A 144,179-nucleotide genomic window follows, 5' to 3' on the forward strand; every position below is an offset into this window, starting at 1 on the left:
TAATACCTCCTTATAAATGCGGAGGAAGCGGCCTCTGACAACCTGCACACATCATCCGCAGAACAGAAATAACAATCAAGCAATGTTAAGTTCTGTATCAAGTTCATTATATTTGAAATAATATTGAAGGCCACATGTCAGTATAAAGTTCAGATTAGTTCTTTCTATATCTCAGTGCGTCAAAACCTACAACTCATCAGTGACAGAGGTTGCAAGAATTACGGTTTATTCTGCCGTAAAATACTACTTTCAATGCTGCAGTTATTACGAAACATTTTTCGAGTGGATGCAGACTGTAACTGCGAGTTATGTGAACGCCTCTGGTGTCGGCCCTGCGCGAGCTAACTCCTCATCGACGGAAGCAGCAAAAATAAACGACAAGTTTGAGAGCCCGTGTGATAAATAATTCTTAAATACAGCGTACGTACGCATTTTATTCTGTAAAGACAATCTTTCTTTTCGACTGTTTCGATCTCCTATTTTGTCTCTACCTTTCCAAAGATGATCTACTTTTCAACAAAAGAAACATAACGCACTTTAAGAAGGCCGCAGTTACAAGTTGTAGTATGACGTCTTGCAAAAAATCCAAAAAGGAGGAAAATGAACTACCTGGAAAAATATGTGTGTGAAATCTTATGGGACTTAACTGCTAAGGTCATCAGTCCCTAAGCTTAGAAACTACTTAACCTAAATTATCCAAAGGACAAACACACACACCCATGCCCGAGGGAGGACTCTAACCTCCGCCGGGATCAGCCGCACAGTCCATGGATGCAGCGCCTTAGAGCGCTCGGCTAATCCCGCGCGGTTATCTTGAAATGACGGAAATTAATTAACATGCATCCTATTGCACAATCTTAGTGCTGTATGATCAGACGCTATTCCCTTACTAGCCAATTCTAATCTCAAACTCTGCTAAACTTCCCATCCAGATCACTTTGTAAATTACCCTCCTGCTCTTATGCCGTGTCTCTCCTTTTCTTCAGTTAATGCAGTTTCACTTGCCCTATTAAAATAGTTTACCTTGTATATTTAAAGTTGTTACATTTACATTTTTAGTCTCCCTTTATATATTTTGGTTATTTGTCATATTGGACCTTTTAAATACAAGATGATACCCCTTGAAACATGTCACCAGATTTTACTCTGTGTTCTGCAACTTACTTTTCTTCCCAAAAAATGTGTTGTAATTTCTCATGTACTTCATTATTTAATGTGTCACATAGTTTATCGAACCTAAATAAATTTATATCGCATTTAGCTGAAATAACCATTGTCGTTTTTCTCGCAAGTCAAACATAAACTATTTGCATCTTTCGAAACCAGCTGAGATACTCTGTACACTGATAAGCCAAAACATTATGACTGCTCCCCACCGCGATGTTGGACGCCACCTGGTGGCGTCGTTGCAGGCATGTGACGCCGGGGCATCACCTCAGCTGCTAATGCGGAAGTCCATTGAGATAAGAGAGTTTGACAAAGGGCTGATTATTATCACACAGAGCCTGCGAACGGCGAATTTGTCGAATGTTCACGTCTTATTGTCGTGAACCTGAATGGTTGGACGCCCACTACTTTTCACAGAATGCGGGGTTGTAAGGCTTTCCTGCTCTGCAAAGTAGGATAAGTGGTGGTCTGTGGTATCTCTGCCGAAAGAGCAAATGCTGGTGCACGCTCAAGTGTTCCCGAGCACACCGTTCGTCGCACATGGTTCAAGATGGAGCTTCGCTGCAGACCGCTCACAAGTGTTCACATGCTGATCCTACGATAACGTCAGTTACGACAGCAGTGGGCACGGGACCACCGGGATTCGACCACCGATCAATGTGAACGTTTTGGCTCTCGAGTGAATCACAGTTTCTCTGCAGTTCGTCAATGTTCATCTTCACAAACGCCATAATCGAGATGAATGGCGACCTGGATCGTGCAGTGCACCACGGACACAGGCTGATAGGAGCAGTATTATGCTGTGGGAGACATTGTACTGCGCTGGCATGGAACCTGAGGGAACAATCGAAGACACACTGACAGCTGCGAACCGCCTGCTTTTTCTCCATGCTTGGTACCTTTCCCAACGGCAATGTCATGTATACTTGTCCAGGTCACCGTACAACAGTGGTTTGAGGAGCACTATGATGAACTCATGTTGATGTCTCGGTGACTAGAGTAACCTGTTATATATCCTATGGAAGCCACCTGGCTCGTTATCCGGCACCATTAACGCGTACACAAATCAGCGCCCCGTTATTTACGCGAATTAAATGACTTGTGTATAGACGTCTAACGCCACATAGCTCCATATACCTACCAACAATCTGTCGGATGCCTGATACATAGAATCAGTGAAGTATTTCGTTTGAAAGACGGAGAAAGAAGCTATTAAGCTGATGATCATAATATTTTTCTCATCGGTATAGGTGCACTATTTTCAATTTTTGAGAGCACAAAAATATCACGGCCTCAGATACTTATCTTTATACCTGAATCGGTTTGTAAAATAATGAATACTGCAGAATATTCCTCTTCATAACGTTGAAAACGGTCATTACGACTATGATCAATGGCGCAGAAAAAAAACATAAGGTTTAACGGAACAAAGGAAAAACACCCAATAAAGCATAATGGACAACTGTACCAATGAATGCAATAATACTACTGCTATTCCGTTTTTCCAGGTCCTATCGGTCTCAAAATTAAAACTACAGTGAATATCGGATGACGTTTTATGGAGATATATTGTGCAGCGTCTCTAGTATGCGTAAAATTGCGTTTTTTGGTTGTGTACGTACAGTGAGCACGTAAATATGCCTAGAACAAAAGAGTCTCTCGACAGTTGTGAAGTGAATGTTGCACTGGATCTCTTATTGCTGAAACGTTCCACCTAGTTTCATGCAGCTCACCTAACGTAGCTGTCACGCATAACGGTGAAGTGCAGTAGTGGTGTAAGACTTACGCAGGATGTACAAATGTTCATGACGAAAGTGGTCAGGGAAGGAAGGAAATATCAACTGCGAAACTAGTTCAGGAAGTGGATTAGGTGGTTTGAGAAAACCGTTTGCAATTTGCATTTAGGAACAAGAGAAGGGGAATGATATCCTTCTTAATGACAATGTTCGGTCGTAACCTGCAGCTGTAAGACAAATGCTCCTGCAGCGTTTTCGTTCGTAAGTGTCGGAGCCTGAACAGGGAGTCCCGCTGTTTGTCACTCCTTTTCTCACATAAGCTTCTGTCTATGTCATTTTCCAAATCAATAAACCTTACCGGCAGCCGTATACTTTAGATTATTTCATTTCATTTCGAACGCAACCAGTCCCAGTAACTCATTTAGCCTTTTCCAGGCCCCATACACTTTTTCAAATAAATGAGCTTACCATATAGTGTCATAAAACTGGATATCGTGAATCCCAATCGTTGTGCAACTGATTCATACGAAAGCGTGACACCAACTGAGCCCACCTGGACTCACGCTTTCGTACGAATTAGTTGTACAACGATCGGGATTCACGATACCCAGTTTTGTAGCGCTATACAATAAGCTCGTTGATTCGAAAAAAGCGTGTGGGGCTGAAGATGGCAAAAAGAATTGCCGAAACTGGTTTCGTTGGAAACAAAGTAAAATAACCTAAAGTACGCTGTTGTAGGTAAAGTTTATTGATCATAGTATGAAAGCTTTCACGACCGGATGACATATCTTCTGGTAAACCTTCCGGGATGTAAGGTCGTGGTCCATGAAACTCTTCAGCTCCTAACGTTTCGTCCAGAGCTGCGCTGGACATCTTCAGAGGGGTGTTTCTCCTCCGGTGAGTCTTGCCGACTGACGGGTCGGACATCTGAGAGTTACACGTGATATGCAGAGATAATCTTTCTCAGAGATAAAACTTAACTATCGATTGTAATCTCGTCACGGATAAACCTGTCTAGCAATTCTGTAGTGCTACTGTCCAAATATCACTAAGTTTCATGGTCTCTTCTTTCCGATTGGCCGTTAACGTTCACTAAGATCAGTGTATCTGAATTTCGTTTGTCAGGAAGTCTTCAGTCCAATTAAATACCGGTTCGGGTATTCCTTGTTGTTGTGTTTTGAGTACTACTCACCTATATCGATGGCTTCTTGGAAGTCAACACGACAACAAGCTGGACTCCGCCAACAACATCTTTTTTATGAGATAAACGACTAAATCTCTGGTTAGTAATAAGAAACTAACACCGTTATAAATTCATAACAGTTTCAGCTAGATAATGCCATCGTCTTACATTAAATTCTGTAAATGATATACGTAGCTGACAGAGTGAGAGTATGATATTATTTAGCGACCTCTACGACTACGGAAACAGCGGAAGGTAGTGATACAGTGATTCCGGTTTCACTCCAACACAGATAATGCTGGTGTTCATCATACACTAATGCGCAAAACTTAGAGAGCAAAGTAACTTACACATGATTTGTCACTGCCAGACCTGATAGAACTTGACTCATCCATAGAAATTACTGCTAGAGTGTATCACAGAAGGCAACTGAAAGAAAAAAAAATGAAAGGAGCACAAATGACAGTTTTATACAATATAATAATTACACTGATGTCATTGCGAGGCATGACAGTCCCCTGGACGTTACAAAGGATGGGACTTGGTTCATTGTACGGTGTGTAATTACCATGGATGGCAATGCATTCTCTTCGATGTGTTCTAACGCTGGCCATAAGGTTGGTAAGAATTTCTTGTGACATGGCGTTCCATTCCTCCACTAGCGATGCTGACAACTAGCAAAAGTTGCTACATGTGGACATGTTACAATACATGTCCCCAACGCAGCACACACGTATTCGATGAAATTTAGGTCGGGGGAACTGGCAGACCAATTCATTCGCCGAATATCCACTTATTCCAAGAGCTCTTCCACCTGCGTAGTTTGATGCGGTCGCGCATTGTCATCAGTAAAAATGAAGTCATGGCCGAATGCAATCCTGAGAAGACGCACATGGGGAAGCAGTTCAGCGTCACAATACGTCACCCTGTGAGTGTACCGTCTTCTGTGGTTCGGAGCGCAGTATCCCATGCAATATTATGCTCCCCCACCCGCAACACCTGTCATTTAGACTTTCCGTTGAATTCCTGACGTCAAAATAATCACGACTATTTCTGGCATGGATATTCCCTCTAATTAATTTCCCCATTCCAGTGTTCCCGCTAGTTCACCATTTTAAATCACTCTTTCAGCTAGTTTAATGTCTGTCCGCAAGAGATTGTCACATTTGCACGTAAATATTCCATGCTACATCCGACACACAATGCGTGTTACACACTGCACTCCGTGTCAGCTTCAACAATCATTCTTCTGCACTGTATTTGGATGATCTAGCAGAAAGCGTGGGAAGTACTTAAGACTGTTCGCAGATGATGCAAGAATGTATAAGAAAGCAGCAGCGCCAGAAGACGGTATAGATTTGCAGAACGACCTGGAGAGGACTGCTGAAAGCTGCAGGCTCTGGCAGTTGACCTTGACGTCAGAAAGTGTAACATATCACGCATACACAGGAAAAGAGATCCACTCCCGTACAACTACGCTATTGCTGGGAAATTGCTGGAAACAGCATCTACCGTAAAATATCTGGGAGAACCATCCAGAGCGGCATTAAGTACAATGACCACATAAAACAAACAATAGGAAAAGCAGATGCCAGGGTGAGATTCATACGAAGAATCTTATGGAAGGAAGTGGCATACAAAGCGCCTGTTCAAGAGATTGTTGAGTGTTGTCCGTAAGACTAGGATCCTTACCAGGTAGGACTGATGTTAGAAGAGACTGAGAAGATCCAACGAACAGCAGTACATTCGCCATGGGATGTTTTACAAGGAGCGAGAGGTTTACTGTCCTGAAAGAGTAAGACAACATATTACGTCTTCACACATACATTTCGTGGACTGAACTCGACAAGAAGATTTGCAAAATTAGAACTAGTACAGACGCTCACCAACAATCGCGTGTGAAACAGGGAAGGCGGGGCGGGGGTCGATGGGAGGGGGAGGCTCAATTATTGCTACCAGAAGTACCCTTCGGCACAAACCCTTAGGTGGTTTCTGACGTATGACACAGATGTAGATGTAGATGTTCCATATAGCATTTGGAAACTGCTATCTTCATAAGATATTCCGCCATCTTGCAATTTCATCTTGAAAAGTTTTCTCAAAAGCCACTCTTGAGCACATACCTTTTTTATTAACTTTCCATTCAGAACGTTATATATTCATATAAGGTCTATAATTCTTGGACGGCATCAACTTAAAGTACTTATCGTTTCTACGGATACGTATTTCTCGCGTCCCTAACTTCCGAATAATAACGTACCTCAACGGAGGATTTCTTCCTTACGTCTACGAGTTATTTAAATGCACTAACTTGCCACTGGTATTACTAACAGGTTTTTCGTTGCATGCATAAATCTATATGTCATAACAACCTGACTTCGGCGATCTTGCATAATATGACTTCATAATTGGCAGAATCCCATCAAATTTTCACTCTATTAACCATGATTTTGATGTTAAACGAGCCGTTCTTTTTCAGTCTAGTACTCAGCGTGGCCGTTGTCTTATTGATCTCTTTCTTTTTTATATACTGTCACAGGGGATGCTGTGCACGTCTTTCATCCCAAGTTCTAAGCCATTGCAACGAGTAAGTATAGCTCAGTGTTCAGCTGACTTTGCTGCAGGCCTCGATGTTGGTGCAAGGTGGAAGACAGCGCTGCAGGTAGGATGAACCAGCTCCTCGGCCGTGGAGGAATCATGCAGGCAGTGAGAATAAAATCTTCATTTAACAGAATTCATAAAGCAGCCGACGATTTCGTCTGCATAGCATATAACGGCTTCAGTCACCAAACACAGGTGGCGAATTGGTTGCGCACGGACGTAAACGGCCCTGTGGCCAAAGCAGCACCAGCGGCTCGCCAGTAGCCTAAGGCTCGGAAATGCGCTTCACCAACAGCCGATGATTGTAGGTCAGGAACGAGGCATCCGCAGGCGCGGTCGGTGAACCAATAATCGTTGGTTGGTAACCTGGAGTCGGCTGAAGTCGGCCAGCAGAAGGGCCCCAGCTTGAAGGCACCAGTTCATCTTCTGCAGGAACACATGGACCAATGGCTGGCGGAGGCAGGCAAGGCGTAGTGTGCTTTTCCGCGGTCTAAGACAGGTAGTGTGTAGTTTGAGAGGGGGATATTTGTAGCCCATAAGGCCGTCAGTTTTGTTGACATAGACCGCAAAAGCAGCCCAGCGCCATGCCTAGGTTAGGTGAACCACGGTTCGTTGACGAAGTTCCAGCAGTGTCAGCAGCAACAGGGCTAAACGTGTAGTAATTAGCTCACTTTAGTATCCGAATGTAGACTTTCATCATTTCAGCGCAGCACCTTCCCTGATTTTGACACAAGAATGCGGTGGCAGCCTTCTGACTCGCCTGGCAGCAAATTGCAGATACTCTTCGGAAAGATAATGACGTAACAACTTATTTTCAGCCAGAACAGCTGTGTCATGGACGAAGTTGAGCATTGGCATCAGTTTCTATTGGGCTTTCATTGCATGCCCTAAACGGTCCTTTACTCCATCATTGCTTCTTCAGTGGACGAAATAAGAAACTGTCACTAAACAAAGCTGTACACCTGGCTGACACACTTATTAAAACGAAATTGTTTTTCAGGATACTCCAAGTTTCTGCATACAGTTGTTTACAATTCTTGTCTCTACTTTCATCCCGCTTGTTTCAGAACTGCAAAAGCTTTATTCTAGTTTAAATCTCGTAACTCTTTGTAGTTGTTTCAGTAATAACTGCGAGCATAGCGAGTTGTTATTAAAACTTTTTTCACTATCAGACCCCGATAACCTGATGCAGCCCGAGCGCCGTCTCGTCCATTGTTAATTGGTGCCATTTGAATACCGTATAGAGCATGCGTGTTTTCTGCACTACATTCTCTCCACCACTGCAGGCTTTCCAAACCTCCTCAGTTGGCATCATGAAGCTGAGTGCACTCGCTCCATTCCTCCCACCAACGAAAAATCCCTTGCAGTGCTGGAGAGCATATTCATGTTATAATAGATACAGGGTGTTGGGAGTATTACTGCTGATGTTTCTACAGCTGAATGAGGACAACGTAGTGAACAAAATTACACCAGTAACTACTTCATATGCAGGCTAATCATTACACCTATTACGAACTGTAAGTTTTTTAGGTCTGTTATTACCTCCAAGTATTTGTGTCACAAGCACTCCGGTCATATTTATTTTCTCCTGAGTTCCAGGTCGGATATGATAGTGTGGACGCGTGGATGCAAAAGGGAAAGTCTGTAATGACAAATGTCTTCCACTTTGTAGCACCTTGCAGAAAACATGCGATGTGTTTGTGGGAAGACTGTTAGACGCAGAGAAACATAACTAACTCACAGAAATGGGCATATATTAAAGTACGAATGGTCACAATAACTGTACGTAAACCCTAACATCCTATGTATCAGATAACGGAGCGTGACGCAAAGCCTCTGGAGTATTTCACTTCGTCACAAATTTTGTGCCACCTGTTAAAGAATAACATAGTGCATCATTCTCCATTATAATGCACGGCGAGCTGCAAGTATAAGTTCTCCCCACTTTTGCCTAATGTATACTAATGCCCTGGCCAATATTTCATGCCGAACAGAATCCAAGCAGTGCCCCACAGACGAGTTAGTTATTTTCCTTCATGCATCTAAGTCAACCTTGTAATGTGGTGCGTAAGAGGATCTCTCAAAAAGATACGAACTAATTCCAGAAGGCTGGGCACAAAGAAGTGGTAGATGCAACCGACGCTGCAATGTGCATTTATTAACGCGGTCATTTGCTGACGTCAATTCCTCCGTATTATGCAAGGAAAGAAAATTTATTTTCTAGTCCCATTGCTTCATATTTTATGAAGAAAATAACGGCTACATTTAACCCGACAATCCCCCGAGATGAAGTAAGATGCATTCGAACCGTGCAAGACTCCAGCAGGGCCCATTTCATTCGCATTGTATCACATCTCTGCTTCACCTGAACAGCTGTCATCACATGAGATTACTTATAGTAATTACCAAGCGGTTAAGGAGTCAAACAATATTTGTTGCGGGGTTTTAAAATCCACTTGTGTTTTCCTTCTTATGCTATGTTATAGAGCTTCCCATGTAGAAGCATACATTTTGCAAAATTCCACTTTTAACAATTTTAGAATATGTTTCTGCAACTTCTTGTTGGAGGTCTAAACATTTTAGTGGTACTTCTTTCTTCACTGTTTACGGAACGATTAGGCTATTCTTGCATGTTTATGTAATGTAGTGTCATTCCTTAATTATATATGTTAATTAACGAAATGGTTGAAATGGTCTTTAGCAAACAACACAGCATCATCTAGAGTCATAAACTGCACTTAAATATTGCAGTGTTCCTGCAGACGGAAAGATGGAAAACTATCTTCAGTGATTCTCTCCTGGGCGAATATTTATGAGCACCGGGAAGACAACTTGCTGCATTCCTAATTCTATAAGTTCAAAAAGCTGGGGCAATCTTGTAATCACGCCGTTCAGCCGATGGCGAATTCACTCTCAAAGGGAAATATTTCTTAACCATAACGTATTGCTAGTTTATAGTCGAGTTGCCCAATACTTTATTTTTCTAGAATGACATGATACTTTGACTTTAGTAAGTTTCACTGTATACTCAGGTCACATCTTAATTTGTATGACGCATCACGACGAATGATAGAGCTAAATGATTCTGTAAGCCTGGTCACGTTAAGTCAAAGAGACAAAGTTATCCTAAGTGATAGTCAATGCCCGTCCTGCTGCTAATAGGAGGGAAAAAGAAAAACAAAAGAGAAAAGAAGAAAAAATGTAGAGTCACTCGTGACTGACAATTAGATACCACTAGATTACAAAATTTAAAGCTACATGTTCATATTTCTGCCTTTTGCTGCAATTTATCCATTACGCCCCTAGATGTGGGTCTTCTCTTCCAGCTGTCATACCGTCAGCAACCTTCCACTCACTTTACATTTTATTACTCGCAGGTGCAATGTTCCTACTCCTTAAAAGACCGTTCGTCACTAAACTCACCGATCTTTCCTCTTTGAGTTTCATTGGATTTCAGGGGAGCTATCAGTCCTTTTCTCCTAAAGAGCACTGCTTTCTTTTGCTTTTCTTTCCTTATTTTCAGCAGATATGTCAGAAGCACAATAGATGAAGTAAAATTTCTTTTTCTCACATTCTGGAAAATGCTAACTGGTCCTGAATCTCTAAGTTCCACTTATACGTTGAATCTCCGTTCTACAAGCATATCAGAGAAACTGATGCTGCTTGAGGTGCGATCTTTTCAGATTCTATGATTTTTTCAAGGGCTTGTAATTACATTAGATGAAGGAAGGCAGATCAGGATTCAAGCGGGGCACAAGGCCAGAATGGCACATAATGTAGAAGGAAATGCGCCGTGCCCTTTCAAAAGAACCGTTCCGCGATGTGTCTTACTTGGTTTAGGAAAATCGAGAAAAGCCAAATCCCGGATGGAACGACGAAGTTTGGAACCACCATCGTGTTGAATACTGGTCTGGTATTTTACACTGCGTCCTCTTGTTCTTTATGTATGTCTGATTATGTTATTCTATGAGAGACAGTCCATGTAAATGTTTGAAGGAAGCATCATAGCCTCTGCAGCTTTAACTTTGGTCAGAATTTAAGAACAATTGCAGGTTTTTCACGGGATATCTTAGTAAATATCCGAGGTCGTCTCACCGTTTTTTCAGCAAGTAATTGTTATTTATCTGGCGTCTATGCAATCATATCCCAACAGCTTCTAAGATACTCAACTAAGCATCCCTGCACCTCTGTCGCTATACTAGTGTTACCTGTTACCCTTAGTAACCCATTTCAGTGTCTGATCATTTTAATTCTTCTCAATTGCTAGAACTATTTCTGCCACTACGGGCGATATATTCGTCAAGCGATTACAGCAGCGATATTGATTAAAACAATTATAATTTATTCTTCACTCCCAGTTGCACATTTTTAATACATGCCGTGTTTCTGTCTCTCTGGATCACCTTCATAACTATGTAGTTGCAACAACAACCCGTCGTATGATAAATAAGTGACATATTTCGATCTCTCAGGATCATCTTCAGATCTATGTAGTTGCTACAGCAACCCGTCGTTTCACAAATACATGACGTGTTTCGATGTCTCTGGATCATCTTCAGATCTATGTAGCTGTGGATTTCAAGCATTCTGCGTTAATAACGGGACAGCAACTTGTGTTAACCAATTTGATGTACAACACAGCCGAAGCGGTAAAAAAAAAGTCATCGCTGGTCATCGGGGCTCAGTCCTTCACTAAAGCGAGTCCTAATGCAGTCTATGAAATTCCAGTCCGAAAATATGTAACACGTGCCTGGTGCGGTGGGATACCAACCTGCCTGCCGTCCGCCTTACTGCCCGACAACCGTGACTGATGATATGGGATGCCATTGAATATCATAGCAGGACCCATTTGGTTGTCATCCGCGGCACCTTTAAAGCACGGTGGGATGTCGACGATATTCTACGCCCCGTTTTGTTATCCTTTGATGTAAGCCATCCTTGGCTTACACTTGAGAAAGTTGATATCGACTGCTTGTCCTCTTGTCTGCCAGACGCTACCTTGGCCAGAGAGGTAGCCGGATCTCTCAGTAATTAAGAATGTTTGGAGAACTATGGGCGGGGCCATTTCGGGTTTTTACCATCTACCGTGGCAATGGGACAGAATTTGGCACGAAATCCCTCAGGAGGGCATCTAACGACTCTGTCAATCAGCGCCAAGCCAAATAACTGCTTATGTAAGGACCAAATGTGAATCAACGCATTACTGACTTTCTCAATTTGTGAGACTCTTTCTCTTGAATATGTAATCCGATTTTTCTTAACTTGTAATCATTTGTCCGTCTGTACAATATTACATTTACCGATTACCGTCCCGTTCAGATAACTCCTTCGTGGTGCGTCATTCCTTTCTTTTCTTTTGTCTTAGGGTGTATTTAAAAATGTGTAACTGAGAAGAATAAATGAGAATTGTTTTTATTTCCTTTGAATAAGCAATTTGTTGTCTGAAAGCTTAGGAAACATTTTGATGGCTCAGTCTAGTAATTAAGTCCGTTTTATGCAAGTAAAACGAGGATATTTTTGCTTTTGGGAACTATCGATTCTGCAATATGATTAAAGCCAAGTCTGGTATCGTTCGTGAAGGGAGGTGAATAGAAACGTATGTCGAATGTTTAAAAAGAGATGTCACACAGTCTTACAAGACAGGAGAATTTTTTGATCAAAACTAGAAAGTTATCACGAATACATATATCCATAAAGACAACGAATCAGTATTACAGGAGGCATTGTGCACGTATATTTCCTGTTTTAGTCACATACACTTGCGCGACATGCTTCAGCATCTGATTCCCCCCCCCCCCCCCCCCCCCCCCCGCCTGTGTGCACCTTGTCGTTGGATATGAATATGACACACATCGATATCAGTAGTTAAACCTGTTACGCCACACTATTGATCTTCTGAAATTTCTCACTAAGTGACAGTGTTACTGCTGTCGTGTGAGGCGTAGATAGTGTGTGATAACGCGTTTCTTCAATGGTGACGCTTTCCATTTTGCGGATAATTTATAACGGAAAATTTACCGATAAATTACGCCTTCTAATGTGCCACGAGACAACTCATGCCCACGTAGCATAGGAAAGTGAACTTTATGCTTCCATAGTCGTTCGGGGAGTTGGATAGACTCACAAGTGTTTGTCGTGATAATTACTTATTCCATATTTAATGAGTTCCATTTCTTCATCATCATCATCATTTAAGACTGATTATGCCTTTCATCGTTCAGTCTGGAGCATAGTCCTCTTTATAAAATTCCTCCATGATCCCCTATTCCGTGCTAACATTGGTGCCTCTTCTGATGTTAAGCCTATTACTTCAAAATCATACTTAACCGAATCCAGGTACCTTCTCCTTGGTCTGCCCCGACTCCTCCTACCCTCTACTGCTGAACCCATGAGTCACTTGGGTAGCCTTGCTTCTCCCATGCTTGTAACATGACCCCACCATCTAAGCCTCATCGCACTGACTGCTACATCTATAGAGTTCACTCCCAGTTTTTCTTTCATTTCATCATTGTGGACACCCTCCTGTCATTGTTCCCATCTACTAGTACCTGCAATCATCCTAGCTACTTTCTTATCCGTTACCTCAACCTTATTGATAAGGTAACCTGAATCTGGGGGACTGATGACCTTAGCTGTTTAGTCCCCCTTAAAAAAACCAACGACCACCACCACCACCTGAATCCACCCAGCTGTTGCTCCCATACAACAAAGTTGGTCGAAAGATTGAACGGTGCACAGATAATTTAGTCTTGGTACTGACTTCCTTCTTGCAGAAGAGAGTAGATTGTAGCTGAGCACTCACTGCATTAGCTTTGGTACACCTCGCTTCCAGTTCTTTCACTATGTTGCCATCCTGTGAGAATATGCATCCTAAGTAGTTGAAACTGTCCACCTGTTCTAACTTTGTTCCTCCTATTTGGCACTCAATCCGTTTATATCTCTTTCCCACTGACATTATTTCGTTTTGGAGATGCTAATCTTCATACCATAGTCCTTACATTTCTGATCTAACTCTGAAATATTACTTTGCAAACTTGCAATCGAATCTGCCATCACAACTAAGTCATCCGCATATGCAAGACTGCTTATTTTGTGTTCACACATCTTAATCTCACCAAGCCAGTCTATTGTTTTCAACATATGATCCATATGTAATACGAACAACAGTGGAGACAGGTTGCAGCATTGTCTTACCCCTGAAACTACTCTGAACCATGAACTCAATTTACCGTCAACTCTAACTGCTGCCTGACTATCCATGTAAAGACCTTTAATTGCTTGCAAAATTTTGCATCCTATTCCATAATCTCGTAGAACAGACAATAACTTCCTCCTAGGAACCAGGTCATATGCCTTTTCTAGATCTATAAAACATAGATACTATTCCCTGTTCCACTCATAACACTTCTCCATTATTTGCCGTAAGCTAAAGATCTGGTCCTGACAACCTCTAAGAGGCCTAAACCCACACTGATTATCATCCAATTGGTCCTTAACTAATACTCGCAGATTCCTTTCAACAATACCTGAGAAGATTTTACCCACAACGTTGATTAAAGAGATACCTCTGTAGTTGTTACAATCTTTTCTGTATCCATGTTCAAAGATTGGTGTGATTACTGCTTTTTTCCAGTCTGATGGAACCTGTCCCGACTCCCAGGCCATTTCAATTATCCTGTGTAGCCATTTAAGACCTGACATTCCACTGTATTTGATGAGTTCCGACTTAAGTTCATCCACCCCAGCTGCTTTATTGCGCTGCATTCTGTTGACCATTTTCACCACTTCCTCAAATGTGATCCTATTTCCATCCTCATTCCTATCCCATTGTACATCGAAATCTGGAACATTACTGACCGTATTTTCACCTACATTGAGCAACTCTTCAAAATATTCCCTCCATCTGCCCAAGGAATCCACAGGATTCACAAGCAGTTTTCCTGACCTGTCCAAAATACTTGTCATTTCCTTCTTACCTCCCTTTCGAAGACTGCTAATTACACTCCAGAATGGTTTTCCAGCAGCTTGACCCAAAGTCTCCAACCTGTTTCCAAAGTCTTCCCAAGATTTCTTCTTGGATGCTGCAATTATCTGTTTGGCTTTGTTTCTTTCTTCAACATAACTTTCTCTGTCTACCTGAGTTCTAGTATGTAGCCATTTTTGATACGCCTTCTTTTTCCTTTTACAGGCTGCCTTGACTGTGTCATTCCACCAAGCTGTTTGCTTCATCCTACCTTTACACACTACTGTTCCTAGACATTCTTTAGCCACTTCTAGTACTGTGTCCCTGTACCTTGTCCATTCCTTTTCCAATGACTGTAATTGACTACATTCAACTAACTGGTACCTTTCTGAGATCATTGTTATGTACTTGTGCCTGATCTCCTTATCCTGAAGTTTCTTCACTCTTATCCTCCTACATATGGACCTGACCTCTTGCACTTTCAGCCTCACAATACCAATTTCACTGCAGATTAAATAATGATCAGTGTCATCAAAGAATCCCCTGAATACACGTGTGTTCCTCACAGCCTTCCTGAATTCCTGATCTGTTATTATATAGTCAATGACAGATCTGGTTCCCCTGCCTTCCCAAGTATACCGGTGAATGTTCTTATGTTTAAAAAAGGAGTTTGTGGTTACTAAGACCATACTGGCACAGAAATCCAAGAGTTGTTTCCCGTTCCTGTTGGCCTCCATATCCTCTCCAAATTTACCTATAACCTTTTCATACCCTTCTGTTCGATTTCCAATCGCGGCCTTAAAATCACCCATCCATTTCTTGTGTAAGTAAAATGCAAATTGTAAGCTGAAGAAGAAAAGAAAATTAGGTTTTAACGTCCTGTCGACTTCAAGGTGAATAGAAACCAAGCGCAAGCTCGGAATGTTTCAAGATTGGGGAACGAAATGGGACGTATCCTTTCGAAAGAAACTTCCTGGCATTTGTCTGAAATGATTTAACATAATCATGGAAGACCTAAATCCGGACAGATGGTACGGATTTCAGCTGTCGTCCTCCAGAATGCGAGTACAGTGTGCTAACTACTGTGCCAACTAGCTCGATTGTGAACTGCTGATCTAAAGCGATTTACAGATTGTAGTATGATGTTGTGGTTCTGTTGCCAGAATTCTTCATACGTTTCCTAATAATACCAGTGAATTACAAATCAATACTGACAACGTAAGAACGTGACTTATGAATTCAATTGCTGTGGATCTTCGCACACTTGCGATTTCTCTGTTGTGTCCTCGTAGCAATACTGTTTTAATTTTGAAACGCATAGGAAAAGCATATGAAGGACAAACAATGAGCATGACGACCACATAATTTGTTAAGATATTGGGGAAGAGTTTATGTGGTGCTACAGTAAGTTGTAAACGACAAAAAAGTGCACAGGAAGACGAACTACATCAAACCACACAGAAGACTGCCAACAAGTATATACGCTGACGGAAAAAATTCACATCACCGAGAAGGATCTGTGTCACTTAAACGAAAGTTGGTCGGCGCGTTTCTACGTAAACTTTAGCTACCTTTGGGAGTGGACGTGGTGAGTTGATGTTAGTTAAAACTTCATTATCAGCACCTCACTGAGTCTGAAAGAGATCGTGAAATAGGGCTACGAGAGGGTGGATGTTCCTTCTGCGATATTGTAGAAAGTCTTGGCAGGATTTTAGCCACTGTAAATGAGGGCAGCAGTGGTCACGAAAAACTGCAATCGCAAATGGACATGGCTCTGAACGCCTGGGTGGCACTATGCAGAGGGAAGACCATCGTGTTTACTCTATGGCTGTGACGCATCGTACTACATCTGCAGCAGCAATCTCAGCAGCAGCAGGCATCACAGTGACACGACGAACTGTTACAAATCTGTTACTTCAAGGACAACTCCGAGCCAGAAGCCCCGTAGCCTGCATTCCACTGACCCTAAACCACCGCCATGGTGTCAAGTGAGAGCTCATCGGAGGACACAGTGTAGGCCTATTGCTTTTCTGACGAAAGCTGGTTCTGACTAGGTGCCAGTGATTGCCGTGTGTTGCTTAGAGGGAGGTCAGTTGAGGACCTGCAACCATTCTGTCCTCGAGCTAGACACACTGGAGTAACACCTGGAGTTATGATCTGGGCTCCAATTTCGTATGACAGCAGAAGCAGTCTCGCGGCTATCCCACGCACTCTAACGGCAAATTTTTGGTTAATTTCGGTGATCAACCTGGTGTGCTGCCATTCATGAACAGCGTTCCAGGGGATGTTTCCCAACAGGATACCACTCGTTCACATACCACTATTGGAACCTAAAATGCTTTACAGAGTGTCGACATGTTGTCTTGGTTGCTCCGTCAGCAGATCTTTCTCCATTAGAGCAAATGTGGGACATCATCGGACGACGAACCCACCGTCATCCACAAACAGCATTAACCGTTCCTATACTGTCCGACGAAGTGCAGCAACAACGGAACTCCATCCCAGGAACTGACAACCGGCCGTGCACGAAACAACGGATGCCCAGTCAATAAAACTCTTCTGGGCTTATGACCGCACTGTCAACTAGAAATCTACGACGTTTCGGCGACTATTGCAAGACGCATCCCTCAGGGTGTATTGCTAACTGCAGAATGGGCGTTAGTCTGATTCCTTATATACTGTGGACGAGTGCTGTCGTTGGCAATGAGGGTGAGGAGGAAGGGCATCAGGTGATCCTTTACTGGTCTTTTCATTACGCGTTGTCATTGACGGAAATAGGCTTTTACCATTGGTGTTTAAATGGCTCTGAGTGCTATGGGACTCAACATCTGAGGTCATGAGTCCCCTAGAACTTAGAACTATTATAACCTAACTAACCCAAGGACATCGCACACGTCCAGGATTCGAACCTGCAACTGTAGCAGCAGCGCGGTTCCGGACTGAAGCTCCGAGAATCGCTCGGCTCTCTGATCTTGCTCCTCAACCTAAACGGCTGTTTCGCCAAAAGCGGACCTCTCGAAAGTCAATTTTCTTCCAGCACTGTTGCTGGTGTTCTGCCACCGCTGATTTGTAGTATTACTTGAGATAGATATACCTCTCTGTTCAGATAACCTTGTGTTAATTAGACGCCCCGTCTCGCCTACACAAACCATTCCACATTCGCACTCGATTTCGTAAAGTCCGGTGGCATGAAACATGTGAATTGTATCTTTCGTCGAGCCCAGAATGTTTTTTATTTTGCTCGTGCTACGAAAAATAGGTTTAATACCTGCGCGACGGAGAATTTTGTCCAGACGTTCTGCATTTCCCTATTGCCCTCTTCCTTTGGTGCCAGAGTTTCATTTACCATCCTCATGTCGTAACCATTAGCTCCAAAAACGGACCTGAGGTTCCCGTAGATCATCTTTGAAATTCTGTTCGTTGCTGATCTTGTAGGCTATCTTAGTTAAAGTTTGCAGGGCCGATATCTTTGGCGTAGGATGGTGGTGGGAGGATGTATGCAGATACCTGTCCGTGTTGGTTGGCTTTCTGTTAACTCTGTGTTGAAGCTTCCAATCAGGCTTACGGTAAACGTTCACGTCGAGAAAAGGCAATACCCGATTCTATTCTATCTCCATGGTGAAGTGAATTTTGCTGTGCTGCGGATTGAGATGTTGGTGGAAGTTCTGAAGCTCTTCTTGCTGATGTGGCCAGACAAATGTATCGTCAACGAATCATAGCCAGATTTTAGGTGTAATGGTGCAGACTGGAGTGCTGTTTCTTCAGACGCTTGCATTAAATTGTCTGCTACTACAGGCGATAGAGGGGAGCCCATAGCTACAACGTCTGTCTTCTCAGAGGGACCCCTTTCCACCAGAAATAGGTGACGCACTAGCTCGCAGATACAGGTGCCATGCATTCCTCTAAGACGTTCGTGTTGTCCGTCACGCGTACATTCGTGAATAGGGACCTCACGTCGAAACTGACAATCAGATCCGTACCTGAGACACTCTTTCCTTACTCCAAAGTGGGTGGAGTCCTTGACATATGAATCTGTGTGGCTCACTAGATGTCCAAGCTTCGAAGCCAATACTGTTGCTAGTTTGTAACTCGATGAATTCATACGACTCATTATCGGCCTTAAAGGAAAGGCTTCTTTTTGGACATTCGGCACACCATATATTCTTAGTGCCTGTGGAACTTGTGGAATGAGTCTTCGGGCCGCGTCAGGATTCATTCTAATTTGCTTCAGCAGAACTTGCGTCGAGTTCATTATCTTGGCCGCCGGATCCCCCTTAAGTTTATGGTAAATGGGTTCAATCAGAAGATCTTCAATTCGCTTGTCATTATACAGTGTCCAACGCTACGGTGGCATTTTCCTTGTCCGCCTGTATTACTGTTTTCTAAGTGTTGTTCTTCAGCTCCTTGATGGGATGACGTTCCTCCTTACTGATCTTTTGCTTCGGAGGCTTGGCGTGCGCCAAAACTCGCATAGTTCCTTGCCGGATCATCTCTGCTACTGGTCATGGTAGGTGACAAACCGAAGCCTTCACTGATTCGATAATGTCTTCTTCCAGCACTAGTTTTGGTGTGATTGCATAGTTCATCCCTCTAGCCGGAATTTGTGTGGCTGCATAGCTCAAGGTGTGCCTGGAGAGGTTGACCATTGTTCTTTGCGTGTGCAGAATCGGTCCTTCATCTGTTGTTTTCTGTTGCAGTTCGTCGAACATCGTCATCTGGCGGCTGGTGGTGCTTTAACTTGACCTTGTGGCTTGTTGGAAGGTTAACCTGTCGACCTTCTCCCAGTCATCCTCATTCAGTTCTCCACTCAGGAAGAGGTGCAGTTCACACTATGTTACGCATTTCACGTCAAGATTACCACGAATGTGTCGGATCCTTTCCCCCACCAATGCTTTGCTGGTTTGTATACAGATATTCCTGGCCCTGTTCGATTTTATGTGGGACGTCAGCTGTAAAAATTTTGGCACAACATTGGTGTCCCTGTATCTCTTCAGGAACGCAAGATCATTCAACGGTTTAGCTCTTTTCAGCATCAGTGATTCGAGCTGCCTGATATTTCCGTTGATCTGCTGCCCATACAGGTTCGTTATGTGTAAACGTTGGCTTACGCAGCCGTTGTCACAATCAATAGAATTGCATGGCCGCAAAAGAAATCGTCTCTGCAAACTTTAAGTAAGAGAGTCTACAGGATCAGCAATGGAAATAGTCTCGAATCTAACAACAGAATCTCAGGCCCATATTTGGAGCTAATGGCTACGACATGATATATAAAATTATGGCGCCAAAAGAGGAGGGCAATAGGGAAATGCAGAAGGAAGCACGGAATACCGGCCTGCTACCGTACGTCTGAACGTCTGGGCAAAATTCTCCGTCGGGCAGGAATTAATCCGATTTTTCGTAGCAGCAACAAAATAAAAGACGTTCTCGGTTCAACGAAAGATGCAACTGACAAGTTTCATGTCGCCGGAGTTTACTAAATCGAGTGCGAATGTGGACTGATACACGTGGTCGAGACGGGATGTCCAATGAGGACAAGCTTATCTGCACACGAGAGATATATCCGTCTCAAACAATACAACAAATCGGCGGTTGCAGAACACCAGGAACAGTGCCGGAAGAGTCCTGCGAATGTGCGTAACAGCCGTTTAGCTTGAGGAGGAAGATCAGAGAAGCTGCAGAAATAGTCAAGCAGTCGGGCAACATGAACAGAGATGATGTTCAAAATTGTTCAAATGTGTGTGAAATCTTACGGGACTTAACTGCTAAGGTCATCAGTCCCTAAATTATCCTAAGGACAAACACACACATCCATGCCCGAGGGAGGACTCAAACCTCCGCCGGGACCAGCCGCGAACAGAGAAGACGGGTACCGACTCCCAGCGTCTCGGCGGCCAGCAGTGAAAGCTTTACGGAAGGACAGCTCCCGCAAAGCAGCAGGCGCGCGGTGGGCCACAGCGGCGGAGGGTGCACAGAATGCTGAAGCGCCCTAGTCGATACTATTGAGTTAGTAAACAGTGCTGCGCTGCAGTCGCCGCTCGATTTCCTGTTCGCCGGTATCCACCAATGCAGGCTGTTCCAGCTCGGGGGCTCCGCTGTGAGCCGCGGAACGCTCCCTGCTCCAGGGAGCCGCGTCGCTCGCTGTGACCAGTCAAGTGGGCCGGAACGCCGGCACTTGGCACGGCTGGCTGAGGCAGGCGGCAAGGCAAGGGTTTTGATGTGCCAGCTGCGTCTTACAAGATCGAAAACCTGACACTCTTAGCTGCTAAGACGTCGTGACGTGCTACACCAGGAAATACGATCTTCAGGAAATAAATAAGAAACAAATGTTTTACAAGAAATTGCATACTAAATTTATTGGGCCTCTGTAGTTTGAAATTTTCTTTTCATTCCAAGATCGGAAACATCAGGCGTCAAAGTGTTCGCAGCGTTAATACGGAGGATGGCCTTCATTGTTGCATCCTGAAGAAGCGATCGTTCCTTACTTTATAACTGTTTTCATTGCTCAGAAAAGCTGCTCACATCAAAACATAAATCCAAACATGCACATGATCTGAGCGGCATTGTTGTGAAGTTTGGGAAATGTTTTTTCTGTAATGAACACTACCATCGTGACAAATACAACGTGATGTAGTACCTCTCTTTCAACAAAGTTGAATTTTGCAAATCAATAATCTCCAATTGAAGCGACGATGACAAGTCATCGGTGGAAACTGATAAAGGAGTGCTGAATACCTTAAGTTCCATTTCCAAACTAGTGAGGTCTCGGGATCGTGTTTCAAACGACGTGATGAGCTGCTTTAACTTTGCTTGGTAATCGCCGAAAGTAGTACCATCAGGTAGTTTTAAAGAAGCAAGATGATTGAAGAACGTTAGATGTCCATTACTCATCTGTGTCTCAAATAAACGTAACTTTTCCATGAACACTTTGATCTGGTCGTGCATGTCAACGATTAGCTGCCCTTTGCCCTGCAATGACAGATTTAAATTATTCAGATGCATAGTTATGTCAGCTAGGAACGCCAGGTCTGATATCCATTTTATATCTTTCAGACAACGCATTTCTTCCCCTTTCATTTCGAGAAAATGGGTATTTCCTCACTAATGGCAAAGAAAACATCAAGAACTTTTCTCCGACTCAGCCAACGAACTGTACTGTGGTAAGATATATCCCCATACTCCGCTTCCACATCTTTCAGGAATCCTTTGACGACGCACAAAATTCACACAGTTCACGACATCTTTCATTACGCCACCCAGCTCTACTGTTTCAGCACACAGTGCCTCTTGGTGCATTACAGAACACGAACTATGTTGCATGTTTTGATACCCTCCGTATTACGAATCCGTTTTTAAACATACGTCTACTGGTATGTCGTTCTTAAGCCTGGCTACCAGTTCTCTGCGTGCAACGCCTTCTACCTGACTGATTTAATTCTGTATATTGTACGTCTTCGCAGAATTAAATACTTTATGACATACAAAACACTGCGCTCGACCATCCCTCTCAATGAATAGAAAGGTATCCTCCAATAGAGGTACAGAGCTCCCGCGGCTAGTCATGGCTGTCATCGAGCACGGATTATTACGGCTGCATGCGGCCAGGGGGCAGTGAGTTCGCTTTCCCCCTCCACGCGGGCTCCGAGCTGCCGCAGTGAGCGCTCCGGAGTGCTCCGGCTCCCTGGAGCTCGGTTGGAATAGCCTGCACCAATGGTAAGCAATAAAGGAAACACCAAAGGCAAACGCCTATTTCCGTCAATGACAACACGCAATGCAAAGACCAATAAAGGAACACCTGATACCGTTCTTCCTCACCCTCATATCCAACGACAGCAATCCTCCGGAGTATATGAGTAAGCGAACTAGCGCCCACACAGCAATTAACAGTACACTCTGAAGAAGGCATCTAGTAATATTCGCCGGAACGTCGGAATTTTATAGTTGATAATGCGGTTACAAGCCCAGAGGAAATTTATTGACTGTCACACGGGTCCCGGGAGCCTACGTTTACGCAATAGATGCCCGTTTGCATTCCTGCATTCAACATTCTGATGGGATTCACTCGTTATTAATGTACGAGCTTTTGACATTGGAAATACATACCTCACGCTTACATTAGCCTGTGATGTTGTAATGTTAATCACTTAAATATGTTACCGAGAAATATATAATCCCGTAATTTCTTTGGTTTAAATTAATTATGTTTTGGGGTTGCGATTTCTTTCCGTCAGTGTATATAAAATAAGGAAGTAACGCTCTTTCTAACATACCTGATGTGTGAACGTAGTGAAGTCCCCCTCAGTGATTTGCCCATATTGCAATTAATACTGAATCTGAAAGTCACAGTTAATGCATTCAAATTGAGTGTCATATTTAGGATGTAATGTTACATAACTGACATCGTGGTTTCGTTGTGTTATCCGTTTTAGAGAGATCTAGATCAACGTAACGCGTACCATATCTTGTATGTAGGAAAAGAGACACAGGTACAGTTTATGCCCCTCAAGCAACACGCAGTGATTAAAGTCATTGTCATGTCTGCACAATCTCTTTGCTCCCAATCATGATATGATTTGACTTCCATGATCATCACACTGAGTGAAATAAGCACAGAAACCGACACAGTTAATAAGGAAAGACGAGTGAACTTCAGCAGCAAGATAATCCACTTAATTAGATTCTGAACATGCTCGACACAAGACACATTGTTTTCTAACTCACATATACGAATGGAAGATTTGAACCCCGTTAAATACGAGATCAAATGCTCGGACTAGAGAAGAAAATCAGCCATGAGCTTTACAAAACAACCATTCTGGAAGTTGTCCTATGCGATTTAAGTTAAGGGCGGAAAATGTAAATCTGAATATCCGGACTGACATTTGAATCACTTTCGTGTCGACTGCTATTTAGATTCTTAACACTACGCCGTTCCCTCGGTACAAACACGTCTGTTGGCCTTTCTTTTTAATATTTTGCCTTTAGTAGGGTACTCTTTCTTAAACGTGATGTGTATGTTCCAAGTTCCTTCAAAGTTACTGTAAATCATAGTCGCATAATTTCCACTGATTTCTGGATATAGAAGACATTAGCGTCAACCGTCTTTGAAATAATAGCTCACGAATGTTGGAGAAGTTGTGTGTATACAGTTAATGCAGTCTTTAGGTAGCTTCGAGGGGCTCCCATTGGCTATTTAGTCTTCCAACTTAGTGAAACAGTTAAGCTCCATCATTGCTGCTGATGGTGAAAATAGGTGTCTTGAATGTTTGGGACACTAATATTACAACATTCGTTATGAGCAAAGAGCGGATGTTGGCTTTCTGATTTAAGGTACATTTAACTTCATTAATGTTTTCTGCAGCTGAAGAATACCAAACACAATCCTCTAACTTACTACCTCGTATGTAATGCTGTAGAAGGTCCATGGAAATTCAATAAGTCGAGTGGCACCTTTTGTCACTGCAGCAGCGCAGGTAAGTACCGCGTTTCGTTCTGTGAATTTATGCAGCTTCTCATTAGAAGCGACTTATTCTAAAATATCCTCCGTGCTGTCTAGTTAAATCTCCTACATTTCATGCATGTTTGTGTATTTATTAGTAATATTTCTGCGTTTTATTTACTCTGTAGTGCACCTTACCGCTGTTTGTTCTGCGCTAGATGTCTGTTTTATGTTTGAAGAGCCACTTCTAATAGCTAGATCCAGCAACGAGTGGCAGCTCTCGTTACTGTAGTAGCGGACCGAAGTACGTTGACGCAATAACTCTTTGGAAGCGACTTGTCCTAACTTTCCTTTGTGCTCTGTAGTTGAACACTTCGGCTGCCGTGTGTATCAAACTGAAACACAAGATGACTTTCCTGCCAGACCATGTGCGTCAAATTGATATACACATTCAGGACGTTTGTATGATTCGTATAAACAGCAGGAACGACTTCAATTGTTCATATCGTTGGCCTGCTCTACTGGAGAGGCCGTGCACGTCTGATTCCGAATTCTGTTGACGGATAGTGTGACAGTTGACCCTTGCAGTTGACCCTGCAGTCAACTGTTTCTCTGTGTTTACGTCCTTTTTATAACTTTTTCAGTCCTCAATCTTCTGACTGCTTTGATGCTGCCCACCACAGAATTTCTGTCGTATGGCAGTCTCTTCGTCTCAGGATAGCACTTCCAACATACATCCTCATTATTTTCTTATTGTGTTTCAATCTCTGTCTTCCTCTACAGTTTTACCTTACACGCCTCTCTCCAGTACCAGGCAAGCCACTCGCTTATGTCTTAACAGATATCCTGTCATCCTGTCCTTCCTTCTCGTCAATGCTTTCCATATATTACGCTCTTCTCCGATTCTGCGTAGATCTTCCTCACACCTTACCTTATTAGCACACCTAGTTTACATCGTTCTTCTGTAGCTCTGGATCTAAAATCCTTCGATTCTCCTCTATTCCGGTTTTCCCACAGTCCATTTTTCACTACCATACAATTGCGTGTTCAAAACGTACATTCCCAGAAATTTCTTCCTCAAATTAAGGCCTATTTTTAATACTAGTAGGCTTCTCTTAGCCAGGAACACCCTTTTTGTCAGTGCTAGTCTGCTTTTCATGTCTTCCCTTCTCTGTCCGTCATCGGTGATTTTGTTGCTTAGGTAACAGAATCCCTTAACTTCACCTACTTCGTGACCATCAGACCTAATGTTAAGTTTCCCGCTATTTTCATTTCTGCTACCTCTCATGACTCTCGTCTTTCTTCGATTTACTCTCAATCCGATCATTTCGTTCTTGGTCTTCCTCTCTTATTATTTCCTCTTGGCGCTTCTACATGTTATACGTTACCCGTCTCTCCCTGTAGCTTACGCTTATTTTCCTCAGAATTTCAAACACTTTGCATCATTTGACATTTTCGTACTCTTTTTGTCTTTAGTCTAGCCTCTGTTATCAATCGCAACATCGTAAGTGCCTCTCACCTTCCTTTACATTTAATAAAGCCCAAGTGATAGTCATCTAACACATTCTCAGTTTTCTTTTAGGTTCTCCTGGATATTACTCTTCTCAGCAACTTGGATGCATGAGATGTTAAGCTGATTGTGCCATAATTCTCGCACTTGCCAGCCCTAGCAGTCTTCAGCATTGTGTGGATGATATTTTTTCAGAAAGTTACATGGTGTGCCGCCGGTCTCATACATTCTACAAACCAGCGTGAATAGATAACTTATCGCCACTTCTCCCAAAGATTTTTGAAATTCTGCCTCAGTTGATTTTGTCTTCCAAAGTTCTTTTAAATTCTGATACTAATACTGTATTCCCTCTCTCTTCTATATCGAGTTCTCTTTCTTTTTCTGTCACCTTAGACGAGTATTCCCTCTTACAGAGGCCTTCAGAGTAGTCTTTCCACATATCCGCTCTCTTCTCTGCATTTAACAGTGGAGTTACCATTGCCCTCTTGACGTTACCGCTCTTACTTTTAAGTTCACCGATTGCTGTTTTAAAGTTTCTATATGCTCAGTCAGTCCTTTCGTGAATCATATCGCCTTAGATGCGATGCAGGACCTATTTAATTCATTAGTAAGCGACTTGTATTTCTATGTTCTTGAATTTCTCTGAATGTTTTCGAACTTAATTCATTCAATGATAAGGTGAAGTATTTTGTCTATTGCCCACGGTTTCTTCGCAGTTACCTTCATTATATCTTGGTTTTTCTTTCCAAGCTGTGTAACCATCCTTTTTACAGACGTATATTCCTCTTGAATTGAACTGCCTACTGAGCTATACTTATGGCAGTATCTAGAGCCTCAGAGAATTTCCATCGTGTCTCCTCATTGCTAAGTATATCGGTATCCCACTTCTTTGCGTACTGGTTATTCTTAACTAGACTCTTTAACTTCAGCTTACTCTTAATCACTATTAAATTGTGATCTGTGTCTATATCTTCTCCTGTGTACAGCTTACAATCCAGTATCTGATTCCGGAATCTCTGCATAACCATGATGCAACCCAACTGAAATCTTCCCATATCTCCCGGCCTTTTCCAGGTATAGCTCCTCAACTTGTGATTCTTGAACAGAGTATTCGCTGTTACTAGCTCATATATAATGTAGAACTCAATTAGTGTTTCACCCCATTCATTCCAAGTATGAAGCCCATATTCTCCAGTAACCGTTTCTTGTAATCCTTCCGATACAAACGCATCTCATTTCCCTGTGACCTTTAGCGTTTCATTTTCCTTTACATTCTGAATTACCCTTTCAACATCCTTATATACTTTCTCTACCTCTTCATCTTCAGCTTGTGAATCCGGCTTGTAAACCTGAACTGTCGTTGTGGGTGTTCGTTTGCCGTCAATTCTGATGAGAACAACCGCAATCCTAAACTTTTCAGGGTAACACACTCTCTGCGCCACCCTCCTATTCGTGACGAATCCGACCTCCAACTTTCGTTATGCGATTTTCTGCTGCTGTTGATATTAGCGTGTACTCATCTGACCAGATATTTTAGTCTTCTTTCCATTTCACTTCACTGACGTGCACTCTATCTAGATTAAGCCTTTTTACCTCCTTTTTCAGATTTTCTAGTTCCCCTACGACGTCCAAACTTCTGACACTCCAAGCAGCGACTGGTAGAACGTTGTCCTTTCGTTGATTACTAAATATTTTTCTTGTGGTCACCTTCCCATTAGCAGCCTGCTATCCGAGATGCGAATAGCCGCGATTGGGGGCCTATTCTGGAATTCTTGGCCAGTGAAGAGATCATCATGACACTTTTTCAATTATAGGCCACATGTCCTATGGGTACACGTTATGTGTCTTTAATACTGTGGTTTCCATTGCTTTCTGCCTCCTCATGCCGTCGATCATTGCTGATTCTTCCGCCTTTATGGGCAGTTTCCCACCCCGAGGGCAAGAGAGTGCCTGAACCTCTGTCCACTCCGCCGTCGGCATAACGAGGATCACTTGGTATGCCGCAAGTCTTCGGTCACCAATTCCGATGTTCTTTTAATTCAAAATTTAAGTGTTGGTGCTGTTTGAACCCGGGACCGAGAACGCTTTGATTATTTATCAAAGACGATACTATTCGACCATATGGTACCACAGGGTTTACTACCTGCACTCTAGATAGCTAACACGGCACTGTTACTAGAGGTTATTTGTGTTTGAAGTCGTGTTTTCTTGAAGGTTTGAGCTTGTTTTCTTGTCAGTTTCTGACAACGTCTGATACGGAGTCAATTGCGGGTTTGATGAACGAGGAAATCGAATTTAATGATACTGAGGCCAGTTTGTTTGGCGACTATCTGAAGATGATGATCCTGAATACTCTCCTTAGAGGTCCGATCGTGATTCCGACATCTCAGATTCAGGCGTACCAAGGAAAAGATGACTATTTTTTAGATGAACGAGCTTTGGAAATAACTGTAACCAAGACGAATCGTTATGTCGCGCAGCGAATTATTGTTAGTATTGTCAACAAGAAATATCAAAAAAACAGAAGACTACAGCACTGGGTGGACACTAATTATGAAGAAATTCATTTTTCCTCATTTTTCTTTTTTTTTAAATATTGGTCACAGAATATACTGTAAAAAAATTAATTAAGTAAAGGTGTATACCGCAACAGGTTTGAATTCTTTTTGAGTGTGCTATATTTTCGTACAGTTATGGTAAAAATAATGGCAAACTGTACAAAACGTCACCATTAGTTCATCTCCTAGACGATAAATTTCACAAACCGTTTTGTACTGGTGAGAAAGTGTGCATTGATGAAACTATGGTGCCTGTCAGAAGAGCGCTGGTGTTTCAGCAGTATAACGCACATGTGGTCTCAAACGATGTGTTCATGACAGTTACACCTCGCATATGAAAGCGTATGCTGGAAAAGAGATTGCCCCCGCAGATCATGAAATGTCTTCTAGTGTAGTGATGGAGTTGATGGATCTGTTATTCAATGCTGGACGTCCTCTGAACGTCGACCGTTATTATCAAGCATCGCCTTATCCCTTAAGGCGAACGAACATCCAACCCATCGCGACAATACATAGGGGAGTAACAGAAAGAACAATCCATCGACCGTAGCGAAAGGTAAGGTCAAGAAAGGTGAAATGTTATGCATGCAGAGTAACACAAGTGCTATTAGAAGAAAATGGAAAAAGAAGAGAGACGTCTTGTTGCTACAATACTAAAGAAGTTCCAGAAATGGCAACAACCGCCTAAACAATAGGACCTACCACAAAACCATCAACGATTTTCGAATATAACTACACAAAATCCTTCACAGACATTTCAGATCAAATAGCATCTTCCGAGGAGCAGTCAAGTGGTATTGCAAGACTGGATTCGAGCTCCTCGCAAATACAGCAACTTTTAGTTATCGTGCTGTCTATATGCAAGTAATTGACAAAACTGTGCACGTAACCGAATTTCTTGAGAAAGTTCCACTTGTACTGACAAACACTGGAAACCCGAAAAATGTACCAAGAACACCAGGAACATCAAGTTCAGGGTATCATGTCTTGCAAGAACCTGGCAGCAAGAGAAACAGGTGCACATCAGTTACCGATGAAACCCTCACAAATTTGAAGGCGATGAAGATTTGAACAAATCAAAGCAAGTCATCACAAACTGTAAACCTTGCCTGAATAAAAATTTCAGGAGCTTTAACTGTATTTTCATACTTCACACATATAACTGCTGTGAACTTGTAGACCAACCCGTTGAGTCAATAAGTATTCCACTTTCGTATTAGTTTTCGTCTGGTTTTCCAAACAGTTAATGTCATTCGTTTGAAATACGGAGAGTAGTTTTGATTTCTGCCTAATTCCCATAAATGTGGCCTATCTGGTATGATATTGAAGAACTTAACTTAAGAGGCCATGTGTGTAACAGTTATCACACTGGAAAAGGCCTCTTCCTTGTACATAAGATTGGGTAGTTCGTATCCGGCAGCCGAAGTGTAAACACCCTGGAGTCATGTATGTTTATGTATTTATCAGGCACAGTTCCACGTTTTATTAACTGTCTAGAGTATGCTTCCACCGCCTTTAGTATAGATACGAACAGAGATTACCGTGTTCAGATGCGAGCTCAGTTGGTGAGCCTTCCGTGGCAACTCAAGTGGTGTTTGTTGGCTTCGGTCGCACAGGCTAAGGTTGTTTCAAATGCGCATCACTGAAAATTTTAGTTTTCTAAGGCTGATAGTATCAAACCTTACGCTGAAGTTTAATGTTGTCAATAGTTTAGTTGGCCGGCCGGTGTGGCCAAGCGGTTCTAGGTGCTTCAGTCTGGAACCGCGCGACCGCTACGGTCGTAGGTTCGAATCCAGCCTCGGGCATGGGTGTGTGTGATGTCCTTAGGTTAGTTAGGTTTAAGTAGTTCTAGGGGACTGATGACCTCAGATGTTAAGTCCCATAGTGCTCAGAGCCATTTGAACAATTTTGAATATTTTAATTCAAGAAAGTATGTGGTATATTTCAGGTCACCAGTCAGCTTAATTAGAGCAATATGTGTGCTGTAGAGTTTACTGTGACAACCTTATTGCATTTTACCTATTTAATCGCTCATCCTCTGTCACTATTAACAATGGCGATTCCCGTATCTTACAGCCAAGTGTGCCCCGACTCCGTCCTCTCTCCTTTTCTTTATCTCCTCTAAAATGCTAATATGCCCAATCTACCTCCGCCAGTCCATCGCCTTCAGTAAAATCATTCAAACTGAACACTGTCGAACAGTCTACACTACACATCAAGTCGACTCCCATAATCTTAATGTTTCTCCTGCCATATTCTCTCCTAGTATGCTGCCGTGCCTCTGTCGACACGTACCATCACCTTACACCTCCGCACTCTTCGTTTCTTTTCCCAATGAAATTTCAACCCTCTCCCAAACCGTGAACACCCCAAAATTTACACATCATGCCAACTGTAAATTCACGCCATCCATTCCATGTTATCAGGGCTTCCCTACAGATGTCACCACTTTGTTTCGCTTAATTCGTTATTTGTTGATGGGAAATGACTTTTAATTGTGTAACCGATAATAGTGGCTAACGGACAAAAATTCTAACAATCCACTAGGATCGCGCGAGGAAGCAGGGCCAAGAGCTGGTAGAAGTAACACAACACCTTACTTCTAATGCATTTATTAAAACTAGCTAAAATACAATATACAATCTGCCAAGATAATGAATATAGGGAGAATCAAACCTTAAGAAAGTGGTTCGTCAACAATTTAACATTGTACTACGCAACATAGTACTGCGTATGCCTTACGGGCTGCAATCGCAAAGAAAGCCTGAAGGGCCAATTTAGCAAGAATACATATTACGCGTTCAGCCTTAAGGGCTAGTAAATTTGCAAACCAAAATTCACTTCACTTCAAAATTTAAGATATAAAAGGCCAATACCACAGACAAAGAAAATATTCAAATATAAACCTATGAACAGAAGGTTTAAGCCTGAAGGGCCACCAAAATAGTTAACTAGACTTTAGTTAAAGAGCAGATTTTCCAACAGTTTAGGCAAGGCGGTGTGAAACAATAAAGAGGCCAGAAGGGCCGTGCAACTTCCAAGTAAGGGGCCTGAAGGGCCAAATTAACAAGATAAGAAAATCTTAAAAATATCATCTGGAAAATAACAAGTGCTTATTAACAACTCAACCTTGAGGGCCAGGTAATAAATGAAATTAGTCAAACAAATTCTGCAATAAGTAAGTAATGGCCAGAAATTTATCAGTAAACTGGCCTTAAGTGCCCCAGTAGACTAACAAGGGAGGTTAAGTATTAAAACTGGATTTCTAAGCCTTAAGGGCTGTTGAGCTTTCAAAAGGGGGGCCTGAAGTGCCAATTCATCAAGGTACTTAATAAACAGCTCAGCCTGAAGGGCTGGCCGATGGTTAAGGTTAGGCAAGTTCTCAAAAATAGAAGGCAAATCAACAAATTTGTCAGTAATCGAGCCTTCAGGGCCACAGTTCGCGATTGTATCAAATGGTTCAAATGGCTCTGAGCACTGTGGGACTTAACATCTATGGTCATCAGTCCCCTAGAACTTAGAACTACTTGTACCTAACTAACCTAAGGACAGCAAACAACACCCAGTCATCACGAGGCAGAGAAAATCCCTGACCCCAGCGGGAATCGAACCCGGGAACCGGGGCGCGGGAAGCAAGAACGCTACCGCACGACCACGAGCTGCGGACGCGATTGTATCACACACAAGAAGTAATTGTACTTGTTTTCTTATTTGTTATCGGACTTAAAACTTAAAACCTCCTCGAAAGTCTAGGAATTCCTGCGACCGATATATTGTCAGTATCAGTGTCGATCACGAGGCAGAAAATGGTAGATATTCTAGATTCCTAGGATCGATGAAATGTCTACATACGTAACTGAGTCTATACGCAACCCTCTGAGTGCGAGTCCCACTCGCAGCCGAGCAGCTCTTTGCTCTCAGTGTTACATGTGCGTTGGTTGAACATGTGGTTGAATATGCCACTGACAGCCCATCCCCCGCCCATATGGGGCGTGGGGACTGAATAAATAATTTTAAAAAAACAGGGTCTCTGTCGTGTACTAAATCTCTGAAAAAATTCACTAGTTCCTCATTTGACAGCTAAAAGTTCTGTGATGTTGTTCTTTCTACTGTTAAGCAACAGAAATTCTTCCACAGAATCGAAGTTCTGATATGGCTGCACACAAGAGAATGGGCGCGTCTTCTTTATGTGCTGCGAGCTTATTACTTGATACTCGTTCTCAGCTTTCTCTACTTGTCGTAAAGATCAGGCATAGCAGTTGACTTGAAACGACTATGAGCAGAATTCCTGTCGTGTATCATTTGGCATATTTTAGTTGTCTGCCTAGTGACAGGACATATTTTTTTACTCAGTTTCCACAATTCGCGAGATGATGACGAGGTCAAAGGTTGAACATTGACATGAGGCACTAATAGTTTCGATGAATTTTTCCGATCTGGTTGCTGCAAGATTTCTGCTTGGACTGTACTTATTATTCCATGATAATGGTGACTCCCCCCCCCCTCGCCCCGCCCCCTTTGGTTGTGGACTGGATCACTTGAAAAAAATATAGCAAGAAACCTGTTTTTATATTTCTTTATTTATGGGAAGACGTATTTCATGTACTCCGGTTGCTCTAAAACATTTATATTTTAAAAAACATATGTTTTTGTCTCCTGCATTTGGAACGCGAAAACTGACTTTTGACGATACAAAACAAGAAAATACAAGTTACAAGAAGAATGGAAGCTAATTGTAGCGTTCAAAACGCTGTGGGGAAAAAATGTAATATTGATAAATGTATAAACTTTCAAGCAAATTCATGACGGGTGTAAACGCGAAATGTGTCTTGACATACACAAAGCTAAATACAGTTACCTGGTTACTGCATTTGTTCAAGCAAGTTCGCCTCCACGGGCGGTGAAGATCTCTGGTCAGCATTTAGTGAAAGTGGCGTAAATCAGAAGTGATTATTATTTCCCGTACCGAAGGTGTTCTGGATTATGGTGGGTCTCTGAGGTTGCAGACGGATACGAAGAGGGAAGATATACGGCCTAGATGATGACGTGTACAAAAGAATGGCCTTCTGTCTTGAAGTAGCGCCATTAGTGATACAGACATTAGCAGGGTCAAAGTTGAGACCAGAGAAAAATAAACTTAATAGCTACAAGATTAAGATATGAAACGAAAGTTAAATTAAAATCCTGTTACGATGACATCGTCTGTAATTTTTCTAATTCATTAATTAATTCCTTAGTTATATTCTTGTTGTTGTTGTTGTTGTGGTCTTCAGTCCTGAGACTGGTTTGATGCAGCTCTCCATGCTACTCTATCCTGTGCAAGCTTTTTCATCTCCCAGTACCTACTGCAACCTACATCCTTCTGAATCTGCTTAGTGTATTCATCTCTTGGTCTCCCTCTACGATTTTTACCCTCAACGCTGCCCTCCAATACTAAATTGGTGATCCCTTGATGCCTCAGAACATGTCCTACCAACCGATCCCTTCTTCTGGTCAAGTTGTGCCACAAACTTCTCTTCTCCCCAATCCTATTCAATACTTCCTCATTAGTTATGTGATCTACCCATCTAATCTTCTGCATTCTTCTGTAGCACCACATTTCGAAAGCTTCTATTCTCTTCTTGTCCAAACTATTTATCGTCCATGTTTCACTTCCATACATGGCTACACTCCATACGAATACTTTCAGAAATGACTTCCTGACACTTAAATCAATACTGGATGTTAACAAATTTCTCTTCTTCAGAAACGCTTTCCTTGCCATTGCCACCCTACATTTTATATCCTCTCTACTTCGACCATCATCAGTTATTTTGCTCCCCAAATAGCAAAACTCCTTTACTACTTTAAGTGCCTCATTTCCTAATCTAATTCCCTCAGCATCACCCGACTTAATTAGACTACATTCCATTATCCTTGTTTTGCTTTTGTTGATGTTCATCTTATATCCTCCTTTCAAGACACTGTCCATTCCATTCAACTGCTCTTCCAAGTCCTTTGCTGTCTCTGACAGAATTACAATGTCATCGGCGAACCTCAAAGTTTTTATTTCTTCTCCATGAATTTTAATACCTACTCCGAATTTTTCTTTTGTTTCCTTTACTGCTTGCTCAATATACAGATTGAACAACATCGGGGAGAGGCTACAACCCTGTCTTACTCCCTTCCCAACCACTGCTTCCCTTTCATGTCCCTCGACTCTTATATCTCTCTACTGCAGAACAGCTCACAGCATCCGTGGCTCCTCACATAATGGCGGGTGTGTGTTTGACGTTACGGAATGCAGTGTTAGTGACTTCCAATGACGAGTTTGTTTGCCATCCAAAATGCAGAAGTAAGCATTGATCCAATGAATGATATCGAGAATCTAGAGACCAGGTCGTCGAAGAGGCTGAAATGGCTAGAACATTTTTCGGGAGCCAGAAGGATACCTTACTATGAGGCGAGCCGTAGCACAGGTTAGCTCTTAAGGAAGAATAAACGGGAACGCCCTAAAGGCCTATTGATTGTGTTCGAAGAATGGAAGTCGTCACACTTCTTTATCCAGACTTAAAGACTTGCGAGAGGTGTCTACCGACAACATTTATTGGTTTTAACGAATTAGACTGGTAATGGAAATGGAAATGTCGTGTGGCTAGAGCCTCCCGTCGGGTAGACCGTTCGCCTGGTGCAGGTCTTTCAATTTGACGCCACTTCGGCGACCTGCGTGTCGATGGGGATGAAATGATGATGATTAGGACAACACAACACCCAGTCCCTGAGCGGAGAAAATTTCCGACCCAGCCGGGAATCGAACCCGGGCCCTTAGGATTGACAGTCTGTCACGCTGACCACTCAGCTACCGGGGCGGACCATTAGACTGGTGAAGTACCACCACTAGAGTAGGCAAATCTATTTTTTACAAAAACATTTTGAGAACTTACTGAATCAAGGCATCACAATGGTGACAACAAAGGTGTGGGCTCAGGTTGGTAGAGTGGAAAACTGCGAACGATCACAGGAAGAAATTTGTAAACTGCTAAAGGCCGTCACCAACAAGGAGGTAGTAATACCACAGATGAGATGCTCCGCTTGTGATACACTGATTGATGCTTTGAAGCTGTTAATATCTGTAGTAACGAACAGACTTCACATCGATTACCATTACTATTTATTATAATCAGAAGTGTGTTCGTTACTCTTGAAAGTGCTGTATTTGACCGTTGATTGTGGAGATCGTATCACCCTCATAGGAACATTAAATATGCTTTTACCTGAGCTGCTTTCCCCTTATATGCTATGGAGATGGTCCATGCTTGAAACCGGTTGACACATAGATTTTTAGAATAAACGATGATGGTGAAGATGCATGTTTTCAATAACTGACGGCCGTTAATTGACACTTAACTAAAACATTACACGCTGTAGGATCCCCGGGAAAATAGCGTGACTTGTCTAAGAAAATCCAATGAAGTGTACGAGGTTGCACACAAATTACGTTTATTACTTGGATGAAGCACTTCTGAATATTGACACTGCAGCCTGCCACATCAGTTGTAAAGTTCTTGTTGCCGTCTAAAAAATAATTGTTCTTAATGAAACAAAAGTATCTGCTAAGTGTTAGCTGCAGGAAGCTGCTTATAGGCAGAATCTAAGCCACTCTACGGTTATTCAATACTTAGAGACTGAAGCAAGTAATTTTACTGTTTAATGTCTTGCCGACCTTGATATTGTAAATAGCGAAACAGTAAGCCAGTTCCATTAACGAAATCATTCCAATACTCAGCTACAGCGATTTAGGTAGTGATGGGAACAACCAGATGAGAACAATCGATTCATTTCTGGAAAACAATAAGACGCATTCGGTTCTAATTTCAACCAGTCTTTGGGAGCAACCAACTGAAAACAATCGTCCATTTAGTCGGACTACTAATTCATTCTTTTCACTAAACCAATGTATGACCTATTCTTTTTTTTTGAGTGAAAGCAGACTGTGGGAGCATTTGAATGAAAACATTCGACATCGTTGTAGCTTTGCATATTGACTGAGTTATTCATTTCTTCTATTCAATTGAAAAACCATGTTACATTAAAAAAATTTTATTTGAATAGCTATTTACTGCTTTTAGTCTTGTTTGTGCGAAATTTTTCAACTGATTTCAGGCATTTTGATGAGATTAGAATCGAACTTACACGAAAGCTTAGCAGCAATCTTCCTTATCTGCATAACATTAGCGACTGGAACAGGAAAACCGCTATATAACAGTGCTACACCAAGTACCCTCCGCTACACACCCGAAAATAATACTGCATTGACATTCAGTTCTCACTAAACTGGGAAGTTTCAAGTCCTTAGCTTATCGGGAGGTTAATTTAAAATCAGTTGTAGAATTTGTACCGGAGAGACAGACAGACAGACAGACCGATGGAAAGTACCATCCGCCACACACTAGACTCTAGGGCGCGTGAATAATGTAGTGCCACATATTTCTGAGCTACGTTTGAAGTTTCAAGTTTCTAGTTTTTCTGGAATTAATTTAATATAAGCCTAAGAACTTTTACCATACAACAAACAAAAAAGCGACATAGTAAAATCGTGTTAAAAGGTGATTCTTCATTTGCATATACATAAACTTACAGTGCAGCGTCAGATACTAAACTTTCAGACCCCACCAAAAATTGATTTTTAATGCCACAAGTGCGAAAATTTCTATTTGATTAAGTAAATACATATATTTTGAAAATACTTCGTTTGTAAAAATTAATCTTTTATTCACATGCCATTGAAACAATATACTTCATGTGTCTCTAAAAAAGTGGTCAGCCCTAGTCATGCTTCATGTATAGCCGTAAAGGCTGGAACAGTATGTAAATAAAATCAGTGAAACCCGGACACTGAGTGCAAACACTCATATAACGGTCTCAACCGACAGACTTACTAGTCGGTTGTTCCGCAATGAATTAAACCATTCAAACACGATGGGTGAGTGAAAACATTCATGTAACTGTCGCAACCTACAAAGACTTGTTTCAGTCAGTTGTCTCATACCGGATGCGTGACTGAAAACATTCATAAAGCTGGTAAGTCCGTAGAGACTAGTTTCACTCGGTTCTTTCATTCGACTAAAAAAACTGAGTGAACGAAAAAACAATCAACTGACCGATCGGTTCTTATGACCAGTCGCTTGTCACATCACCAGATTTAACGAAACCAGAGAAAAACCTAATGGATAATGAACGGGTGGGGATCTGAAATCTACTCCTTTCGATACAGATTCCAGTGCCTGAAGCACTGCAGAATCTCTCTGTTAAAGCTGTGAGTGTGGCACTGGGTGGAGGCAGCTTATTACACTTTACCAACAAAAACACTTTTATTGATGCATCTCGACAGCATACTGCGTCTCCTGTTATCTCACATTCTGTTTGGCAGACCTCTCTTCAAAGTGCTGTAAGTGCTGTAACACGCTGTGATAATTAGATCGTTCGCCGTTGCGTAGGAACGTAACCGTGTTCGTTCAGAATCGTTTCTGCGGAGTAGTTGACTGAGGACATGGTGTAATGTTGCTTGCAGCGAGTCATAGATAATAACTTTCGACTCCACATTCTCTCCCATAGGCTTTTGACGAACTTTCCCAAACCACCTGATCAATCACTCCGTCACTACACTTTAGTCTCACAAGAGCACAGAACCTCCAAAATAATTACTTCGTACCGCTAAACGCCATACTACAGGCTTAATTAAAATTCAAGCTCACCAGCTGGGAGACGTCAGTGAAACGAGAATGCAAGTGTCATACTCGAACATTATCGTAAGATTTCGCAGAAAATTATTATATTCTTCTACCGCTCTTGGTCTGTTACAGTGACAGAACCACATCTGAAACCAAGCACGCTCTGTTCAACCACAATACCCCAAAAGCGGTAGACACAGGCGCACAGGTATATGCCGTGTACCTAGACTCCCGGTAGGTGTTTGATACGGTCTCGCAATGCCGCCTAATGAACAAATACGAGAATATCAGACCAGCTGTGTGACCAGATCGAAGAGTTCAAGACAACAGAACACGACGTGTCGTTCTTAATGGAGATCAGTGTTGAGACGTAAAATTTACCTTGTATGTGTACCCAAAGGGGTTATAACACCATATAAATGACGCATCAGATGACGTTGAAGTTCCCATAAGGCCTTACGCGGATGGGACTGTTGTATATAGAGAAACACAACGCTGGAAAATTGTAGCTAAATGTAGAAAGACTTGCAGATGATCGATGCTCGCTGCACGGAGTAGCAAATAACGCTCAACATAAGTAAATATAGCATATTGATTATATATAGAAAGACCCTCTATAGCATATTTGCACGCTTTATACAGCTATGACTGGAAGTAATTACTTTCACAAAAATCTACGAAAATACTTACGGAACCATTTGAAATGGAACGAGCACATAAAATTAGTCCAACGTAACGTAGATGCTTGGCCTATATTAATTGTCAGACTTCTCAAGAAATGTGATTCATCTACAGAGGAAGTAGTTTAAAAAACACTAGTTTAATCAATACTTGAATATTACGCATCAATCTGTGTTCCATACCAGCTACAACGGATGGAGGAAATATAGAAGATTCAAAGAAGAACATCACGTTTCGTAAAAGGTTCATTTCATAAGTTCGAAATTTTCACGAAGATATTGAATCAACCTCAGTGGCAGGCGCTGCAAGAGAAGCTTCTAAATCACTTTATGATCTATTGTTAAAATTCTGTGAACGTGCTTTTCCAGAAGTGTCAGCCCATATATGGCTTTCTCCTGCCTGTATGCCGCGAAATGATCACGAAGATAAAATTAGAGAGGTTCGAGCCGACACTGACGCTTACCAGGAATCGTTCTTCCGGCGAATCATACGCTACGCTACTGGCACAGGAGAGAGAGGAAGCGACAGTGGTGCCCGAAGTATCCTCCAGCACACACTGTGAGATTGATTGTGGAGTGTTGGTATTAATGTAGAAGCTCAATCATGCCGTTTGATTGCATCAAAGTCAGTTTCATGCAGCATATAAAGTTGAACTAAAATGTGAATGTTATCTCCAGTTGAAGTCATTGGAACTGTACGCCATTTTACATTTAGTTGTTCTCATTCACAAAAGAGCTACAGACGAGTATAATAGTTACTTTTTCACTGAATTTACTTCTTATAATGTGCAAATCTTTTCACGAAAATTATGAAAATCTTAAAGTCCAGCCATCTATAATAAACTACAAATTGAATTTCATTAGAAGGTCATAATGCTGCAGATGTCAAAATTAATTTCATTACTTTATGAAGCGGAGAAATATTTTATTAAATTCGATGATACCCATACTTCGATGACACTTTCGGAACCGTTCACAGAAGCTGTCAGCAACAACATCTTGGTACCACATCGTGGCAATATTAGTTCGACATTCTCGCTTAGTCTGTATGCAACCACTATATTAGTTACCATTCAGCAGCATCGAAACCAGACATGGCTTCGTCTGCAGGAATGAGGCAGTTATGCTAATAACAGACAAATGTCATTTAGACGAAATAGTTCAATAGTTGACACATTCAATGAAACGTGTGTCATTCCAGGGAATCAAGTCCCTTAATAGGTTTACTTGAAAGTTCCTCTGTATTTATTGGTGACAAGACGCTGGTTCCTGTTCGTTGGCAGTATCACGTAGTAGTTGCTGTTGCTCTTCTTCACTGTCATTGTCATACACACCCATCATCAGTCGGAAACGGTGCAAACCCACTACGTCAGTCTCTTCGTCTTCCTAAGTCACCTCGAACTGAGACTTGACGAAATTCTGTGATAGTTGACTTTAATCTCACACTCTCACACACGTGACAAGACACAATGGTACTGATAAGAGAATGTAACGTTGTTGCTTTAATTTGCTATGAAAGCGGTACTGCTTGACAATAAAAGCGGGTTAAAAGCTGTGAGCTGTCTGGGGAAGTTAATCTTGCATTACTAAGCAACTGTTTCACCAGTTATCTAGTCTAGGTTTACCAAATTCCCAAACAGACTAACATTAATTATAATCTTTTAATAGTCATACTACAACCGGTAATATATATATATATAAAAGAGAATTTAAATAAAAAGAAAGAAATCAGTTTATATTTGGAAATTTATTTTAAGATTGATCATAGAAATTTCAGCATATTAAACGTGAGTGATAACTGAGCTGGTGCCTTGTTTAGGACTGTGAAAATGTGATTTTGTAATCTTACGGAACACATCAAATATAGAGCCAAGATTGGGAGTCTGCATACAACACTGCATTCATAAAACAAACACACAAAAAACATTGAAACATATGCAACAGAAAATTAACCACTACCAACAGATTCAAATTTTCACCCAAAGAAATTACGTTCGTAGCACAATCCTGTCCGTCATGTAATTACCACACACTGGTATCCTAAATTCATATTAACTTTTTGTGAAATCTTCGCGAAAAGAATAGCTGAGGGCTACTTTGATGATTACACCACTTGCTTCACGTGGTCAACTTGGTTTACACAAAGAGTGTAACTCCACAATAATTTTGATAATTAAAATAAATTAGATCGAAAAGAAATTTACAAAAGGAAAACATCGAACTGGTTACTAACGTCTTACTGTTAACCTGACGGGTCAAATAGTTATATAAGCACGTGGTACTGGTCTCGCAAAGTACACCCCACGTGGGTTGAACATGAAGAAAAGTTGCTATATTGAAAAATATTGTCAAGACGAGACGTTATAATCACACAAGCATTCGCATTTAAGATTGATCTTAGTTAGAGTTACTGATCAACACGTGGTTCCACTTTACTCGCAAAGTAGTGACAAAGCAACTACCGGAAAATAATCTGAACTTCACACGAGAATTACACTGCGCTGCAATTTAAGATAACATTAGATATTTTAGAGCTAAACCTGAAATAAAGGTGATTAAATTTTCAGTTAGGCTGAAGTTAAGAAATCCATTGTCCTACGGACTTAGCAGACACGCGCTTAGCCGGAGATCTTACCACTTCAGACGCTCGCCACGGACGGATTGCCTGGTCCCTTCCTGAGGGGTGGCTCACAAATACGAACGGAAGTGGCCAGAGGGGCAGCTTCCTATACCAACATGACAACGGACGGGCAGGACCATACTAAGGATAGAAACCTCTTTCCTTTTAGAAAGCGTAGCTACCTGTTCCGACGTTGGTCCTACTGTTCTCTAGCAGACAGCCTTGTCTGCTACCCTCAAGCATGCAACTAGAAATACATTTGCTCATTCAACCTCTCATACAGAAGGGAAGGAGGATGACAGTATCTTATCATATACAGTATATAAAAGAAAGCGGATGTAGGTTCTGTATGAGACTGTGTGACATGAATTACATATAAACTGTGTTTTAAATTGTAGTTTTGTGACAGATCGTTCTTGTTTATGTGTAAAAGTAACATGTTCCACTACGCAGTCTCCTCCCAGATAGTCAGAAACGCCACAGGAAATTTAGAAGAGGAATTTATGCCGTAAATGACAACAGATTTAAGAAATTAAACATGAAAGGAATCCAACAGAGACCTTTCATAACCCCAACGCTCCGGGAAAAGACTGTGCAGGGAATTTTCTGGCCATGCCAGGACATTCCCAAGCAGGCTTCTCACACCCTACTTAAACCAAAAGTGTAAAGAAAAGGCAAAAGGTCACCAGCTACTTGCTAAAACACAATAATTTCAACAAATCTTTAAAATCTACCAATTTCAAACAGAAAAAAAAGAACACAATCTGTGACACCTTTTTAAAAGATAGTGTAGACCTATTTCGGTGAGCAAGTAAAAACAATGGTTCCTGTGTCTTTAATATGTAAACAATTTCAGATTGTTACCCTTATGGAGTTCACCAGTATTTGGTCATTGCAAGAGCCAACTGATCACAGGAAAATTTATGACTGTTTATTAACAAGCAAAATTTATGAAAATAGCAAAGGTGCCACAGCAATTAAGAAAGAACATGAAATAACATCAGTATTATAAAGCAGAACACTACAATGCACAATCCGCAAAAGCAAAAAAATGACAAGAGAAAAAACCTGTTTTACAAAGTGGTTATCGCAAAAAAATTCTATATCTTATAAAACTAATAATTTGTAGAATTAAAATAACTTTGTGGCACTAATTTAATCACTCTACTATATTTCAGTTAGTTAGCAAACAATGACCACTGTGTCATTATACTGAAACTACAATTAATTGATTGTTACCCTTATGGGGTTCCTCACTGTAAATATGCCCCATGCAAAATCTAATCGATCACAGTCCAATGAGAATGAATAGCTATCTGATAAACGAAGCAATGCCACAGGAATGAATTTACGAAACATAATATCACAAATCTAATACATCACACAAGAACAAACATTGATCAATAAAACAGTACAATAGTCAACATCTAAAAAAAACACCAATAAATAAAACACCTGCAAAATACAAGAGTCAAAGTATTAAAAAAACAATAAATAGAACACTTGCAAAATACAAGAGTCAGTCTAATAAACACCAATAAATCGAACCCCTGCAAAACACACGAGTCAAAGTTTCTGTGACAGAAACACACGTATATGCACTGGAGTAAGAACCGTATAATCACTGTTCACTGACACACTCAGTACTTCCACTGTTCCGGGGCACAATATAAGGGGAAGGGGGGGGGTTTGTCGCCGCAGCTGTCAGTACGGAGTTTTGTCCCTCTGTTGCGTGCGATCCCGCCGTCTCTGCCCTCTCATGAAGTTTCTCTTGGTGGCCCGTGTCACGTACATCTCGATTTGGTTCCATGTTTGTGTTGTCAAATTCGTGCGGTATCCTCGTTTGACATGCCAGGTTGATATTCCTGGGCAAGGATGACACTTAATGGCTCCTCTTTTGTGCCACCCTTAGCGACCAGAGAACATCGAACCATGATTTACTGTCGCTTGACAGTAGGCATCCGTCAGGAAATGTCGATAGGCGTCGTTGACGTCTGTAAGTTTCTCTGGACAGTACCTGTCAAAAGGCTGCACGCCCCTTGTGTTGTTTCACCGCGGCCGTCTCGTCACGGTCGCGTGCGTGTGTTGCGTTGCCAGCAGATGGATTTCTGCGCGGTGGACCGCTCGCCCATCTCAGGTCATGGCCTCCACGACTGGGGCGGCCGCCCATTAGCTCCAGGTGCAAGGGAAAGTGTTTGTCGCGTGCCCTTCTTTTGTTGTCGACCGCGCTCCCGAAGTGGCCTGGTTGACAGTGTGTCCTGCTGGGAAACCCGCTAGTTTACAACTAGCCCTCCTCCTCGCTGCTCCCGCTGTCTCGTAAGAGTTTAGCCGGTTCGCTTTCACGTTTTCAACTGCATTTAAAGACATTGTTCATCATAGTTATGTGATTACAAAATGTCATACATAATACCGCTTAGTATTGTCTTTCACAATTTTTAAGAACGAAAGTGAGACTTAAATTTTTTTTAAAATAAAAAGAATTACATGAATCGACAATATAAAAATAAAAGTTAAATGACTTAATACAAAAAATAAAAGTGAAATGACCTGACAGTATAAAAATAAAAGTTAAATGAACTGACAATACAATATTTAAATCCACATCACTAATGTGGTTCACTTACGTTTTAATAAATCAAATGCTACTTATTAATTCACTAAAATGAATAGGATTATGCCTTGTGCAAGTATGGGTCAGGACAGCATAGGGTTCACATGTTGTTTACACACACACATGCACACCTGTTGTCTATTCTACAAACTAACTACCCATAAACATGCATTACTCAAAATTCTACTTCTATTCACTACTAGTTAATCCAACAAGCTACTTCAGTGCTACTTCAACAAAGTGTTTACACCGCTACAACATTGTTCTAATTCGTCCTCTTCTTGACGCTTGCGGCATACGTCTTGTCACATGATTAATATGGAGAAACTTTCCTTAAACATACACAGTAAAAAGAACAATGGTTATTTTCACGCCAAAACATTTATACCAGTTGACACACCTGATAAGAGACTCGCAATTATACATTTATCATACTTATATATATTAACACATAAAACAGTAAGAAAATTTCATCTAAAATTACGTTATCACAAGAGTTAATCACGCAGATGACTCTGAGAACGGTAAAAATATCTGCATTATACAGGTTATACTACATGGATTCATTTCTCATGAATGGCAAAATTGTGGTCACCTTTATTCTGTAAAACAGTATCATCTTAACATATTGAACTTACAACAGACACAAATGATCCGAATCCTCCTGTAGTCCAAATGACAAATGTTTTGCTTCATCCTTATTACCTTAAACCAAGCTTTCCTTCGGTCCCTTAATCAAAATTATTTAATCTTCCTCTACCTTCAAGAGGGAAATTTCCTCAGTACAAATCACATAGGTTACAGTGCATCCCGCACCAGCGAAAACAGTAAGCTGTAATGCTCACAGCATCAGCAAAACACATAAACGTCTCTTTTCTAGGACAAGTATTAACGCAGAATAATTTTTCAGGCTTTGGCTCAACATTAATCAAGACTACAGAAAGGATCCATATTTCTGTTCCATTCTCCATTTGCTGAAAAACTGCTCGTATTGGACTACCACAATAATATTTCAGGGCGACGTAAATTACACAAACCACAATTCTTCTTTCACCTTGAAGGGAATCAATATACTTACGAAATCCACAGTCAGCACTTTACGTACTCAGCTATAAAGAACAAAAAAAGACATATATCATCAATATTAACATATCATCGCATATTGGGAAGCCAGTAGTTTAACAATCGTATTATTGCATCCTGTTTTCAAGATTCCAGATTTACTCATTCCTTTCTCAGAGTTCTCCTATCTTAAAATATTCATACAGCACGCATACTATAGTAAGAGATCCTCATTTATACTGACAGATATAGAATAGTAATAGATAGATAGTAGCACTGAAAGCAGAAAATCGTAAACAAGGCTACTAACAGCTGGGGACCTGGGTTTGCCAGACCCATAATACCCACAGATCGGATATTCCCCTGAGTTTTGCATTAATTCAACACAGATCTTGCTTCCCTCAGGACCGACTCGTTTCAATTTACACAAAAAAAACATAAACAGCATTTCACTCGTTCTCAAAGAAACCTTTTATCTTCACATTTGAACCAACCTAAATCCTAATTGCACAAGGAAAGAAAAAAAATTAAGAACATCGCTTCAATCAATCACATAGAAACATCTTTATCATTATTTTTACCAACATATTATTCAAAATGCATTTATCACAAATGTAAACTAATCAATTCTTTCTCCTCACCGTCCTCTCTACTTCTCACTGTCCTTTCTACTCATTTGCCATGTCGCTCATTTGTTCCGATTGGGCGCCTTCTGCGCTGATCATTTGTCATTGCCGGTTTTGTTCATTTCCATTTGCTGGATTATGTCTAGGATTGGCCGGCCAAATTTCAACATTATGAGGTGATCCGCCTACAATCCTATTCCCACTGTGTTCACCGTAGTATCGATTCTGGTTGCCGTACCTGTAGCGTTCACGATCCTGTCCACGTCCTCGATCATTTCCGTAGTTCCACCTGTGTTCGCGACTGTTACCCCAGTTTCTATACGACCGGTCTCGATTATTGTTCCGTTCACGTCGCGACGACCAGTCACGCCGTTGATTAGTACTACGGCCACGACTGCGATCGCGCTGCTGTGCCCCGTAATAACTTTGTGCCTAATTAGGCGGGCATTCTGCTGTATTATATTCCAACTCTTGGAGAAGTGTCTTAAACGTTTCCACGTCCTCTTTTCATCGTCCCGCAAGAATTACGTGGCGCAAGTGCATCGGCAATTTGGTGATGCATATCCTAATTAGTTCTGCAGGCCCGTATGGGTCGTATAAAAATTGATGTGCGTGCAGCATGTGGTCGAATAGGCGTGCAGGACTGCCGAAACCAGACTGGTTCAAATTTGGCAGCATAATTATGCCATGCTTGACCATATCTTGTGCCGCTTCCGACCAATAGGCGGAGAGAAAGGCTTGTCGAAACTCCCGAGTGGAGTTGCAGTGACGCGCTGCTGACCTCATGCGAATCGCCGGTTCGCCTTCCAAATAGCCACACATATATTCTATCTTATGTGAACTTGCCAGGTCGGGGGGAAGACAAAACTCAAATTGCTCGAGCCATGCTCGTGGATGTATTCCTTTTTGCGAATTTCGAAATATCTCAAACTTTCTCACCGTAAGGAAATGTTTGAAATCAAATCCCCGCATATCCTCCTGGCGAGGCCCTTGATTGTTTCAATTTTTTCATGTCTGCCCCTCAAATTACATTCTTCCCTGTCGTCAAAATCTCCCTCGTGGCCGGAGTCCCTCTCTGCACTGTTCGTACGGCTATTTTTAGTGCTATTGGCGAGTTCGGAATCACACACCATGCGGTTTTCCAGATGCGCCACGCGTTCTTGTAATTCGCCTGTTACAGCTTTGTGCTGCCTGTTCACTTTGAACTGTCCCTTCTGAAATCTAAGAAGCGAATGCACTTCTTCGGTCTCTGCGCCCGCTACCGGTGTAGTATTGTTCTCGCTTTCCGTCAGTTTCATCGTGCCTACAATGTCCGTTAATGCTGCAATCTTATCATGTATTGGTCTCTTGTCCTCCGCCCCAGTCTGCTTCAATTGTTCGAGATCGTGAATCGCTTGACTGTTGTCCGCTATTGTGTTGCTAACGGATGCGGGACAATGCGTTTCGGCCTCTTGGACCCTCGAGAGTACCTGCTGGTGTTCTCTTTGGCATTCTTCTCTCAGCGCTTGGAAATTCCTAAGTAGCTGTTCTTCGCTCTCTTTCGATTCTGCATCGCGACTCTGCTTGCGCTGTTCTAAGGTTTGCAGACGATCATCAATTTGTTCAAATGTACGGCCTAATTCTTTCATAATAACACTTTTTATTACACTTGCCAGATTGTTTATTCTTTGTGAGATATCATCGGACACTCTCTGCATCGACTTGTCGACTTTATTTGTCTGCTGGATTAGTTTTTCGTCTATTTGTTCGCCTAGCTCGCGGATCGATTTTTCGGATGATTCTTTTTGTTCTCGGAACGATTTTTCTGATTTCTGCGTCATTTGATCGCCTAGCTCTCGGATCGATTTTTCAGATTTCTGCGTCATTTGTTCGCCTAGCTCTCGGATCGATTTTTCAGATTTCTGCGTCATTCGTTCGCCTAGCTCTCGGATCGATTTTTCAGATTTCTGCGTCATTTGTTCCCCTAGCTCGCGGATCGATTTTTCTGATTTCTGCATCATTTGTTTGCCTAGGTCGCGGATCGATTTTTCAGATTTCTCTGCGTTTTCTTTATTTTGTTGCAATAAGGCTTTCATGAGTACTGCCAAATCAATTTGATTAGTTGGAGGCAAACTAGTTTCTGGCTCTGATGTGAGCCCATTCGCCCTGTTTTGCATTTCCTCTGAAGTATTCCCCATTGCATTTTCGGAACCGTCCGGCATGTTAATATTCGAAATCAAATTATCCCCATAGTCCATGTTGCTTAAGTTGTCAGACCGCTTACTTTTAGCTTGGTTACGTGTCTGCATTAGCGCAATTTATACCTGATACGCGACACACTAATCAAAATAAATGTGTCCCCCAAAAATTACGACAGTAACACGAAAGATACCCAACCTAGTACGCACTTTTTCACATGCAAAACAAATTTATATCTTTGATCGAAACAGTAGAATTTACAAACGAGAAAAAAAAACACACACATATAAAACACACAAATATAGAAAACAAAACAAGACAAACAACGCAACGCCGATCAACAACGCCGTGAATCTTTTGAAGGTCTGCTCAGAACAACGCAGAAGTTGTTTGAGCGCTGTAGGGAAAAAATTAAGATTGTACAACGCTCGCAATCTAACGTTTCAGAGATTCCAGTCTAGCGGAATCACAGAACAGGGTCGCCATGTGTAACGTTGTTGCTTTAATTTGCTATGAAAGCGGTACTGCTTGACAATAAAAGCGGGTTAAAAGCTGTGAGCTGTCTGGGGAAGTTAATCTTGCATTACTAAGCAACTGTTTCACCAGTTATCTAGTCTAGGTTTACCAAATTCCCAAACAGACTAACATTAATTATAATCCTTTAATAGTCATACTTCAACCGGTAATATATATATATATAAAAGAGAATTTAAATAAAAAGAAAGAAATCAGTTTATATTAAACGTGAGTGATAAATCCTCTCTGACCTCTCCCTCGGGAGGTCCCACCTGGCAGTTTTATACTTCACCGTGTGTGCTCTAAGAGGGTTTTAAGTGTGTTGTTGTGAAGTGTTTTTAATACTGTGGCCGACTTTTAACCTGTGCATGTCTTCTTTGTGTTTTAAGACTCGCCAACTGTGTTTTTTAACTTGTGGTGACTTTTTAAATTGTCCCTCCCATGAATGTCTCCCCTTACTCTGTTTTATGTTTCCCTTTATTTTCACCTTATATATGTAGCATTTTATTCTTGTTTTAGTTGTCATGTCACTCAGATGAAGAGCGGCGAATTGTGCCGCTAACAGCCCTCCCCTGCCCATATGGGGCGGGGGAATGAAATCACAATAAAGAAAAAAAAATCTCAGACTGCCAGTCTAACCTTGCGTACGTCTCAGGACATATCGCCTCGCATTAGTCAGCGTATTGGCTTTTGTGTTTTCTTTACGAGTGGACATGATTGTTGTTTGGTTTTCTTGCCTCTATTGTCCGTCCTTGTTGTTATCATTAGGTCCTTCGTTGGTCGTGTCCGTCCTCTCCCATTGGGTTGTTGTTCGCGGACCGCCACGTTTCCATCACTACAGCCCCACGACTGTTCTGGTTGTCGTTACAACAATCTCCATTTGAACAAGCTTTACTTTATTCAAGCTGTGATCTCCCCCAAAAGTTTTAGCCTACAAACATCCCTCCATTTCCAAAACAACTATTCCTAGATTCCTCCGGTCGTGTCCAATTATCCTCTTCCTTAAGTCCCGTTTGATGACATAGAGCTCCTATCCCACCTTTTAGAATTAGTACCTTCTAATAAGTTATTAGGCCTAGACATCACATTTTGAACATTACGCTGTGGTTACAAGGCATTCCAAGAGAGTAACCATGAAGCGAAGGTTATGGTTTTTCCTTTGCGTTATGTGTCCAGTGCCCAAGGTGTTTCATCATGGTAGTACAACATTTGCGTTAAAATTTCAGTGATAACATAAAGAACTAAAGTGAATAGTGGGACATAGAATAATTTAAACAAATTCTTGAAAGGTCTCTGTTGGATTCCTTTCATGTTTAATTTCTTAAATCTGTTGTCATTTACGGCATAAATTCCTCTTCTAAATTTACTGTGACGTTTCTGACTATCTGGGAGGAGACTGAGTAGTGGAACGTGTTACTTTTACACATAAACAAGAACGATCTGTCACAAAACTACACTTTAAAACACAGTTTATATGTAATTCATGTCACATAGTCTCATACGGAACCTACATCCGCTTTCTTTTATATACTGTATATGATAAGATACTGTCATCCCCCTTCCCTTCTGTGTGAGAGGATGAATGAGCGAATGTATTTCTAGTTGCATGCTTGAGGGTAGCAGACAAGGCTGTCTGCTAGAGAACAGTGGGACCAACGTCGGAACAGGTTTCTATCCTTAGTATGGTCCTGTCTGTCCGTTGTCATGTTGGTATAGGAAGCTGCCCCTCTGGCCACTTCCGTTGGTATTTGTGAGCCACCCCTCAGGAAGGGACCAGGCAATCCGTCCGTGGTGAGCGTCTGAAGTGGTAAGATCTCCGGCTAAGCGTGTGTCTGCTAAGTCCGTAGGACAATGGATTTCTTAACTTCAGCCTAACTGAAAATTTAATCACCTTTATTTCAGGTTCAGCTCTAAAATATCTAATGTTATCTTAAATTGCAGCGCAGTGTAATTCTCGTGTGAAGTTCAGATTATTTTCCGGTAGTTGCTTTGTCACTACTTTGTGAGTAAAGTGGAACCACGTGTTGATCAGTAACTCTAACTAAGATCAATCTTAAATGCGAATGCTTGTGTGATTATAACGTCTCGTCTTGACAATATTTTTCAATATAGCAACTTTTCTTCATGTTCAACCCACGTGGGGTGTACTTTGCGAGACCAGTACCACGTGCTTATATAACTGTTTGACCCGTCAGGTTAACAGTAAGACGTTAGTAACCAGTTCGATGTTTTCCTTTTGTAAATTTCTTTTCGATCTAATTTATTTTAATTATCAAAATTATTGTGGAGTTACACTCTTTGTGTAAACCAAGTTGACCACATGAAGCAAGTGGTGTAATCATCAAAGTAGCCCTCAGCTATTCTTTTCGCGAAGATTTCACAAAAAGTTAATATGAATTTAGGATACCAGTGTGTGGTAATTACATGACGGACAGGATTGTGCTACGAACGTAATTTCTTTGGGTGAAAATTTGAATCTGTTGGTAGTGGTTAATTTTCTGTTGCATATGTTTCAATGTTTTTTATGTGTTTGTTTTATGAATGCAGTGTTGTATGCAGACTCCCAATCTTGGCTCCATATTTGATGTGTTCCGTAAGATTACAAACTCACATTTTCACAGTCCTAAACAAGGCACCAGCTCATTTATCACTCACGTTTAATATAAACTGATTTCTTTCTTTTTATTTAAATTCTCTTTTATATATATATATATATATATATATATATATATATATATATATATATATATTACCGGTTGAAGTATGACTATTAAAGGATTATAATTAATGTTAGTCTGTTTGGGAATTTGGTAAACCTAGACTAGATAACTGGTGAAACAGTTGCTTAGTAATGCAAGATTAACTTCCCCAGACAGCTCACAGCTTTTAACCCGCTTTTATTGTCAAGCAGTACCGCTTTCATAGCAAATTAAAGCAACAACGTTACACATGGCGACCCTGTTCTGTGATTCCGCTAGACTGGAATCTCTGAAACGTTAGATTGCGAGCGCTGTACAATCTTAATTTTTTCCCTACAGCGCTCAAACAACTTCTGCGTTGTTCTGAGCAGACCTTCAAAAGATTCACGGCGTTGTTGATCGGCGTTGCGTTGTTTGTCTTGTTTTGTTTTCTATATTTGTGTGTTTTATATGTGTGTGTTTTTTTTTCTCGTTTGTAAATTCTACTGTTTCGATCAAAGATATAAATTTGTTTTGCGTGTGAAAAAGTGCGTACTAGGTTGGGTATCTTTCGTGTTACTGTCGTAATTTTTGGGGGACACATTTATTTTGATTAGTGTGTCGCGTATCAGGTATAAATTGCGCTAATGCAGACACGTAACCAAGCTAAAAGTAAGCGGTCCGACAACTTAAGCAACATGGACTATGGGGATAATTTGATTTCGAATATTAACATGCCGGACGGTTCCGAAAATGCAATGGGGAATACTTCAGAGGAAATGCAAAACAGGGCGAATGGGCTCACATCAGAGCCAGAAACTAGTTTGCCTCCAACTAATCAAATTGATTTGGCAGTACTCATGAAAGCCTTATTGCAACAAAATAAAGAAAACGCAGAGAAATCTGAAAAATCGATCCGCGACCTAGGCAAACAAATGATGCAGAAATCAGAAAAATCGATCCGCGAGCTAGGGGAACAAATGACGCAGAAATCTGAAAAATCGATCCGAGAGCTAGGCGAACGAATGACGCAGAAATCTGAAAAATCGATCCGAGAGCTAGGCGAACAAATGACGCAGAAATCTGAAAAATCGATCCGAGAGCTAGGCGATCAAATGACGCAGAAATCAGAAAAATCGTTCCGAGAACAAAAAGAATCATCCGAAAAATCGATCCGCGAGCTAGGCGAACAAATAGACGAAAAACTAATCCAGCAGACAAATAAAGTCGACAAGTCGATGCAGAGAGTGTCCGATGATATCTCACAAAGAATAAACAATCTGGCAAGTGTAATAAAAAGTGTTATTATGAAAGAATTAGGCCGTACATTTGAACAAATTGATGATCGTCTGCAAGCCTTAGAACAGCGCAAGCAGAGTCGCGATGCAGAATCGAAAGAGAGCGAAGAACAGCTACTTAGGAATTTCCAAGCGCTGAGAGAAGAATGCCAAAGAGAACACCAGCAGGTACTCTCGAGGGTGCAAGAGGCCGAAACGCATTGTCCCGCATCCGTTAGCAACACAATAGCGGACAACAGTCAAGCGATTCACGATCTCGAACAACTGAAGCAGACTGGGGCGGAGGACAAGAGACCAATACATGATAAGATTGCAGCATTAACGGACATTGTAGGCACGATGAAGCTGACGGAAAGCGAGAACAATACTACACCGGTAGCGGGCGCAGAGACCGAAGAAGTGCATTCGCTTCTTAGATTTCAGAAGGGACAGTTCAAAGTGAACAGGCAGCACAAAGCTGTAACAGGCGAATTACAAGAACGCGTGGCGCATCTGGAAAACCGCATGGTGTGTGATTCCGAACTCGCCAATAGCACTAAAAATAGCCGTACGAACAGTGCAGAGAGGGACTCCGGCCACGAGGGAGATTTTGACGACAGGGAAGAATGTAATTTGAGGGGCAGACATGAAAAAAATTGAAACAATCAAGGGCCTCGCCAGGAGGATATGCGGGGATTTGATTTCAAACATTTCCTTACGGTGAGAAAGTTTGAGATATTTCGAAATTCGCAAAAAGGAATACATCCACGAGCATGGCTCGAGCAATTTGAGTTTTGTCTTCCCCCCGACCTGGCAAGTTCACATAAGATAGAATATATGTGTGGCTATTTGGAAGGCGAACCGGCGATTCGCATGAGGTCAGCAGCGCGTCACTGCAACTCCACTCGGGAGTTTCGACAAGCCTTTCTCTCCGCCTATTGGTCGGAAGCGGCACAAGATATGGTCAAGCATGGCATAATTATGCTGCCAAATTTGAACCAGTCTGGTTTCGGCAGTCCTGCACGCCTATTCGACCACATGCTGCACGCACATCAATTTTTATACGACCCATATGGGCCTGCAGAACTAATTAGGATATGCATCACCAAATTGCCGATGCACTTGCGCCACGTCATTCTTGCGGGACGATGAAAAGAGGACGCGGAAACGTTTAAGACACTTCTCCAAGAGTTGGAATATAATACAGCAGAATGCCCACCTAATTAGGCACAAAGTTATGACGGGGCACAGCAGCGCGATCGCAGTCGTGGCCGTAGTACTAATCAACGGCGTGACTGGTCGTCGCGACGTGAACGGAACAATAATCGAGACCGGTCGTATAGAAACTGGGGTAACAGTCGCGAACACAGGTGGAACTACGGAAATGATCGAGGACGTGGACAGGATCGTGAACGCTACAGGTACGGCAACCAGAATCGATACTATGGTGAACACGGTGGGAATAGGATTGTAGGCGGATCACCTCATGATGTTGAAATTTGGCCGGCCAATCCTAGACATAATCCAGCAAATGGAAATGAACAAAACCGGCAATGACAAATGATCAGCGCAGAAGGCGCCCAATCGGAACAAATGAGCGACATGGCAAATGAGTAGAAAGGACAGTGAGAAGTAGAGAGGACGGTGAGGAGAAAGAATTGATTAGTTTACATTTGTGATAAATGCATTTTGAATAATATGTTGGTAAAAATAATGATAAAGATGTTTCTATGTGATTGATTGAAGCGATGTTCTTAATTTTTTTTCTTTCCTTGTGCAATTAGGATTTAGGTTGGTTCAAATGTGAAGATAAAAGGTTTCTTTGAGAACGAGTGAAATGCTGTTTATGTTTTTTTTTGTGTAAATTGAAACGAGTCGGTCCTGAGGGAAGCAAGATCTGTGTTGAATTAATGCAAAACTCAGGGGAATATCCGATCTGTGGGTATTATGGGTCTGGCAAACCCAGGTCCCCAGCTGTTAGTAGCCTTGTTTACGATTTTCTGCTTTCAGTGCTACTATCTATCTATTACTATTCTATATCTGTCAGTATAAATGAGGATCTCTTACTATAGTATGCGTGCTGTATGAATATTTTAAGATAGGAGAACTCTGAGAAAGGAATGAGTAAATCTGGAATCTTGAAAACAGGATGCAATAATACGATTGTTAAACTACTGGCTTCCCAATATGCGATGATATGTTAATATTGATGATATATGTCTTTTTTTGTTCTTTATAGCTGAGTACGTAAAGTGCTGTCTGTGGATTTCGTAAGTATATTGATTCCCTTCAAGGTGAAAGAAGAATTGTAGTTTGTGTAATTTACGTCGCCCTGAAATATTATTGTGGTAGTCAAATACGAGCAGTTTTTCAGCAAATGGAGAATGGAACAGAAATATGGATCCTTTCTGTAGTCTTGATTAATGTTGAACCAAAGCCTGAAAAATTATTCTGCGTTAATACTTGTCCTAGAAAAGAGACGTTTATGTGTTTTGCTGATGCTGTGAGCATTACAGCTTACTGTTTTCGCTGGTGCGGGATGCACTGTAACCTATGTGATTTGTACTGAGGAAATTTCCCTCTTGAAGGTAGAGGAAGATTAAATAATTTTGATTAAGGGACCGAAGGAAAGCTTGGTTTAAGGTAATAAGGATGAAGCAAAACATTTGTCATTTGGACTACAGGAGGATCCGGATCATTTGTGTCTGTTGTAAGTTCAATATGTTAAGACGATACTGTTTTACAGAATAAAGGTGACCACAATTTTGCCATTCATGAGAAATGAATCCAGAATAACCACCACAGGCGAAATAACTGATTTGGAAGCGAAAGGTAACTTAAAGAAGGAACGAAATCGCAGCAAAATGGGTAAGAAAATGTAGTATAACCTGTATAATGCAGATATTTTTACCGTTCTCAGAGTCATCTGCGTGATTAACTCTTGTGATAACGTAATTTTAGATGAAATTTTCTTACTGTTTTATGTGTTAATATATATAAGTATGATAAATGTATAATTGCGAGTCTCTTATCAGGTGTGTCAACTGGTATAAATGTTTTGGCGTGAAAATAACCATTGTTCTTTTTACTGTGTATGTTTAAGGAAAGTTTCTCCATATTTATCATGTGACAAGACGTATGCCGCGAGCGTCAAGAAGAGGACGAATTAGAACAATGTCGTAGCGGTGTAAACACTTTGTTGAAGTAGCACTGAAGTAGCTTGTTGGATTAACTAGTAGTGAATAGAAGTAGAATTTTGAGTAATGCATGTTTATGGGTAGTTAGTTTGTAGAATAGACAACAGGTGTGCATGTGTGTGTGTAAACAACATGTGAACCCTATGCTGTCCTGACCCATACTTGCACAAGGCATAATCCTATTCATTTTAGTGAATTAATAAGTAGCATTTGATTTATTAAAACGTAAGTGAACCACATTAGTGATGTGGATTTAAATATTGTATTGTCAGTTCATTTAACTTTTATTTTTATACTGTCAGGTCATTTCACTTTTATTTTTTGTATTAAGTCATTTAACTTTTATTTTTATATTGTCGATTCATGTAATTCTTTTTATTTTAAAAAAAATTTAAGTCTCACTTTCGTTCTTAAAAATTGTGAAAGACAATACTAAGCGGTATTATGTATGACATTTTGTAATCACATAACTATGATGAACAATGTCTTTAAATGCAGTTGAAAACGTGAAAGCGAACCGGCTAAACTCTTACGAGACAGCGGGAGCAGCGAGGAGGAGGGCTAGTTGTAAACTAGCGGGTTTCCCAGCAGGACACACTGTCAACCAGGCCACTTCGGGAGCGCGGTCGACAACAAAAGAAGGGCACGCGACAAACACTTTCCCTTGCACCTGGAGCTAATGGGCGGCCGCCCCAGTCGTGGAGGCCATGACCTGAGATGGGCGAGCGGTCCACCGCGCAGAAATCCATCTGCTGGCAACGCAACACACGCACGCGACCGTGACGAGACGGCCGCGGTGAAACAACACAAGGGGCGTGCAGCCTTTTGACAGGTACTGTCCAGAGAAACTTACAGACGTCAACGACGCCTATCGACATTTCCTGACGGATGCCTACTGTCAAGCGACAGTAAATCATGGTTCGATGTTCTCTGGTCGCTAAGGGTGGCACAAAAGAGGAGCCATTAAGTGTCATCCTTGCCCAGGAATATCAACCTGGCATGTCAAACGAGGATACCGCACGAATTTGACAACACAAACATGGAACCAAATCGAGATGTACGTGACACGGGCCACCAAGAGAAACTTCATGAGAGGGCAGAGACGGCGGGATCACACGCAACAGAGGGACAAAACTCCGTACTGACAGCTGCGGCGACAAACCCCCCCCCCCTTCCCCTTATATTGTGCCCCGGAACAGTGGAAGTACTGAGTGTGTCAGTGAACAGTGATTATACGGTTCTTACTCCAGTGCATATACGTGTGTTTCTGTCACAGAAACTTTGACTCGTGTGTTTTGCAGGGGTTCGATTTATTGGTGTTTAGTAGACTGACTCTTGTATTTTGCAAGTGTTCTATTTATTGTTTTTTTAATACTTTGACTCTTGTATTTTGCAGGTGTTTTATTTATTGGTGTTTTTTTTAGATGTTGACTATTGTACTGTTTTATTGATCAATGTTTGTTCTTGTGTGATGTATTAGATTTGTGATATTTTGTTTCGTAAATTCATTCCTGTGGCATTGCTTCGTTTATCAGATAGCTATTCATTCTCATTGGACTGTGATCGATTAGATTTTGCATGGGGCATATTTATAGTGAGGAACCCCATAAGGGTATCAATCAATTAATTGTAGTTTCAGTATAATGACACAGTGGTCATTGTTTGCTAACTAACTGAAATATAGTAGAGTGATTAAATTAGTGCCACAAAGTTATTTTAATTCTACAAATTATTAGTTTTATAAGATATAGAATTTTTTTGCGATAACCACTTTGTAAAACAGGTTTTTTCTCTTGTCATTTTTTTGCTTTTGCGGATTGTGCATTGTAGTGTTCTGCTTTATAATACTGATGTTATTTCATGTTCTTTCTTAATTGCTGTGGCACCTTTGCTATTTTCATAAATTTTGCTTGTTAATAAACAGTCATAAATTTTCCTGTGATCAGTTGGCTCTTGCAATGACCAAATACTGGTGAACTCCATAAGGGTAACAATCTGAAATTGTTTACATATTAAAGACACAGGAACCATTGTTTTTACTTGCTCACCGAAATAGGTCTACACTATCTTTTAAAAAGGTGTCACAGATTGTGTTCTTTTTTTTCTGTTTGAAATTGGTAGATTTTAAAGATTTATTGAAATTATTGTGTTTTAGCAAGTAGCTGGTGACCTTTTGCCTTTTCTTTACACTTTTGGTTTAAGTAGGGTGTGAGAAGCCTGCTTGGGAATGTCCTGGCATGGCCAGAAAATTCCCTGCACAGTCTTTTCCCGGAGCGTTGGGGTTATGAAAGGTCTCTGTTGGATTCCTTTCATGTTTAATTTCTTAAATCTGTTGTCATTTACGGCATAAATTCCTCTTCTAAATTTCCTGTGGCGTTTCTGACTATCTGGGAGGAGACTGAGTAGTGGAACATGTTACTTTTACACATAAACAAGAACGATCTGTCACAAAACTACAATTTAAAACACAGTTTATATGTAATTCATGTCACACAGTCTCATACGGAACCTACATCCGCTTTCTTTTATATACTGTATATGATAAGATACTGTCATCCTCCTTCCCTTCTGTATGAGAGGTTGAATGAGCAAATGTATTTCTAGTTGCATGCTTGAGGGTAGCAGACAAGGCTGTCTGCTAGAGAACAGTAGGACCAACGTCGGAACAGGTAGCTACGCTTTCTAAAAGGAAAGAGGTTTCTATCCTTAGTATGGTCCTGCCCGTCCGTTGTCATGTTGGTATAGGAAGCTGCCCCTCTGGCCACTTCCGTTCGTATTTGTGAGCCACCCCTCAGGAAGGGACCAGGCAATCCGTCCGTGGCGAGCGTCTGAAGTGGTAAGATCTCCGGCTAAGCGCGTGTCTGCTAAGTCCGTAGGACAATGGATTTCTTAACTTCAGCCTAACTGAAAATTTAATCACCTTTATTTCAGGTTTAGCTCTAAAATATCTAATGTTATCTTAAATTGCAGCGCAGTGTAATTCTCGTGTGAAGTTCAGATTATTTTCCGGTAGTTGCTGTGTCACTACTTTGCGAGTAAAGTGGAACCACGTGTTGATCAGTAACTCTAACTAAGATCAATCTTAAATGCGAATGCTTGTGTGATTATAACGTATCGTCTTGGCAATATTTTTCAATATAGCAACTTTTCTTCATGTTCAACCCACGTGGGGTGTACTTTGCGAGACCAGTACCACGTGCTTATATAACTGTTTGACCCGTCAGGTTAACAGTAAGACGTTAGTAACCAGTTCGATGTTTTCCTTTTGTAAATTTCTTTTCGATCTAATTTATTTTAATTATCAAAATTATTGTGGAGTTACACTCTTTGTGTAAACCAAGTTGACCACGTGAAGCAAGTGGTGTAATCATCAAAGTAGCCCTCAGCTATTCTTTTCGCGAAGATTTCACAAAAAGTTAATATGAATTTAGGATACCAGTGTGTGGTAATTACATGACGGACAGGATTGTGCTACGAACGTAATTTCTTTGGGTGAAAATTTGAATCTGTTGGTAGTGGTTAATTTTCTGTTGCATATGTTTCAATGTTTTTGTGTGTTTGTTTTATGAATGCAGTGTTGTATGCAGACTCCCAATCTTGGCTCTATATTTGATGTGTTCCGTAAGATTACAAAATCACATTTTCACAGTCCTAAACAAGGCACCAGCTGTTATCACTCACGTTTAATATGCTGAAATTTCTATGATCAATCTTAAAATAAATTTCCAAATATAAACTGATTTCTTTCTTTTTATTTAAATTCTCTTTTATATATATATATATATTACCGGTTGTAGTATGACTATTAAAAGATTATAATTAATGTTAGTCTGTTTGGGAATTTGGTAAACCTAGACTAGATAACTGGTGAAACAGTTGCTTAGTAATGCAAGATTAACTTCCCCAGACAGCTCACAGCTTTTAACCCGCTTTTATTGTCAAGCAGTACCGCTTTCATAGCAAATTAAAGCAACAACGTTACATTCTCTTATCAGTACCATTGTGTCTTGTCACGTGTGTGAGAATGTGAGATTAAAGTCAACTATCACAGAATTTCGTCAAGTCTCAGTTCGAGGTGACTTAGGAAGACGAAGAGACTGACGTAGTGGGTTTGCACCGTTTCCGACTGATGATGGGTGTGTATGACAATGACAGTGAAGAAGAGCAACAGCAACTACTACGTGATACTGCCAACGAACAGGAACCAGCGTCTTGTCACCAATAAATACAGAGGAACTTTCAAGTAAACCTATTAAGGGACTTGATTCCCTGGAATGACACACGTTTCATTGAATGTGTCAACTATTGAACTATTTCGTCTAAGTGACATTTGTCTGTTATTAGCATAACTGCCTCATTCCTGCAGACGAAGCCATGTCTGGTTTCGATGCTGCTGAATGGTAACTAATATAGTGGTTGCATACAGACTAAGCGAGAATGTCGAACTAATATTGCCACGATGTGGTACCAAGATGTTGTTGCTGACAGCTTCTGTGAACGGTTCCGAAAGTGTCATCGAAGTATGGGTATCATCGAATTTAATAAAATATTTCTCCGCTTCATAAAGTAATGAAATTAATTTTGACATCTGCAGCATTATGACCTTCTAATGAAATTCAATTTGTAGTTTATTATAGATGGCTGGACTTTAAGATTTTCATAATTTTCGTGAAAAGATTTGCACATTATAAGAAGTAAATTCAGTGAAAAAGTAACTATTATACTCGTCTGTAGCTCTTTTGTGAATGAGAACAACTAAATGTAAAATGGCGTACAGTTCCAATGACTTCAACTGGAGATAACATTCACATTTTAGTTCAACTTTATATGCTGCATGAAACTGACTTTGATGCAATCAAACGGCATGGTTGAGCTTCTACATTTATACCAACACTCCACAATCAATCTCACAGTGTGTGCTGGAGGATACTTCGGGCACCACTGTCGCTTCCTCTCTCTCCTGTGCCAGTAGCGTAGCGTATGATTCGCCGGAAGAACGATTCCTGGTAAGCGTCAGTGTCGGCTCGAACCTCTCTAATTTTATCTTCGTGATCATTTCGCGGTATACAGGCAGGAGAAAGCCATATATGGGCTGACACTTCTGGAAAAGCACGTTCACAGAATTTTAACAATAGACCATAAAGTGATTTAGAAGCTTCTCTTGCAGCGCCTGCCACTGAGGTTGATTCAATATCTTCGTGAAAATTTCGAACTTATGAAATGAACCTTTTACGAAACGTGATGTTCTTCTTTGAATCTTCTATATTTCCTCCATCCGTTGTAGCTGGTATGGAACACAGATTGATGCGTAATATTCAAGTATTGATTAAACTAGTGTTTTTTAAACTACTTCCTCTGTAGATGAATCACATTTCTTGAGAAGTCTGACAATTAATATAGGCCAAGCATCTACGTTACGTTGGACTAATTTTATGTGCTCGTTCCATTTCAAATGGTTCCGTAAGTATTTTCGTAGATTTTTGTGAAAGTAATTACTTCCAGTCATAGCTGTATAAAGCGTGCAAATACGCTATAGAGGGTCTTTCTATATATAATCAATATGCTATATTTACTTATGTTGAGCGTTATTTGCTACTCCGTGCAGCGAGCATCGATCATCTGCAAGTCTTTCTACATTTAGCTACAATTTTCCAGCGTTGTGTTTCTCTATATACAACAGTCCCATCCGCGTAAGGCCTTATGGGAACTTCAACGTCATCTGATGCGTCATTTATATGGTGTTATAACCCCTTTGGGTACACATACAAGGTAAATTTTACGTCTCAACACTGATCTCCATTAAGAACGACACGTCGTGTTCTGTTGTCTTGAACTCTTCGATCTGGTCACACAGCTGGTCTGATATTCTCGTATTTGTTCATTAGGCGGCATTGCGAGACCGTATCAAACACCTACCGGGAGTCTAGGTACACGGCATATACCTGTGCGCCTGTGTCTACCGCTTTTGGGGTATTGTGGTTGAACAGAGCGTGCTTGGTTTCAGTTGTGGTTCTGTCACTGTAACAGACCAAGAGCGGTAGAAGAATATAATAATTTTCTGCGAAATCTTACGATAATGTTCGAGTATGACACTTGCATTCTCGTTTCACTGACGTCTCCCAGCTGGTGAGCTTGAATTTTAATTAAGCCTGTAGTATGGCGTTTAGCGGTACGAAGTAATTATTTTGGAGGTTCTGTGCTCTTGTGAGACTAAAGTGTAGTGACGGAGTGATTGATCAGGTGGTTTGGGAAAGTACGTCAGAAGCCTATGGGAGAGAATGTGGAGTCGAAAGTTATTATCTATGACTCGCTGCAAGCAACATTACACCATGTCCTCAGTCAACTACTCCGCAGAAACGATTCTGAACGAACACGGTTACGTTCCTACGCAACGGCGAACGATCTAATTATCACAGCGTGTTACAGCACTTACAGCACTTTGAAGAGAGGTCTGCCAAACAGAATGTGAGATAACAGGAGACACAGTATGCTGTCGAGATGCATCAATAAAAGTGTTTTTGTTGGTAAAGTGTAATAAGCTGCCTCCACCCAGTGCCACACTCACAGCTTTAACAGAGAGATTCTGCAGTGCTTCAGGCACTGGAATCTGTATCGAAAGGAGTAGATTTCAGATCCCCACCCGTTCATTATCCATTAGGTTTTTCTCTGGTTTCGTTAAATCTAGTGATGTGACAAGCGACTGGTCATAAGAACCGATCGGTCAGTTGATTGTTTTTTCGTTCACTCAGTTTTTTTAGTCGAATGAAAGAACCGAGTGAAACTAGTCTCTACGGACTTACCAGCTTTATGAATGTTTTCAGTCACTCATCCGGTATGAGACAACTGACTGAAACAAGTCTTTGTAGGTTGCGACAGTTACATGAATGTTTTCACTCACCCATCGTGTTTGAATGGTTTAATTCAATGCGGAACAACCGACTAGTAAGTCTGTCGGTTGAGACCGTTATATGAGTGTTTGCACTCAGTGTCCGGGATTCACTGATTTTATTTACATACTGTTCCAGCCTTTACGGCTATACATGAAGCATGACTAGGGCTGACCACTTTTTTAGAGACACATGAAGTATATTGTTTCAATGGCATGTGAATAAAAGATTAATTTTTAAACGAAGTATTTTCAAAATATATGTATTTACTTAATCAAATAGAAATTTTCGCACTTGTGGCATTAAAAATCAATTTTTGGTGGGGTCTGAAAGTTTAGTATCTGACGCTGCACTGTAAGTTTATGTATATGCAAATGAAGAATCACCTTTTAACACGATTTTACTATGTCGCTTTTTTGTTTGTTGTATGGTAAAAGTTCTTAGGCTTATATTAAATTAATTCCAGAAAAACTAGAAACTTGAAACTTCAAACGTAGCTCAGAAATATGTGGCACTACATTATTCACGCGCCCTAGAGTCTAGTGTGTGGCGGAGGGTACTTTCCATCGGTCTGTCTGTCTGTCTGTCTCTCCGGTACAAATTCTACAACTGATTTTAAATTAACCTCCCGCTAAGCTAAGGACTTGAAACTTCCCAGTTTAGTGAGAACTGAATGTCAATGCAGTATTATTTTCGGGTGTGTAGCGGAGTGTACTTGGTGTAGCACTGTTATATAGCGGTTTTCCTGTTCCAGTCGCTAATGTTATGCAGATAAGGAAGATTGCTGCTAAGCTTTCGTGTAAGTTCGATTCTAATCTCATCAAAATGCCTGAAATCAGTTGAAAAATTTCGCACAAACAAGACTAAAAGCAGTAAATAGCTATTCAAATAAAATTTTTTTAATGTAACATGGTTTTTCAATTGAATAGAAGAAATGAATAACTCAGTCAATATGCAAAGCTACAACGATGTCGAATGTTTTCATTCAAATGCTCCCACAGTCTGCTTTCACTCAAAAAAAAAGAATAGGTCATACATTGGTTTAGTGAAAAGAATGAATTAGTAGTCCGACTAAATGGACGATTGTTTTCAGTTGGTTGCTCCCAAAGACTGGTTGAATAATACGTAAAATTAGAACCGAATGCGTCTTATTGTTTTCCAGAAATGAATCGATTGTTCTCATCTGGTTGTTCCCATCACTACCTAAATCGCTGTAGCTGAGTATTGGAATGATTTCGTTAATGGAACTGGCTTACTGTTTCGCTATTTACAATATCAAGGTCGGCAAGACATTAAACAGTAAAATTACTTGCTTCAGTCTCTAAGTATTGAATAACCGTAGAGTGGCTTAGATTCTGCCTATAAGCAGCTTCCTGCAGCTAACACTTAGCAGATACTTTTGTTTCATTAAGAACAATTATTTTTTAGACGGCAACAAGAACTTTACAACTGATGTGGCAGGCTGCAGTGTCAATATTCAGAAGTGCTTCATCCAAGTAATAAACGTAATTTGTGTGCAACCTCGTGCACTTCATTGGATTTTCTTAGACAAGTCACGCTATTTTCCCGGGGATCCTACAGCGTGTAATGTTTTAGTTAAGTGTCAATTAACGGCCGTCAGTTATTGAAAACATGCATCTTCACCATCATCGTTTATTCTAAAAATCTATGTGTCAACCGGTTTCAAGCATGGACCATCTCCATAGCATATAAGGGGAAAGCAGCTCAGGTAAAAGCATATTTAATGTTCCTATGAGGGTGATACGATCTCCACAATCAACGGTCAAATACAGCACTTTCAAGAGTAACGAACACACTTCTGATTATAATAAATAGTAATGGTAATCGATGTGAAGTCTGTTCGTTACTACAGATATTAACAGCTTCAAAGCATCAATCAGTGTATCGCAAGCGGAGCATCTCATCTGTGGTATTACTACCTCCTTGTTGGTGACGGCCTTTAGCAGTTTACAAATTTCTTCCTGTGATCGTTCGCGGTTTTCCACTCTACCAACCTGAGCCCACACCTTTGTTGTCACCATTGTGATGCCTTGATTCAGTAAGTTCTCAAAATGTTTTTGTAAAAAATAGATTTGCCTACTCTAGTGGTGGTACTTCACCAGTATAATTCGTTAAAACCAATAAATGTTGTCGGTAGACACCTCTCGCAAGTCTTTAAGTCTGGATAAAGAAGTGTGACGACTTCCATTCTTCGAACACAATCAATAGGCCTTTAGGGCGTTCCCGTTTATTCTTCCTTAAGAGCTAACCTGTGCTACGGCTCGCCTCATAGTAAGGTATCCTTCTGGCTCCCGAAAAATGTTCTAGCCCTAGTGCTCATCCCAAAACATGGAAACTGTCTAGATACAGGAGTGGAAGGTAAGGTTAGTGTACTTTATTTATTCTGGTTGGGAAACTGATGTAGAGATAGCTCCTAATTACGTAATTAACCACAAAGGCCGTACATAATTACACAACTACATGGAGAACGCAACACAAGGACCGTTAAAATCCCATAACGATCAAAAATTGACGATACCATACAACTGGTGTTACCCTGCTAGAAAAAAATTTCACAATATCACTCTGATGTAGTGACAGACATATTCAAACACTACCATTCACCTGAAACTGGCGGGAAAAAAGAGTGGAGTGTAAGGTACTATCTTCATTCTTTTGTCGGGAAATATGTTCAACTGACGAGATACTGATGTTGGACAGAGAGGAACTTAAAAACTGTATTACCTGTAAGCAATAAGCCGAGGACAGTATCTGCCGTTGTTTGATGTCAGACTTTGCTACAAATGCCTGCTGAAGTATCATCCTGCAGCCCAAGTATTCGAAGCCAATACATGCTATCACAACTGATGGAAAGAATTCATCGCTTTTCTAATTACACTTCGAAATTCTCGTAAGAAAACCCTCATAATGAACAGATCATATTGCAACATATGTTCTGGGTAAAATCGTAGTGCCAAAATACTGCAGAGGGGTGTTCTCCTCGATAGGCACTCACCAACTGCCCAAAATATAGCCCCCCTTACCTCCTCTTATCCCGCCCGTCCCTCCTGCCCTCCATCCATCCACCTACTTGGAGAGCACAGGCTTTTTCAAACGGTAAACCGCTACGGCCTAGCGCGTCGCAGTCGTGGCCGCACATGGCCGCCCTTCGCAACATCGCGGACACTGGCTGCATTTAGGCTATAGTTCTTTGCCAACAGAAAAGCAGCTTTTGTTAACTAAACAATAGGAGATAAAAGGACGCCCGTCCGGGTGGCAACTGTTTCGTATAAAGGATAGTGACACAGCCGCCGCTAATGGTCAGGGGGCGCACCTGCAGTGGCGACCTCATACAGATAAGGCACGCCCCCAGTGCCTCAAATAGAAGAGTCGTTCTGCAATGGAAAACACTTTTACTTTACGTCAGCACAACTATTTCTAGCAATCTCTTACATATATTTCTCAGAAAGACTGGAGTCCTCTCATACCGCAGCAAATTTCCGGAGAATGATCCAGGTGGTGCGCAGTGTCTTCTGTACAATGCATCACCAAGAGCACATGGCTTGGCTGTCACGTTGTTAATTCTGAGAAAAGCTACATGTAAACTAGAGCGTGATGCAGGCATCCCTCAGAACAAAACCGTGATAAATTATGGTTATCCCGAATGCAGGATGTTTGTCTAACGGGACAGCCACGACCTCCTACGGAACTCTGCCACCACGCCGTTCTGAGTACTGGACACTAACATTTCTATTTAACATCAACACATCTCCTACAATCAAGCATCTATTAAAATAGGAAAACACAATTGCGACAATAAATGCCTTCTTTCCACAAGAACAGGTGCAGTCCATTTTCTTTTAGTTTCATCAGTAAAGTCGGTATAGTTTTACGTTCAGTTGCAGGATAAATGCGCATCTCATATTGCGACACGCAGCGATGTGCACCGCCGCCGATTACAAACGACCAGCAGAGACATGTCCACCCAGCGTAAAATCAGGAAAAAACTTCCACTATTTTGCTGCGGTAATTCTTTGCCACCAAAGAATGCCCTCATTCTTTCAAAACCGTCATCAGAGTAAAGAAAAGGCGAGAATTTAAATTCCGATGGAAAAACATCTATATTGAGCAGTTTCTTTCAACTTGATGATCAAATTACTCGTTATGAGAGCATCTGTCGCATTCAGATCAGTGTATGTAAATAAAGAGTCATGCAAGTGTGTATTTCAAAGATTTCAGACACGTCATATAACATTGGAGAATATAATCTTTCACAAGTCGGCTCACAAATCGGAAAAAACACAATCATTTTACGTTCGACAACAACAAGCTACCTACACGACTGACCATTAAAATTGCTACACCAAGAAGAAATGCAGATGATAAAAGGGTATACATTGGACAAACATGTTATACTAGAACTGACATGTGATTACATTTTCAGCCAATTTGGGTGCATAGATCCTGATAAATCAGTACCCAGAACAACCACCACCTCTGGCCGTAATAATGACCTTGATACGCCTGGGCATTGAGTCAAACAGAGCTTGGATGGCGTGTACAGGTACAGCTGCCCATGCAGCTTCAACACGATACCACAGTTCATCAAGAGTAGTGACTGGCGTATTGTGACGAGTCAGTTGCTCGGCCACCATTGACCAGACGTTTTCACTTGGTGAGAGATCTGGAGAATGTGCTGGCCAGGGCAGCAGTCGAACATTTTCTGTATCCAGGAAGGCCCGTACAGGACCTGCAACATGCGGTCGTGCATTATCCTGCTGAAATGTAGGGTTTCGCAGGGATCGAATGAAGGGTAGAGCCACGGGTCGTAACACATCTGAAATGTAACGTCCACTGTTCAAAGTGCCGTCAATGCGAACAAGAGGTGACCGAGACGTGTAACCGATGGCACCCCATACCATCACGCCGGGTGATAAGCCAGTATGGCGATGACGAATACACTCTACCACGCAGGTTCACCGCGATGTCGCCAAAAACGGATACGACCATCATGATGCTGTAAACAGAACCTGGAATCATCCGAAAAAATGACGTTGTGCCATTCGTGCACCCAGGTTCATGGTTGAGTACACCATCACAGGCGCTCCTCTCTGTGATGCAGCGCCAAAGGTAACCGCAGCCATGGTCTCCGAGCTGGTAGTCGATGCTGCTGCAAACGTCGTCGAAATGTTCGTGCAGATGGTTAATGTCTTGCAAACGTCCCCATCTGTTGACTCATGGATCGAGACGTGGCTGCACGATCCGTTACAGCGATGTGGATAAGATGCCTGTCATCTCGACTGCTAGTGATACGAGGCCGTTGGGATCCAGCAGGGCGTTTCCTATTACCCTCCCGAACCCAACGGTTCCATAATCTGCTAACAGTCTTTTGGATTTCGACCAACGCGAGCAGCGACGTCGCGATACGATAGACCCCAATCATGATAGTCTACAATCCGACCTTTATCAAAGTCGTAAACGTGATGGAACGGATTTCTCCTCCTTACACGAGCCGTCACAACAACGTTCCACTAGGCAATGGCGGTCAACTGCTGTTTGTGTATGAGAAATCGGTTGGAAACTTTCCTCATATCATCACGTTGTAGGTGTCTTCACCGGCGCCAACCTCGTGTCTATGCTCTGAAAAGTTAATCATTTGCATATCAAAGTATCTTCTTCCTGTCGGTTAAATTTTGCGTCTGTAGCACGTCAACTTCGTTGTGTAGCAATTCTAATGGCCAGTAGTGTATAATTCAGGAGTACGCAGCTGTTTTGCACACTGTGGCAGGTCCCTTTTTACGAATACGATGCTATATCATACTAGCGTTTACAAAACATATCATGAGAGCCTGTCTCGTAATAGAACCTCCTATAAAATTTTATCGCGTGACTCTCTCTTCTGTTGTATCAAAACCAGTTCCATCTGTGTGCTTACATTTGATTTTTTTAGTGCATAATTCACCTCCACCAACATGGCTGCAAAGGTTCTATCATACAGCAGCAGATTCTCACGTTGTAGTTTTGTAAGGATTTTGATCATCACTGCCTGTTCCACGCAATCTACTCACATGCCGGAAAAAATCACTATCATTTCCAGGTTCCACAACGAGCTACAATTCATGCGATTCCTGTGGTTATAGGATATGATGTATGGAGGAACACCTATTTTTTTAAACACGCAATCGTGATGATAATAATAAAAGCAGTCATAATGCCATGAGAAGAGATACAGCTGATTCCTGTTTGTTTTATGAGCAATTCGGTGTACAAAATTGTTAAGGCTTTCGTTGTCACTTGTTGACAAACTGCCTATTGGCTTCTGTCTCAGGTTCTTCGCTCGACGTTCATCTAATGATTTTACTGACGTTTCGCCAGCACGAGTGGCTGGCATTGTCAAAGCTTCACCCTCCATTGCCGGTAGTGAACTGGAGCCGAGCTCGTGGCCGCAGACTGTATGTTCCTGGCGCGCCAACGTCCGAGGGCTTCTCCGCGGTCATTTCCGGTGCGGTTCTCCTCTTGCTACCTGCGACGGTTCGCTGCAGTACGGGAAGCCAGGATCCGTTTACCTTAAGGCTTTCCTCTTTCTTGTTGAAGCTGTTCGCGAGTTTTTGTATTTCTACAGTTTCTCTGAACAACTGGGTGTGATAGTGATTCTCTACAGCCAGAACATCCGCGTCGGCGAATTTTATTACGTGGTCGGTCTCACTCAGTGCGTGCTCTACCACAGCCGATTTCTCCACCTGCCCCAACCTGCAATATCGCTTATGTTCTTTGATCCTGGTGTTGATTGATCGTCCAGTCATTCTGACATAAACTTTTCCGTATGTGCATGGTATACGGTATATTCACGACGTTGCAAGTTAGTCTCTCTTCTCCTTTGCCGATCTAATACATTCTTTGATCTTCCTTGTCGGTTTGGAAATCGTCTTTACGCCGTGTTTGCGCAATATACGGCCGATTCTGGCTGTCACTATGAGAATGTATCGCAGAAAGGCCGTAACCGACATTTCTTTTTATGATTCCTTACTTCGCCGATTGTTTGGCTCTGTTACAATTCTAACATAATTTCTGGAGTACTCATTGCTCCTCAGAACACTTTCCAGGTGTTGCATTTCGCGTCTGAGGTGCTGTGACTCACATATTCGTCCTGCTCGCATTACGAGCGTATTGATCATGCCTCTTTTCTGGCTGGTGATATATCGAAAAACAATTACCGTCTCTGTGTTGTCATTCAGAATACACGTAACACTCCACTGGAGCCGGAGGCCAGTGCTCAAAGTCATTTGGGCAGATCTGCACAAAGTTTTGTCGTATGTGCTGGAGGAAGACCATATCCACAAGACTATCAATCACACGAGAGCGTTCCTGTATTGTTACTTCGTAAGCAGTTTAATACGTTATTTTTCCGGTTGTAACACATCCATTGAGTGTACACCGCCATACCCTTTGTTTTTCTACCATGACTTCTAGGTCTGTATCAGCTGCATTTCCATCCTATGGCACTCACAGATAGCTGAACATCACATGGCGTAAACTAACCATCTCTCAGAACACACAGGTTGGTAGAAATAAAACACAGAAGCGACGTTTCTCATTGACAATAATGTGGATGACATGGCAACATATGGAAACTGGAAGATTTTGCGGTATTGAGGAGCGTTTCCAACGGCTAGCCGGCCGATGTGGCCGTGCGGTTATAAGCGCGTCAGTTTGGAACCGCGTGACCGCTACGGTCGCAGGTTCGAATCCTGCCTCGGGCATGGATGTGTGTGATGTCCTTAGGTTGGTTAGGTTTAAGTAATTCTAAGTTCTAGGGGACTGATGATCTCAGTAGTTAAGTCCCATAGTGCTCAGAGCCATTTGAACCATTTTGAACCAACGGCTATCAGAAGGTGATGACCTGCACAGTTAATGTCATCCTCCCGAATCACAGGGTAGCGGATGTCCCGGTGTTCCGTTTCGAAGAGTATTGTTCCCTCGTTTTGCAGGCATGTACATGATTATTGTTGCGGTGTTGACCATCACCGGAAGGTGCAGTTCGCAGCATGTGCGAGGTAGGGCAAATAAAAAGTTTTACTGTTATCTTACTGGTAAAAACAATAAAAAATGAAAATAAAAGCATGTGGAGGGCATCGTAGCATATGGAAATACGACAAGTCTGTAGCGTTGAGGAATGCTTCCAAACAACTGTGTAAATGTGATGACCTATACGTTTAATCCTATGCTCCACAGCGAGAAGTAGCAGATATCCAGCATTCCACCACGGCTTCCTCCTTCTCAGCCGAAAAGTTTCAGTCAATCATTGTGAGGTAATCAACAGCGTACCTAGTGGACGGACGGGACGGGAAAGACATCGTTGACGTGGAACTATGTACTGCAATACACACCGCACTTCATAGCGAGATCAGTTTTAGCAATTTTACATGTTGTTACATAATTTCAACGCCAGTCAGTGACAAGGTAGAACGCTTCCTAATTTCTGCACCATTGCTAAATAACCCTTCCACTTCTTTGCAAGTACCATATAACAGATTGCAAATGCAGACAGATGACTGTGCGGTACATCCATTCGACCATATATACCAAAGCATAGCAGACAGCGTCCTATACCGTCGCAAAGAGGTTATCTACGTATTTCCTGGGCGTCGATCATAGTGCAGAATTTACGATTACTACTGGCTATCAAAAAAATTTGTGAAATCTTATGGGACTTAACTGCTAAGGTCATCAGTCCCTAAGCTTACACACTACTTAAATTATCCTAAGGACGAACGCACACATCCATGCCCGAGGGAGGACTCGAACCTCCGCCGGGAGCAGCCGTACAGTCTATGACTACAGCGCCCTAGACCGCTCAGCTAATCCCGCGCGGCTGTTAGCTATGTCTCTCTGTGTGGATGGGTGCCACAAAGTATTGTCACATTCGTAGGATAATGTCGGGGATTGACAGATCTCTCCCACATTGTCGTTGACCAGTTGTCACTGCAACACCAATCTTACCCACGCCACCCATCCAAAAGGACACGATCTCACCAGGTGCATGCGTGTCGAGGAGGGTCACACCTTTTACCAGCGTACAGTAGACATGATAGCATTGCGTTGGTATAATAGATGGTTAAGAAGAAAAGTATGATTTACAGATGATGGAAGTCCATATGTATGGAGTTTGGAAGATTTCAAGTAAGTCAATCGTGCAGTCAATTCTGAACCATTATTTCAATGCAATGTCCGGAGTCAGTACCACGAAGGTACCAGCAGGACAGAAATGATCGTAAACACTCATTCCGATGATTACACAGTTCTGCAACTAAAAAATGCTATATTGTTAAAGCCATACGTTTCTGAAGTAGAAGTCATGCGGAATGCAACGTTGTTAATACTCTAATGCAGAATACATTTGTCCAACATCAGGTCTACGACCGCCCCTCAAGTTTCTTACCCCAATCACTACGGTGACAGACTTTAAAATGATAAAATCACACCCTTCTATGCTATTTCGGTGTCCTGGAAATGCATGGCCAGTGTGTATCCACCGCTCAGGCTGCTTATAAACCAACTTGAACGAAGTCTGGAGGTTGCTGTTCCGTCTCTTAAGAAATTAAAGGATTTTATACGTCTTTTTAAGTCGGAAGCGTACGTATCCGGAATCACACGTCCCATGCCAGTAGTGCATATGATTAGTAGTAGTAGCAGTGGTATCGGTTTTGACGGATGCGGCTATGTCTCACTAGGAAACACAGCGAAGAAAAATCTACTTGAATATTTCCAATACTGATATATTGAGGTACCACATACACACTACTACAGGAAAATGCACACGAAGAAGCTGAAACATTTTGCAAGAGAGTACGCACCATGATCAGGAGCCGAAACAGATGTAAGAATCTTATTGCTGTGTACAGTAGCATCACCACAACTCTGGTAGCATTCATCTAGCACAAGGAAGTCCTGGCCTCACGTTAAATAGTTTTGCTCATGCATACGATAATATAGCAGTTTCATCACAACACCATAACTCTCGAGTCAACCCTCCTCACACTATTAAAGATGATATATGTGACAACGGTCCACTCTCGTACAGAACACTTTAGGAAGTGGGCTCAAGTCTGATAACCGCAATAAATCTTCTCTTTACTATTTGAGCAATAACATAGCTTGTGAGAACCATCCGTAATTCGGAAATATATATATTCGTCTGCATACGTCAGAACACAGTTATAGACCAGGGTGAATATGTTTTGCTTGCTTTAAGATGGCGCCGCTGTGTAATACATACGTCGCCCATGTTACGGAAACCCACGTAGTTTACAGGGGGAGGGGAAGGGTTGAGAATGAAAGCATCCAGAGCGTAATGTTTAAGCTTATCTCTGTCATGGCTGACGGGGTAAACACCAACACTCCTCAATTCCCCGTATTTCATGGTACTTTTTTTCTAATTTTACATATATTCAGTCAATTTAAGAAATTTTGCAAGTTTTTTTCGCAGTTGTACATATTCAATCGTATTTACCGAAAGTTTACGTATCTACCGTCATTTTTTAGTGATTCCTCTACAAGGTTTCCGTCGATTATTATCGACTTTTTATGTCTTTCTTCATATTTTTTGATATTCTGTTGTAGGTATATGGTCACATAACAGGCCATCCCATCCGTTGTTTGATTTTATACGACGATATTTGTGTGTCCTATACACCTACTTTTTAAGAAACCCTAAGAATTTCCCTCTTTCTGATGATCTACATGCACGCTTTTGAATAGAAAGGTCATGCGTGAAAGATTGTCTTCTCTAATGTTATTTCACGTGTCTGAAATGTTTGTAATACACGCATGCATTACACTTTATTTACAGGCACTGATCTGAATGCGAGAGATGCTCTAAGGTTCGTGCAATTTGTCCATCAAGCGGAATGAAACTGTTTAACATAGATGTTTTCTTCTTCAGAGGACATGTCTCTGCTGATTATTTACAATCGGCGGTTGTGCACTACGCTGGGTGTCGCAAAACAATGAGATGCGGATTGTATCCTGCAGTTGAACATAGAAACTATACATATTTTGCTAACAAAACTAAAAGAAAATGGACTGCTCCTACTTTAGTGGACAGAGGACATTTGTTATCATCGCAGTTGTGTTTTCCTTTTTCTAAAGATGCTTGATTATAGGAGACGCATTGATTTTAAACATAAATATTACTGTCCAGTGCTCATTGCGTAGGAGGTCGCACTGTCCCTTTAGACAAACATCCCGCAGTTGGGATAGCCCTCATTTATCACAATTTTGCTCTGAGGGATGCCTGCATCGTGCTCTATTTTATTTTACACTTTTTGTTTGTCAGCGTCGATAACGCTGACAGCCAAACATGCGCTCTCAGTGACGAATTGTTCTGAACACACTGCAGAAGATCTGGACCGTTTTCTCCAATGCAGAACGGCAGGCGTAATGGAGACGTTAGAGGGCTACCTAGTCTGTGTGAGGCCGCCACCTCAAGTGCGCCCCCTGGCCATTAGGGGCGGCTGTGTCGCTAAACTTCAGATGAACAAGATGAACTTGGTATGAGCAACCTTTTGTTTAGTTAACAGTCCCTGCTTCTGTATTGGCAAAGGACCATTACTTCTGGGTGGCGAGCAACTGCTAGGTTTTGGTGGATGACCGCGTTGGGCCAGCGGCCGTCAGGTGCTATGCCATGGCAGCTGACCGTGTAAAAACGCCTCTGTTCTCCCTGTAGGTGGATGGACGGAGGGTGGGGGCGGGATAAGGAGAGGTAAGAGGACCTAGATTATGGACAAGTTGGTGGATGCCTATCGAGGAGGACACACATTCAACTAACACCTCTCTGCCTGTTTTTTGGGACGTCTATTTTACCAAGAACATGTGTTGCATTATGACGTGTTCACTATGAGTGATTTTTTTCACGAAAATTTCGAAATGTGATTATAACAGGGATGCATTTTTTCCATCAGTTGCGGTAGGTTGTATTGGGTTCGAGTACTTGGGCTGCAGGGTGATTTTTGAGCAGGCGTTTGTAGCAATGTCTGACATCAAACAACGACATCTATAGCTGCTTGCATACGGGTAAACATTTTATAAACTGCTCTCTGTCCAACACCAGCATCTCATCAGCTGAACAAATTTCCTGCCAAAGAGAAGATAGGTAGTACCTTAGAGCCCAACCTCTTTTTCCGCCAACTTGTAGATAAAGGGTAGAGTTTGTGTATGTCTGTCACTAGTTTTGAGTGCTGTTGTGAAATTTTTTGCATTAGGATAAAATCATTTGTATAGTGTCGTCAATTTTTGAGCTGTATTGCGAGTTTAGGCAGTCCTTGTGTAGCACTATGCAAAAAGTTGTGTAATTAGGCCCAATATTTGTGATTAATTCATAGTTACGATTGATGTTTATGCCAGTTTCCCAACCAAAATAAATAAAGTACGCTAACCTAACCTTCCTCTCCAGCATCTGGACAGTTTCTATGTTTTCGGTTGAGCGTTTGGGCTTTCCATCCAGAAGGACCATGGTTTGGGTCCTGGAAAGGGTACAGCCATGTTTAATTTCCCGCCTATTCTAAGGGTCTCTGGCGTATTAATTGTGTTAGAGGGGTGCACTTGGACTTTCCATCCATTAAGACCAGGATAAATTTGTCGTCAGTTCTCGGTTGGTGGTTGGGATGGGACATCAGCATAGCCCAGCGACAAGGAAATTTCCACGAAAAGTCGAAATTCCAGCCAAAATTTGAAATTCCAACCAAATTCGAAATTCTTGCCAATAGGGTAGGTGGGTGAGGTCGGAGGGTGGATTGGGAGGAATTAGAGGGGGGAGGAGTCCCACATGCAGACTGATAAAAACACATGATGTCATATGGAGGTGGGTGTGATCGGGGGTGGGGATCGTCGTGGTCGGTGGGGATGGGATTAATTGTTCAATTTAATTAATTTGCATATCAATTTGGTATCAAATTTGTACTGAGAGCCCCATCTCCTTAATGCTATTGCTGGAATCGACTACTTATTCAATACCTATTCAACCAGTAAAATGGTCCTTTTCAAATCATATGACAGAAATCAGTGTCAACGTCGATTACTGAAATACGACGCTTTATCGCAATCATATTTACAATTCCAAACTCTACAATTCAAAGCTACAATTTTTGACTGTGAAATTGTAAACACGACTGCGACAAAGCAACTTCCTTTAGCGGTCGATTTAGTCACCGTTTTCTGTCATATAATCTTGAAGAGGGCCATGGAACAGTCCGAATCTACTAATCGAGGTATCCTTCCTTGCGATCTTGGCAAATTAAACGTTATCGTAAGGAAGGCTACAGCATTTTATTTAAAATTCGCCTCCTACAATGTAAATACGTTGAATCTGTACATATTTGCACATCAAATCGTATTATCTACTATCAACTGGAATAAGAGACACTGTTCGGGTTCTATATGTTACGATAAGTTTAATAAACAGTTTATTGCAATATTTTTTAGTTATTCTCTATTTTGCTGACCAGTACTTACTTGAATGTGCAAGCAGTTCATTGGAATTTTTTTTAAATCTTCTGAATGTTAATTATAGATTAGGTGTATAGGTGTTGCACTTTGATTCATGTGAAATTTTACGTGGGATACCGCCGTCACAACAATGACTGCAGATATGGCGATGTTAATGTGATATTTGACGGATTACAAGTCTTTGCGTTTCAGCCAAAATGAGCAACTTTTAGCTGCTACAATATGTTTTGACATACAATATGAATCGCCAGTAATTTTTGGTACCAACGTGTCTACAATAACAGACATTTAGGTATTTACTTTTTACAATTATTTCGAATTCAATGAAATTTTACCTTGGTGTAATACGGTTCTTCAGATCTCTTTCTAACTGAGGCTCACTTCGGGAGCACTGGCTCTAACTTATGATTGTTTTGTAAGCAGAACGGTTGGAAGATTTCGGTGCTTCACAATCCGAGATATATAGTTAATATTACCATAGAAAGCCTCGTTCCAAAAATTTTACTTGAAAGCTTTTCTCTTTGACAATATCATGATGACATAGTTGCATCTTCATTGCACAATTACAAATATAAACCTATAACAACACTGCTACCTAACTCAAAGGATAATTTTTTTAGATTTACAATGTTTTATGATATCACACATACTCGGATAATTGTAATTATTAGGTAGTATCGATGTAAACTCACTGAGTTATTCTGTAGGTGCAGTGAATGAAGTCTGCCCTATAGCTGATGTCTGGTGACCCAGACATCTAGAAAAATTTGAGTAGCAGCATTAAAGTGAGATTCTGAGAGTCACACAAAAATAGGTTGCCAATTCACAAGTCACAAGATTGATTTGGCAACTCTGTGACCACCCACTTCCTTTCGAAACTTAACTTGAATTATCCTTCTAAATTCATTGGGTATTTTCTTGTAATTCTGATGAAACATTCTGGACGTAATAAGTGACAGTGAGAAAATTTAATTTTGTGTCTTCAAGAAAGTACTTGTAGTCGTAAATTGCTATAATTTTTACCTTTCGCTTTGTGAACGTTATGATATGCTTTGTGCCCCAACTGCTACTACTGCACTGAGAGAATGTTCTCTGAATCGGAGATTCGCTATCTGTGTGATTACGCGTTTGTTTCCTGATGTGAGTTCAATTTTTATCACAGGGTGGAGCACAGCTGAAAATGTGATATATGTAAAGTTATTTGTATCGCCCCTTCTCTAATGCAGCTCAAAAGGACAGGAGTGAAATTCAGTAATCTGAGAGTTTGTACTGCAGTATGTGTAGACTGGACAAGGAATTTCTTATAATCATCGGTTCAGTGTTGCAACGTGCCAACCTTAATTAGTTATTAATATAATTTTATTATTGTTGTTGTTATCTGTTCGTTCTTAGAAAGTCATGTTGCTTATTTCCAGTATTTTTTGAATGTTGAGTTACAAACATGGAAGCATTTGATGTTCACCTCATGCCATATTCTCCTTCACCATTGGTTTTTACTTCATTTTCAGAGTAAAAGCACCAGCACTCAGTCATAAAAGCTGATAACAAGGAGCCGGTACACTAAGTATAAATCTGCAACAATTTATGGTGATTTATTACTGTAAAGTCAAAGTAATTCACTTCGCAACATGTTCCCCGACTATATAATGAGTAAAAGCGCTGACAGCATTATAAATCCTCTAACACTCCTTCTGATTAGGCTATAATGGTTTTCTGTTTTTTCATCTGTTGGCTCCATTGGATTAACTGAAAATGGCAGAAACTGTTTTACACTGCTGGGATTCTGATGCGTTTGTTGAAAATGTTGAAATACTGAATTCTTCTGGTTTTTGGGTCAAAAATCCCAGACTTGCGACTGCCTTGATATCGAGACCTCTTCTCCCGTCAGTAAGGTTTTGGTTAATTTCATTTTCCAGATGTCCAGATGATAGGTGTTTTCTTTGTTATGCACGTTCCCATCTGCTTTTCTTCGAGTTGTTCTCTCCGAGCTCCCGTGCTCCGTTTCTTTTGTGTTTAGCCTCAGTATAGATGAAATACACAACAAATGAACGTATATAATACTTGCAATCAAATTTTTATTTTCCTCTACACGGAATGCTTAGTTAGTCATTTAGAATTGAAATTGATTTCGTTGTCCTCTTGTCTTTAGATTGTACATAAAAACTACAAAAGTTTAGCATAAAAATAGAAACTAAGAAAAAATTTGAAAAAGTAATAAAACACAAGAAACGAAGTAAGAAGATTGTTGATACGTAGCATAAGAGCTGGGTAGTAGTTATGAGGTATATTCTCGGATTTCTTTTCCTTTCTCTTCTTACTTATTATTCTGTTATCATAACTGTTTTTTCTCCCATTTGCAGATGATATTACATGATGATTTGGCTATAAAGTTTCATGATAGTACCAAGTCATTATAATAATAAAACAGAAAAAAATTTGTCAGTGAAAACGCTGTTCCACTGCTAATCTGAAGGTGTGTTTGTTCTAGCTTCCAGTCTCGCAAAAGAGTAACGTTTTAACTTTTTTTGTGACAGAACTACAGCGGTTCGCCTTGCTGAGTGTGGCAATAATTCACGTTAAAGTCGTCCTACATGAAACGAGAAAGCTAATATCCGACTTCATTTTATCTCGTTCAGGCCACAGATTTTCGAACCTCCTGCCTTACCCATTCTACGAAGTCCAAAATCACCACAAAGCTATGCACAAACCTCCTTTTTCCTGGTAAATTTTGCCCGCGATGGTAAATTACATGCTTAGCACTGGTTCAAACTTCTCTGAGCACTATGGGACTTAACTCCTGAGGTCATCAGTCCCCTAGAACTTGGAACTAGTCCCTTCGAACATAGAACTACATAAACCTAACTAACCTAAGGACATCACACACATCCATGACCGAGGCACATTCGAACCTGCGACCGTAGCGGTCGCGCGGCTTTAGACTGTAGCGCCTAGAACCGCTCGACCACTCCGGCCGGCACGTGCTTAGTATTCCTCACATCATACTCTACGAGATTACTGGTTACAACGTTATTATTGCTACACGGTATAAACACTGTTATTAGGAAATATTTCACGCTGAAGAAAACATTAAAATATGAAATAATTAAATGTTAGCCAATGTGGCTTCAAAAACATCCGCTGTAGATTGTAGGCTCTAGGCGCGGACCGTTGCCATAACCTGGGCGGATGCCGGCTAGCGTCATGCGGCCGTAAGCCAGTGGAGCATAGATCCTTGTGATCAGTAGAGGTAGCCAGGGGCTCTTCAAGGAAATGTATTCGCAAGGTTTTGTTATTATTGATGGCTTATAAAATGAAATAAATTATTTCTGAGCTTCCAACAGGTTCATGCTGTTAGCAACCCGAAGACTTGTAGTTTACTAAATTGCGGAATAATCGGGTTCAGTAACACAGATTTTCTTCTGCACTGCGCGACGTTTACCATGGAGCGTTGCTAAGGGGAAGAAACACTTCCTGTGGAAACTTCCGCTTCCTACAGTTTTAGCAGTGTGTGTAGATGGCCATTAGCTGATTTAACTTCCGTCATTACAAAATCAAATTGAATGTAAGCACTGGGTAGCTCAGGCAACTGATTAATGGCGATATGATCGAGCTAGAAATGAATATATAGAAACGACTGTAATTCATGTCTGGGAGTCAGGAAGCCCAAATTCATACCTTTCCTGGCAATATATTGCCGTCAGTTCTTTGTTTGGCCAAAGTTCCAAACTCCTCTAAATCTCCACTTAAGGCGAATGTCCGGCATCGAATCATGGTTCGGCACAAAATTTTCATAATGTCGTTTCGGGCTTCAGCATGAGCACACCTAACTGTTGACGGAAAATTATTTTCATTTTTAACGTCTCTTCACTTACTGGCTGTTGTATCCAGGAAATGCAGAGAAACAAAGTCTTGAGGCGTGAGTGGAGAAACAGTTTAATCTCTCAACTGAAATTCACACAAGATCTGAATACTAACACTGTCAGATGGAATTGTACACTCAGTCCCAATCGTAATTATGCAACACTGTCACTTCAAGCCTGTATACGTCTGTAGTTACAAGCAGTGAGTGGAAGCACTCCACGAGACTGCAGCCTGAATTCCCACTGCCGTCTGTGGCGGGCATACGCTTGTAACTAGTGCAGGCCTGCAGTGGCGCGGTATGGTGTGATTGGCCCGTAGTTAGTCGGTTTCTAAGCTACAGACGAATGTTAAAAATTAGGTGGACTGATAAGGAAAGGAATGAGGAGGTTCGGTGCAGAATCGGAGAGTCAAGGAATATTTGGAAAACATTCATAAGGAGGGCAGGACGATAGGACATCTGTTAAGACATGAGGGAATGACTTCCATGGTACTAGAAGTAGCTGTAGAGGGCAAAAACCGAGACTGGAATACATCCAGCAAGTAATTGAGGACGTAGGTAGCAAGTGCTGCTCTGAGATGAGTAGGTTCGCACAGGAGAGCAATTTGTGGCGGGCCGCATCAAACCAGCCATAAAACTGATTAAAAAAATGGATTTCCCAATAATTACACGGAGTCCATGGAATCCTGTGAACGAAGAATGTTGAACCACAGCCCTCTTCGGCGTATGTACGTCGGCTGGCGTTGCCGGGGTTACGGCGGAAGCGTCTTAGGAGTGGTCGCGATTGTGTTGTTAAGCGAGGGTGGTGCTGCCGCTTATCGGCCGTGAGCTGCACGTCGTCTGATTCCACTCCACGAAACACCGAGCGCCACGGTTCTCTCATTAATAATACTGAATTCCTCCCCATCAAAATGCCGCACCAAGGTGGTATAGTTGGCATGGCCACAGTGGCGATGGGGAGAAGGACTGGGCTGGAGGTAGAGTGCAGTGGGCAGGTCTGTCGTAGATTATACAAACCCACTCCTGCTGCATGGGCCTCCAGGGAACTCGGAGGAAGACCCAAAAGTGGCAGGTACGAGATGCCTACCCAAATGAGGGGGCTTCTGCTGTGGAAGAAGGATTTCCCGGTCCATAGGCGTCTCTGGAGACGACGATGAGAATGAAGGCTGCAATGAAGCAGTCCTCTGACGTGAAATCAGGGCTGGCAATTGTTCTGACAGCGGTACCACTGGCGGTGACGTGGAAGAGGCACCACTGATGGCTCCAGTGGCGGGAGTGGTGTTAGCAATGGTGGAAAGAGCGGAGCCCGCAACTGAGATGATGCAGACTCCCAAGGCAATGATGGCGGCAATGGCACTGGGCCAGATGATGAAGACTGGCAGGAAGCGTTGGATGACATCCGTTTCCAGAAACCTTATGACACATTGTGCCTGTCCATGCCTGCCCTGACAACGGACTCTGCAGATCAAGAGTGCGGCAGGAGTGCAGCTGGTTTTCATGCATGTGCTGATGGCGCCTCATCCCATCCTGAATAATAAATGAAACCCTAACCGCAGAGTGGATGAAAAGCCCAGGCGCCCATGAAGGATCCCTTGAAAAGCCAAAAGTATACCTGGTCATTTGTCCTGAAGTTACGGTGCAGAGCGTCGAGCATGGAGGAGATGCAGAGTGGTCTGGAGAGGTCTACTAAGGTGTAGTTCAGTAGGACACTTTAGTGTCATACGGTAGGAAGAGAGGAACAGGAGCAGAGAATTTTCCTTGGAGTGGGATGGCCGTAGCCTTGTCACCTGGGCCTTGAAATTTTACACGAGATTTTCGCTTCCCAACTGGATTGTGGTGGAATAGGCGCTGAGTGGATGTGAGTAGTGCCGTTAGCACTGCAAAACAAAGCAGATTCATTTGAGGTGAATTGTTATCCATTATTCGGTACAAGGATGGCAAGCTAGAAAGGTTCTTATTGTCAGAAAATAGTCGCCAAGTCCTGTGTCATGCTGGCCGACATCGCGGAGGTAAGAGGGACCACAAAAGGAAATTTTTAAAACGCATCCACGATGACAAGCCACTGCAAACCCCAAAATGGTGCAGCGAAATTGATGTGAATCCGTTGCCAGGGGCCATCTGGTCAGGACCAGTTGACAAACTGATGGGGAGGAGTGCAAGTTCTCAGCACAATCCTTGTAACTCATCATCGTGCGTTCAATGTCATTGTCCATACCCAACCACTTACAGTGCTGCTGGCCAACTGCTTTGTGCAGACGATGCTCCAAAGTGACTCATTAGGAAGGGATGCCTTAGTCTCTGGCCAGCGGGACTGGACAAAGTGGTGAAGGAAATGGAGGGTAGAATTTTGTCACTTGGTTTCAGCGAGCTGATGGTGGTCAATCCGAAATTAAGTCATTGTGGTTTCCTCAATTCGATTAGTGTTAAGGCACACCTCTTCAGAAGAATTAAGTTCCATATCTGATCTTACTCGGAGGCAGGACAAGGTATCCACATTGGCATGTTGGGCAGAGAGAATCTGGTAATCATAATTCACCAGCATAAGCACCGAACGTTGAAGTTTTGGCACCGTCCACATGAATAAGGGCTTGGCTGGGTGGAACAAACTGGCGACAGGCTTGTGATCCGTCAGCAGGTAGAGCACAGAATTTCTATCCATAAAGATATCAGCGAAATTTGTAAAGTATAGACGATTCCCACAGCCTCGTTCTCCAGTTGAATGTAGTTGGCCTGAGCTTTGTTGAACAGTTTCGACGCAAATGCAGTTAGGCGGTCCCTGCCACCGACATTGTGGGGCAGCACAATCCTTATCTCATAAGAGGAGGCATCCACCGCAACGACCACCACTTTACCAGAATCAAGGTGAACAAGAAACTTGTCTTTAAGCAAAATTGTTTTAAAATATGGAAGGAGTTTACCTGCTCAGACAACCAGACAGATGGAACATTCTTTTGCTGGAGGGCAGGCAAGGGTGCTGCGATCTGAGTTTGGCAGAAGGTTGAACACCCTGCGAGTCGATGATGTGACCGAGATGTTCAGTTTGAGTACAGAAAATCTGGCATTTCTCACGGTTGCACCTGAGAGCAGCATCGGTAAGAGTCTGGAAGAGGCGCTCCAGGTTCTGGAGATTCTCCTTTAGAATCCTGCCACAATGCCATCCAGACAATTGGCGCAAGGGGACACTCAAATGTTCAAATGTGTGTGAAATCCTAAGGGACCAAACTGATGAGGTCTTCGGTCCGTAGACTTCCACACTACTTTAACTAACTTATGCTAAGAACAACACACACACCCATGGCCGAGGGAGGAGTCGAACCTCCAGCGGGAGGGGCCGCGCAAGCCGTGACATGGCGTCTTTAACCGCGCAGTCACTCCGCGGTGCAAGGGGTGGCTTTCTATATCAGTAGTTCCAGAATTCTCTGCAGGCCAGTTTGGCCGAGCGCTTCTACGCGCTTCAGTCTGGAACCGCGCGACCGCTAAGGTCGCAGGTTCGAATTCTGCCTCGGGCATGGATGTGTGTGATGTCCTTAGGTTAGTTAGGTTTAAGTAGTTCTAAGTTCTAGGGGACTGATGACCTCAGATGTTAAGTCCGATAGTGCTCAAAGCCATTTGAACCATAAGAAATCACAGGAAGGTGGTCGGGTAGAGGTGCTGCCAAAGGGGAGATGCTGATATTGGAACAGCTCAGTGTAAATGCTGCTCCAACAGGAGTAGCAAGTGAGCATTCAGGAGATCGATCCTGGAAAAGATGACATCACCATATAATTTGTTCATTAACTGCTGGGGGATAGGGAGAGGGTAGGAGTCTGTGACAGGCTGTGCATTAGTAATGGATTTAAAATCAGCGCAGAGGCGAAGGCGGCCGTTGTGTTTCCGGACAAGGACAGGGGGGGGGGGGGGGAGGAGGGGAGAGGAGTATGCCCAATGGTTAGCAGAAACAGTCTTAAAGGCCCCGAAGTCCTGCATATGACGCAGCTCTCCTGCATTGTTATACCGCAAAGAGTGAGGAACAGCCCCAGCTTTGATGAAGTTTGGCTGCGCCACATCCTTCAAGGTAATGCCTACATCTACATCATACCCCCCAAGCCACCTAATGATTTGTGGCGGCGGGTACTTTCGGTACCACTATCTGATCCCTGCAACCCTGTTCCACTCGCTAATAGTGAGTGATTGTCGGTAAGCCTCTGTATTTACTCTAATTTCTCGAATTTTCTCCTCATTGTTAATATGCGAGATGTTTGTGGGAGGAAGTAGTATGTCTTCCGACTCCTCCTGAAAAGTGTTGTCCCGAAATTTCTATAGTATATCTCTCCGTGATGCACAACGCCACTCTTGTAACGTCTGCCAGAGCAGTTTCTTTAGCGCCTCCGCAACGCTCTCTCGCCAGCTAAACGATCCCGTGACGAACCGCGCATCTATTCGTTGGATCTTCTCTATCATATCTATCAGTCCTGGCTGACAAGGATCCCAGATAGATGAACAATGTTCTAGAATCGCTCGAACAAGCGCCTTATAAGCCACTTCTTTCGTTTATGAGTACATTTCCCAAGATTCTTCCGCTGAATCTGAGTCTGGTGTCTGATTTTCCCACTTACGGTCGCTCTGGATAGTTACGCCTAGATATTTTACGGCAGACGCTGTCTTCGGCTGTTTGTCATCAGTAGTGTAGCAGTACAGTAATGGATGTCTTTTCCTATGTATGTTACATTTCATTACGTTCAGCGTCAACTGCCAGAGCCTGCACCATTCATCAATTCTCTGCGGTTCGTTCTGCAAATTCTTACTGTCTTCTGGAGTTGCTACTTTTGTATAAGGAACTGCATCATCGGGATTAGTCTTGAAGAGCATCCGACGCTTTCTAATAGATCATTTATATATATTGTGAACAGCAACGGTCCTATCAGACTTACCTGTGGTACTCCGGATATTACCATTACATCTGTCTACTTAGTTCCGTAAAGAGCGACGTGTTGAGTTCTGTCTGCAAGAAAGGCTTGAATCAAAAAGCAGGTCTGCTCTGATACTCTGTAAGCTCACATTTTTGTCATTAAATGGAAATGCGGGACGGTGTCAAATGCCCTACTGAAATCAAGGAACACGGCATCAACCTGAGCGTCTTTGTCCACTGCGCTGTGGATCTCATGGAGGAACAGAGAGAGCTGAGTTTCGCAGGATCTCTGTTTGAGGAATCCATTGTTGATTTTTATAGAGGAAAATGTTCATTTTCCAAAAACGTCATAATTCTTGAGCATACAACATGTTCTCTAATTCTACAACAGATTGACGTCAACGATATAGGTCTAATTTGAGGGTGTGTATTACGGACTGCTCTTTTTTGCAGTCGTTGGGCACCTTTGTTGCTCAAGCGATCTACGATAAATTACTGCTAGAAGGGGAGCAAGTTGTATCGCATAATCTTTATAGAATGTTATAGGTCTTGAAGCCTATCCGCTACTAAGCGGCTGTAGCTGCTTTTCAGTTCCACTAACGGTCATCTCAATATCTGCCATTCCGAAGTTCGTACGACGGTTGAAAGGAGGGACAGTGTTACGATCTTCCGCGGTGAAACCACATTGGTGTAAAAGCCTTTGACCCTAGCCAGAGAGTCCTCGAAAAGCTGGTGGAAATGACCACTGAGCTTCATGACGCTGTCGTAAGAGTGAATCATCGCCACAATATCTGAGATCTAAAAACCAAATACGTCCAAGCCGTTCAGGCCAAAAATGTTAGGACTTTCATAGGAGCGCATCGCCGTGACCGGAATCGTCTTAGTGGTAGATTGGTACTGCATTGGCAAAAAAATGTGTCCAAGACGGCAATGCGATCACGATTGTATGCCATGAGTTCCTGTGTCGGAGACTCGAGGCATGGAGAACAGAGCTTCTTGAATGTGCCTCTATTAACCATAGTCACTGGAGCTCCAGTATCAAGCTGAAATTGTACTACCTGGTTCCCGATGCGCAACTGGATGAACGTTTTTTTGATTCCCATATAAGTAAAGAGGGATGCTGGGAATTATTTACAACTGAAGTCGACCGCGATGCAGTAAAAACACTATAAAAGGTTTGAACTGGAGACGACTCACCAGAAACTGACTGGTGCAGGAGCACAGCATCGTCGCCAACGACCTGACTGACATCCATTGCCTCTGAGCCGTAAGCGGACAGGGAAACAGACTGTCAACGCAATTTCTTTGAGCAAACTTCTTGAATGTGGCCAGTCTCCTTGCAAAACAAACATTTGGATCTGCGAGAATGACAGGCTTCTCTGTCATGAGAAACGTAGCGCTGACGGCAGGAACGCAACTTGCCAGTGGGACGGAGCTGCCGCGGCGTGACGTGAGTTCTTTACGGCGTCCAATAAAAAGAGAAGGCCTGTGAGGAGGGGCCGACAAGGGTGAACGGCGGCAACCACGTGCGCCGACATCTCCAACTCAGCGGTGTCAGATAATTTTTGTGCCTTGATTGTACGAATGACATTCTCAAGGGAAGGGTCTGTAGGATTTAGAACTCAAAACAAAGTCGGGAATCAGTGAAATTTTGAACAATAGCGTCCCGCATCATAGCGTCAGCATATGACTTACGACAAGGACAGACAGTTTCGTACATGCGTGTCGCACGACTAACTCCCTGAGCCCTGTCGGTATGAGTGGGAAGGTGGCGTTTTGTACGAAAAAACTTATATGAGCAGAGACGACCAACACCTGAGAGTCGCTATACTTGTGAATAGCATCAATGACGTCCCAGAAAGGAACTGATTCTGGCTGAAGAAGGGGAAACAGCTTAATGCAGATGCATAAAATATCAACACCAACCCAAGAGAAGAAATAAGAGCTCTGAACATCACCTGAAAACTTGTAGGCCACAAAGTGTTCAAACACCTGTCGTTTGTCTTCGTCCCATTCTTCCACTGGAGCGTTGAATCTGTGGAACGGTGAGGCCGATTTGTGTCGGCTGAGGGTGTCATCAGCATGGGTGAAGCGCTGCTGCACGTTTGCTGCAGTAACTGCCGGTCGTTCAACAGAATGTCAACATCGCCATTACCTAAGAAAAATGCATAGATTGATACTTGAAAAGGTCTTCGAGCCGACACAGGTCCCTCAGGTTTGGGGAGCCGCAATGGCGAAATGGAGAGAAGAAACAAGGAAGACAAAACAGAGTAACGAATGTATGTCCCCGAATTTCGTTTGCACAAGACAAGAGGCGATGGCACATCTAACCAGAAGCAAGGGAGGACGAGCGAAACCAAAATCGAAACAGAAACCCACAATCATCCTCTGTTAGCGCTAGTTTGAGGTATCCAGGAAGTGCCGAACAACAAATACTGGAGGCGTAAGTGGAAGAACGAGTTTAATCTTTCAACTGAAGTACACACAAGATCTGCATACAAACAATGTCGGACAGAATTATTGTACACTGGGTCCACTATGCCGCGAGGGATTAACCGAGCGGTCTGGGGCGCTGCAGTCATGGACTGTGCGGCTGGTCCCGGCGGAGGTTCGAGTCCTCCCTCGGGCATGGGTGTGTGTGTTTGTCCTTAGGATAATTTAGGTTAAGTAGTGTGTAAGCTTAGGGACTGATGACCTTAGCAGTTAAATCCTATAAGATTTCACACGCATTTGAACATTTTTTTGAACTCTGGGTCCTTATCACAATCATAAAAAAATGTAACTTCAAGTCTGTGTATGTCCGTAGTTACAGCCAGTGAGTCCAAACACTTCGCGAGACTGCAGCCTGACTTCGCACAGCTATCCGTGGAGGAGCGTGCGCTTTTTACTAATCCGAACAGACAGGGGTATACAGACCGCCAGTGGGCCTGCGGTGGCGTGGCAGGGCCTGATTTGCCCATAGGCAATAGGTTACTATTTTCCGTGTGTACGCTGGCTAGAGTTGCTGGGGTTAACACGGAAGTTGCTTAGCGGTGGTTAGCGCCTGCGCTGTTTGGCAGCGGTGGTACCGCCACCTATCGGCCGTGAGCTGAACGCCATCTGATTCCTGGTCGCGAAACGCTGTGCTTCAGGATGCGGTCATTGATGGTACTGCAGCGTCAGTAACCATTTTGCCTCACAGAGAGACACAGATCTTCTCGGCAGATCATTTAAAGTTCAAACATGACACCCTAGTTACTAATGAAAAATAATTCTATAGATAACATGTCTTCTTGCTTAGACAACACCGATATGACCAGGGTTCAATTCCCAGTCATCACTGTATGCTTCGTGACGTCACTTGTGGTTCACACTTGTGCAAGTCTCGCTTCTGGTGAAGGAAAACTATATTTAATGTCCATTCCTGTCCATCGCTAGAAAACAACGGCGATAGGTGCCGGGTTGGAATACCAAGAAGGCAGAAGTTATTCATTTTTCTCATCATTGCAGTTCCAAAGATTTCGCTGCAGCTAAGAAAATCTGATAAGTGGCCTTCGTTTGTGCTTGCATAACAATGTGATTAGGTGCTGTATTCGAATCGCCATCCAATACATATATTGCGTAACATTTGTTACTTTGGAATGAAACCATATGCAACACCTTTCGTCGTTATTTAAGAGCAATAACAGTTTCTGGACAGTTATCAGGATTTAGTACAAAAATTTTCTTCGTAATTTAAAGTCCAGAGTTTTGTTTAATTTGACGCAACACAGTAACTATTGCAGATAACGAAAAGAAATTCAGATCTTTATCGAGTGCGGATATCAGTCTGTAAGATGGGCACAAATAAAAATTTTTCCCAATAGTTTACGAAATATCGTATTATAAGTATTTCATGCCGGCTAAAACGCCGTCTCTCAGCACAGGCACCAGCATTTTTCCGAGCAGTGCAGCCACAGCAAAAGCCGCCTCAACACGAAATGATAAAGAGCACGTTTGTAGTAGCAAAACGGTTAAAGGTAAAATAAAACTGCGTTTGTGTGGGTCGGCAAAGAAATTTTCGCATAAAAAAGAATCATATCATTTCATTATTCAACGACAAGATTTCTTTTTAATGTAACAAAACATTTTGTTTGTACCATTTCCGAATGACGGTCATGCCTCCAATGTTCCAACTGTTTCACGTTTAACTTGGCTGCAACTGCTTCATTTTTCTCACCACACGTTTTCCGTCAGATCACAGGGAGTGAGGAATACCTTCGTCGTGAGTTACAGTTATCATATTCTGGTAATATGTACACAACCCATTTCATTACCTCGAGGCCCCTTACGAAGACACGCAACTCAGCTGAAGTTATTAAGTATGTACCACTCAACACCATCTCCAGTGGCATGCAAGTTCAGTCCATACCGTACTTGTGGCGAATCTCCATTAACCATTTAATGGAACTCAATCCAACTCACAGTGGAGAGCTGACAACCTAAACATAAATCACAAGATGCGTTCGTACTACTTAAATCACCATCTGTCATCCAAAATGTTCAATTGTGTGTAGTGCAAAGTCCCTGACAATCAAGGAACACATTGTACGTGACTTCATTTGCGACGAATTAACAATGATGCTGCTGCTGCTATCAGGACTCAGGCATTCTTTTATAACTGGAAAAACGATTCATCTGTAGGACAGCACACATGTCAATGGCTGCCGTATGTAGAGCCACTTCATGGTAACAATACACATTCAAATTAGTTTACCTATGTCTATGACGTAGATGGGCGGCTGGGCTCGCAGGTACGGAGGATACTGTGGAGCAGGCGTATGGTGTTCAGATTCCCAGAAATAATATGAAAGCATTGATGCTGGTCTCCACTAAATACAGCACTTTGGCACTGTCTGTGGCTAGTATGGCCTTGGAGACACAAAAGCATTAGTTCTGAGGTCTGCGAACTACAGCATGCAGGCCAGGCATTCTGGGCGCTGGGAGTGCACACTTCACACTGACAACACACATTCAAAATTCCTGGGTGCAGGGGTGTGTGGGTGCTCGTAGCCATATACTGTTGCCATGAACCCTGGAACATCATGTCACGTATATGAGCTCTGGCTCACACAAAAGCGCGAACAGATTGCTAAACTTCATGCTAACAACACACAGCATTGGCTATAGAGGAGGTGGCATTCATAGCTGGGGTAGGGGACATGGGGTGCTGTATGCATAGAGCATTATTACGATGGTGTGAGGTGGGCCCTCCCCTACTCATCCCTTCGTTGTCCTTGCCACATGGCTGGATGTCACGATCCCTGGAAATGCCTTGGAGATAAGTAAGCGCTGATGAGGATGTCAGCAAAATGTAACATTCACAGTTGTCTCAGTTGTAATATGACGCCGCAGATATAATTGTGCTGATACTGATGTGAGCACTTTTCTGTGCAGAAGTCTTCTTGCCAACCTACTACTGCTAAATGCAACACATCTCTATTCAGTTGCTCTTGCTATTGATTTAGTTGTTTCCTTAGCATCGATTTGGAAATCTTATATAACTCAGAAGACTGTTTTCTTCGTCACTATACTGGTAAACTGCCCATGACACTATAGCATACTGATTTTATCAGCACGGGAAAAAACTTGGAACAAAGTCGACTACACACATATTATACTTCCGTTGGGAAGGATGTTACTTCAAAGGAATTGAAGATCACAGCTTTGTCGACATGTTCCAGTTTGTATCATATCCAGTACTTAACGATTCCATCCTTCGCTATTCAGTAGTGTACTCTCATAGATGTCAACTGAGTCTATTTCAATTAGCATCACTCAGGGAAAAGACAAGACAGTGTTTTGAACATAAGTATCGTTGTCCGCATCAACGTACCAATCCAACGTCTGGCACTAGGATATGAACGTCCGCTTCATGTTCTTAGCTAAAAGAAAATCTATTGTCCGGAAAGCTGTGTGCAATTGTTAAGCACTTTAAAACATTCACAATACGTGGGATTTCTAATCGGTTTGTATGACGCTACAGGAAAACATCATCATTATGCCAGAGCACACATGAATATATGTGTTAAGAGCGGAGGATAGTACAGTGATTCACATTTCTGAGGAATAGACCATTATTGAACAACTTCAAGAGTAAGAGAGGACTAATAACCAAGCCGAAATGTGCTATTAGAAAGTGGTTTTCATCATAAAATTATCTTATCACAAGCTATACTGCTTACAACACGACAGCTCTCGGACGTTCTTACTGAATGAAAACGTCGAATGCCGTTAATGACGTAATGAATCTGAAATCGTAGACGGCCAGGAAGAAGAAATGAGGGGACAGAAAGGTTTCACGTGTGAAATAAAAATCACTTGATATTTCGACAGTGGTAATTTTTATGTTCTCACTCAAGATACTTTACGCTGAGAAAGTGGCACTTCTCTTTACATCAAGGTAGCTGTATTCCGTGGATCGCTCAGTGTAAGGTTTGAGATGTGAATTCATTAAGAAAATGCTCGTATATATATATATGTTTGATATAATGAAACGACATAACATTGTGATATACTGTTATGCTACATTTCTACTAATAATCACGCATAAACTTAACAGAGATACAAATAACAATGTTGCATTATTCACAAAAAATTTTCAACGGCTGAGAAGTTTGCAAGCTCCTAGATCGATGAAACAGCGTTGATTAACAAACGAGTTTTAATATTCTGAAAAAGTTTGCAGTTTGTTCTCTTTTTCTGTTATTAATGAGCTTTAGATTCTTCAAAATATGAGTGCTTTTTCAGCAACATAATCCTATCTGTGGCCACGACGAATTCTGTGTGAATGGTAGATATTAATAAAGAAAATCTTTAACATTTTTGGATGAATTTCCATTTCTTCGATCTCCTCTACTGTGAAGTATCCATGAATACACGGACTTTGAAGAAAGCCACTTTCTAACAGTATTAAAAGGCAAATCCACTATTAGAAGCTGATGACTCAATATCTGGAGCTACCACCTGTAGTGATCTGGCCTGACGAGAGGAAGACATAAGATAAATTTTACAGTGGGAAAATCACAACATAGGTTTAACAGCACAATTGTGTAAATGTTTGGTGCAGCTGCTCTGCAGGTATCCCTATCGCTGGCTAATATGCAATCCACAACTCCTTCAAACACCACACGCAAGATTTTCGTATTTTATCACTCACTGTACGCAAACTATTAGTCCTACAGAAAGAATTAACAAGAACGTTTTGTAGGAAATTTAATGCAGTTAAATTTTGTGCTTCGATAGGATTTTCCTGGAGACCGTAGTTTTTTAATTATTCAAGATAAATGTAAAAAAGTGACATTGAAACTGGTTTTTCTTGAACAGTTCGAAAACTGTGGCCTCCAGTGAAAACGTATCACAGTACAAAATTTAACTACAATAGAATCATGATAATTTTTTCTGTAGGTTTAAGAATTTGCGAGTAGTGAGCGAGAGAATTAGAAAAATATGCTCGTGAGCTCTGAAGACGTTACTTCTTGCGTAAAATCCAACGGTAAGAGCAGCTGAATCACTCTGTGCACAAGATTCGCTTGTATAAGTGAGTGCTTTCCAGTTGTATCAATTAAAAGAGGTGATTGATAATATACTGGAGTCCACAGATATATTAATAAGTCCGTAACGTAGAGTTATGAAGTTGCTCAAAATTATACGTGGGAAGAGACTTTCTTCTTGCGAAACACTCTTCGCAAATTTGAAAAAACCCGTATCCCAGAAAATAATGAAATCGTTCTATTGTGTCCACGGTGCATATAATGTAAGAACTGCTAGTAGAAATTGATAATTATGGATTAAACAGTATTTTACTACTAACAATTAACTCATCCAGAAATAGGGTAATGGAGGAATATAGTACGAAGTAATATCCACCGTACAGAACCGTCTGGCCTATTATTCTAGATTTAGAAGTAAGCAAATATTTTGAACAAAACATCACTGTGGGCATTTCAGGGTCTAGAAACCTAAAACAAAACCGAATTGACATTACACAGGTGTACTTCATGAACTTGGCAGTGATGATATTTCGTTTGAAAACAAACACTGAAATTCTGGGGATAACAGCGAAACTATACTAGTCGTATTTAGGACATCCATTTCCAAAGCCCCTTCCAGCTATTATCAGATCATTAGTTTCTGTTGTATGAAACCATGAGTTCATAAAATTGATTGATACTTTTATTATCATTGGTTGATTTCTGAATTTGGAATGAATATTTTCAGAGTACAGGCTTGTCCCTGACGTTAACGAGCTACGGTGTAGTTGAGAAGCAAACACACAGTGGACGACGTGCACATTCAGAATGAGCACACGCTCGGACTGAACAAATATAGGAAACAAAATGTACCTGCTTTTCTAAGAAGGTATTCTGACGCTCCTCTCTACGTTAACTTAAATAATGTTGCTTGAAGAGGGGTTTGAAAGAATTTCCTGCGGAGTGAGTGTCCAAATATACCATGTAACTCCCCACATGTATTTACGATTGGTACTGTAGTGACATTCGTCGAGACGTAATTAGCTACAGATCTTTCTGGGGGTAATATACACTTCCCTAACTGACTCTAGCAGCATTTACAGAAGGCCACGAGTGTACAGTCCTTCACTGACACCATTAATAGGCGACCCTACCTCTTATGCAAGAACTGCGGGTTATACAAGTGCCTGAAATGCAAGATAGCTTGTGACAAAGGAAGGGGCATATCTCAACCGTAAATGCTAACCAGGTTTAAAATGTTTATTTGACGTCACAAACGGTCGTCAAGCCACAGCCACTAAAACAACTAAATTTTTAAAAGGTTACATCACTAGTTTCGACGCACTGCCTCGACATTTTCAAATGTAATCACAAACCTGGAAAACTGCATTAATAATTGCTACCGCTCTTCTTCCAAACATTACTAGAAATACACTAAAACCAGTAAAGTGAAGCAAAGACCATATCTGCTTTAGTGTATTTTTGGTTATATTTTAAAGAAGTGTGGTTGCAATTATTAATGCAGTATTCCAAGTTTGTGATTATATTTAAAATGAAGACTCAGTGTGTCGGAACTAGTAATGTAACCTTTTCAAATTTTTACTGTTTTAGTGACTGTGGCTTGATGATCCTTTGTGGAGTCAAATAAAAAATTTAAATTTCATTCAGTCACACTCTTGGATGACAGTTATGTCGAAATACAAAATAATAATAAGCTCACTGTGATGTAACTACTTTTCATTGCACCTTTTCGTAAAAGAGGACCTAATACGAAGATAAGTAATAAGTAATTTACAGCTAGTATCTATTAAAATAACAGACCGTAAAACGCCGTAGCTGATGTATACGTGGCATATCGTTACTTTATCTCGGATTGTATAAAGCTAAAATGTTTCAACTATCGTATTATATTTCACTAAACAGATGTCCCAGACTGAATCCCCCTTGGAGCACGAGCATGGATATAAGCTATAACTAGTAAAAGCGTTGTATCTAACTAGAAAAAAGGCTAGACAATAAATCCTACACATGTCCCAATAAGAGACAGGGTTGGTCTAAGTAATATTGCTCAATACATTCATATTTTCGTACTTCCCCGTTTTAGCGGCTGGAGTTTCTTTATTCGACTGTGGAGCTTTCCTAAATTTTAAAACCCAGAACAACACAGAAACATGTTTTTCTCAGAAAGAATAAAGAGTGACAGTTTGCTTACGCGTATGTAATAGCGGGGATGCCGGTGGGGAATACTTCTCTGGTGTCAAAAATGAAATGCTTTGTTTCGTCAGACATTCAGGGAAATGTAAGCTGCTCTTTTGAGGCTTTGTGAGATCACAGTCAGATTACTGTGGTTAAAGAGAATTGGTGTAAGTTACTTGCTTTGTTGGTTTCATTTCCACCTTCTAGAACTCTAAGTAGCGTCGTTATTATTCCTACAACGCAGCGTCAAAAGTGGATTACGGACGAAATGTAGATTAAGAAGAATAAAATTAAGGGGAACTAACCCAAGACCAAATTCGTGTGCCAAGCAGTTTATGAGGAAGCATTATTTGTACATCAAAAGGAAACTCTTAGCCAGAAGAGACAGGCTAGTGTGAGAGCATATAAAAAAAGAGCAGGCACCTTCTCCGACATCCGCGACCTTTCACGTTCAAAGCAGGGATGCAAAAGCAACACAGACCGCATCGAGGTGCAGAAAGGGCAGAAGGCCGTGCGGAACGTAATTACAAAAGTTTTTGTCTCCGGCAGCGTCGCGCTTCGACCCCCTCACCCGAAGCCGCTTCTTTCTCTGCTGAGTAATAAAATGAAGGACGAAACAAACAATGCGTTCCGGGTACGTTACGTGTTAGGGTGGTCGCCACCGACTCAAACGATGTTCTCCTCAGTGACTTGGCGTGCAGGCAGGGAGAGACGCCGGCATCTGCAGTGCAGCCTGAAACACGAGGCAGTCGGCGGCCTTCCTGTCCCGTCCGGTCTCGTATCGTCCTGTAGGGGCATAGACGCTCTCGCCGCAAAAGGCCAACCACCAATGGCTTGCACCTGCTGCACGCAGCACCGCACCGCTGTATGGGTGGACGTAAAGCTAAGGCCGTCCTCACATGGGACGAGGCTGCTAACATTGATGTCGACACTGACGGCAAATCCTACTTCATAGGACTTTGCACAGTCTTCGCTCCGAACGAGCTGGTTAAAGTGATTTCCACCCTCAGTGCTCTCTAGCGGCAGCTTTAGGCTTTATTTGGCTCGCAACCTGCGTAATTTGTTTACGGTAAGGACACGGCTAAAATCCTTACGTTACCTCTACTAAAAGGTGATTTCCTCCCTTTTCCACACGCTATTCGTGTTATTTTGCCTGTAGTGTACATATGTAAAAGTTCAATAACATTGAACATGTTGTAAAGGGAGAGAGTAAGTTCTATCTTAAGACACTAAGGAACTCATAAACCCTAATAAAATCGGATACACTTAGTCCTGAGAGACAGGGCACTCATGTTTACATAGCATCGAATGTTATAAACATTATTTCTACTAATTTAATAAGAAAGTCCCCCGACCATTTAGAAAATACGGAGGTAAAAGAAAGAAAAGTCTACGTATAGCGGAATGCCATCGTGCCAAACACTCTTTTTCAGCTCGTAACCTTCTCCATGTACAATGCGTTGAAATTCTGCTGTCAACGACCTTGTGTTTTATGTCAAGGTCTTCTAAAGACTTTAATCGCCAATATGTTATTAACCGACATTTCATCATTACAACGACGCGTTTGTGATAAATATTCAATCTGCCGTTGCATTAAAATGACGTACATCCATAACACAGGATTTATAACACGAAGGTAACTGAGTATGAAAATTCTTTAACCGCCAATATGTTTCCCATCCTTTTATTACAACAATCAGTACCATTTACGACACATTTTTGAGAGATTCAACGGGCTGGTGCTTAGAAACAGCGCATACCTTCCAAATATTAGCTTCAGCTGAAAACGTTCTGCTTGTGTCATATAATGCGTTCTTGCTTCTTATTTGTTCAGCTTCACGTGGCATGTTGCCGAAATATCGCAGAACTTGGCTTCTTGACGGATCGAATATTACATCATTTTTCGCTAAAGCGTCCGGCATATTATTCATTCTTGTACAGACATTTCGGCTGACAATTCTTCCGCCATTCTCAATGAGAGTCGCTTGCAAAATTGCTAAAGGACTTTACACAGTGGCGTAAACCGCGTGCGTGCGGCTGGACCCCGCGGAGGTTCGAATCCTCCCTCGCGCATGGGTGTGTGTGTTCGTCTTTAGGATAATTTAGGTTAAGTAGTGTGTAAGCTTAGGGACTGATGACCTTAGCAGTTGAGTGGCATAAGATTTCACACACATTTGAACATTTTTTAAACCGCATGCGTAAATGACAACACTGTTGATGACATAATCGTCAATCAAAGGTAAAAGTTCACGCGCTTAAGAGCGAAACAAAGCAATTGCAGGGTCAACGAATCACCAGCGCTTACGAGGTGCTGGGATATTATCACGGATGGTGGATGCTGTAATGTCAGGCAGTGAAGACCTACATCAGTATTTGTTTGGAGAGCGAAGCCTTGAAATGACGAGTTTCCGTGGTTTATCGAAGTGGAGACCCTCGACTCGACTGAGCAGGTCGTCTTCCATTTGTACTTGCACATTTTCCTTGAGACTGGATCTCATTCTATGGGAAACGGGGCTGCTAAGAAACTGGCCACAGCCTCGTCATAGTAGGATTAATTGGTCAAGGAATATGGGCAAAAATTATGGAATATCGCTGAACGTACTTTGTGTTTCACGTGAAGAAATGGCTCCTGAACATAAAACAGTAGGAAGTGACGTCAAGGAACTCCTACAGTTCCACATTAACGTTAGCTAACTCGTGCCTTGTGAAAACCACATAAGGTTCGATACACACGAGCTAGTAAAAGCCGCGCATTCGTGCTGTGTCCAAAGTTGTTTCGGTGTATAAAGGGGGACATCGCAGGAGTAATTTCACAGCAGTTCTAGCTTAAATGGCAACGAGTGTGGACGTAGATAGAAGAAGGCAGACGGTGTGGCTGCTATAAATTGAACTGCCTGAAATAACAGAGTACACTTTAAAATTTTATTGGTGGATGAAGATTTGTACATTCAAATGAGGGGGCTCTCGCAAAGGAGCAAAGCGTTTGCTGGTTAAGCTATTTCAAGCTTTCTATCGTCACATTCCAGGAAAATCGTCACCATTATAACACAAGCAGATAATTGTTTAAAAGATGTCTTTCCCGAACTGAGTTCCGCAGTGAAACATTCACAAAGCCTCTCATACACTTGAATGCGAATGTCTTCTTAAGCATATCGTGGTAAATCTTACATTTGCCTCATGTTTCTTCAGGGTATTTTCTTCACCTCTTCATAAACAATTCCACATCCAGACCGGTTGCATGGAGTCCAGGCTGACGGCAGCTGTTGCTAGGGTCCCGATAGCGTGTGCAGTTCCCAACACTCCCAGGACGACTGCTGCCTCGTGGCGATCGGAGTGATCAGTGCAAGGCAGCAGTGGCTGGCGAGTTCGCAACTGCACTGCCAGAGTGTGCGGGTCTCAGTTGTTTCACATGATCTACTAAAAGCCCGAGGAAGTGACCCTGTGGGCTTCCGGTACTAAGTCGCTCATGTATAACCAGCCTAATACCGACTACTGCAGAGCGGACTCTTTTCCACAGTTCTCAGTGTCCCACAAGGACCTGGTTTCCTTACTGGTAGCAAAGACCTTCGTTATACATTGTGCAGAAGGTTTAACACATATGAAATGAGCCCAAAAAGACTTAGGAGTCTCCAAAGGATTCCTGTTATAAAAGTGACAGCTGCTTAAATGAGTCAATCATCGCATATGGAAAGAAACTGTATTCCAGAATCGCTAAGAGCAGTGGATAAATTGAGATTTATTAATTTTAATTATCTAATCTTCTTCAGATTTCATAAAATTATTTACAGCAGCCCATACGGCAACGTTATTTCTGTGGCACGAAATAAATACTCAAGGGTATGAGCAAAGGCATTGGTCTTGTTTCTGCGAAGAGTCTGGAGAAAATGATTAAGGAATTCGAAAGACATATCCTATTCAACTGCAGTGTGGCAGAGGGAAGAAATTATTTGACCCGACGTCAGTAGAAAATGTAGCTACTGCATTGCAGGACAGGTCGAGTGGTGGTGTGGAAACATGCAGTGCTAGGGGAACACCCCTAACCTCGGACATGCTTATGAGCATGCTACTTAAAACAGTACGACACACCCTGAATTAGTATATATACAAAATTACTGTGCACACAAAATTATACATGTTCAGGAGTTGCTTCACGTTCACTCTCCAGTATGACAAATGTTTGCTCTAGAATTTCTTTCCCGTAAGGAAGTAGGCAATGAAGTTCCATTGAATGTCCTGTGGACTGACGAAGTGCATTTACATCTCAAAGGACATTTCAGTACATGTAATTCCAGAATATGGACAAATTCGCTCGCATACAAACCGGTACCGCTTCATTGAGCAAAGTAACTGTGTGGTGCAGGTTGACAGCACCGTTTATCGTAGGATTTTATTTTTTTCCAAGAGATTGTGCCTGCGACCCCTGTTACCTACACCGTCGCTGGCAAACGCTTGGAGAGTCTTTTACGCACCAACGTCATTCCAACCCTTAAACAGCGTATATGTGTGGGTAGGATCATTTTCATGTAAGATGGCGCTCCTACGTATACTGCACAACCAGTGAAGCAGCTGATGGAGGGGCGCTTTGGAAGTACTAGAATTATCAGCCATAATTTCCCTACAGTCCGTCCGTCCAGATCACATGATCTTAATCCGTGTGATTTCTGGCTGTGGTGTAATTTAAAAGATGCTTTGTTCAGTGCTCCAAGTAAGAAGCTGAGGGCACGCACTGCGCAACGCATTCTGAACATGAAACCCAGAGCCCCCCCCATCTGTTGTGGAACATGCTGTTCCTTGATGCCACCTTGTGGCAGGAAACTGTCGACAGCATACTGATAATACCTTGCTGCAGCCTCACGACAGTCAACTACGGATTTTATTGTTTTCTTTTATGCAGCAGTCGATTTTAACAAAAAAAAAAAAAAAGGAAATTTGTACTTATGGGATATGTGCGAATAAACTAGTCAGGAACCTGAAACGTTCGAATCTGTTATCAGATTAAAACTGTATGAAATACTGCCATTGAAGCTACAGAATCCCCATCTATAGAGGTTTATTTTATACCCCTATACCAACGATCACATACAGTTACCTTCTCAGTGTGAGCAACTTCATTTCCAAATCTATGACTGGTTTTGAATTGCAATTAACAAGGCTCAGTGTCGGATATGGGGCGAGTATGGAGTTGATAGAGAGGGCGTGGGAGGAAACAGACGTAGCAAGGAGGCAAGGAAGAGGACAGAGGGAGAGGGGAGGAGGAGATAGAGAGGGAGATACGAGGGGATGGAAAGAGAGAGGTGAAAGAAGGAGACGAGGTTGTACATCCAACTCCCATGCGTCCGATAGCATATTATATAAGACTTATTGTGTTTCCTTATCCATACGCGCCCTCCGGTGCCTACCTAGACGTGAGATCCCTGGTCGAATGTCGAAACTTCGTCTACTACACAGGTACTCTCTATAGCAGTTTGCAACAACAGAAGTGGTGGCAACTGTAGTTACAAGAGAGGGCGTCGAGAGCACTGGTATCGTGTAAAAAATCCGCTCTTTGGCGCGATTTGGCAGGGTGGCGTCTAGTGGCGTGTACTGAACAAACTAGTGCATACTGTGAATAAAATATCCACTAGTATAGAATGCGTGAATTTCTGGATGTACCAGCATTAGACTATATTTGTTACATACTAGCTACGGATTCCCCTCCACATTTTTTATAGTTACACTTCAACATTTCACTCCTAGTTGGACCACTTTTTTCGCTTTGTGACACATGGCGCTGTAATAGTCAGAAACGTATAAGTACGTGGTATCGCGTAACATTCCGATAGCGCGGACGGTATTTGCTTCGTGATACATTACCCGTGTTAAAATGGATCGTTTACCAGTTGCGGAAAAGGTCGATATTGTGTTGATGTATGGCTATTGTGATCAAAATGCCCAACGGGCGTGTGCTATTTATGCTGCTCGGTATCCTGGACGACATCATCCAAATGTCCGGACCGTTCGCCGGATAGTTACGTCATTTAAGGAAACAGGAAGTGTTCAGCCACATGTGTAACGTCAGCCACGACCTGCAACAAATGATGATGCCCAAGTAGGTCTTATAGCTGCTGTCGCGCTAATCCGCACATCAGTAGCAGAATAATTGCTCGAGACTCGGGAATCTCAAAAACGTCGGTGTTGAGAAAGCTACATTAACATCGATTGCACCCGTATCATATTTCTATGCACCAGAAATTGCATGGCGACGACTTTGAACGTCGTGTACAGTTGTGCCACTGGGCACAAGAGATATTACGGGACGATGACAGATTTTTTGCACACGTTCTATTTAGCGACGAAGCGTCATTCGCCAACAGCGGTAACGTAAACCGGCAACATATGCACTACTGGGCAACGAATATCCACGATGGCTGCGACAAGTGGAACATCAGCGACCTTGCCGGGTTAATGTATGGTGCGGCATTATGGGAGGAAGGATAATTGGCCCCCATTTTATCGATGGCAATCTAAATGGTGCAATGTATGCTGATTTCCTACGTAATGTTCTACCGATGTTCCTACAAGGCTGCATGACAGAATGGCGATGTAGTCCCAGCATGATGGATGTCCAGCACATAGATCGCGTGCGGTTGAAGCGTTATTCAATAGCATATTTCATGACAGGTGGATTGGCTGTCGAAGCACCATACCATGGCCAACACGTTCACCGGACCTGACGTCCCCGGATTTCTTTCTGTGGAGAAAGTTGAAGGATATTTGCTATCGTGAACCACCGACAACGCCTGACAACATGTGCCAGCACATTGTCAATCCATGTGCGAACATTACGGAAGGCGAACTACTCGCTATTGAGAGGAATGTCGTTACACGTATTGCCAAATCCATTGGGGTTGACGGACATCATTTTGAGCATTAATGTGGTATTTACAGTAATCACGCTGTAACAGTATGAGTTCTCAGAAATTATAAGTTTACAAAGGTACATGTATCACATTGGAACAACCGAAATAAAATATTCAAACGTACCTACGTTCTGTATTTTAGTTTTAAAAACCTATCTGTTACCAACGGTTCGTCTAAAATTGTGGGCCATATGTTTGTGACTATTACAGCGCCATCTATCACAAAGCGAAAAAAGTGGTCCAACTAAAACATTCATATTTGTTTACGTACTACACGGATATGTAATAAAAAATGGGGGTTCCTATTTTTAAAAAAACGCAGTTGATATCCGTTTGACCCACGGCAGCGCCATCTAGCGGGCCAACCATAGCGCCATCTGGTTTCCCCCTTCAAGCTACGCAAGTTTCGTTCTTTGTAGTTTTTTCGTTTGACGCTTATTTCGTGAGATATTTGGCCCGGTCATTGTCAATGGAGCACCCTGTATATTTACTATTAATATTCATGGCACTCTTTACACTCCACCCAGGCAGACTTTTGAAGATTCAAGCCGCGTATGACACCTATGCATAGGATTAGCGAGTACAGTGAACGAAAGTTTCTAGGTTCAAATGGTTCAAATGGCTCTGAGCACTATGGGACTTAACATCTGAGGTCATCAGTCCCATAGACTTATAACTACTTAAACCTAACTAACCTATCATACAAACACATGCCCTAGGCAGGATTCGAACCTGCGACCGTAGCAGCAGGGCGGTTCCGAACTGAAGCGCCTAGAACCGGTCGTCCACAGCGGCCGGTCTTCTTAGATATTGGGAAAATGTTTGAAATACAATCTTGTTCTTGTTGTTGTTGTGATCTGTAATCCGAAGACAGATTAGGAGCAGCTCTCCACGCCCCTCTATTCTGTGCTATCCTTTTCAACTCTGCACAAGTACGGGGAACGACATCCAATTGGTCCAGATTGCATTACTGAAGTCCTGGTCTTCCTCTATAATTTTCGACCTTCTAGCCTCCCTGCATTATTAAAATGGCGGTGCTTTGTTACCTTAGAACACGTCATATGAAATGAAACTCGGGTGAATAGCCTGGTATGAGTGTTCATAGGACACAATATTTCGGCTATCGACCATTTTGCCATCATCAGGTCCGCTGATGTACTGACCGGCGGTGGGCCGGCGCCATGTATATATAGGACAATCCCCTCCCGCTCCTCCCTCAGGCGCTTCCTATGAGTCGGTGCGGTCGGTCCGCGGACCGCTCGTGGTCCAGGTACAGCGTCCGCTCTCCGCTGCGTCCTACGTCTTCTCGTTCAGGAGGGTCTGCCGGCTCCGCCCTCGTTATTCTTCCCTCCTCCCCTGAAGTCGGTACACTCTGGGAAATATCCTTTTTCTTCTTATCCGGGTGATCGCGGGTTCCCACGCCTTGTTAAGGATGTAACCGCTGTCCCGATTTAGTTGTGGCTCCCTTACTCTGATCTCTATGGCTTCTTTGATGACACAGTCCCAGTATTTGGAAGTCTATGTCAGGACTTTGGTTTGGTCATAATCCATTCTGTGGAGTTCCAGCAGGCAATGCTCAACGATTGCCGACTTACTGGGTTGTTTCAGTCTAGTGTGCCGTTGATGTTCTCGGCCTTATCCGGAAAAATTGGACGCATTTTACGTAAACACCAAGTGAAAACCATCTTCCGTCCTCCAATCAAATCCAAAAGACTTTTTGGTAGTGTCGAAATGGTGTACGTAAATCAGGGGTTTTTCAGATACCTTGCCGCCGGCCGGTGTGGCCGTGCGGTTCTAGGCGTTTCAGTCTGGAACCGCGTGACCGCTACGGTCGCAGGTTCGAATCCTGCCTCGGGCATGGATGTGTGTGATGTCCTTAGGTTAGTTAGGTTTAATTAGTTCTAAGTTCTAGGCGACTGATGTTCTCAGAAGTTAAGTCGCTCAGAGCCATTTGAACCATTTTTTAGATACCTTGCCAATGCGGTAGTGTATACATAGGGCAGACCATTCGTACCATTGAGTACCGATGCCACAGCGGACTCAACCCAGAAGAAGTCAGCTGAACGACAGGCAAGTTTGAACGTATGCCTTCTGATGGCAGCGGGAAGATCATCATCAATCTCAGTAACAAGGAACTGGACGACCGCACCGACTCATAGGAAGCCCCTGAGGGAGGAGCTGGAGGGGGATTGTCCAATATATACATGGCGCCGGCCCACCTGATGATGGCAACGTGGTCGATTGTCGAAATATTGTGTCCTATGCACACTCATACCAGGCTTTTCACCCGAGATTTATTTCGTCATAAAATAGACCTGGAGAAATTGAAGAATCGCGTGTCCTATGAACCTATCCCGTCCTTTACTCAAGTTGTGCCGCAAATTTCTCTTTCCCCATTGCTCTGAGTACTACTTCATTCGCTTTTCGATCTACTCATCTAATTTTACATATGTCTGAAGCACCACATTTTGGAAAGGCTCTGTCCTCCTCTTATCTGAACTACTTATCCTCCGAGTTTCACTTCTGTACTATGATACATTTCAGGAAAGACTTCTTTAATTTAAATTTATATTCGATGTTAAAGTTGTTTGTTCTCAGAAACGTTTTTCTTGATATGACCTGTCTGTATTTATTATCTCCTCTACTTTGACCATACATATGTTGCTGCCAAAATAGCATAGCTCATCTATTACATTTAGTGTCTCATTTTGTAATCTAACACTCTCAGCATCATTTGATTTAAGTGGACTACATTCCATTACTATTCTGTAATTGTAGTTGACATTCGTCTTATAACCTCTTTTCGAGACTTCATCCGTTCCGTTAAACAGCTGTCGTCAGTCCTTCGCTGTATCTAACAGAATTATAATGTCATTTGCAAACCGGAAATTTTTATTTTCCCTCCCTGAATTTTAGTATCTATTCCTAGTCTGTTGTTGGTTTCATTAATCATTCACTGTGTGGTCAATGTACAAATTGAATAACGTCAAGGAGAGCCTACAATGCGTGTCGATTAAATATAAGAGCACTGATTTCATGATTATCAAATGCCATTTAAACACAGTCCCTAACCAATTTAAAACGTTCATGTTGCCTATAAATTATATTAGTAAATGTAAATAGTTAGTAAGAAAGAATATTGCTTGTTCGCATAGTATGGGTCATGGAAGACTAAACGCATGAGTATGGAACAAGGGCACCCACACCAGTGGGCAATGGAGGGAACGGGGTGGGGTGCAGGGGGGTGGGAGGGGCAGGGAAATTGAAAAATGTAATGTAGTCATATGTTTTTCTTCAACAAAAATGATTTGGAGGTCGGTACAACCCAGGTTGTAATTGCAACTGGAAGTTTATTATGGCTACTTATCGCCTTTCGTCCTCCAAAATATTATAAAAAAGACTTCAAGTTAAGGTAAGGTAAAAATGGCATGTGAAATACTCTGCACCGCACTTAGAAACGATAGAGAGGCTTCGTCCCGTTGTAGCCCTTACTGGTTTACAACCCCACAACAGGCCACAGCAGTCCACCCACTCCACCACCGCCCCACACCGAACTCACGGTTATTATACTGTACGGTCCCCAGTAGACCCTCCAAGAAAGTCTCATTCCAGACAATTTTAACCAAAAATGTTTGCCTGGTAGAGTAATTATGTTGTACGCTTATGTTGAAACGGTGTTTGCGCAGTAATCGCCGACACAGTGTAGCTGAGGTGGAATAAAGGGAACCAGCCGGCATTCGCCGAGGTAGATGGAAAACCACCTTCAAAATTATCCACAGGTTGGCCGGCACACCGGACCTCACCACTAATCCGCCAGGTGCACTCGTGCCGGGGACCGGCACGCCTTCCTGCCCGGGAAGCGGCTAGCCGGGCCGGCTATGACAAGTTATACTTGATGGGATAATTCGTTTCTAATTGATACAAGACGACGGTGCCGATCACCAGGATGATATGTGTTGACGGTGTTTCGTGATACGCAAAAAGATATTCAGAACAGCTTCAGATATATTCCATCCGATCACTTAAATTTTCACTAGTTAAGAAAGCAGGTACGTGAAAATCATTAACGGCGTGATGTCCCTACTTGCAGAACAGTTTCTGAGTGGACTGTTAAATCTGTAAGTAGACAAAAACAACAGTAAAAGGCATTATAAGGTATGTGACACCACCATCTAATCAGGAAAATATTTCCATGTTTTTGGCAATTAATAATTTATTACATTAACTTATTATTGTTTTATGCGAGGAGTGTCTGAGATAATATGAAATAAGATATTAATGGCTGTCGTGTTTTAGTTTCATGGAACTGATATTTTGTATTTTTCGTGTCCTTTGCAGTAACTTGCGCTGTAAAATTTGTTATTGTTTTGAACCCTGTCGTTACTGATTCATGTTTTAATATCGTGAGGATATACGAAATTCAATCAGCGATGTTGTCTTACATTTCGTGTTTAGCTTCGTTAAAAGTTATGACGTTGCTGGAGCACTAGTCTAAGTTATCTCCTTATTGATGTTGGAAGTCCATGAAGATATTGCCTAGAAAATATAGAGAAATTCTTTCATCATACTCCTCGTAATGTCGGCTGCACTAGTTGGCCTGCAAGTCTTATTAAGTAATCATGCTTTCAGCGATGCTGGAATGAGTATGGCGTGTCTCTAAATACGTGTTGAACTTAAAAGTGGGACAACGTACAGTCGTGGCGACTGCTGCAGGGCGCAATGATTTCAAACTGCTACACATACGCTACGGGTGTGGTAAAGAGCTCTTTCGTGACAGTCCTTTATATAGCGTATTTATAAAGTGTTGGACGTACAGACTGAACCATATTTATGGTATCTGACAAAAAAATCCAAAATAAATGTCTAACAGTATTGCTTAATCTCTTTTTTTCTTTTTCCTCTCTTTTTTTCGACTCTTTGTGATTTATTAAGCGCTTTGGAAGTGCTGTTTCCGAGATGAATTTTGTTCCAGTGGGTAAGAGCGAAACATTAAAACGAAAATAGTGAAATATGCGTCTAAAGAATTCCGAATAAGTACAAATTTATATTCACCATTGAGGGAGTAGCTAATTGTGTGAATTAAAGTTCAAGTTCTATTAGGCAGACAACAGTTTTGTAACTCCCACAATCCCTTTGATGTCTGCAGATATGCTCGCCACGACATCAGCTAAATTAGTACATATTTTTTTCCTCTCCTTTCGTACAATTTTCAGAAAACATTAAATAGTTTTTTTGAAAGACGGAACTACAATAGCATCCATTTCTAAACGTTGATAAAAGAAAGTGATTCTACTACATGTTTTAGTAAAACGTTATTACATCGTATTATCATTTTCGACAATCTTTTGAGCAAAAGACAAGACATACGGGAGACAGTAATATACTGGGAACTAAACTGGTAAACAAAATAGCTTCCATCCAAAACTACACGTACTTGATTAAGTTACGTAGTATCTTGTCTACAGCCCTCGAGTGTCTTCACAATGTGAACATATCTGCAGTACTGAAACTAAAGGTCGCTTTTAATTACGTAATATTACAAACTTAGTAACTCTGTAAAAAATGCAATATTAAAATATTTTCAGTAGACAACTGATCTTCGGATAAATTCATCTCAAAGTGAAAACGAGTAAATAATTGAAATACTGGTACAGGTATCTGAGACGCACTCTAAAAGTAGGATAGACCACTCTCGTCTGCAGACGCTATCCGCGAGTGGCACACTAGAAGGTGGTTGTTGTGAGTGTACAAAAGCAGTCACGTTATTCCTGTAGTGTAACTACTGTTAGCTAAGCCTTTTACGGTGAATAAGTCTTTCGTTACCGAAGGAAAATAATACCGCCTAGTAGGAGCAAAGTGTACAACAGACCTTCTCAAGAAATAATTTATTCTAAATCTAATCTAAATAATGGAAATAAATTTGAAATTGGTGGAAATTTAGTGCAATCACTGACGAATCACAAAGGGGGGAAAAGGCGTCATGCAATATTTACTACAAAGGAAATACTGATTAGCAAAAATAGTATAAATTAAACGGTCGCCAGCCTACTAGGGTACTGAATAGAAAACCTTAAGAAAGGTAATGGTAAAGAAAACTTAATCACTGGCATGGCAAGGGGGAAGTTGTCATGCGTGTTGTGCAACACAAGAGTTCGCGAGACGTCCACAGCTCGTGGTCGTGCGGTAGCGCTTTTGCTTCCCACGCCCGGTTTCCCGGGTTCGATTCCCGGCGAGGTCAGGGATTTTTTCTGCCTCGTGATGACTGGGTGTTGTGTGATGTCCTTAGGTTAGTTAGGTTTAAGTAGTTCTAAGTTCTAGGGGACTGTTGACCATAGATGATAAGTCCCATAGTGCTCAGAGCCATTTGAACCATTTTTGAAGTTCACGAGAAAATAAATTAATCAGAAAACACTGAGTTTGCAGTGACTTACTCTGAAATACTAAATTTTGAAAGCAAGGTCAAATAAAATTAAATAAATGCTGTAACTGAACCTTTTGTTACGTAAAAAGTGAAGTTGAGTTACCTAAGCGTAACGTTAGGCAAAATTTGGAAAAGAGCAGGCTATTTATTTTTGGTTATTGAAGGTCTGAGTTGAATTTACTTCATGCAAATGGGCAACTAATTTTACTTTTAATATAACAACAATAACATACCTGCCAAGACTGCAGAAGTCACTCGCTAAGCAAAATACAGAATAAATGAAACTGCGTACTCTTCATTTGTGCTGTATCTTTAGTTATAATTTCGCCAGTGACGTTTTACGTTACTTTAATTGACTGAATTTAATACTCTAAAATGTAAATTAGTTAAGCATCTGTTAAGGAATACAAGACTGAACAGTTAACAAGGCAGCAGAATTTAGACCGAAACAGGTCATTAGCATATAAACAAAACTGGCAATATGTAGTTAATTAGTTTTTATATTTTTACTACACTACGTGATTGCATGGAAAGGAAAGCGACCCTGCTTGTTAATAATATTTGAGGAAAATAACAACACAGGTTCCCTACAAGTTTTGACTGTTGTAGGTTATTATTCATGAAAGTTAATAGGAAACTGTGGAAGAAATACCTCTGTGTAATGCCTCTACAATATTAGTTACACTTTGTCAGTTAACAATCTTACGATGTCGTAGCTGTAGCGGACGACAATGCTGAGCTGCTACTGTTTCTGCTGCTGCTTGAGAACCACAAGTTGCCTCCAGGGCCGCAGATAATAAAGGGACAGGGAATAGTTAGAACTGCAGCTTTCCTCCGCCTGTTCACTTCTATTGTGCTCCCAACACGCGAGGCTTAACGAAGTAGGCGCGCCTATACAGGACCGATCACAGCTACACACCATGTCTGCGGGAGCACCCACAAACACTTCCGCATTCTCTCATGACTCAAGTTGGTCTGGTTCCTCTCTGCTCGCAGGCGACAGAGACTCTTCAAACACAATGATAACCAAAGGCACAGTTACTGTCATTTCGTCGTTCCTATCGATACTTTTAAATAAAGTTCTCTTAGCTACTACTCAGCAATTGCCAATATTTATATTATACTTACAATCTGGCCGTGCCGTTCTAGGTGCTTCAGTCTGGAACCGCGTGACCCCTACGGTCGCAGGTTCAAATCCTGCCTCGGGTATGGATGTGTGTGATGTCCTTAGGTTAGTTAGGTTTAAGTATTTCTAAGTTCTAGGGGACTGATGACCATAGATGTTAAGTCCCATAGTGCTCAGAGCCATTTGAACGATTTTGAAGTTACAATCAATTTACAAATAAATGTATTTTTGTATCCAATACATATTAAATATTGTTTCTGTAATATAGTTCACAGATTCAGAATTAGAAGTAGAGTACAAGTTATCAACGGATATTAAGCGGCAAAAATCTGTGAATGGTGCCGAGGATAAGATGGTTCAAATGGCTCTAAGCACTATGGGACTTAACATCTGCGCTCATCAGTCCCCTAGACTTCGAACTACTTAAACCTAACTAACCTAAGGACATCACACACATCCATGCCCGAGGCAGGATATCAGCCTGCGACAGTAGCATTAGCGGGGTTCCGGACTGAAGGCCCTAGAGCAGTTCGGCCACAGCGGCAGGCTGCGGAGGATATTTTATCTATATTTGCGCTATTACAAGTGGCCTTTTCTAATTGCGAGATAACACTTTTGTACACGCCCGTTATTGTGGCTATAGTAGTAACGCATTTGACTGGCTTAGAACCGCCAACGGCTCGTCCACGACCGGAAGCACTCAAAAGATGTTTTGTAGACATATGCCGTACCATACGGGACGTCGCAGTAATCGACACGCAGCAGTGCAGGAACTGTCGAATGCATACAGAGCGCTTGTGCACAGGCTTCGCTGCATTTAACACGTCCCTTTCTCCGCACTTCCTTTTACTATAACTGATCGGGTGTTCCGTAACAACAGTCATTTGCTCCGTAGCAGCTCACAGTTGTTATTTAACAAGTGTAGACTGTTCCTTAGGTATTGTCAAGCAGCGTATTTACTTATACATAAAAGGTATAAAATGTGACGCCTTAACATTCGCTCACCAGCGGATCGTATCTTATCTGGTATCGGGCCCCGTTAATGACTCAGGTACCTCAGCAGAGAATATTAAGACCTATCTTACAGAGGTAGAGCTGCAGAGTAGAATACACTAACTGTACAGGCCGTGCCTTGCACCGTATAGCTAAAACTGGAACTCATGTAACATTTTCGGCGTGACGACCACAGGCCTGCGGTCACTTATTGATGAATATTGTAGTACATCATCAGATACCATCCCCGGAAATCCTTCTGGATGACAAAAACTTTGTCGGATTTGTTTTAGTCTCTCTGTGGCACGAAAACACAGTTTCTGCTAAGTTTCTATCTTCGACGGTGAATTTCTTCTATTTATAATATTTCCAAGTGTGAAACTACCCTTCGTACGTTATCTGCAGTTTGATTTTCCTGCCACTGCTACCTTTTGAGCAACAAACTAAGTGCATGTCTCCAAGTTGCCGCGTCGAGTAGGGCTCCATATTTGAGCATCCGCCATCAAGCGGTAAACTTCAACGAGGACCCACGAGAAACGATTGGATATTGCTTTATAACGTTGCGCCACCAACATCGATACGGCAGGAAGTAGTATGTTACGAAATACTAGCAGTATATTATCACGTGCTCGGTCTATGCAGAGTGTTAATAGCCTCCCCCACACCGTTTCCTAAATGCTCCTTCCAATTTAAGTTGTTCGTCATTGTAATTCCTAGACATTCACTTGAATTTAAGGTCTTTCGATTCGACTGATTTATCGTGTAATCGAAGTTTAACAGATTTCTTTTAGCACTCATGTTGATGACCTCACAATTTTCGACATTTAGGGTCAATTGCTAATTTTCGAACGATACAGATACCTTTTCTAAATGGTTTTACAATTTGTTTTGATCTTCTGATGACTTTAATAGTCGATAAACGACAGCGTCACCTGCAAACAACCTAAGACGGCTGTTCAGAGTGTCTCTCAAAACGTTTATGCACATAAGGAACAGCAAATTGCCTACAAACTACCTCGGAGAACGCCAGAAACCAGTTTGTTTTACTCGATGACTTTCCGTCAGTTACTACGAACTGTGACCGCTCTGACAGGAAATCACGCATCCAGTCACGAAACTGAGACGATACTACATAAGCACGCAATTTCACTACAAGCCACTTGTATGGAACAGTGTCAAAAGCCTTCCGGAAACCTAGAAATACGGAATCAACTTGAAATCCCTCGTCAGTTGCACTCAAAAATTCGTGCGAGTGAAGAGCTAGTTGTGTTTCACAAGAAGGATGTTTCGTATATCCGTGTTGACTCTGTGTCAATAGACAATTTTCTTCGAGGTAATACACAATGTTCGAACACAATATACACTCCTGGAAATTGAAATAAGAACACCGTGAATTCATTGTCCCAGGAGGGGGAAACTTTATTGACACATTCCTGGGGTCAGATACATCACATGATCACACTGACAGAACCACAGGCACATAGACACAGGCAACAGAGCATGCACAATGTCGGCACTAGTACAGTGTATATCCACCTTTCGCAGCAATGCACGCTGCTATTCTCCCATGGAGACGATCGTAGAGATGCTGGATGTAGTCCTGTGGAACGGCTTGCCATGCCATTTCCACCTGGCGCCTCAGTTGGACCAGCGTTCGTGCTGGACGTGCAGACCGCGTGAGACGACGCTTCATCCAGTCCCAAACATGCTCAATGGGGGACGGATCCGGAGAGCTTGCTGGCCAGGGTAGTTGACTTACACCTTCTAGAGCACGTTGGGTGGCACGGGATACATGCGGACGTGCATTGTCCTGTTGGAACAGCAAGTTCCCTTGCAGGTCTAGGAATGGTAGAACGATGGGTTCGATGACGGTTTGGATGTACCGTGCACTATTCAGTGTCCCCTCGACGATCACCAGTGGTGTACGGCCAGTGTAGGAGATCGCTCCCCACACCATGATGCCGGGTGTTGGCCCTGTGTGCCTCGGTCGTATGCAGTCCTGATTGTGGCGCTCACCTGCACGGCGCCAAACACGCATACGACCATCATTGGCACCAAGGCAGAAGCGACTCTCATCGCTGAAGACGACACGTCTCCATTCGTCCCTCCATTCACGCCTGTCGCGACACCACTGGAGGCGGGCTGCACGACGTTGGGGCGTGAGCGGAAGACGGCCTAACGGTGTGCGGGACCGTAGCCCAGCTTCATGGAGACGGTTGCGAATGGTCCTCGCCGATACCCCAGGAGCAACAGTGTCCCTAATTTGCTGGGAAGTGGCGGTGCGGTCCCCTACGGCACTGCGTAGGATCCTACGGTCTTGGCGTGCATCCGTGCGTCGCTGCGGTCCGGTCCCAGGTCGACGGGCACGTGCACCTTCCGCCGACCACTGGAGACAACATCGATGTACTGTGGAGACCTCACGCCCCACGTGTTGAGCAATTCGGCGGTACGTCCGCCCGGCCTCCCGCATGCCCACTATACGCCCTCGCTCAAAGTCCGTCAACTGCACATACGGTTCACGTCCACGCTGTCGCGGCATGCTACCAGTGTTAAAGACTGCGATGGAGCTCCGTATGCCACGGGAAACTGGCTGACACTGACGGCGGCGGTGCACAAATGCTGCGCAGCTAGCGCCATTCGACGGCCAACACCGCGGTTCCTGGTGTGTCCGCTGTGCCGTGCGTGTGATCATTGCTTGTACAGCCCTCTCGCAGTGTCCGGAGCAAGTATGGTGGGTCTGACACACCGGTGTCAATGTGTTCTTTTTTCCATTTCCAGGAGTGTATGTTCCATAATCCTGCCGCGTATCGACGTTAATGGTATGGCCCTGTAATTTAGTGGATTACTCCCACTGCCTTTCTTGAATGTTGGTGTCACCTGTGAAACTTTCCAATCTGTAGGTATAGATGTTTCAACGAGCGAACGGTTCAAATGGCTCTGAGCACTATGGGACTTAAGATCTGCGGTCATCAGTCCCCTAGGACTTAGAACTACTTAAACCTAACCAACCTAAGGACATCAAACACATCCATGCCCGAGGCAGGATTCGAACCTTGACCGTAGCGGTCACGCGTTTACAGACTGAAGCGCCTATAACCGCAAGGCCACACCGGCCGGCGACGAGCGAACGGTTCTATTTGATTGTTAAGTGTGGAGCTATTGTATCAGCATACTCCCAAAGGAACCTAGATGGTATACAATATGGACCAGAAGACTTGCTTTTGTTCAGTGACTCAAGTTGCTTCACTATTCCGAGGATATCTACTTCATCATTTCTGATGTTTGGACTGAGCACCGCAAATGTCGAATCTGTAGTATTCCACTTGTTTACGGCCGAACTGAATAGTTACAACAAATTTATTCTGGATGATTTGACAGAATCTGCCCCGTCTAATGTCTTTCGTCAGATAACATATCCTTGAAGGTCGTCACCCGTTAAAGGAGGAGGAAGTTAAGAGTTGAACGTCCTGTGGCCTTCGACGTCGTTGCAGACGGAGCAGAGGCTAAGATTGATTCAAGGACATGGAAGGAAATTGGCCGTGTTCGTTACAAGGAATTGTCCCGGAATCTGCCTGGAAACACTAAGGGAAACCACGGACGTGGGTTTGAACCGTCTATTCGCGAATACGAGTGAATTGTGCTAATCACTGCACCACCTCTTTTGGTTCGTCACACGTCACGAAGACTCTCATACACCATATCTGATTAAAGCTATCAGAGCATCCCTATGTAATGTAGAATTGACCATCTGAGATCAAGAGAGGTGGACTGGCCAGAGTGAAAGGTTTTGGTGAGTGTTGGCAGCAGAGAAGCAGTAACAGCATAATGGGTCGGTGAGGAGAGCTCAGTGGTTCCGAGTGTGGACGGGTCATTGGTTGCCACCTAACTAACAGATCTAAGAGGGGCTTTTCATTTCTTCTAAAACGTCCCAAGCTGATGTCAAGTAGAAACTCAAAGAGCAGCCAAACTGACCTCATGTACTGATGGACTGCCGACATTGCAGGGGGGTTGTTGTGAAAACCACATGATATTAGCGGAAGGAATCGCTCATGACTCTCGAATTGCTACCAGTAGTCCAGGTAGTACAATGACTGAGTATGAGTAGTTATAAAATGGTTACCAACGGTCGAGCAGTCCTCACTAGCCACACCTTTCAGTCGTGTATGCAAAGAAATGCCCGATAAGGCCACTGGACAACATACGATAGGGGAACATTGGTTAGGAGTGACAGTTCACTCTACACCCCGTGAGAGAGTCCGATGGTAGGGTTTGAGTTTGGCTGATGCCTGGAGAGAATTTTCCTTTTATCATGTGTAGTTGCCATTACAGAGGAAGTGGTATTGTTGTGTGGGGTCTCTTCCGTGTCATCTCATAACTGTGCTTAAAAAAAAAGGAACACACACACACACACACACACACACACACATACAGGGTGGGTCACCTAACGTTACCGCTGTATATATTTCGTAAACCACATCAAACACTGACGAACCGATTCCATAGACCGAATGTGAGGAGAGGGGCTAGTGTAATTGTTTAATACAAACCATAAAAAAAATGCACGGAAGTATGTTTTTTAACACAAACCTACGTTTTTCTAAATGGAACCCCATTATTTTTGTTAGCACATCTGAACATATAAACAAATACGTAATCAGTGCCGTTTGTTGCGTTGTAAAATGTTAATTACATCCGGAGATATTGTAACCTAAAGTTGACGCTTGAGTACCACTCGTCCGCTGTTCGATCGTGTGTATCGGAGAGCACCGAATTACGTAGGGATCCAAAGGGAACGGTGATGGACCTTAGGTACAGAAGAGACTGCAACAGCACATTACGTCCACATGCTAACACCTTTTTATTGGTCTTTTTCTCTGACGCACGTGTACATTACCATGAGGGGTGAGGTACGCGTACACACGTGGTTTCCGTTTTCAGTTACGGAGTGGAATAGAGTGTGTCCCGACATATCTGGCCAATAGATGTTCAATGTGGTGGTCATCATTTGCTGCACATAATTGCTATCTCTGGCTAATGAATGTCGTACACGCCGCAGTACATCTGGTGTAATTTCGCCGCAGGCTGCCACAGTACGTCGTTTCATATCCTCTGGGGTTGTAGGCACATCACGGAACACATTCTCCTTTAACGTACCGCACAGAAAGAAGTCCAGAGGTGTAAGATCAGGAGAACGGACTGGCCAATTTATGCGTCCTCCACGTCCTATGAAACGCCCGACGAACATCCTGTCAAGGGTCAGCCTAGTGTTAATTGCGGAATGTGCAGATGCACCATCATACTGATACCACATACGTCGACTCGTTTCCAGTGGCACATTTTCGAGCAACGTTGGCCGATCATTTTGTAGAAACGCGATGTATGTTGCGTTGCTCTCCGATACACACGATCGAACAGCGGAGGAGTGGTACTCAAGCGTCAACTTTAGGTTACAATATCTCCGGATGTAATTAACATTTTACAATGCAACAAACGGCACTGATTAAGTATTTATTTATATGTTGAGACGTGCTAACAAAACTAACGGGGTTCCACTTAAAAAAAACGTAGGTTTGTGTTAAAAACATACTTCCGTGCATTTTTTTATGGTTTGTATTAAACAATTACACTAGCCCCTCTCCTCACGTTCGGTCTGTGGAATCGGTTCGTCAGTATTTGGTGTGGTTTACGAAATATATCCGGCGGTAACGTTAGGTGACTCACTCTATATATATATATATATATATATATATATATATATATATATATATATATATATGTGTGTGTGTGTGTGTGTGTGTGTGTGTCTGCGTGTGTTTCTTGTATGTGTGTTTGTGTTCCTTAATGTGAAAGGATATGAACATTTTGTGTGCAGAGTGCAACAGAGGAAGAGTTTGGAGACGGCCATTTTATCAGCAAGATAAAGCATCCAGTCATGTAGCACTATCTATGACACAAGTTTTTTTGGTCAATAGCATTTCTTATACGGACTCAAACCCTTATCCTTATGGGATGAGTTAGGACACCAGCGTCTAACATTACTTCCTTTACCAGTTCTTCCTCTTGAGGAAGATGGGCTGTGAAACGTGCGTACGTACCCTAAAGCAGCTTAATACGCTGTTAAGTGGTGGGTCTGGACCAGAAGGCAAGAAAGCAGCGTTCGAAGTTGAAAACATGTGTAATCATTTATTTAAATAAAAGTCAAAAACTTATGACATCAACGAAATAGCTTGTAAAAAGAAGTAAAGAAAGTACAAATCTTCGCGAATATTTGCTAGGAAATGGGAGCACAAAATGGCGTCAGCAATAGAGCTTTTATACAAGAAGGAAACCAAACCATTTGTCAGACACTAAGAGATATCTCAAGTCAGCACATTAATAATCAAAACGTAGTTACAATAGTTACACGAAATAGCTCCTTATAATAAGTAATATTTATTTACGTTTGGCACAGACTGTTTCGACCGAACCACAGTTTTCAAGTACATACAGTTACAATTTGGTGAGAACAGGTATGGATGCCAGTGTCATACATATTAAAGTAGCTTACTTGTACTCACGTCTACACTGATGTGACATCCATATTGCGTTGTTAATGGACTGTTGTGTAACTGTCACTGCCTTAATAAGATCATAAATGTTGTTAAGATGTTCAAAATTAATATTAATTACGACGTGACAGCAGTTTGACAGTTCCACTATTATGACGCTATATGTTTACAAAGATTTTGCAGATGAACAGCGATATTATTTTACCAACTAAAATTTTTTATGGTTATCTTTGGTTGTTGCATATGTTGCTTCCGATTTATCCAGTTTCGTGTACTAAAAGTTCAATAAAATTTTTAAGGTAGTACTTGTATCTAAATTCTGTATGTTCGTTTAATATTTCTTGCGGGTGTTTCCTCATGTACATATAAATTTCTAATTCCTCAAGAATGTTCATTGCAAACCCTTTGGGTATTCTGTGCAGAATCAGTAGTGCATTTTCGATCGCATCAGCAGTGTAATTTTGAGTTTTCAAGTGTAGAAAGAAGCTCGACTGATTATCTTCGCTCTCTCTAGTGTGTTCTTTATATCTCACGTAAAATTTCTTCCAGTTTGGCCAATGTAAAAGCTATTACAGCTGCCACATGTGATTTTATATACACTGTCGGTTATGTGTCTCTGGTTGGGGTCGTAATTTTGGTATGGTTGGAGTCATTAACGTCTATGTTCTTTTTTCATGTTCAGTGAGAATGGTATTACAGTTTTTAATGGCAATCTTTATTTTAGCGGCAAACGCACATACACCGACACAGGAAATAAGATACTTACCAGCAGTCTACCTTGGTAGAATCTCCAACACACTTAATGCACTTTTTAAAGCCACAAATATTCGATTAGCCTTTCGAACCAATAACAACCTTTCAATGAAATTACGTTCCGCCACGACTTGAACATCAAAATATGATAACCCACGCATGTTTAAAATCACCCACGCATATTTAAAATGGCACGTGGCAGTTATGATACCTTTTACGTTGGCCAAACTGGAAGAAATTTTAACGTGGGATATGAAGAACGAACAGGAGAGAGAAAATATAATCAGTTGAGCTTCTGTCTACATTTGAAAAATCAAAATCACGCTGCTGATACGAGCGAAACTGCACTACAGATTCTGTATAGAATACCAAAAGGTTTTCCAATGAACATTCTTGAGGAATTAGAAATTTATATGTACACCAGAAAATACCCACAAGGAATATTAAACGAAGATACAGAATTTAGATACAAGTACTACCCTAAAAAATTTATTGAACTTTTTAGAACACGAAACTGGATAAATGGGAAGTAACATATACGACAACCAAAGATAATCGTTACAAATTTTAGATACTAAAATAATATCGCTATTCATCTCCACAATCTTTGTAAACATATAACGTCGTAATAGTGGAACTGTCAAACTGCTGTCATGTCGTAATTAACATTTAATTTCAACATCTTAACAACACTTACGATCTTGTTAAGGCAGTCACTGTTATACAACGGCGCATTATGGACGTCACATCAATGTAGACATGAATACAAGTCAGCTACTTTAATATGAATGACATTGGCAGCCATATCTGTTCTCACGAAAATTTTAATTGCAGTTACTTGAAAAAGGCGATTACGCTGAAAGAGTCTGTAGTAAATGCAAATAAAGATAACTTATTATAAGCAGCTATTTGGTATCTACTGTAACAATCATGTCGTTATCAGTCATATATTACGCTAGTGGTCGTAAAGAAGAAAAATAAAAATGACAACCTTAACTTTTCCAAATTTTTCAATTGCTTTTTAAGTATAATGACTTAAATGATTGCATCAGATTTGTTAACAACAGTACTAAAATAAGCAATGTGTCAAGTCCGTTGGAAAGTTCAGAACGAGGAGAAGTTCTACAGATGCAATTCAGCCCTGTGGTAGGCGGGATAATCCGACGGATAGGGTGGATAGAGTGAACTCACCTCCCACGGGTGTGTTGATCGATGGGGCGGTCCCGAAGGACATGAACTGCAACAGACTAAGAACTATTTTAAAAAAAGTAGTAACAGTGCACTGCCTTACAAAGGCCGACACCTAGGTTATTATATTACCAATTAATCACCAAACATAGATACACATATACTCAGTCAGCAAACATTGTGATAAGCAACGAAGCACTTAACAACTGGCTAGCACTCTTATTACAGGACTGAGAAAACCAATAGGCCTTACGTGGCCCCAAAATTAGTGGTTAACAGTTACTTGTACTAATTAAGCAGCAGCACAGTTATTACATACTATTCTGAAATCTGAGAAAATTCGAAGTCGCTGACTTCCAATATGTTTTGCCGAAGACACTGTTCATAAATAGCGAAACAGGCAGCTCTTACTAATGTAAACCCCACTGTTTCAGACAGCTAAGCAACCGAATCTCGGATGTCAAACTTTGTTTACCAGATTGGCCGTAACAACTACAGTGGATCAGTACATTCTTATTTTAGTAGAATTTACCGTAGAAAATCTCACGGCAGGTAGACTAACAATCCTACCAAAATGTTTTACTAATAATTAAAATTATTACAGCGAAAGGCACTCTCATTAAGTTGGGCATCACTATTTCAAAGGAAGAATAACGCACAGTTTAACCCCCAACATAGTATGCGTTAAGTAACTCAAAATATGACCAACTTGAACAAGCAGTTCTATTAATGTAGCTCCACTATCTCTGTAACACAGACCATGCAACTTCCACACATTTCCAGGAAGTAGAAACTAGTCGCAGCACTACGACTTTAATAAAACAGGGCGCAGAAGCCACAGAAAGACTCTCACCAAAATATTTGATAAGTTGGTAGTGAAATGGGACTCAAAATCTCAACCCGTTCGGTACACGGAAGTTTCCAAAGTCCCATTGCCACCACAGCAGACGAAAAACACCGTTTTCACGATATGAAGCCTGTACTCTGCAAAAGCCGTTTCCAGTTAGCTCCAGACAGCCTGTGAGTGTTCCTTACAGTTCGGCTCGCCAGTTCTGTCAGCTTTCGTGCCCGCCAAAGCTCCTCGCTTAGAGAACCATCAAAGATCATGCCCTTCTACCGAGATCTAGCGAAGGATTGGTCGATGCGAGCCGGCATGGCTGAGGCTGCAGTGTCTACACAACATTCAGACACCTCACTGACTGTATTCGCAACAGAGTTGAAGCCGTCATAAAGATCAAGGGTGGCCACCCCTCGTATTAATCTTCGCTCATAGCTGAGCAGATTCTTTTGATCACATAGATCAGAGAGTTTCTATTGACGACGTAGAGTGTTTTTTATTTCTATCCGTAGAAGCTGTTGTCGTAATAGCCTCGAAAACGCAATCTACATTGCAAAGTAGTTATTCTTACAGCAGGAGGAGGACTATCTCATCGTGTTCGTTTTAAGAAATTTTATTAAAGTACAAGACGTTAAGTTCTATGTGAGTAACGAGCAGAAACAAATCTCAACATTTTTTAATCTACAAGAGATATTTCGAATCATGCACATTTGCTCGTCAACGATAGGTAACTTGGTAGATTATAGCTTTTTTTGTTGTGGTCTTGATTGATGCAGCTCTCCACACTATTCTATCCTGTAGCGGCTTCTTCATCTCCGAATAGCTAGTGTAATCCACAAATTTACCACCCGCCTCTCCTATTATAATTTGATTAATCTCTGCTGTCTCCCATCAACTGATCCCTTCTTTAAATCAAGTTATGACACTAATTTCCCGAATTCTATTTAGTACTTCGACTTCTACGCCATCTACCCATGTCATTTTCAGGAGTCATCCGAAGAGCAACACTTCTAAGGCTTCCACTATTTTCTTGCCTTACTGCTTATCGTCCACATTTTACTTCCTCTTAACACTAAACATGAGAGATATACCCTCGTATTCATCTTATATCCTCCTCTGAAGCCACTGTCAATTCTTTTGAACTGCTCTTCCACGTCGTTTGCTGTCTCTGATAGAATGAAAGTGCAATCCGCAAATTGCGAAGTTTTATTTCTACTCACTGAATTTTAACTCGTTCTCCGAACTGTCCTTTCTCTTCCATTACTGTTTGCTTGGTAAACAGATTGAATAACACCGTCTCAGGAACTTGTCAAAACAACTTCACTTTCTTACATTTCGACTCTATATCTATTCGATGGATGCTGTGCAAGTTGTATATGACCTTCCACTCCCTGCATTTTAGCCCTGCCAGTTATTACCTGCCAAAGAGATATGCAAATGCAGATGCTTTATACTGCCTTACGTTCCAATTTGACGCAGTCTACAATAAAGATGAAGATTTTGTTTTCGACGTATCCAGCTGTGCCTCACGTCCAGACTCTACGCAGCTACCGATAAAGATGAGATTCTCCTTTCCACCTATCCTACTGTGGCTAGGAGCAAGACTTCGTGTGGTCGCGTCCAGCGTAGCCATATAGACAGACCACAAACAGGGCGTGTTTGCAATTAAATTTCCGTAAAAATTTGACGATGTGGAAATCAAAGAATTGTAGATTACAAACTGTACTGAAGTAGTACCTGCACTGCACATGGCAGAGAAAAACATTAAGAATTTAATGTGCTAGTATTAAAAATAAAGGAAACTCATTATAAGGATGAAACATTACTGAAAAATGCGTTGGTGACAAAGTAAAATATTTTAATTTTCTTTTCGTTTGGGCTAGCCTCAGATCATGGAGCTCATTCTGGCTTTTTAGAATACTTCTCTTTCTACTTAGCCCATAAAGATATCTAACGGAATTTCAAGTTGCTGCGGGTCTGCTTTCATTGTGTTGATCCATTTGTTCTTGGAGGCATTCCTCTATCCTTGGTCCATTTGTTCTTGGAGGCTTTCCTCTATCCGTTGTGATGAAGGTCCTATTCGTGAGTCTGAAAGTATTCATACGAGTCAAATGTCCATGTAACGCTATTCACCTTTTCCTTATAGACTTACTTATGTATTCTTGGTACAACTCACTCTTGTGTGTGATCCTGTAGGTGCCATACTATTCTCTTATGGGCTGTAGTGTTCTCTTTAGGATTATCCATTGCTTAAATTCTAGTTTCCGGATGGAATCCTTCCTGTTCATCATGAGGCATTAAGAGGCATAAGTAAGGAAGGTCTTACTACTGAGTTGTAATGTTTCAGTTTATGGTCCTCTGAAATGTACTTGGAGACGTAAAATAATCTCTAACTTTGCAATGCCGAAATCCACTACCCTAAATACCGACCCCAGAAACTTCACGAATGGTGGTAACTTCTGTTGGAGTTGCAGATGGATTCAGTTTTCTATGTACTAACCTTCAAACCGGTCTTAGCTACTGTGTCATGGGGGCTCTGTAGGTGGTGAATGGCCTCCTCTATATTGCTGGCTAACAAGACAAGGTCATATCAGAAGCATAGGCAGGCACACTGAGGTTATGTTTCTTGTATCCAATCTTCTATGCAGCTCCCGATAGTAGTGCGCCCGTTCATTCGCTGACTACCTTCTGCAGTATGCAGTTGAACAGCACACATGAGAGGGCATCACCTTGTCTAACACCTGTTTGAATGGGGGATTCACCTCTAAATTGTGACTCACATCTAAGTTTTTTGAAGCTGCGTTCCTCAGAGTCGCATGGACTGTTCTGGTGGTCTCATCTAGGCTCAGTTCTCATAGTGTGCAGACCTGGATCTGCTTGTGTACCGAGTCATATGCTTTTGACAGTACTCTAGTTTTATTAGCCAGGGACATAGACAGTGACTTCGCTATATAAGGATGGTCTTGAGGTTTAGTGTTCCCTCTGCACAAGATCTGCTGGCTCGAAAGCTGGCCTGATATTCACCTAGTTGGGTGTCAAGTTGCTTGATTACACTAGTCAGGAAAGCTGTAGAGATAATCTTGCTGATTACAGATATCAGTGATATGCCTCTGTAGTTGTCAAGGTATGTCTTACTACCCTTCTTGTGAAGAAGATAGATCACAGCTGACGTTCACTATTTTGGTAAGGCCTCTGTTATTCATGTATCGTGTATAGTGTGATGGAACGTTTGTACAGATTATCCATCTGCATGTTTCCACATCCGCACTGCTTTGCCGTCTTCACCTGCGACCTTGCTCTAATTGAGGCTCTTCACAATATACGTGGAAGGTAAGTCTTTCCTTAATTCCCCTGCAGGCCTTATTGTTTAACTGTAACTACCCATGAGGTACGCAAAAATTGAGGGCTTTGTGCAGTGTGGTCCGATTTTTGTTTTTCCTTCTACAGTTGTCCTTCTAGAAGTCTTTCTCTGCTTGTTGTAAGAGGGATCTTATGTAATTTCACTTGGTACTACAGAGAGTGTATTACAAAGGCACAGATAGTATGTTACAAAGGCCTGATAGTTTCACTTGTTACTGTAGATAGTGTTGGCCTTTATTTCTTTTCTTTGTGTTACAGAGGCCAGGTAATCGGACTAATTTTTACACTGATTCCGTTTGATCCAGGCTATGCGACTTCCCTCTGTAGCCTGGTCAGACTCCGTGGTCCACCAGGGATGCTTACCTTTGTTCGATGAGGTAGAGATGGTTTCATGTGCGGCATACTGCAGAACATTTTGTAGGCTGGACCATCCTTGTGGCTTGTTTTTTCTGAGGGTGGTGTGGAAGGTGCAGTCTTCATCATTCAGTCGTAGTATTTGACGTTCGGTATAGGTCTTTGTAACGTTACGTGATTAGCTCATCGGTTATAGGTTGATCTCTGCTAAGTAGAGATAATGGTCACAGTCTAGGTAGCTCCTCTAGTACCTTTAAATTGTGTGTCTGCCTGTGACGAGTCCTGTCTAGAGCCACATGACCCACCTGTAATACACCCACATGGTATCTGAGCCCTTCCAAGTCTTCGACTTGCCAGGTAAGCCTTTGAGAGCGTCTGACTTTAGGACCATGTTATATTTGTGGCAGGGGTCTGCAAGGCGCTCTCCTTCCTATTAGTCCTCTTGTGGGCTCGATAGTAGCCAACTATTACACGATGATTTTGCTCTTTCCCAACTTATAAGTTGAAATCAGACATGACGTGGGATGTTGTCCAGGGCTTCTTGTAGAATGCTCCGGTTGTGGTAATTGCTTCTAGGTTTTTCCTGTTAGTGCATGAGAGTCCATATGAGTATATGCCCTGTTGTCGATCCTGAAGGATAGTTAAGAGGTCTTACCATTAGATGACGTGAGACCTATTGCAGGATCGATCATCTTTTGATTTAAACCAAAACGAGTGCTTTGGTGTAAAACTGCCATTATCACTAAGATTTCTGCTTTTCCTTTGTAGGTCCTTGATCATTAGGATTCCATTGCGTCCATAAACCACACTTTGGAACTTAACATCTGAGGTCATCAGTCTCCTAGAACTTAGAACTACTAAAACCTAACTATCCTAAGGACATCACACACATCCATGCCCGAGGCAGGAGTCGAACCTGCGACCGTAGCGGTCGCGCGATTACAGACTGAAGCGCCTAGAGCCGCTCGGCCACATCGGCTTGCACTCAAGCCAAAATATTTTCGAAACCTAGGACCTGTATTTTGCTGAAGCAAACACGAACAAATGTTCTGGGCTCCCGCCTGAGCATGAACAAATCGCTTTGATAAGTTATATGTGATACTGCAGATCACTACCCAGAAATGTATCTTCTCTGAAGGACAAACTGCGTGGGATTATTTCCTCGATAAAACACTGCGCTGCTTTCATCCCAAACAAATTAATAAGTGAACAATTACTGACGACTTAAGACAGACTACTAAATTGACAACATATAAATAAACTTCAAGGCATTATTTTTTAAATGCAAAGGCTTTAAATTACAGAATTTACAAACCCTAGAAGTACGAAATAATTTCTTATCGAATTTTCAGGCAATCTGTAATGAAACTTGACTTCAGCATTCAAAAAATTCCGCAATACATAAAGAGACGACATAGGTGTGCGCGTGCGCGCGTGCCCCCACGTACACACACACACACAAACACACACACACACACACACACACACACACACACACACACACACACACAGACGCACATATAGTCAAGATGCTTCTTCAGTTGACTGGTAGTCAATGTCATTTCCTGCTAGTCGGTCTTCCCTATTCTCCAATTTGAGTATTATTAATTAATTAAAAGTTATTAGTTAATTGATAAACGGTTTTTGATGGATACATGACTGTTCAAGAGTGCAATAGTTATCCAACGTTTAATACTAATTTTCATGCTAACCTCTCTCTGTATGAAATATAGTTAGTACTATTATTGGAATATTGAAATGGGTTTGATTAAAGAATGTGTTGTAGCAGTTTAAAATGTAAGTAATTAGCAAATCGTAGCATTACTAAAATACCAATTTAATGTACAATGCTCTTTGTAATGTCTGCTATCGAAGAACTTCCTAGCAGAGTAAAACTGTGTACCCAAGCGAGACACGAACCCGGCACCTTCGCCTTTCACAGGCAAGTGCTCTACCATCTGAGCCACCAAAGCACGACCCACAGTTCATCCTCACAGCTTCACTTCATCCAGGAAGTTTCATACCAGCGCAAACTCCGCTACAGAGTGAAAACTTCATTCTGGAAACATCCCCCAGGTTGTGGCTGAGCCATCTCTCCGCAATATCTTTTTTTTCACGAGTACTAGTTCTGCAAGATTTGCAAGAGAGCTTTTTTGAAGTATGGAAGGTAGGAGACGAGGTATTGGTAGAAGTAGAGTAGTGAGGAGGGGGCCTCAGTCGTGCTTGAGTAGTTCAGATCGTAGAGCACTTGTCCGTAAGAAGCAAAGGTCCCGAGTTCGAGTCGTGGTCCGTCACACAGTTTTAATCAGACAGGAAGTTTCATATAAGCGCACACTCCACTGCAGAGTTAAAATTTCATTCTACTATCGTCTTTAAAGCCTATGTATGTTGGTATACTGTTGCAAAGCAAATCCAGATCTCAGAGGCTCAAATAAATGTTTAACAATATTACTTCGCTCAGAATGTAGAGAATCATATCGGTCTTATACCATGTCTCACAACCTGTATCTGGGGTGCACAAAGAATGCAGTGTTGCAGAGGCAATGCTCCGTTCATAATTTATTAGGGCGTTGGGCTGTGCTGTAACCATGAAACGCAGACGGTACAGTATGATAACACCTAATGCATCATCCTGTGAGCCTTGCACTGCGGAACCCTGACATGTTATCTCCGAGCTCAGCCTCTCAAGGTGTCCTAGCACTATTACAAACTGCAAAGACAAGTGGCACTGATAATGACGGAGACACCGCCGTGGTGGCAATGCCACCGACAACTCCGATTAATGAGACCACACGACAGCATTGCAAGTCACGATTATGATACGTCCAACTTAAATACGACAGTTTCAGCAGCCACAGCCTCAGTGTATGGTCAGGTGCAACTCTGATTATGACAGATTGGTAGTCTCACTAGTTATAGGATAAATTGACTGGCGAGTATTAACTTGCTAACTGCTGCCGAGAGAAGACATCACTTCCAAGACCACAGCCAGTCGGCTGTATCGGGATTTAGATGTTGTCAGTAGTGCTTGCCGATCGATTGGAAATGGATTGCCACGTGAGCAAACTAATCAGCTGCAATACACTATGAATATGAAATAAATGTGCTATCCTATGCTTTAAATATTAATAGAGTGAGTGTTAAATAAGTACTAGCAAAATAACATACTGACAGACGTGAAACATTATTTTAGCTCAGCATAAATACACTTCAAAGTAAGTAAGTACCTAATTGCAGATGTGGAACTGACAACAGCAGAGGACCAATAAGTGGATTTAGTAGTCAACTAAACGTAGTGTGATTTGAACACTCACAACTGTACTATTACCAAAAGTTACTCACATGTACAAAGAAGCTGAGAAAACAACCACTAATCATACTCATACTATCTCTAAGAATAAGGTAATCAAAGATGAGTCAGTTAAGTGCTTAAAATACAAATGTATCAGGAATGTATCGAGCATTGGTTCAGTGTTCCGGCCCAGAAATAATAAATTCAGATTAAATATGATTTATGATTGTATGCCTTGGGAGCATAAATTTTCTCCAGTACATGACTAAAGGCGTTTTGAGCCATTTGTTTAACGATTTTATGACAGTTAAGTAACCGTAAGAGTAAAATTGAAAAAGTTCTGTTAACTTTGTTCCAGCAAATATTGAAGGATAAAATGTATATATCCCCATTTCATTGTGACCCACCCTTAGATGTTAAGTGAACAGAGTCTGAGGCACTCTTTTTGTTTGTTCTACAGGACAAACCAGATAATGGCAGCCTGGTAGCTGCGCGAAAGCGTGGAGTGACTTGGACACAACTCACAGTGACCCCTCCCATTTCCCCCATGTAATTTAGAGAGAACGTGAAGGACGCACACCATAGCAACTTCCCCTCCTCTACCCTTGTGAATGGAAGTGTAGGACGCCAGCCAAAGCGGCTACAACCACGTGTGTAAAAATTATTTGTGAACTTTTCTTTCAGGTTTAGAAAAGACTGCTAAGAGATAATCATCTGTTTATGTATCATGTTATTTTCTTTGAATTTGTGTATGTAAAAATGTATTTAATGTATTTAATGGATCTAATATTTTTATAATTTTTCAATTTGTATGTGTTTGTTTGTCTAAGGCAATATGTATGCCAAAATATTTCATTGACTTTGCTTAAAATTTTGAGTAATGACATTGTTTAAAAGGCAGTGAACATGCCCACAATTTAAATAATTAATGTAGGTAATCAGTTTTCTTTAATGTTTCTACATGTTTATATTTCAATTTTGATTTTTCATAGGGAGTTAAACTGTACTCTTGCTTCCCTTTCTGTAATTAAATTTTTTTCTCATTAATTAACATTCATAAACAAAACAATTAAGTAGAGGGTGATGTAGGGAAGCAGCCTACTCACGCTGTAGTAAATTCACATCAGTTTCCATTGTGTGCCAGCCAGTCTGCTGTAACTAGCTCTGACGTCATAAATGTTGCGCAATACTTTAAAAATCAAGCAAATGACAGGAATAATACTAAATTAATATGTGTTAAATATCAGTTCGATAACTTCAGCCATTTTCGAAATTTGGACGTTTTTCTGAAAAAAACAGAAAAGAGCTAGAGACTTCAAAACTTATATTTAGATTCATCTTTCAGAATGATTTAATAAAAACAGTACTTTGGATTTCACAAATTAAGATTTTAGTGGAAATTCGTGATTTTGTGGTTTTCGTCTCAAAACTGAAGGAAGCAAGATAGATTAAGTAGGCTAATAAATAAGGCTAGGATGTTTAGATTTAAATAGGTTGGAGGTCCGCTATGACTATGAAGATGTGAAAAGTTTCTTTTGAATACCTATAAACTTATAGCGATAGCGGATCTCAAAAGGGCCAGTTCAGAGCTCATCTACTGCATGCAGTGTAATTAAATTAATTCTCTCGCCCAAAATATTTAACTTAGCCACGTCAAAATTTTATTATCAATACTTACCTGCATGCTGAATGCACTTTTAAATTAAGAGCTTCATCGGCCATCAGCAAAAGAAGCTATAAATTATTATGTAACTTGAAGTGGTGCGTTACTAGCCCAGCGGCTAGTCGGGAGAGCCGATTTGATCAGGCGTTCCCCTAGTCGTCCGCACCGCGGCTTTATATATAAGAACGCTGCGCGAGGAAGGAAGGCCCCAGTTCTCTCCAGACGCTGAATAACACGCCATCTGTGTCGGGAGTCGCGTCGCATCGGTATCACTGCTATAAACAGCCTCGAGTGCCGTATTAAGTTACTAGAGATACGCGGAACCATGAAATCATTTCAAGTGAAGTGTTAATTCTGGGATAATTTTCATTAACTAGCTTCGGTTTGCGTATTGTCGTATTTTCAGTGCCGTCGCGGGACAGACATTCTACCAAATATTTAGCGTGGCGTTTGATGAAATACTCTCATCAAATTATGCCGAGCATTCATTTTAACATTTAATTCGGACATTTATAGTTGCATCAGCGCATTAGACTCTGAACTGCTCTGTTAGTTAGGTTGTAGGGATACTTGTGTTTTTTATCAGTGAATTTCAGAATATACTCAACTATTTTGAAAAATCGTTTTTGATTAGAAATCCCGGACAATCTCCTAATTCCTCAGAGCTATAAGTTGCAGCTATAATGGTATTCTCAGATGAAGTGGGCACTAGGAACTCTAATTACAGGCTTCACGTTTTGTTAAATCACTTTCTGGGTGCTAAAAAGTAAATAGAGAGCCAGTGTTGAGAACGGCGAAAGACAGCATTAACAACATTCTAAAAGCCAGAAACTGATTCAACATGCAAGCATTTATACAGCAATTTATATTTTTACAACTTATTCGCCGCCCCACAACATCGTAATTGTCTTTGTGAATCAGTCTAGCAAATTGATCTTTATTGAGCAATATTTGTGATACGCAAATGTGTTTTTGGTTATTTCTCATGTCAGGGTAAAATTATTTTCTTTTGGCGGAGTGTACTTGTTTGATTTATTTGCAGGTGCACTCAGTGGCAGGATAGAGCCTAAAGAAGGAACATCTCCGATATGAACTCTCTACATGAAGCCAGCCATAAGAAGGTGACATGGCGGTGTTGTGCTCTCAGCTGCGCAATGTGGAAGTGCATCTGGTGCAGGGAACCAGGTACAGTTTGGCCAGGTGAGTGCTACAGTTGAGCACTGCGGTGCTTCTTTCTCAGATGTGAAAATAATATTGCTCTCTTAGAAGGTAGTCATACTCTTCACATGCAGGTGTGTAGGATACATGCACTGATTCAATCGAGTTATGAAGCGTCAACAGAAGCTACATGCAGTTAATGCTCCTACAAATGAAACTGATTGTAGTAGAATGGGGCGAGAAACCAGGGGAGGAAGTAGAAGGCTCCTAGTTATTAGAGGATACCGACGGCTTTCCTGGTAAGGGTAGGAGGAGTGTAGGCGGTATGACATGTCATTTTGCTATGTCCTCATCCTCTCTTTCGAGTGTACTGTATGACATGGAATGAATTTCTATTGACACTATGGAACAGCTAATAAATTTCTTGTGGTTTTCAGTAACCTTAGAGAGAAGCGAATTTGTTTCAGGTCGCTTCAGAGGTGACTTTGGAATTTTTACACCCTTTGTCTCGAGTCTCCTTAGCCGAGTTGGTGAGTGTCGCCTTGGTAGAGCCACGTTTCCTGAGGGAATTGTTTGACACAATTCTGATAGAGAAGTTTTCAGACAAGATTACGAGTGATTTCGTTAATCGGTAAGTATGTCAGGTTCAAAGTGTAGGGGTGTCCATGATCCTGCATATTGGAGAGATATGCGCAGCAGCGTTCGCTTTTGACGTGCATCTTCCAGAGCGTAAGGTCGCAGCTACTATATTGCACGGGATGAAAGACGATTCACGACTTTCATTTGCCTAGAGGTAGGTGACGTTTGGCGACGTAGACCGTTTAGTCACTAGCACTGAAGGATTTAAACATGCTAATCTCCAACAAGGTTGTTGTTGTTATGGTCTTCAGTCCTAAGACTGGTTTGATACTGCTCTCCATGCTACTCTATCCTGAGCAAGCTTCTTCATCTCCCAGTACCTACTGCGACCTACATCCTTCTTTATCTGTTTAGTGTATTCATCTCTTGGTCTCCCTCTTCGATTTTTACCCTCCACGCGGCCCTCCAGTACTAAATTGGTGATCACTTGATGCATCAGAACATGTCCTACCAACCGATCCCTTCTTCTAGTCAAGTTGTGCCACAAAATCCTTTTCTCCCCAATTCTATTCAGTACCTCCTCATTAGTTACGTGATCTACCCATCTAATCCTCAGCATTCTTCTGTAGCACCATATTTCGAAACCTTCTATTCTCTTCTTGCCCAAACTAGTTATCGTCCATGTTTCACTTCCATACATGGCTACACTCCATACAAATAGTTTCAGAAACTAATTCCTGACCCTTAAATCTACAATCGATGTTAACAAATTTCTGTTCTTCAGAAACGCTTTCCTTGCCATTGCCAGTCTACATATTATATCCTCCCTACTTCGACCATCATCAGTTATTTTGCTCCCCAAATAGCAAAACTCCTTTAACACTTTAAGTGTCTCATTTCCTAATCTAATTCCCTCAGCATCACCCGATTTAATTCGACTACATTCCATTATCTTCGTTTTGCTTTTGTACATGTTCATCTGATATACTCCTTTCAAGACACTGTCCATTCCGTTCAACTGCTCTACCAAGTCCTTTGCTGTCTCTGACAGAATTACAATGTCATCGGGGAACCTCAAAGTTTTTATATCTTCTCCATGGATTTTAATACCTACTACGAATTTTCATTTTGTTTCCTTTACTGCTTGCTCAATATACAGATTGAACAACATCGGGGAGAGGCTACAACCCAGTCTTACACCCTTCCCAACCACTGCTTCCCTTTCATGTCCCTCGACTCTTATAACTGCCATCTGGTTTCTGTACAAATTGTAAATAGCCTTTCGCTCTCTGTATTTTACCCCTGCCACCTTCAGAATTTGAAAGAGAGTATTGCAGTCAACATTGTCAAAAACTTTCTCTAAGTCTACAAATGCTAGAAACGTAGGTTTGCCTTTCCTTAATGTAGCTTGTAAGATAAGTCGTAGGGCCAGTATTGCTTCAAGTGTTCCCATATTTCTACGGAGTCCAAACTGATCTTTCCCTGGTAGGCTTTTACCAGTTTTTTCATTCGTCTGTAAAGCATTCGCGTTAGTATTTTGCATCCGTGACTTATTAAACTGACTGTTCGGTACTTTTCGCATCTGTCAGCACCTGCTTTCTTTGGGATTAGCATTATTATATTCTTGTTGAAGTCTGAGAGTATTTCGCCTGTCTCATACATCTTGCCCACCAGATGGAAGAGTTTTGTCAGGACTGGCTATCCCAAGGCCGTCAGTAGTTCTAATGGAATGTTGTATACTCCCGGGGCCTTGTTTCGACTCAGGTCTTTCAGTGCTCCGTCAAACTCTTCACGCAGTATCGTACCTCCCATTTCATCTTCATCTACATCCTCTTCCATTTCCATAATATTGTCCTTAAGTACATCGCCCTTGTATAGACCCTCTATATACTCCTTCCACCTTTCTGCTTTCCCTTTATTGTTTAGAACTGGGTTTCCGTTTGAGCTCTTGATATTCATACTAGTGGTGCTCTTTTCTCCTAAGGTCACTTTAATTTTCCTGTACGCAGTATCTATCATACCCCTAGTCAGATATGCCTCTACATCCTTACATTTGTCCTCTATCCATCCCTGCTTAGCCATTTTGCACTTCCTGTCGATCTCATTATTGAGAAGTTTGTATTCCTTTTTGCCTGCTTCATTTACTGCATTTTATATTTTCTCCTTCCATCAATTAAATTCAATATTTCTTCTGTTACTCAAGGATTTCTACTAGCCCTCGTCTTTTTCCATACTTGATCCTCTGCTGCCTTCACTACTTCATCTGTCAAAGCTACCAATTCCTCTTCTACTGTATTTCTTTCCCCCATTCTTGTCAATTGTTCCCTTATGCTTTCCCTGAAACTCTGTACAACCTCTGGTTTAGTCAGTTTATCCAGGTTCCATCTCCTTAAATTCCCACTTTTTTGCAGTTTCTTCAGTTTTAACATGAGCATATTCACCTAACTACCTTGCTTGAGATTAAAACTCAAGCAAGGTAGTAAGGTGAATATGCTCAGTTGGGTAGCAGCCTCCCTCGCGGAGGCAGTTTGCCAGGATCCACTAACAAGATTAGTGGTGGTTGCTATCGTTGCGGTTGTCCAGGACACTTTTCTCGCCAGCGTCGTTATACGGAGTTGGGATGGAAATTTTTTTTCACATTTTCGGATTTTTGTTTCATTATATAATTTGCAATTTTCCGAATAGAATGATGTATATGTATCACTTATAAACTCACATGGGAAGTATTTTATTTTATTTTTTAAGTGTAATCTGCTCCAGTTGAACATGTTAAAATTTTTACGTGCGTTACATCAAAATCTAATAAAATCGATTACTTTTTATAGACAAGGCTGCGAATTGCTGTGCTTTAAAGGTTAAATTACGTGTCTGTATTGGTAGTAATGTCAGAAACAGTATCATATCGTTTCATAGTATAAATACGCGTTGTATGTCGAAGTGCTAACGTTCTTCCAAGGAAAAGTGACGAATAGATTGGTAAATCTCTCAAAAAGTAAAGTATGACGCCAAAACGAAGTGTTTTTAAGAAACGTGGGTTTCATAGTAATAGATTTTCGAATAAAGGGAAACAGTGTGTTCAACATGTTGCGCGTGAAGTTACAGACAGTGAAATACAGGAAACTCGTCAGTATTTAGAGAAACACCCATCAGTCCTTCGAAGATTACAATAAAACGTTGTGATACACAGTTCTCTCAAAACTAAAGTGTCGTAGATGGTAGGGTAGTTTATATTCTGATAGATTTACACATCCAAACAGGGTTGAGTGTTGTAAAATATGTGGAGGGCCAATTAGTTTACATAAAGACGATGAGGTATCAAATTGACTAGCCAGGAAACGTATCATTAACTGTGCCAGTTGTAAATATACTCAATCATTTTGGAATTCTGTTAAGAGTAATGATAATTGTTTTGAAGTTAATATTAGGTGGTTTTATGGATTGAGAGCTATTGGCAAAAGACACACTGCAGCGGAACCGATATGTGCTATGGTGAATATACCACGCCCTCCTTGTAAAATCGACAAGTATGGAGGATTTATTGGAGCTGCTGTGGAATCTGTTGCATGTGAGTCAATGAAAGGTGCTTCAGATAAAGCTGTTGAAATAAATGTTGGTATGAGTGTCATACCAGTTACTTTTGATGGCACTTGGCAGAGGTGTGGCTACAGTTCTAAGAATTCTGTTGCTACGGTTCAGATTTTAACCATACATTGTTATAAGTGTAAATCAGAGAATGGAGAAGGATGTATCTGCGACAGAAATTATGGAGGAACAAGTGGTGGTATGGAGGCCTCTGCAGCTATTGAAATTTTTAGTCGACCTTTGAACGAAAGGAGTGAGTTAGACTAAATTCTTATGTAAAGGAGACTCAAACGCATATATCAGTGTAGTAACCGCTCAGTCTTATGTTGAGAAGATTATCACAAAACTGGAATGTGTTGATCATGTCCAGAAGAGAATGGGCACCAGGTTGAGGAAGTTGAAACAAAGTTTTAATGACACGAAACTTTCTGATGGTAAAACCATGTGAGGCAGGCTGACAGACAAAATGATTGATGAACTATAGCAGTATTGTGGGATGTCCATTAGAAATAATACTGAGGGTTTGTTGGAAAAGCAGGCAGTATGGGCTACCTTCTTCCACAGACTGTCAACTGATGAAAAACCGGTACACCACCTTTTCCCTCCTGGACCCGATTCATGGTGCAATTACCGCAATGCCCAGTACTCATTTCATACAACCATAAACATTCCAACCCAGCAGCAGTCATCGATATCGTAAAACCTATTTACGGAGACCTGGCAAATCCCGAATTACTGAAGAAGTGTTTGCATGGTCAGACTCAAAATCCCAATCAGTCGGTCAGTAATCTTATATGGACTCGATTACCCAAAAATGTTTTTTGTTGGAATGAAGACACTAAAGTAGGGGGTTGGTGCTGTCGTTATTGCTTTTAATGATGGCAACATTGGTAGGGTGAAAGTGATACAGCACATGGCAATTAATCCTGGAGCAAACTGCATCAGAGAACTTGAACGGATCGACAAGGTTCACACTGATAAAGCAGAGTAGGGAGCACAGTTGGTCACTTAAGAATTCTGAAAGAAGAAAAGAAGAAAAACCTTGGAATAATATCAAGAGGATGATATACAATATGGTGCACGGTGCATCTGGGTGACTAAAAATTAAAAATTAAGCATATATTAAGTAAGTTACAGTCTTTTGAAACTTACGAATCCATTTCTGAAAATTTACATTTTCTGTCGCTTTTTTTCCTAAATCTCAGAAACAACTTCCAGTAGAGTATTCAAAATTTCAGGGAGGAATAGCGTACATATCCTGAGTCTACTGAACTAAAAGACGAACATAATGTTGTGTCTGATTTAAATTATTTCGCATAATGTACATAAAAGTACACAAAATTTTAACCATTCAATAAAAATATTGTATTTCCGAAAGCATTGGGTCAAAGGTAATTATAGGCTCAGAACATACAGTTTCATGTCCTGTAAAAGTTTCATGTCAATGGCTACAGTGGTTCCTGAAGTACAGCCAAGTCATTAAATTTAAACCTGACGCTATTGGGCGTTCCAGCTTCCTTTAACAACGGAAGTCCACAAACAGCCAGGGCCAGAGAGGCCACAGTCGTTTCCTGAATAATGGTTTCCTGACTGCTTGTAACAGTGTGAGGGGTGTGTGTATCAAACCGCTACCTTCGTGTGTGCTGCTGTTAACCATGAGGCAGTGAGTGCCTTGCTGGACTCACAAAGCATTATGTCGTTGTGGAATTATGTGTGGGATCTCAGGTATGATCCGGTTGTAAATTTCTTAGTTTGAGACCTTTTACTCAGGTTTGTAGTAGCTTTAACGGCAAGCCTCTCATCTTGATTGGATCATGCGGATTACTTGTAGGATTGGTGATTTCTTCTAGCCTTTGGATTTGTCTGTGGCGAGGGAGTTGAGTATTTATCTGTTCTTTGGATGTGACTGCGTTAAGAATCCCGGTTTGGGTTTGGATTATTCGAGGTGAGTCATTAATTTTGGTTTCTCTCCATTGCTAAGTTTTAGGTTATGCCGACGTTCTAGGTTATTAGGTATTTGTAGGGTAGCGACCAAATCTGGGGGGGGGGGGGGGAGGGGGGGGTTGACTTGGCACGCTTGTTGGCAAGCGAAGCACAAGGGCTGGTTCGAGTATTGCAAGTATTTCCTGAGGTGCTGACCAATTAACTAGGCGTAAGTGCTAAGACAGAGTATCGCATTGGTTTTCGGATGAGACAGTGGTTGAGCAGTCGCCTTACAGCTTGTTTCCTCCCAAAATCTATGTTTTGCGGCTGTTGGTGGAAACTGTGCTGGAGTTACTAGACCTTTTGCTTCTCCTGATGCTACTTCTGTCTTTCTTGTAGGTAAGGGTAACGTAGCAACTTACGGGCCACTAAATACCCCGCAAGCACTAAATCAACATTTTATTATCAAGTCTGTTGCGCTTCGTGAGTTACATCGTTGTTTTACCTGTTTTGTTGGGATGTGGTGTTTCCCTGGGTTTGATGTTATCCAGGCTCATTACCAAATCCGACAAGCAGAGGACTCTAAGAGTATCACGGCCTTTGCCACAGACCGGAACCCGCCAGAATTTAACTAGGTGCCTTTTGGCTTGTTTACTGCCACCACTTTGTTGTCCTGGCTTTTCAACTTGGTTCTGGGCGACATTAAATTCGTGTTCGCTTACAATTATATTGATGATGTGGTGGTTCACAGTAAGTCGTTTCCTGAACACCTCGAATATCTGAGGAAGGTTCTAACAAGGGTAGGAGAGGGGGTGCTTACCGTCATCCCTTTTAAAGTTAATTTGACCCACCACGAAATATGTTTTCTGGACGATCTGGTTTCACCCACAGGGCTCAGGATACACCATTCACGAAGTAAGGCGACGTTTAGTTCCGGCTTCGCCAGCCAGAGACCAAGAAGGTACAACCCGGTTTGTCAGTAGGCAATTTTATTTTAGGAAGATGGTTGCTAAATTCGCCTACTTATCCGCACTCCTGAGTCAATTGTGGTGGAATTGTGAGCCATTGAAGTGAACTGACAGCCAATAGGGGCCACTGGAGATGCTAAAAGTTGTCCTTCCTACGCTTCCTTTCTGGTGGCGCTGGACGTAGCGCGTCTGTTCGTCGTGCTGACAAACGTTTCAAAATCGAGTGTCGCAGTGGTATTATTGCAGAAGCAGGACGGTAAGTATTAGCCAGTAGTGTACGCGTCCAAGTATGTTCCCGACAAGGCACCGTTATTCAGCCTGTGAGTTAGAGGCCCTCGCGGTTCTCTTCGCCCTGAAAAAAATTCAAATCCTCTCTCGAAGGCCGTGAATTTTCTCTCGAGACTGATAATCATGCGCTCTCTTGGGGACTTAGCGCAACATCATAAAAGAGGACAAATTGAGCCTGAAGTAGTACCCATGCACGGGCTCCGTATTTCTTTCAAACATATAAGAGAGCTGGAAAACATGGACTTACGCTCTCAGGCACATGTTTTAAGAGAGCGACGGCGAAAACCTCTACTCCTAGGGGCCTGAGCAAAATGACGTTTGGGCGTCCTTACACAGCGCCTAGTTTGTTTGGCGATTTGAGGGAACACCAGGAGCGGGAGGCGGACCCACTACAGCTTAGGAGAAAGTTGAGAGTGTTGGAGGAAATAGCAGCTTATCAACTACAGGGGGCAGGAAATTAAAGAATTATCTTCCCCATGACTGTTGCCAAATATATTTAAATATTGTCATGACTCTGTGGTGGGAGGGCATCTGCTCATCTACAACACGATCCATAGGATTCTAAAGACCTTGACTTGACCATCTCTGTACAGGGATGTTAGGACGTTAGTGAGCCAGTACCAGACTTACAAGGTGTTCACGCCGAATCGAAATGGATGCAAGAGGCTTCTCCAGTCGACATATGCCGAGCATCCCATGGAACAGTTGTTTATGCACTATGATGTTCCATAGCTCATCTCTTTAACAACGGATGGGTTCTCCCAGTGCTAGTGGGGGGTGGGGGAGGGGGGATGGAGGGTGATTACAGAAACCGGCATCCGACGTCTTCCAAAAACTTTTTCTTTGCTTGGTTACGGTGAGCGATAATGCAACAGCCTTTCTGTCTAAGCGATTCCTTAAAATTTGTTTCCATCATACTGCAACGCATGCTATCACGACCTTATATAATCATCAGGTTTCCCTTGATCAGAAGGTCAACAGCAACCTGAAAGTTGCGTTAATTGTATTCCATGCTGGTTCGCAGACCAAGTGAGACCGTTCATTGCTCTAGTTAAAATTAACCCTCTACACAGCGAATCAGTAGGCGCACTCTAACCTCTTTAATGTTTTCATATTCGATACGCAAATCCATCATCAACGACATGAGGACGCGGAAGGCAATGGAAAACACTGCATTAAAGACATATAACTTGTATCCACAGGTCATGTGGCCTGTAAGTGGAAAAGTGTCGTGATAATTTCTCCATTGGCAGAAGATTCGGGTCTACTCCCCCATTCGGATCTCCGGGAAGGGACTGCCAACGGCGAGGTGACCATCAGAAAAAGATTCATTAACCAACGAAAGAATAGCGGTCTACGAATCGGGGCGTGGAATGTTAGAAGCTTGAACGTGTTAGGCAAGATAGAGAATGTATAATTCGAAATGCGAAGGCTCAATCTAGGTTTAGAAGGGCTGTGAAGTGAAATGGAAAGAGGACAATGATTTCTGGTCAGATGAGTGTAGTGTTGTATCAGTGACAGCAGATAGTGGTATGAGGGGAGTAGGATTCGCTATGAATCGGAAGGTAGGCTTGCTCTTGTCAGAATCGACAGAACCAACACGGACAAGCATACGAACTTACAGCATGCTGGAGTAGCTAGGGTCAGCAACTTCCATTAATCAATAGAACGAAAAACCACTCCAAGTAGCAAATTTTGACTTCTTATCCATTTGATGACTAGTTTCGGGCCAAGACCCAGTTTCAAATCATCATAAGGAAGTCGAAAATGGCATGTCCGAAAACGTGCAATGAACACTTTTGACATCTTCGGAAATGCCATTTTCTACTTTGTTAAGATGATTTGAAAACGGGTCTCGGAGCGAAACTAGTCAAGTGAAAATTTTGACACTATGACCGGCTTTTCGTTCTACGGACAACGACAGTTCAGGTATACATTCGGACGTTGCAAGCTGAAGATGAAGAGATAGCGAAAGTATATGAGGATATTGAGAGGGAGATGAAAATCTAATAGTCATGGGGGACTGGTATGCAGGTGTACAGGAAGGCGTAGAAGAAAAGGTGAGCTTGCCACAAGGAATGAGAGAGAGGAAAGACTAATTGAGTTCTGTAACATATTTCAGTTAGTAATAGCGAATAATCTATTCAAGAATCACAACAGGTGGAGGTTTAATTGAAAAAGACCGGCTGATACGGGGAGATGTCAGTTAAATTACATCATGGTCAGGCAGAGATTCCGAAATTCTATACTCGATACTAAGGCTACCCAGGAGCAGATATAGACTTAGATTGCAATGTTGTAATGATGAAGAGCAGGCTGAAGTATAAGAGATTAGCCAGGAAGAATAAGTACGCAGAGAAGTGGGATGCAAAAGTACTAAGGAATGACGAGATACCCCTGAAGTTCCCTAAGGCTATAGATACAGAAATAAGAAATAGCTCAGTAAACAGTACATCTGAAGGGGAATGGAGATCTCTGAAAATGATAGTCACTGAATTTGGAAGGAAAAACTTCGGAAGGTAACTGCGAAGAGACAATAGGTAATATAAGAAATACTTCAGCTGATCGATGAAAGAAGGAAGTAAAAATATGTTCCGCGAAATTCTCACATACAAGTCGCTGGGGAATGAAATAAACATCAAGTGCAGGTAAGCTAAGAAGAAATGTCTGCATGAAAAATGCGGAGATATCGAAAAAGAAATGATGGTCGGAAACGCACATTCAACATATAGGAAAGTCAAAATAACCTTCTCTGAAACTGAAAGCAATGGTAGTAACGTTATGAGTGCAACGAGAATTCGACTGCTAAATACAGAATAGATAGCGGAGATGGGAAAGATATGTCTGATGTGATAGCAGAGGAAAGGAGTCGATTTAGAAGATATTGGGGATCCAATATTAGAATGAGATTTCAAGAGATCATTGGAGGACGTAACATCAAATAACATCAAATAAGATCGTTGTGGGAAGCGGCAACAAAACGACTCTTCACGTTGGTGCGTAGAATGTCTGAGTCTGGTGACATACCATCTGTCTTTCGGAAAAATATCATCTGCTCAACTCCGAAGACTTCAAGAGCTGCCAAGTGCGAGAATTATTCCACAATCAACTTAACAGCCATGTATCCAAGTGGCTGACAAGAACAATATACAGCAGAATAGAAAAAAAAGAATTGAGGTTGTGTCAGGTGACGATGAGTTTGCCCATAGGAAAGGCAAAGGCACCAGAGAGGCAATTCTGAAATTGCGGCTTATAATAGAAGCAAGACTAAAGAAAAATCAAAACACATCAGAGGATTTGTCGACCTAGAAAAGGCTTTCGTCAATGTACAATGGCACAACATGTTCGAAATAGGAGACAAATAGGGGTAAGCTATAGGGAGAGACGGTTAATATACAATATGTTCAAGGGCTAAGAGCGAATAATAAGAGTGCACAACCAAGAATGAAGTTTTCGGATTAAAAGAGTGTAAAACAGGGTTGTAGACTTTCGCCAATACTGTTCAATCTGTACATCGAAGAAGCCATGATGGACATAAAAGAAAGGTTCAGCAGCGGAATTAAAATTCAGAGTGAAAGGATGAGATTCAGTGAAGACATTGCTGTCATGAGTGAAAGGGAAGGAGAATTACAGGATCACCTGAATGGAATTGACAGTCTAATTAGTGCAGAATATGGATTTAGAGTAAATTGAAGAAAGACTTATTCCAATCCCACTTGACTATTAGATATTCATCTCCTTTTGCGTATCTTTCCATCTTCAGAGTGCTATGTCAGCACATATACCTGAATTATCGTTGTCGATGTCGGTTTGCTGTCGATTCTGATAAGAATAACCCTGTTACTGAACTGTTCACAGTAACACATTCTCTGCCCTACTTTCCTATTCATAACGAATCCTACTCCCCGTATACCATCTTCTGCTGCTGTTGATATTACCTTAAACTCATATGTCTAGAGATTATTCTCTTCTTTCCATTTCACTTCACTGATCCCTACTTTATTTAGGGTGAGCCTTTGCATTTCCCTTTTCAGATTTTCTAGCCTCTCTACCACGTTCAAGCTTCTGACGTTGCACCCCCCCCCCCCCTGCCCCCCCCCTGCAACCCCCCCGCCCCCACGACTCGTTAGAACATTATCCTTTCGTTGGTTATTGAATCTTTTTCTCATGTAACCTTGCCTTTGCCAGTCTCCTCCCGGAGATTCGAATGCGGGACAACTCCCGAATATTTTGCCAATGGAGAGATCATGACGATATTTTTCTCTATTACAGGCCATATGTCTTGTCTATACACGTTACGTGTCTTTAATGCAGTGGTTTCCGTTGCCTTCTGCATCCTCATGCCTATGATAAATGCTGATTCTCTTGCCCTTAGGGGGAGTTTCCTACCCCTAGGACAAAAGAGTGCTCCGAACCTCTGTCCGCTCCTTTGCACTCTTCGACAAGGTTGTTGACAAAATGAAGCTGACCTCTTATGCCGGATGTCTTGGGTTGCCAATGCTGTTCATTAATCAAAATTTAAGCAGTGGCGGGTCTCGAAGCACAATCGTCCTGTCAACATTATCTCTGTTGTCGTATAGTATAAATCTAGGTGTCACTGTGTAAATAAAGGGCTTGTGATGTAATGTAAGAAGAACAGACGGAGTAACAACAAACAAATTTAGGAGACACATAAAGGTTCAGTAGGTAGACCTGCACAGAATGGAAATAAGTAAAAATTTCTTTCCATATCCAACACGTCAATTCTGTTGAGGTGAAATAGTGCTACGACCAATGTGGCTTAAGTGGAATGCAGAAGCTTTGTACAGCATCGTTTCATGAGTGGTCTTTTGTTTCTAAGCAACGACTGGATGAAATAGATGTAGTGAAACTCTTTTACACCAGTATTGGTGAAGAACCCCGCCCACGAACCATGGACCCTGCCGTTGGTGGGGAGGCTTGCGTGCCTCAGCGATACAGATAGCCGTTACATAGGTGCAACGACAACGGAGGGGTATCTGTTGAGAGGCCAGATAAACGTGTGGTTCCTGAAGACGGGCAGCAGCCTTTTCAGTAGTTGCAGGGGTAACAGTCTGGATGATTGACTGATCTGACCTTGTAACATTAACCAAATCGGCCTTGCTGTGCTGGTACTGGGAACGGCTGAAAGCAAGAGGAAACTACAGCCATAATTTTTCCCGAGGGCATTCATCTTTACTGTATGGTTAAATGATGATGGTGTGCACTTCGGTAAAATATTCCGTACCTCTAGGTGGGGACTACTCGGGAGGACGTCGTTATCAGGAGCAAGAAAACTGGTGTTCTATGGATAGGTGTGTGGAATGTCAGATCCCTTAATCGGGCAGGTAGGCTAGAAAACTTAAAAAGTGAAATGGATAGGTTAAAGTTAGATATAGTGGGAATTAGTGAAGTTCGGTGGTAGGATGAGGAACAAGACTTCAGGTCAGGTGAATACAGGGTTATAAATACAAAATCAAATAGGGGTAATGCAGGAGTAGGTTTACTAATGAATATAAAAAAAAGGAATGTCGGTAAGCTACTACAAACTGCATAGTGAACGCAATATTGCGGCCAAGATAGACACGAAGCCTACGCCTATCACAGTAGTACAAGTTTATATTCCAACTTGCTCCGCAGATGACGAAGAGATTGATGAAATGTATGATGAGATAAAAGAAATTATTCAGATAGTGAAGGGAGACGAAAATTTAATAGTCATGGGTGACTGGAATTCGATAGTAGGAAAAGGAAGAGAAGGAAATGTAGTAGTTGAATATGGAATGGGGCAAGGGTGAAAGAGCACAGAGCATAACTTAATCATAGCTAACACTTGGTTAAAAAATTATGAAAAAGGTTGTATACATGGAAGGAGCCTGGAGATACTGGCAGGTTTCAGATAGATTATATAATAGTAAGACAGAGATTTTGGAACCAGGTTTTAAATTGTAAGATGTTTCCAGGGGCAGATGTGCACGCTGACCACGATCTAATGGTTATGAACTGTAGATTAAAACTGAATAAACTGCAACAAGGGTGTCATTTATGGAGACGGGACCTGAATAAAGTGACAGAACCAGAGGATGTTGAGAGTTTCAGGGAGAGCATTAGGGAACGATTGACAAGAATGGGGGGAAGAAATACAGTAGAAGAAGAATAGGTAGCTTTGAGAGGTGAAATAGTGTAGGCAGCAGAGGAACAAGTAGGTAAAAAGACGAGGGCTGGTAGAAATCCTTGGGTAACACAAGATGTATGGAATTTAACTCATAAAAGGAGAAAATATAAAATGCAGTAAATGAAGCAGGCAAAAAGGAATACAAACGTCTCAAAAATGAGAATGACAGGAAGTGCAAAATGGCTAAGCAGGGATGGCTTGAGGACAAATGTAAGGATGTGGAGGCATATATCACTAGGGGTAAGATAGATACTGCCTAAAGGAAAATTAAAGAGACCTTACGAGAATAGAGCACCACGTGTATGAATATCAAGAGCTCAAATGGAAACCCAGTTCTAAACAATGAAGGGAAAGCAGAAAGGTGGAAGGAGTATATAGAGGTTCTATACAAGGGCGATGTACTTGAGGAAAATATTATGGAAATGGAAGAGCATATAGATGAAGATGAAAGGGGAGATATGATAATGCGTGAAGAGTTTGACAGAGCACTGAAAGATCTAAGTCGAAACAAGGTCCTGGGAGTATACAACATTCCATTAGAACTACTGACAGCCTTGGGAGAGCCAGCCTGAAAAAAACTCTACCATCTGGTGAGCAAGATGTATGAGACAGGCGAAATACCCTCAGACTTCAAGAAGAATATAATAATTCCAATCCCAAAGAAAGCAGATGTTGGCAAATGTACAAATTACGGAACTATATGTTAATTAAGTCACGGCTGCAAAATACTATCGTGAATTCTCTACAGACGAATCGAAAAACCTTCAGAAGCCGACCTCGGAGAAGATCAGTTTGGATACCGTAGAAATGTTGGATCACTGAGATAGTACTGACCAGGACTTATCTTAGAAGATAGATTAAGGACAGGCAAATCTACGTTTCTTGCATTTATAAACTTAGAGAAAGCGTTTGACAAGTTGACTGGAATACTCTCTCTTAAATTCTGAAGAAGGTGGCAGGGGTAAAATACAGGGAGCGAAAGGCTACTTACTATGTGTACAGTAATCAGATTGCATTTATAAATGTCGACGTGCATCAAGGGGAAGCAGTGGTTGAGAACGGAGTGAGACAAGTTTGTAGCCTATCCCCGATGATATTCTATGCGTCTATTGAGCAAGCAGTAAAGGACAGAAACGAAAAATTCGGAGTAGGAATTAAAATCCACGGAGAAGAAATAAAAACTTCGAGGTTCGCCGATGACATTATAATTCTGTCAGAAGCAGCAGAGGACCTGGAAGAGCAGTTGAAAGGAATGGACATTGTCTGGAAAGGAGGATATAAGGTGAACATCAACAAAAGCAAAACGAGGACAGTTGAATGTAGTCGAATTAAATCAGGTGATGCCGAGGGAATTCGAATAGGAAGCGAGACATTTAAAGTAGTAGATGAGTTTTCCTATTTGGGGAGGAACATAACTGATGATAGCTGAAGTAGGGAGAATATAAAATGTACACTGGCAATAACAAGGAAAGAGTTTCTGAAGAAGAGAAATTTGCTAACATTGAGTATAGATTTAAGTGTCAGGAAGTAGTCGTTTCTGAAAGTATTTGTATGGAGTGTAGCCATGTATAGAATTGAAACGTGGACGATAAATAGTTTGGACAAGAAGAGAACAGAAGCATTCGAAATGTGGTGCTACAGAGGAATGCTGAATATTAGATAGGAGGATCACGTAACTAATGTGTGTGTGTTTGTGTGTGTGTGTGTGTGTGTGTGTGTGTGTGTGTGTGTGAGTGTGTATTTTTAAGAGTGTTTTTGTGTTGTGAATGCTTTGCCATTATTGATTGGTTTAGGGTGTCTACTATGGAGCTGTTATAACCATTTTCCATACCTGTTTGTTTTATTATTTCAATTTCTTGATCACATTTGTCTTCTGAGAGTGGTAGTTGAATAGCTCTATTAATCATGTACCGGAATGCTGCCATTTTGTGTGCTGCGTGGT

The sequence above is a fragment of the Schistocerca piceifrons genome, chromosome 3, assembly GCF_021461385.2.
Source record: "Schistocerca piceifrons isolate TAMUIC-IGC-003096 chromosome 3, iqSchPice1.1, whole genome shotgun sequence".
Taxonomy (NCBI): Eukaryota; Metazoa; Arthropoda; class Insecta; order Orthoptera; family Acrididae; genus Schistocerca; species Schistocerca piceifrons.